A 144,179-nucleotide genomic window follows, 5' to 3' on the forward strand; every position below is an offset into this window, starting at 1 on the left:
GTCAGTTGAGGATGCCTGGTCATTATTTAAAAGTTACTTCCTCACCATATTAGACAAGCATGCTCCGTTCAAAAAATGCAGAACCAAGAACAGATATAGCCCTTGGTTCACTCCAGACCTGACTGCCCTCGACCAGCACAAAAACATCCTGTGACGAACTGCAATAGCATCGAAGAGCCCCCGCGATATGCAACTGTTCAGGGAAGTCAGGAACCAATACACGCAGTCAGTCAGGAAAGCAAAGGCCAGCTTTTTCAAGCAGAAATTTGCATCCTGTAGCTCTAACTCCAAAAAGTTCTGGGATACTGTAAAGTCAATGGAAAACAAGAGCACCTCCTCCCAGCTGCCCACTGCACTGAGGCTAGGTAACATGGTCACCACTGATAAGTCCGTGATAATCGAAAACTGCAACAAACATTTCTCAATGGCTGGCCATGCCTTCCTCCTGGCGACTCCAACCTTGGCCAACAGCCCCGCCTCCCCCGCTGCTACTCGCCCAAGCCTCCCCAGCTTCTCCTTTACCCATATCCAGATAGCAGATGTTCTGAAAGAGCTGGAAAACCTGGACCCATACAAATCAGCTGGGCTAGACAATCTGGACCCCCTATTTCTGAAACTGTCCGCCGCCATTGTCGCACCCCCTATTACCAACCTGTTCAACCTCTCCTTCGTATCATCTGAGATCCCCAAGGATTGGAAAGCTGCCGCGGTCATCCCCCTCTTCAAATGGGGAGACACCCTGGACCCAAACTGTTACAGACCTATATCCATCCTGCCCTGCCTATCTAAGGTCTTCGAAAGCCAAGTCAACAAACAGATCACTGACCATCTCGAATCCCACCGTACCTTCTCCGCTGTTCAATCCGGTTTCCGAGCCGGTCACGGGTGCACCTCAGCCACGCTCAAGGTACTAAACAATGTCATAACCGCCATCGATAAAAGACATTACTGTGCAGCCGTCTTCATCGACCTGGCCAAGGCTTTCGACTCTGTCAATCACCATATTCTTATCGGAAGACTCAGTAGCCTCGGTTTTTCTAATGACTGCCTTGCCTGGTTCACCAACTACTTTGCAGACAGAGTTCAGTGTGTCAAATCGGAGGGCATGTTGTCCGGTCCTCTGGCAGTCTCTATGGGGGTACCACAGGGTTCAATTCTCGGGCCGACTCTTTTCTCTGTATACATCAATGATGTTGCTCTTGCTGCGGGCGATTCCCTGATCCACCTCTACGCAGACGACACCATTCTGTATACTTCCGGCCCTTCCTTGGATACTGTGCTATCTAACCTCCAAACGAGCTTCAATGCCATACAACACTCCTTCCGTGGCCTCCAACTGCTCTTAAACGCTAGTAAAACCAAATGCATGCTTTTCAACCGTTCGCTGCCTGCACCCGCACGCCCGACTAGCATCACCACCCTGGACGGTTCCGACCTAGAATATGTGGACATCTATAAGTACCTAGGTGTCTGGCTAGACTGCAAACTCTCCTTCCAGACTCATATCAAACATCTCCAATCCAAAATAAAATCTAGAGTCGGCTTTCTATTCCGCAACAAAGCCTCCTTCACTCACGCCGCCAAACTTACCCTAGTAAAACTGACTATCCTACCGATCCTCGACTTCGGCGATGTCATCTACAAAATAGCTTCCAATACTCTACTCAGCAAACTGGATGCAGTTTATCACAGTGCCATCCGTTTTGTTACTAAAGCACCTTATACGACCCACCACTGCGACCTGTATGCCCTAGTCGGCTGGCCCTCGCTACATGTTCGTCGTCAGACCCACTGGCTCCAGGTCATCTACAAGGCTATGCTAGGTAAAGTGCCGCCTTATCTCAGTTCACTGGTCACGATGGCTACACCCACCCGTAGCACGCGCTCCAGCAGGTGTATCTCACTGATCATCCCTAAAGCCAAAACCTCATTTGGACGCCTTTCCTTCCAGTTCTCTGCTGCCTGCGACTGGAACGAATTGCAAAAATCTCTGAAGTTGGAGACTTTTATCTCCCTCAACAACTTTCAAAATCTGCTATCCGAGCAGCTAACCGATCGCTGCAGCTGTACATAGTCCATCTGTAAACTACCCACCCAATTTACCTACCTCACCCCCCATACTGCTTTTATTTCTTTACTTTTCTGCTCTTTTGCACACCAGTATCTCTTCTTGCACATGATCATCTGATGATTTACCACTCCAGTGTTAATCTGCTAAATTGTAATTATTCGATTTATTGCCTACCTCATGCCTTTTGCACACATTGTATATAGATTCTCTTTTTTCTACCATGTTATTGACTTGTTTATTGTTTACTCCATGTGTAACTCTGTGTTGTTGTCTGTTCACACTGCTATGCTTTATCTTGGCCAGGTCGCAGTTGCAAATGAGAACTTGTTCTCAACTAGCCTACCTGGTTAAATAAAGGTGAAAAATAAAAATAAAAATAAAAATCAAGTGGTTACTTTGTGTGGCTTCAATCAAATGATCCATAGCCTATAGGCTATAGGCTACAAAGTTCATGCTCGGAGAAGCACAGAGCAAAGTTATATTTCTAACGTAGCTGCTGGGATGGTGTAAAGAAAACTAGGCTGAATTACACACGGCAATGGATATTCCAACCCTGAGCATCGGCCTGCTCTGCTCTTGCTGATCAATAACTGTTTTGTGTGCTGTCTAACCAATGGCTGTGCTTTTTAGGCCTACATTGGCAGGCCTACGGAATCAAAGGCTTCTTCTGATTTTTTTAATGTTGATTAGGCCTAGTCCAAAAAAACGTTATTGCGTGCGGACTAGCCTATAACCTATGTTCTGTTCAGTTTCAGAAGGAGAGCACGAAGATGAGAAGGATGACCGAGGTCAACTTTGATATCTTGCTACTACTATAATTTATTTTATTAATAAAAATGTTTCTTACCCATGATGTATGCCTATTTATCAGAGTTATTGACCTCACAATAAGCCAGATTCAAATAACTTACATTGTGATGCTGAAACTTTAAGTAGCAGCTGCGGCACAATGAATCGGAAATGGACAGTTCATGGTGCTGAAAGTAGGCAAATTCGAGTAGCCATCATTTCAACCGTCTTCATTTTAATTAGACTTTACTAACAACAAGAGGGCTTTGTGTTGGAGCCTATTTCTTCCTAGTTTAGAAATAAGAGGTAGACCTACCTGTTTGACAGACGAAATTAGGCTATAAGCTGCTATATCCATAGATTTGTCGGTCAATTCCTCTACCCACCATGCACTTGTAAGCCTACCTTCATGTCAGTGAAGGGCAGTTAAGTTAAAACCAAGACTGAATTGAGGGGTTATGATAGGCTTACTTTTTTATTAAACCCAAAATATAAGCTTATATTACGCCAATGTCTGCAAATCATTGAATTGTAAACAGTGTATTCATGGGTTGCAAGTTGCGTCTTAATGTTATGAAGATTCTCTTGAGAACTGGTGACCTCTATACCAGCCAGTGTCTGAGGGAGGCCCGGGAAGATTGTCAAAGACCCCACGCCATAGACTTTCACGCTGTTACTGCACAGCAAGCGGTACTGGAGCACAATGTCTGGGACCAAAAGGCTCCTGAACAGTTTCTACCCCGAAGCCATAAGACTGCTGAACAGTTCATCAAATCGCCACCCGGACTATTTGCATTGACCCTTTATTTGTACTTACTCTCTTGCCCTGACTATATGCACACTCACTGGACTGTACCCACACACTCACTCACACATACTTACACACACACACACACACACACACACACACACACACACACACACACACACACACACACACACACACACACACACACACACACACACACACAGACACACACTTTTACAGTCTTCATGTATGCTGCTGCTACTATGTTATTTATCTATCCTGATTGCCTAGTCACGTCTACCTCTACCTACATGCACATATTAGCTCAACTACCTCGTACCCCTATGGTTGAGACCTTTTTAGAACGTTCACAATAATGGCACAACCGTGTAACGGAGGTGCAACCAATGAATAGACTCAAAACATGGTTCTAACCAGAGCCACCTAAATAGTCTACATACACCTTGATCAGTTCACATTTTGATGCCTTGAAATTAAATGTAGAAAGGGATTCATTTGAATTTTCTCCCTACAAATCTACACAACCTGCTCCACATTTTCAAAAGTGAACAAAAAATGCTAGGACATTTTCCAAATTAACACAAAATAATGAATGTGTATGTTTTCACATCCCAGAGTTATCACTTGGTGGAAGCATCTTTGGCAGCTATTACAGCGGTGAATCATTTCGAATAAGATTTAATACTTGAAAATACAATATATATAGACATCTTGGTTTTAATATTCTTTCACTTTGAAACGTGGAGTAGGTTGTGTAGATGTAATCCCTTTTTTAGATATAATTTAAGGCAGCATAATGAGAACACAATGGGTGTAATGAGTGCAATGGTTGTGTAGACTTTCACTAGGCACTGTATATGGCTCTGGTTAAAACTATTATTTCAATCTCATGGATAGTCAGTCCATAGCTCTGTCTATAAATGTGTATGGTTACGTTATTTATCCATTATGTTTGCAATGTAACCATGTGTTGTTGTATGTGTCGAACTGCTTTGCTTTATCATGGCCAGGTCGCAATTGTAAATGAGAACGTGTTCTCAATTTGCCTACCTGGTTAAATAAAGGTTAAATATATATATATATATTTTTTAAATGCCTGATGGTTTCTAAGACTGAAGCCTTTGTTTTGCCATCAAATGGTTTTGTTTTTTAAATGTTGTATGTTCATTCATTGTCTAGCTTTCATTTCAGTGATTGTTAGCAAGCTAATGAATGCTGTTACCATTGTCATTTCTACGTAGTTTATATCTGGTTTTAACAACTCAAGGAGTATTTTTTTCAAAACCCCCAAAATGATTTTTTTTTTAAACCTACTGTAGATAACATAGGGGCCATTTTAAATCGTTTCGCGGGCCGGGTCTTGAGGTTGACATGTGACATTACATCTTCTCTGAAACTGCATTTCTGTGTCTGCTGTATTCGGTTAGTCAATCCAAGCCAAATACAGCGGACACAATAAATCTAGGCTTAGGTTTCGGTGTAGGATGCCTTCATAATCAGAGTGATGAATAAGAATTTGTTCTTAACATTGTAAATAAGAATTTTTCTTAACTGACTTGCCTAATTAAATAAAGGTTAAATAAAAAAATAAAAAATAAAAAATCAGGGCCTGTTTGTTGAGCCTTTGTTGTATGGTGACAAGTTATTACATAATCGTAGAGGTTGGGGAATAAGTAGACTTTGCTCTGCTAGTTGTAGAGATGTCGAGAGACATCTGTCGAGAGACATCTGTCGAGAGAAACTGGGGAATAAGTAGTATGTGTCAACAGTGTGCACAACTGGTTAACTGAAGTCAGGTGCAGGAGAGCAGAGATGAGTGAACAGGCACACTTTATTTGGCAGAAGGAAAACAGTCAGACGCAACTGCGTAACGACACTCACAGGCAAAAGCGAATAGCGCACTTGTCACACAAATAATGTACAGCATACAATACCACGGGTTCCAAACAAGACCCGGCGAAAAACCAGCATGAAGCGTCACACATGACACGTAACGAACAATTACACACACAGACATGGGGGAACAGAGGAATATATACACGTAGAGTGATGAGGGGATGTAAAACCGGTGTGCGGAAAAACAAGACAAAATAAAAGGAAAATGAAAGGTGGAGCAGCGATGGCTAGAAGACCGGTGACATCGACCGCCGAGCGCCGCCTGAACAAGGAGAGGAGCCGACTTCGGCGGGAGTCATGACCGTATGGGAGGACATGAATATGTAAACTTGATGTCCTGCTGGAAAATGTCCTGGAAAAGGTTAAATGGATAGCTCACCCAAATTACAAAAGTACATATTAGTTTCCTTACCCTGTAAGCAGTCTATGGACAAGGTATGCCAGCAATACATGCTTTGTTTAAGTTCCCCTGGCACTATTTACAAGTGCTTACATGTTTGGGAACAGTGCCAACCACTGCCAGGGAAACTTAACCAAAGCATGGATTGCTGTCATACCTTATCCATAGACTGCTTACAGGGTAAGTAAACTAATGTGCAATTTTGTCATTTGTGGGAACTATCCCTTTAAGACGAGCTTTATCTCCTAATACCTGAGTTATTTTCTGTTTGTTCCTAGTTAAGGCCTATCTGAGTGATAATGCAGTAACGCGACATCCCAAATGGCACCCTATCCCCTATATAGTGCACTACTTTTGACCAGAGGCCTGCTGTCATACCTTGTCCAAGGAATAGGGTGCCAATTGAGATGCAGCCTTAGAGTTTACAGTGCTGGTTCCTGCATGTTATCAGACTCATACCACTGCAATGACACTCCTCTTGGCTGACAAGTCCCATAAAAATGTACTCACAGATACCTTGATGGTGTCCCAAATGCCTTACCTATATAGTGCACTACCTTTGACCAGGGCTCTATATAGGGATAAGGTAGCCTAGCAGTTAAAAGAAACATCGCTGGTTTGAATCCCAGAGCCAACTAGGTGGAAAATCTTTCTATGTGCCCTTGAGCAAGGCACTTAACTCTAATTGCACTGGTAAGAGTGTCTGCTAAAATGTATTTCCTTTTGGGCAGGGTTGTGACGACATCAGTATCACGATACACAGTGGTATCATGGCAAGGAAACAAAACATGAAGTATTTTTTAATTCTTTAGGGAAACAGCCCTAATGTTGTAAACAAACATCATTATGTTGTCATCCAGAGGCTTTAAAAAAAAACTTATATCACATAATATTTTACATGGAAAATCAAATATCGCGATACTGGTATTATCAAAACCCTACTTTTGGGATGGATTTCTTGTCTTCAGTGGGTTTTGAGGGCAAATAATTATTTGTCACAGAAGTGCTTTCTCTGGCTGATAGGGAGCCATTAGGTGGAATGAGCTGATTTGCTGTGCGAATGAATTCATCTGTTAACTTACAATGTGTACATACACTAATGTGATTGGTTACATAAGAACATCTTACAGTACACAGAATTAATTTAGTATTTAGTTCATTAACACGGACTGAGTTAGCAGGGGTTTAAAAAGGACAAAACAAGCAATCAGACACACACACACACACTCAAACAGTCAAGACAAGATACAGAGGATTACTTTATCATCAGGGCGAAGGGAAGGGATCTCTTTATCTAGTGAGGACTCACAGATGGACATCATTATCTTCAGACTGTTTTCATGACGAACGCAAGGACTAATGTTGATTGATGCTAAGAGTTAGATAGCACAGAGGCTATGAGGCTGTGACTCCTTTCGATCATACAGACGAGCAGACGGTTTGTGTTTGACGTGAAGTGAGCCTACCCTCTTGTGGCAATAGGATGCTAGTGTTGATGATTGGCCAGATTTAAGACTACTGTGCAAAATGTATAATCAAAACCAATGGGTTTATTGTGTATTTTCTGTTTAAACAAGTTCTGGCACAAAAATGTGTATCTGAACACACATTAGGAAAGAGAGGGGATAAAATAGGAGAGGGAAAAAAGAGGAGAGCTGTATCTGAGACCCATCCCAGAGTACTTCTTGCCCACATGGTTAAAGTCCATGCACTCTCTGCCGACCAGGAATTTGTTCTTTGGGATCCCAGCCAGACAATGTTGCCCCCTCTCCTCTCTGCTCTCCTAAAAGCCTAATTAAAAACCCAAAAGACAATGTGACTTCCTGCTTGGATGGTTATTGACTTTGACAGGTTCATCATTCGTAATCAATAATCACCCCAGGACAGCCAGAATACACTAAGGTCAACATTGATATGATACTGGACCACTGACTGCTACTGCTGCTGCTTCCGCAGCCAGCCATTGATTATATTCTGCTGGACTATCATGTTAAAGTTTGGTTCTTTGTGGGATCTTGGGGTAAATTAAAGCCAGTGCATGTTTAACCGGCAGAAAATGAATGGTGGCAATGTAAATTTTTATGCCTTTCCCTAACCCTATATATTGTCTGTATATTTCCTTTGTCTATCTTCGATTATGTGTTATGTATGCACAGAGCCGCAACCAACATTTTAATGGGGAAAGTAAAGTCATTATCTTATCTTATCTAACCTTTACCTAACCTTACTCTTTCCTAAACCTAACATGAATCCATTTTATTCCTTAGGGGAGAGTGGGGTAAGTTGAGACATTTTTTACATTCAGTATCACTCCGTCAAGGGAAATATAGTATTCTTTCTAACAAAGATATCTACATTCAGCATGTTGTGTATCCCTGGAAATAATCAGCATTCATGTAAACATAACCGTTTTGAAAACATAGCTTGTCCATAAAAAGTGGTCTCGTGGCACAACTTACCCTGCGTATGCGGTAAGTTGAGCCGCGGGACAAGCTAAATTAACCTGCCTGCCTACACATTTCTGTACAGAATTAAATATTACCACTACAATTTTAAAACAATGTCTATCTCTACTTCCCAAACACTTAATTCAACACATTCACAATTGAATGTTGTCTTGTAATTATCTTCAGCCTCTTTTAACACAGGCTTAACACCTAACAAACGCTTTTAACATAGGCCAGGCCCTGTTGTTACCTCATATTGGGGTGGCAGGTAGCCTAGTGGTTAGAGCGTTGGACTAGTAACCAAAAGGTTGCAAGATTGAATCCCTGAGCTGACAAGGTAAAAATCTGTTGTTCTGCCCCTGAACAAGGCAGTAAGCCCACTGTTCCTAGGCTGTCATTGAAAAGAAGAATTTGTTCTTAACTGACCTGCATAGTTAAATATATATATATTTTTAATATTCCAGTGATAATGCCTTGGAAGAAAAAACATATATTTGCTCAACTTACCCCAAGGCCAACGTTTTGACTATATTAGCTAAGGATGCACTTTTATACTATGTTTAGGACCTCATATTGAAGCTTATGGAGACCCCAACTTATGTATAGAAAAATTGTAAAATTATCTACTTTGGTTTAGATACAAGCATCATGAAACCTCTAACACAATGAATTAATTTGACTTGCTGAAAATCTGTTTTTTGTTCCTAACTTGCTTAACACTTTTTCCATTTGGTTGGTTCCTTCACAAACTCCATGAAATGATAACCTCTTCTTAAATATTTGGTCAAATGATTAATTTGGTGTATATACTCCTAGAAACAAGGGTAGCTCAACTTACCCGTTTGGCTCAATGTACCCCACTCTCCCATATGCCTAAACTTATCATATCAGAAATTATCATTCTTTAGTGGGATCATAAGATCTGTGTTTTGTCTGTGTATAGGTCACATTCCAAAAGATGTTTGCTCGACACAAACAGATGGAACGATTGACCATTGATTGTCTCATTTATTGTCTCTCTAATTAATTAAACGTGATCTGGCCTGAAGCTTTAGATACATGATTGGCTTGGGTCGCTGTGTCACGCATAGGGACTGAGCTCGCTGGTAACACTGACACACAAACACATATACAATGAAATGTGCAGACTAACACTACCAAACCTAGTCAATACGTTCTATGGCCTCAATTGTCCCATTTGTATAGTAACCTGATGATGCCAGCATACTAGCGATGATTAAATAATTGAATGAGATATACTGTACATTATTTCGAAAATGTGGATATTTTGGTTGTCTCAGAGCAGGCCACACGCACGCACGCACACATGCACTAACACACGTACTAATAAACACGCACTATCAAACACGCACTAACACACTCAGGCACATAGATTTGTTTCGTACACCACAGCATGACATGTTACCATCAATTGATGCAGTAGTTTCTTTGCCAGTGAAGAATCTCTATCCTAGCACCTTCCTAATACTCTATCTCCTTCACATCGCAGCTATGACCGCCCAAGGCCTGCTATACAGATCCAGATCAATGACATGCACTGAGCAGCAATACACCCAAAGAAGAGAAAGTACTACAAAAATCAAAGCGGTCGTCATGACAATGGCCTACCCGGGCGGGCTGGAGACAGATTCTATCCACCAATCGATGGATGGTTCTATTGTATCTGTGCATGTGCAGAATCCTGCGGTCTGGAACTAGCGGATGTGTGCCAAAGTCTATAGACCTAGAAGAGCCAGTGTCCCACATACAGACCCCTCTTCCTCTTTCAGCATCAGGCCAGACCGACCGACGGAGCAGGACAGCCATAGGATACCACATGCCGAGCTAAGAAGGGGAGAAGAGAGAGACAGAGAAGGGGATATAGAGGAGAAAGAGAAGAAGAGGAGAATAGACAAAGAGAGGGAGGTAGAGAGAGATTGAGAGGAGAAAGGGAGACGAGTGAGACAGAAGAAAAGTACTTTCTGTAAGAGAAGAGGAAAAGAAGGAGAGATGCCTGCTGCCCTTCTCAGACCCAGAGTGCCCCTGGCCCAGACCAACCTGATCAGCACGCTGCTGTTGTCTCTCTGTCTCCACACCGGCTCCGTCACTGGAGGTAAGGCCACCCAACACCACCACTGTCTGTCTGACCCCAGTGACAACTCACCTTGCTGGGTAGGATGACAGCAACAGGGGGTTGAATTGAGATAACAAAACATTTCAGAGCAATATATTGTAGATGGTCATTGTAGGTGCATGTAAACCTTGGGGGCATAGTAAATGTAACAGTGGGAGTGTTTGATCCCTACCTAGCTAGCACATTTGGTTCCTTGGAAGTTTTGGGAACGTATTTTTAGGTTGCCGGTTCAAAGAAAGTTTTACTCTGATTTTGAGAACGTTTTCCAGTGCGGTATTAAACATTTTCTTAAAACTTTCACTGAATCTTTCAATAAGACTTTTAATACCACTGTTGGCTTATTTTGGATTAACTTTTTTGAACTCTTTCCTTGGGCATTAATTCCTTGGGCATTTTTTATTGTGACACAGCATCAGTGAGATGCAAACCTATAGGTTGTTATCAATAAAATGTCACTATAAGGTGCAGAGCGTTCGATTTGCCTGCTGGGGGGCAGGAAAACCCTAAACTCTGCTAAAACCATTGATAACTAGGTGCCGTTTTCAAGGGATTGTTAAATACATGTTAACTATTTACTGTAGTATCGTCACATCTTAAAGAGCATAGTCAGAACTACAAATGTCTGACTATTCCATGTAAAACAATTGTGCACATTTAGCTCCATCGTCCGAGTTATACAGAAAGTAACTGCATGTGTTTAATGATCAGTAAACATCAATTGATCATGTAATTTCAGATACGTAAGTGTAGCCACACGATATCTCTCAATATTGGCCACCAGTAATTGGATATTTGAGTGATATAAAATAAAGTTTAACTATACCTGACAAGTCTGAGTGGTTTAGGTAACTTTCCATCCTTTGTGGGCTCTGCCTGTCAAGCATCAGAAGGGCACATTTGCTAATAATGTTTACTTTGCAAGCTACCAGTAGAAACTTTGTACAGTTGGCTAAACATATATTAAGTAGACCTAATGTCATTTTTTCACTGACCAATTTAGCCCTACCTAGTGGCGTTAGCTAACATCCCTTTTTCAACATTGTTTTTAAGAGTTTTTCAAGATTGCTGCTGACAGACATGATTGGCTACATTGATTGATTGACCACGTCAAACTAGCTGGCTAACAAACATTGTTTGATTTGCTTGCCGTCTATAGTGATGATTACAGTAGCCCGACAGACAACTTTACCAGGACTTGCCAATGTCAAGCTCTTTCCAAAAGCCTAATTTCTGATGAAGCAAGCTAAATAACATGCCAAATGAATAGGCTACCCTCACGTATCTGACAATACATGATCAATTGATGATTACTGATCATTAAAAGCATGCAGTTACTTGCTGTATAACTCTGATGATAGAGATAAACAGTTACTTGCTGTATAACTCTGATGATGGAGCTAAATGTGGAATAATTGGAAATGTGTAGACTATGCTCTTCATGAGGTGATGATATTAAAACCAAATAGGTATAGCTAACATTTATTTAACAATCCCTTGAAAACTGTATGTAGCTAGTTGTCAATGTTTTAGCGAAGCTGCCCACCAGCAACCAAATCGAACACTCCGTACTGTATTGTGACGTTTTATTGATAAAGACCAATAATCTTCTGTTCCCTATCCATGGATTTAGTCCACTGTGCCACCAGAATAATACTCTTCAAACGTTCTTTGAACGTTACTAATGTTTTCTTGTGGTTTTTATGTAACGTCTTCTTGAAGTTCTGAGAACATGACTTTAAATAGAACCATGAGGAAATCTGCAGAAAACGTTATGCCGAAGTACTGAAATACCCACGGAAGAACGTTGTTTCTTAATCGCTAGCTGGGTATCCTGCACAATTCCCAGAAAGTTATGGGAAAGTTGTATGCAAAATAACCATAGGACCACCACACTCTCACCAAGCTCTAAGAAACATATGCTATGCTATGCACACTTGACCTACTCCAATTTGCCTACCGCTCCAACAGATCCACAGAAGATGCCATTTCCATCGCTATTCACACAGCCGTAACACATCTATGTGAGAATGCTGTTCATTGAATACAGTTCAGCATTCAACACTATTGTTACCTCCAAGCTCAACACCAAGCTCAGAGCCCTGGTTCTGGAGACCACCCTCTGCAACCGGATTTTGGACTTCCTGATGGGCAGACCAAAAGGTTGTGAGGATTGGCAACAACCCATCCTGCAAACTGAATCTTAACACAGGGGCCCCCCAGGGGTGTGTCCTCAGCCCTCTGCTGTACTCCCTGTTCACTCACGACTGCGTTGTTTGCATGACACCAACTCCATCATCACGTTTGCTGCTGACACCATGCTTGTTGGCCTGATAATCTATAGTCAGCCTATAGGGAGGAGGTAAGTGAACTGGCATTGTGGTGCCAGTATTGTTTCCATCCCTCTCCTCGCCCCTACCTGGGCTTGAACCAGGAGCCCTCTGCACACATAAACAACTGACAACCACAAAGCATTGTTACCCATCGCTCCACAAAAGCTGCAGCCCTTGCAGAGCAAGGGAAACAACTACTTCAAGGTCTCAGAGCGAGTGACGTCACCGATTGAAACGCTATTAGCGCACACCCCGCTATCTAGCTAGCCATTTCACACCGGTTACACTCACCCCCCTTTTGACCTCCTCCTTTTCCGCAGCAACCAGTGATCCACGTCAACAGCATCAATGTAACAGTTTTGCTTCCGTCCCTCTCTTCGCCCCTACCTGGGCTCGAACCAGGGACCCTCTGAACACATCAACAACTGCCTTCCACGAAGCATCGTTACCTATCACTCCACAAAAGCCACAGCCCTTGCAGAGCAAGGGAAACAACTACTTCATGAGGTCTGATAGAAACTGTCTGAGCCTGTTGGTATCTATAAGCCATCAGCATTCTTTACACTTGAATTGGACTGACCACCTGCACTGACTCTCTGCACCTTAGCACACATGCACTAACTCACGCACACACAGATATACAGTCATCCACACACACACATACATTTATGCAACACACACATCACAACTGCTGCTACAAGACTCTTATTATGATTGCTAAATAATGCACAATTTCAACACTTGCCCCCAATTCCCCAATTCCTCCTTCCCCAAAACAAGTGTAAATATTGTACTATAAAATGTTTTATCTATTCTACTGAGCCATTTACTTTATGTTCGTATTCTTATCTTTTATTATTTCTTATTGTTGTTGCATTGTCAAGAAGGAACCTGCAAGTAAGCATTTCGGTGGGCGGTGTATACCATGTGTATCCTGTACATACGACTAATAAAACTTGAAACTTGAATGTCAGTGACTGAAATAACAAGACAAAAACTGTTGATGCACAACCAAATTTCGAAATTGCACCTTGTGGATTTGTACCATTCTAACTATCAACAATAAGTTGAGACCCCGACTGAGTTTTGGGAAATTGAACCGCGGACCTACAAGGACGGCTGCCAATTGCCCATTCCTGTTTTCAACAATTAGTGCAGTCTTATAGTAATTTACACTGTCATCCTCATGCCTGTGTGAATCAGTACTGGTTGAGATTTCTGGAAACATTAAGTTAAAGTGTAAATTTACACAAAAGTAACTGATGTTTCTTATTCCCCTTTCTTCCGGAAAAGGAAGTTTGACCAACAGAAAAAGAGGAACTGCCTCTGACAAATTAATAAAAGCTAAAATAGATCTTCAATTCAAATAATATAGTCTCTAAATCCCATTTGAATCTGGTCAGGGCATGTATCACAGCCTACATTAGCAGCACATTAATCAAAGTTGAATTAAAACTGACCTACGATCACCCAGACAGTGTGCACAGCTGTGATGATTGATCCCACGGATTGGGACTCTACCCCCTACTCCCAATAGTCATAGTGAAGGTTGAGGGGGCATAGATTGGGCTTTGTCCCGTTTCTTTATTTAACGACCATCCCTTCCCCCTCCTTCTCTTTTCCCTATCCATGGTGAGGGGTCCCAGGTCATCTCCTGCATCTATGCCCTTGCTAAATATACCACTTTTCAACCTCATATTAATTATCTCCAGCATCATACCAGTGTCTGCATGTGAATACGGTAAATGTTTTGGTTTTGTAGCAACAAAAAGTTAAACCATAGAACGTCATTGCCCTTTAAAACCTAAAGCTTCCTATTCTAGGCATAATGAAGGCTGATGAGATCCAGAATGGTGGCGTGGACATCATCAGCCACTCCCTTGCCCTGGTGCAGCGTCTGGAGGCCCTGCTGGCTCAGGGGAACGGCAGCGATGTGGCCCTCAGGGTGCAGGTAGGAAACTAGCCTAGAGAGTTAAAGAGGCGGGCCAGAGACCGCAGGGTTACCGGTTTAAAACCTGGGTCTTACTGGGAAAAATCTGGTGGCTGACACTGTCCTTGAACCTTTCTGTGTATTTATGTATGTGTCTTGGGAGGATAAAGGAAAGTGACAAATCGCAGTGTCTGTGACTTTAAAAAAATGTATCTTTTTCTCTTCCTCCTCCTCCTCTTCTTCCAGACAGTGGGAGCAGAGCAAGTAAAGGTGATCCAGGCCCACTCCCTGATGCTGTCCCTGCAGAGCCCTGTGTTCGAGGAACTGCTGCTCAGCCATAATGGCACCACCCTGGTCCTCCTGGAGACCGCTGAGTGTGCTGCCGTCTTTGACAAGTTCATCAGGTAATAATAATAACTAGATGGTAATTGTACATTAAGTACAATTGATGGGACTTGCTTTAACGCTTTAAACATATTTTTGTAGTGGTGGTAGAAGTTTAAAAAGTTATACTTTACTATTTAAAGCAAAGCAGTTCTAAAGTATGTATGGTTTTGAAAAACGTTATAGTAGTGATAGTGTCTGCAGTAGTAATTGCAGTGACTGGTTATAGTTGAAAAGGTAGGTAGATGAAAAGTTAGAATAGCTTGGACATATGAAAGTTGGTTTGCTGTACCTAGATTGAACAGTTTAAGAGTTACTGTTGGTGAGTTATATTGTGCTAATTTCTGCTAATTTCTATCGTTTCAGACAATAAACAATTTAAGAATTTGAAGTTAGGATAGCCTGAACATGTAAAAGTTGGTTTGCTGTATCTAGAATGAAAGGTTCAAGAGTTACTGTTGGTGAGTTGCATTATGCTAATTTCCATTGTTTTAGACAATGAACAATTTAAGAATTTGAAGTTAGGATAGCCTGAACATGTAAAAGTTGTTTTAGTGTCTCGAGTTTACTCTTGGTGGGTTATTTATGCAACTGTATATAGTTATAGTTGATAAATATCTTTAAAACACTTGAAGTTAGGATAGCCTGAATGTTTTAAAGTTGATTTTATGGCATAATCTAGCCCTGCAGACAAAGAACCATATACTGTATGTGCATCATTCCCCATTTTCAGATAATAAATCATTTCAAATTGTTTTTGTTTGTGTACCACATCTGGAGTTTTGCAGCTAAAATGTATATGAAGCACATTTAACTATTCCTACTAGTATTGGTATTTTTTAGTTACACAACACACACATTCTCCAGGTTTGCAACATTGTATCATTACTGCCTGACCAGGACCTTAGTGTCTGTTAATCAACACATTACACCAAGAGCTTTGACAGGTTTGATGATGGTCTCATTAGGGCGCCTACCCGCTCTTGACAGTCACAAAGACATTATTTCATGTACTAGTCAGGCACTAATATCTCATTAAGGCACAAAAATAAACTGATGCCTGTATAATTCTACATGTCCCTAACAAGCCTAGCATAAATAATATAATAATAATAAGAAAGGAAAATAAGCTAAAACAATGTAACGTCTATACAGGTCCATTAACCCATAACGAACAGTAACAATGATGCTAGACAATCTGCTTGAATATCCTTGTCTAGCTTACACTACTTGAGATGGTCATACACTCTCTCTTTAGACCAGCAGCTGCAGGATTGCAAGTTATGCTGGTGTATCATCTGCTTCAAGTTCATTGAGTGTACAATAATATGTCTATTCAGTCACTCCAAGGCTGAGAGAATCAAAGCATGCTGCTTCTCGTATGGGACTGTGTAGAATCCGCTGCAAAGCTGCAACCTGCGCTCCTCCGTCAACTTTACACAATACATTCTGCACGTAACATTATAGGCACATACTCGCCCTTATGCAGGAATCAGTGTAATGTTACCGATAGCCATTAATCATCAGGTGGATAGATAGATAGATAGATGCAAATGATACGTTCTCCGTACTAATCAAGCAACCACTTTCTTAATGTATAGCCTATTAGCTGATATGTTTCGCTGCAGCTAGTTAAACAGAACTAAATAACGTTGTTAGCCAGCTACCTACGTTAGCCAGCTAGCGAGCTAGCTTGGTTGATATACGGTTCTTCCACGTACCTCTTTTGGACAAGTTTTCCCAGTTTTTCTTGCCCCTTACGATTAATATAGGGTTTCCCCGAAGGCCTCAATGTCTTTCATTGCTTGTCCTTCCAATCCTTTAGTTTGGTCTTTCTTTTCTTTCCTACATTTTGGCGATTTTCATCGGCAGCAGAAAATGAAAGTGCTTGTCCGTCCATTCTTGAGCCTATTTTAAAACATAAAATACAGTCTCATTAGTGCATGAACGTCTTGCGAAACCACTTCATTTAATAGAGACGAAATCAATGTCAAATAATAAATGTCACATATACAGTTGTTCCTTACAAGGGCAAGATTGTAGTCAGTAGATGGGGTCAGCTGTTGTGTGGTTGTGGTCAGAAGTGATGTAGTTCTGGTCAGTAGTAGACTGGTCAGAAGTTGTGTGGTTGTGGTCAGTAGTTGCATGGTTATGGTTAGTAGTTGTGGTCAGTAGTTGTGTGGTTGTGGTTAGTAGTTGTGTTGTGGTCAGTAGTTGTGTGGTTGTGGTCAGTAGTTGTGTAGTTGTGGTCAGTATTTGTGTGGTTGTGTTTAGTAGTTGTGTAGTTGTGGTCAGTAATTGTGGTCAGTAGTTGTGGTCAATAGTTGTGTGCTTGTGGTCTGTACTTGTATGGTCCAGTTGCTAGGCAACAGGAGCCTTGTCAACACTGCTCCCTTATACTGTAGCTAAAGCAAGTGTGAGAAACATGCTAACATACAGTTTGTTTGTGCTAATACTAAATAAATACTGCACATAGACCCACAAAACTTATTTGCTAGATTCGTGATAGTGTTTGTAGACAAAGCAAGGAAAGTGAACTTCAACGCGATGTAGTTTATTGGAATTTGGAGCTGTTATTGGTAAATAATTAATCTGCTAGCTTCTGACATGACTTGCTGCATCTAGAAAGAGAGCAGTTGATGGGTAACTAAAAAAGCTATATCTACAGATTGATACAAGCTATTCCTAATATTTATTCTGTTTTGAAAAGCAGATAAGTAGATGAACATTTTATACTCATGTTTTTGTTTGACTTGTGGTCAAAACGGCAGTTGTTTGTAAAAAGAGTGGTAATGCAGTTACTAAAACAGCTGTACCGTAAGTTCCGTAGTGAATATTGTTGTTCCGTAAACAGACATGAATAGCAGAGAAGTAGACGAAGATGTCCTACCCTCTAACTTTTTGTCTAACTTGTTGGGGCAGTGGTCAAAGTGGCAGCTGTCACTTTTCAAAAAAAGTTACAGAAAATGTTGTTGATGTGGTTACTAAATCAGCTTTAACTTTTTATCAGAATCATTTTTGGGGTTCAAACCCCATATTTGAGTAACAGAGAAGTAGACCAAGATGTAAACACTTTAACTTCTTCCCTAAGTTGTTGCAACATGGTCAAAGTAGCTGATTTGTGTCAAAAGTTGCATTATTGCATTTACAGTGAATGGAAGATGGAAGTGATGATGTCACAATGGGGCTTTTTAGAATCTTGAGGAATTCCCAAACAAGGAAATGGAGGACAAAAAGAGGGACAAAAAAGTGTAATATTTTAAAAAGCATAAAAGTGATCAAAAGTTGTAAAGAAGCAACTCAAGCGCGACCATTCTGCATGTTTTAACATTTGAATGGTGTTTCTTGCTTAAACGGTGTAAGAGGACTAGTGCGCTTAAAGAATAAGAAGCATGTTGAAGATTGAAGCTGGGGCTTTTGCTTTGCAAGCCACACAATGATTAATTTGATTTATAAAGCACATTTCTCACATCAAAGGCGCTAAAGTGAGGGAGAGCATTGAGTGTGCTGCCTTCTAAGTTTGGGTGAAAAGGGAGACACACACACTTGCATGCAGGCACACACACACAAATATATATATATATATATATATATATATATATATATATATATATACACACATAGTGTGTTGCCATATCTGGTTCTTCAGTTGAGGAGGGAGACTAGAGGAAGTAGCCTGGATAACCATGTGGACCGCTGCCCTCCCCACTAGAGGAAGTAGGTAATAAGTCAGAGGGAATTATATCATGAGGAATTCCCCTCCTGGCAAGCTTTACACACCAAGGTTTAGGGTTAATTGAAAAAAAATTGGAGAGAGGGAGTTTTACTGTATATGTCACAAATGCTTTATATACAGTATTTATGACAGTGTACAACAGTTCTGTATTTTCATATAGCTTGTGTGACATCTTGTGGGTGTACTACGTAATTGACTAATTCAGCATGGTTGGTTGGTGTGAGAATACAGTATATAAATGAGTAGTAAAACCTAATGGTCTATGGAGGAGTCAGCACATCAATCATTGATCATAGTAGTGTTGTCACGATACCAGAATTGTTGGCTTCGATACTGATACTAGGTTTAGTATCTCAATACTTAATACCATCACAATACTTATTACCAAAACGATACCAAAACGATACCACAGCAAAAAAAGAATGCATATTAGCCAAAGAAACAGATTGACACTTGATCCAGACAGATAAACTCAGCTACTGCTCTGTTTAATCGTTGGGCTTCTTTTTAGTTCAATATCATGAACATTTTTCAGAGAGACATGTATGCATTAATTCATCAATTATACAATCAAACAATATATATGACTTTGTTTTTACCAATCTATTTATTTGAATGGTAAATCTCTGTTGATAAAATTTGGTAAAACAAGATGTAGCCTAGAACTATCCACAATACAGGTGAATGCATATTCAATAGGAGTGTGTGCATGCACTGCGTTATTAGGCTTGTTTTGGCTGATTTCATGGGGTTACAGATGACAAACAATCTGTTTCCATTCCATTTGGGACTTATTTTATTTACTGTTTACGGTTTTCATACTATCACAAACCAGTGGAGGCTGCTGAAGGGAGGATGGCTCATAATAATGGCTGGAATGGGGTTAATGCAATGGTACCAAACACATCAAACACATGGTCTCCATGTGGTTGATACCACTCCATTGACTCCATTCCAGCCATTGTTATGAGCCGTGCTCCCTTCAGCAGCCTCCACTGGTTTGTGATAGTACGAAAACCATAAACACAAAATATGCTGATTTCAAAGCTGATTGCCACCAAAAACTTTATTAATTCACTTATTCGAGTGACAAAGTGTCCCCATGAGTGACAGAAGACAGCCAATCATGGCGAAACTAGAGAACATTACCAACCCCTAAGCTCCGTATTTTCCGCTGGCTGCCCCACCACCAGACCAAGCACTGGGCTAGGCTGAAACACCTGCATTTTGGAGCTGCCATACTCAAGAATGCAAAAAAGAGATCAAATGTGTACTTGGCATTATTAACTCAATGATTATTTATATTTTTACATTCTCAAACTGATATGTGACACGTATTAATACCAAAATAACATGGAAAACAAGCAAAAATATATATTTAAATAATAAACAGTACAAGTCAAAAGTTTGGACACACATAGTCATTCAAGGGTTTTTGTCTATTTTTACTATTTTCTACATTGTAGAATAATAGTGAAGACATCACAACTATGAAATAACACATATGAAATCATGTAGTAAACAAAAAAAGTGTTAAATGAATCAAAATACATTTTATATTTGGGATTCTTCAAAGTAAACACCCTTTGCCTTGATGACAGCTTTGCACACACTTGGCATTCTCTCAACCAGCTTCACCTGGAATGCTTTTCCAACAGTCTTGAAGGAGTTCCAACATATGCTGAGCACTTGTTAGATGTTTTTCATTCACTCTGCGGTCCAACTCATCCCAAACCATCTCAATTGGGTTGAGGTTGGGTGATTGTGAAGGCCAGGTCATCTGATGCAGCACTCCATCACTCTCCTTCTTGGCCAAATATCCCTTACACAGCCTGGAGATGTGTTGCGTCATTGTCCTGTTGAAAAACAAATGATAGTCCCACTAAGTGCAAACCAGATGGGATGGTGTATTGCTGCAGAATGCTGTGGTAGCCATTCTGGTTAAGTTTGCCTTGAATTCTAAATAAATCACTGACAGTGTCACTAGCAAAGCACCCCCACATCATCACACCTCCTCCTCCATGCTTCACCGTGGGAACCACACATGCGGAGATAATCCGTTCACCTACTCTGCGTCTCACAAAGACACATCGGTTGGAACCAAAAATCTCCAATTTGGACTCATCAGACCAAAGGACAGATTTCCACTGGTCTAATGTCCATTGCTCGTGTTTCTTGGCCCAAGTAAGTCTCTTCTTTTTATTGGTGTCCTTTAGTAGTGGTTTCTTTGCAGCAATTAGACCATGAAGGCCTGATTCACGCAATCTCCTCTGAACAGTTGATGTTGAGGTGTTTGTTACTTGAACCATGTGAAGCATTTATTTAGGCTGCCATTTCTGAGGCTGGTAACTCTTATGAACGTATCCTCTGCAGCAGAGGTTATATTGGGTCTTCCTTTCCTGTGGCAGTTCTCACGAGAGCCAGTTTCATCATAGCGCTTGATGGTTTTTGCGACTGCACTTGAAGAAACTTTCAAAGTTCTTCAAATCATCTGGATTGACTGATCTTCATGTCTTAAAGTAATGATAGACTGTCGTTTCTCTTTGCTTATTTGAGCTGTTCTTGCCATAATATGGACTTGGTCTTTTTACAAAATAGGGCTATCTTCTGTATACCACCCCTACCTTGTCACAACACAACTGATTGGCTCAAACGCATTAAAAGGAAAGAAATTCCACAAATTAACTTTTAAAAAGGCACACCTGTTAATTGAAGTTCTTTCCATGTGACTACTTCATGAAGTGGCAACTGAGTGGCACGGCAGTCTAAGGCACTGCATATCAGTGCTAGAGGCGTCACTACAGACCCTGGCTCGATTCCAGGCTGTATCACAACCGTCTGTGATTGCGAGTCCCATAGGGCTGAGCACAATTGGCACTGCATCATACGGGTTAGGGTTTGGCCGGGGTAGGCTGTCATTGTAAATAAGAATTTGTTCTTAACTGACTATAATGAATGTTAAATCAAATAAAAGCTGGTTGAGAGAATGCCAATAGTGTGCAAAGCTGTCATCAAGGCAAAGGGTGGCTACTTTGAAGAATGTCATATACAGTTGAAGTCAGAAGATTACATACACCTTAGCCAAATACATTTAAACTCAGTTTTTCACCATTCCTGACATTTAATCCTAGTAAAAATTCCCTGCCTTATGTCAGTTAGGATCACCACTTTATTTTAAGAATGTGAAATGTCAGAATAATAGTAGAGAGAATTGTTTATTTCAGCTTTTATTTTTTTCATCACATTCCCCGTGGGTCAGAAGTTTACATACACTCAATTAGTATTTGGTAGCATTGCCTTTAATTTCTTTAACTTGGGTCAACTGTTTCGGGAAACCTTCCACAAGTTTCCCACAATAAGTTGGGTGAATTTTGGCCCATTCCTCCAGACAGAGCTGTTGTAACTGAGTCAGGTTTGTGGGCCTCCTTGCTCGCACACGCTTTTTCAGTTCTGCCTACACATTTTCTGTAGGGTTGAGGTCAGGGCATTATGATGGCCACTCCAATACCCTTACTTTGTTGTCCTTTTTGCCACAACTTTGGGAGTATGCTTGGGGTCATTGTCCATTTGGAAGACCCATTTGCGACCAAGATTTAACTTCCTGACTGATGTCTTGAGATGTTGCTTCAATATATGCACATCATTTTGCTTCCTCATGATGCCATCTATTTTGTGAAGTGCACCAGTCCCTCCTGCAGCAAAGCACCCCCACAACATGATGCTGCCACCCCCGTGCTTCACGGTTGGGATGGTGTTCTTCGGGCTTGCAGTTCTATTTTTGTTTCATCAGACCAGAGGACATTTCTCCAAAAAGTATGATCTTTGTCCCCATGTGCAGTTGCAAACCGAAGTCTGGCTTTTTTATGGTGGTTTTGGAGCAGTGGCTTCTTCCTTGCTGAGCGGCCTTTCAGGTTATGTCGATATAGGACTCGTTTTACTGTGGATATAGATGCCTTTGTACCTGTTTCCTCCAGCATCTTCACAAGGTCCTTTGCTGTTGTTCTGAGATTGATTTGCACTTTTCGCACCAAAGTACGTTCATCTCTAGGAGACAGAACGCATCTCCTTCCTGAGCGGTATGATGGCTGCGTGGTCCCATGGTGTTTATACTTGCTGCTATTGTTTGTACAGATGAACGTGGTACCTTCAGGCATTTGGAAATTGCTCCCAAGGATGAACCAGACTTGTGGAGATCTACAATTTTTTTCTGAGGTCTTGGCTGATTTCTTTTGATTTTCCCATGATGTCAAGCAAAGAGGCACTGAGTTGGAAGGTAGGCCTTGAAATACATCCACAGGTACACCTCCAATTGACTCAAATGATGTCAATTAGCCTATCAGAAGCTTCTAAAGCCATGACATAATTTTCTGGAATTTTCCAAGCTGTTTAAAGGCACAGTCAACTTAGTGAATGTAAACTTCTGACCCACTGGAATTATGATACAGTGAATTATAAGGGAAATAATCTGTTGGAAAAATGACTTGTGTCATGCACAAAGTAGATGTCCTAACCGACTTGCCAAAACTATAGTTTACTAACAAGTCATTTGTGGAGTGGTTGAAAAAACAGTTTTAATGACTCCAACCTAAGTGTATGTAAACTTCCGACTTCAACTGTATGAAATATATTTGTATTTGTTTTACACTTTTTTGGTTACTACATGATTCCATATGTGTTCTTTCATAGTTGTGATGTTTACATTATTATTCAACAATGTAGAACATTTTAAAAATAAAGAAAAACCCATTAATTAGTAGTTGTGACCAAACTTTTGACAGGTAATGTATATTTTTTTAGCTAAACAGTTGGGGCTCAAAACCTTCCTTGAATGACGGGTCGCCACTGCTGCCAGGCCATTGCAGGATACCTTGGTTGACTCATTTTCCCCAGCTTTGTAAAGACTACAGCCTGACAGGAGCCAAACTTCCTTGTTCCCACCCTCGAAGGCAGTCTTTTGAAAATTGGGGCGGTACTAGTTTACAGGTGCGATGTTACTGTACACTGACTATCCTCAAAGATTGCTAAAGAATTATTATGAATCTGATGATGCCTCCTTCCAAGAAGAGCTGGACGCCAAAATGTTAAATGTTCTTTTTAAATAGGAACATACAGCCCTATTTATTTCTAATCAAATCAAAGTTTATTTGTCACGTGTGCCGAATACAACAAGTGTAGACGACGTTACAGTGAAATGCTTACTTACAAGCCCTAACCAACTGTGCTATTTTTAAGTAAAAAATAGGTATTAGGTAAACAATAGATAAGTAATAAAATAAAAAAAACTAAGATTACAGTGTAAATAACAGTAGCGAGGCTATATACAGGTGGTACTGGTACAGAGTCAATGTGCTGGGGCACCGGTTACTCAGGCTCAATGCAAATAGTCCGGATAGCCATTTGATTACCTGGTCAGGAGTCTTATGGCTTGGGGGTAAAAGCTGTTGAGAAGCCTTTTGGTCCTAGAATTGGCTCTACGGTACCGCTTGTGACTCATTAGTCTTGGAGTAATTACACCTGTAATTACAGCTAGCTAGCTAGCTAAAATTTGTCTGTGAGAAATCTCATATTCTACACCAGTAGGATGGTACAGTAGGATTACAGACACATGCCCATGAATGTGTAATAGCATTTTCATCTTTCTCTCACAGACAATACCGCTTGGATACAAAAAAGGTGATGACTCGAGGGGATGTGAAAGGTCCCATAACAACAATCTCCCCTTGTATTAAAGTGACTCCGACAACCTCACTGCACCACCACTTTGTAGAACTGTAGTATTTATTATACACTTTAGTAGTTCTACTAGTAGTTCTACTTTCGTTCTACTGTATATATGTAATACATTGCCATAACTGCTCCTGCATACTGCTATGTAAACTCACTGTCACGCCCTGACCATAGAGATCCATTGTTTCTCTATGGTATAGTAGGTCAGGGCGTGACTGGGGTGTTCTAGTCTATTTCTATGTGGTGTTAGTATATTATTTCTATGTGGCGTTCTAGTTTTCATATTTCTATGTTGGTGTGCTTGATGTGGTTCCCAATTAGAGGCGGCTGGTAATCATTGTCTCTAATTGGGGATCATATTTAGGTAGCCTTTTTCCCACCTGTGATATTGAATTTTGGATTTTGAGTTAGTGTATGTAGCACCTCTGTAGTCACGGTTCGTTGTTTGTTTCTTGTTTTGTTTTATAGTTTCACTTTAATAAATTATGTGGAACTGTAATCACGCTGCGCCTTGGTCCTTCTCTACAAACGGACATGACAGAATATCCCACCACAACAGGACCAAGCAGCGTGCCCAGGAGGAGAGTGTATCCTGGACTTGGGAGGAGATCCTGGATGGGAAGGGATCCTGGACTTGGGAAGACATCCTGGCAGGACAGGATCGCCTTCCTTGGCAGGTGACGCAAGGAGAGAAGGGAGAACAGCGACGATGCCGGGGTTCGCGGCCACAAGGAAAGCCCAAAAGACAGCCCACATTTTTTTGTGGGGGGCTACACGGGTTGGTCGGCGGAGCTGAGGTGTGAACCAGTGACAACATGGAAGGAAGTAGAGAGGTGGTCGGTCGACCCAGGGAGAGTGCCAGAGCCCGCCTGGGAGTCAATGGAACAGTGCGAGGAGGAATACCGGAGAATGGAGTTGGCGAGGAGTATGCGGCAACGCAGGCGTTTGGAGGAGCGTGTTAACAGTCCGGTGCAATCTGTGCCGGTCCCACGCATCAGGCCTCCAGTGCGCCTCCCCAGTCCATTACGTCCTGTGCCTGCTCCTCGCACTCGCCGAGATGTACGCCTCCACAGCCCAGTACATCCTGTGCTAGCTCCTCGCACTCGCCATGCGAAGTGTGTCATCGTTCCGGTACAATTTGTGCCGGCTCTACGTGCCAGGTCTCCAGTGCGCCTCCACAGCCCAGTGTGTCCTGTGCTAGCTCCTCACACTTGCCGTGCGAGGTGTGTCATCGAAACGGTACCATTGATGCAGGCCATACACACCAGTTCTCCGGTGCGCCTTCATAGCCCAGTACGTCCTGTGCCTCCTCCCCGCACTTGCCCTGAAGTGCGTGTCACCAGTCTGGTGCCACCTGTACCGGCCCCACGCATCAGGCCTCCCCAGTCCGGTATGTCCTATACCTGCTCCTCGCGCTCGCCCTGAGGTGCATGTCACCAGTCCGGTACCACCAGTGCCGGCCCCAAGCACCAGGCTTTCTGCGACGATCCCCAGTCCAGAGCTTCCTGCGACAGTTCCCGGTCCGGAGCGTCCGGGGACAGTTCCCGGTCCGGAACCTCCGGCGATGTTTCACGGTCCGGAACGTCCGGCGACGGTCCACGGTCCGGAACCTCCTGAGACGGTCCATGGCCCGGAACATCCTGAGACGGTCCACGGCCCGGAACCTGCTGAGACGGTCCACGGCCCGGAACCTCCTGAGACGGTCCACGGCCCGGAACCTCCTGAGACGGTCCACGGCCTGGAACCTCCTGAGACGGTCCACGGCCCGGAACCTCCAGCGACGGTCAACGGTCCGGAGCTTCCAAACACGGCGTCCAGTCCAGCTCCATGGCAGGAGCCCTCCTCTGCCTCAATGCCCAGTCCAGACACGGCGTCCAGTCCCGCTCCATAGCAGGAGCCTTCCTCTGCACCGAGGTCCAGTCCAGGCACAGTGTTCAGCCTGGGTCCATGGCTGGATCCGCGGGATGAGCGGGTTCTTCGTCCCGCACCAGAGCCACCACTGATGCTGGCGGATCCACGAGCTGAGTGGGTACTTCGCCCCGCACCGGAGTCGCCACCGACACTAATCATCCCCCCTACCCCATTTTTTGTTTCAGGTTTTGCGGCCGGAGTACGCACCTTTGGGGGGGGGGGGGTACTGTCACACCCTGACCATAGAGAGCCATTGTTTCTCTATGGTATAGTAGGTCAGGGCGTGACTGGGGTGTTTTAGTCTATTTCTGTGGTGTTCTAGTATATTATTTCTATGTGGTGTTCTAGTTTTCATATTTCTATGTTGGTGTGCTTGATGTGGTTCCCAATTAGAGGCAGCTGGTAATCATTGTCTCTAATTGGGGATCATATTTATGTAGCCTTTTTTCCACCTGTGTTTTGTGGGATATTACATTTTGTATTTTTAGTTAGTGTATGTAGCACCACTGTAGTCACGGTTCATGTTTGTTTCTTGTTTTGTTTTATAGTTTCACCAATAAATTATGTCGAACTGTAATCCCGCTGCGCCTTGGTCCTTCTCTACAAAGGAACGTGACACTCACCTCGGTCTCTAGAGCAAATAAACTGTCTTGAATACAAGCAATGTTTACTTATTTCATATAGTGGCACAGTAATCGACTGTTTTATTAAAACATGTTGACTGTATTTAGTCACTTGTCAGTACACTTGTTAAAAAAAAATGATAGAAAACACCATTATATACAGTGCATTCGGAAAGTATTCAGACCCTTTGACTTTTTCCACATTTTATTACGTTACAGCCTTATTCTAAAATGAATTAAATTAAAACATTTTACTCATCAATCTACACACTCTACGCCATAATGACAAATCGAAAACAGGTTTCTAGAAATGTTTGCAAATTTATAAGTAATAAAAACTAAAATACCTTGTTTACATAAGTATTCAGACCCTTTGCTATGAGACTCGAAATTGAGCTCAGGTGCTTCCTGTTTCCATTGATCATCCTTGAAAAGTTTCTACAACTTGATTGGAGTCCACCTTAAAACATTTCTGCAGCATTGAAGGTCCCCAAGAACACAGTACCCTCCATATTCTTAAATGGAATAAGTTTGGAACCACCAAGACTCTTCCTAGAGCTGGCTGCCTGGCAAACTTAGACATCGGGGGAGAAGAGCCTTGGTCAGGGAGGTGATCAAGAACCCAATGGTCACTATGAAAGAGCTCCAGAGTTCCTATGTGGGGATGGGAGAACCTTCCAGAAGAACGACCTTCTCTGCAGCACTCAATCAGGCCTTTATGGTGGAGTGGCCAGACGGAAGCCACTCTTTAGTAAAAGGCACATGACAGCCCACTTGGAGTTTTCCAAAAGCCACCCAAAGGACTCTCAGACCCTGAGAAACAAGATTCTCTGGTCTGATGAAACTAAAATTGAACCCTTTGTCCTGAATGCCAAGCGTCACGTCTGGAGGAAACCTGGCACCATCCCTACTGTCATGTCTTTGGCTATGCCGGTTTAAGTGATATGACATGCTATTCTATAAAATCCTTTCTCTGTAATTAATATTACCTGATTAAGTTAATCAGGTAGATAATTACCTAGAAATTCGGGGCACCACGAAATAATGTTTATAGAGCTGTTATCTTCCGAATAAACTCTTAAAGACCTAGTAATATTTTACATCAATAGCAGTCAATATTAATCGTCACCTTATTTCAGTCTAATCTGAAAGTTGTAAACTCTTGGTTATCTTCACGAACCCTGACTAACAAGTTGAATCAGCAATACAAAATTGGTTTTAATTATGTATTTACTAAATACCTAACTAATCACACAGAATTACATATACACAGAATGAATCATACCTATATTACAAATTATGTCATAAAGGAAAACGTCCCTAGCGGATGGAACAGATATGACAGCTGGTTACACAAAGAAAAGGGGGTTGGGTTTGAGGGAAAGAGTGGGAAGACTGAAGAACAAAGGGAGAAGCGATGTCTCTATTGGGCTGTAGGCAGCTACTCTATTGTAAATACAGAATCTTATGCATTCTAAATTACCGCCCATTTGGAAAAGGAAAATGCAATAAATATTTACTCTGAGCTGCGGTTCAATATGTTGGTGGTAGATGGAAGGCCGTGTTGCCCAACAGAGTCCTTTGAAGAGTGTCTCTGGTGGTGAACGGGATACGTTGTAGTGTCGTCGTTGTGTGGTAGATGGCTTACTCTGTCCGTCCTTTCCTAGCCCACATTTACAGCGGCCGCTGCTAACTCAACGGTTAGGAGGTATCACTTCTGTAGTGAATAAGAGTTCAAAGTTCATACCATTCGCAACCAAAGCTCACGCTGAGGTTGGCTTCGTTCTGTAGTTATTATCTGAATCCTTCTGACATCGGACCGTCATCTTAATGTACCCGGAACAGGAGGTTACATTTTCGTCAAGGGCTTATATAGTGGAGGGAGAAGGGTGTGTTTCATAGTTTATAACCCATGTCTCTTCACAGGGGTGAGCCACTGATTGAGCAGAGCCCTAACCTTATGAAAACCCAAATCTCTCATTTGGAAGCTAAAATTACATTTAATCATTTCACAAATAATTTTACATTTAAACATTTTAATTACATGTTGTGTTAAAAATTTTGTTCAGTATAGAGTATATTTGTTGATCCATTGTCCTACTAAAAGTAACTGAATATCTATTAATCTGTCACGATCGTCATAATGATTGGACCAAGATGCAGCGTGGTATGTTTCCATCCCTTTTATTAGGAAGAGAAAACTCAAAGAACAAAAACAATAAAGCGAACAAAACGAAACGTGAAGCTCAAATTTGTGCTCACAGGCAACTATACATAGACGAGATCCCACAAAGCACAAAGGGGAAATGGCTACCTAAATATGATCCCCAATCAGAGACAACAATAAACAGCTGCCTCTGATTGGGAACCATACCAGGCCAACATAGAAATATAATTCACCTAGATAACCCACCCTTAATCACACCACTACCTAACCAACATAGAGAATAAAAAGCTCTCTAAGGTCAGGGCGTGACAATCTCCCCCTTCCCACTCTCTCTATCCAGGTACCTGTATTGTGGAGAGATCTCCCTGTGTCTGGAGCAGGCCACCTCTCTACACAAGCTGGCCACTAAGTACCGCGTCCAGGGCCTTCAGCAGGGGGTCACCCAGTACATGACCCAGAACCTGGCCAGCAACTCCCCTTCTGGACACGTGGTGGAATGGTACTGTACCATTTATTTATTTCATGTTTATTTAACCAGGAAGTCCCATTGAGGTCAGAAGACGTCTTTCACAAGGGAGACCTGTATTTTCATTATGACATCCATACATTAGTCTTTACAATAAAGATTGCATTCATTTACAACTAGTTCAACTTTTAAAACATATACTTGACTTAAATAATTGTTATCACTATTCCAGGTACAAGTACGTAAGGGCATCAGTTGGTAACATGAAAGCATGGACTGGACTATTTGTTGACACCATTGCAGGTACCAGTACGCCCTGCAGACAGGAGACGTGGCCCTGCGGGACAGCTGTCTGCAGTACCTGTCCTGGAACCTGTCCTCTGTGCTGCAGAGTGGGGAGTGGACGCATGTCAGCAACGACCTGCTCATGACCCTGCTGCAGCGCTCAGACCTCATCCTGCAGGTATGCCTACTCCTGGGTAGCCTGATCTCAGATCTGTTTGAGAGGCATTACTCACAAAACTCAGACAACAAAAAATACCATAATTTGGCCGATTTTCATGAAATGTAATCCATTGAATAGTCCTTTCTAACGCATATTTGAGAAATAATTAATGAAAGTCGGCATATTTATGACATTTTGGCCTTTCATCTCTAGATGACACAAAGCAAAAATTACTGTCATATGAAGCTTTACTGCTTGCTCTTGTAACGGATGTGAAATGGCTAGCTAGTTAGCGGGTACGCGCTAGTAGCGTTTCAATCAGTTACGTCACTTGCTCTGAAACCTATTAGTAGTGTTGCCCCTTGCTCTGCAAGGGCCGCGGCTTTTGTGGAGCGATGGGTAACGACGCTTCGTGGGTGACTGTTGTTGATGTGTGCAGAGGGTCCCTGGTTCGCGTCGGGGCGAGGGGACGTACTAAAGTTATACTGTTACATTGGTGCTGTGACCCCGATCACTGGTTGCTGCGGAAAAGGAGGAGGTTGAAAGGGGGGTGAGTGTAACGGATGTGAAATGGCTAGCTAGTTAGCGGGTACGCGCTAGTAGCGTTTCAATCAGTTACGTCACTTGCTCTGAAACCTATTAGTAGTGTTGCCCCTTGCTCTGCAAGGGCCGCGGCTTTTGTGGAGCGATGGGTAACGACGCTTCGTGGGTGACTGTTGTTGATGTGTGCAGAGGGTCCCTGGTTCGCGTCGGGGCGAGGGGACGTACTAAAGTTATACTGTTACATTGGTGCTGTGACCCCGATCACTGGTTGCTGCGGAAAAGGAGGAGGTTGAAAGGGGGGTGAGTGTAACGGATGTGAAACGGCTAGCTAGTTAGCGGGTACGCGCTAGTAGCGTTTCAATCAGTTACTTCACTTGCTCTGAAACCTATTAGTTGTGTTGCCGCGGCTTTTGTGGAGCGATGGGTAACGACGCTTCGTGGGTGACTGTTGTTGATGTGTGCAGAGGGTCCCTGGTTCGCGCCCGAGGTCGGGGCGAGGGGACGTACTAAAGTTATACTGTTACACTCTGTTATGAGCAGGGGCCGTAATAGCAAAACGGGGTCGCATTTTCAAAACGCAAGCCAACAAAAAATCTGCGTTTTAACCATTGTGATTCAAGTGTTATTTTTCTTCAATAGAGTGATCAGGGGAGTGCAACTATAGTTTTCCTTCACACAAAATACATTAGTGCAACACATTCGGCAGAAAATAGCTTAATTTTCATCAGATGACAACATAAGTGCAACGCTAAATTAGCTTATGTAGTGGACAGTAAGTTTTTACATGTGCATATAAAGTTTATATTATAAATATCTCACATGTGACTAGTAATAAGATGAAGCAATTAACGTATTCAAATGTTTATCTGACTCCATAAAAATAATGAAATTATATACGCAAGCTTTAGGCAATGAGTTGATGTAGACTAACAAGAATTGGTCTTGACAATGGTCTACAGTACATTCGGAATGTATTCAGACCCCTCGACTTTTTTCACATTTTGTTACGTTACAGCCTTATTCTAAAATGTATTAAATTGTTGTTTTCCTACACACAATGCCCAATAATGACAAGAAAAAAGAGATTTTTTTAAATGTTGGCAAATTTATATATTAAAAAAAACTGAAATATCATATTTAAATAAGTATTCAGTACTTTGTTGAAGCACCTTTGGCAGTGATTACAGCCTCAAGACTTCTTGAGTATGATGCTATAAGCTTGCCACACCTGTATTTGGGCAGTTTCTCCCATTCTTCTCTGCAGATCCTCTGAAGCACTCAGGTTGGATGGGGAGTGCAGCTATTTTCAAGTCTCTCCAGAGATGTTCAATTTGGTTCAAGTCCGGGCTCTGGCTGGGACACTCAAGGACATTCAGAAACTTGTCCCGAAGAAACTCCTGCGTTGTCTTGGCTATGTCCTTAGGGTTGGAAGGTGAACCTTCGCCCAAGTCTTAGGTCCTGAGCACTCTAGAGCAGGTTTTCACCAATGATCTCTCTGTTCTTTGCTCCGTTCATCTTTCTCTTAATCATGACTAGACTCCCAGTCCCTGCTGCTGAGGAGTGGTTTCCGTCTGGCCACTCTACCATAAAGACCTGATTGGTGGAGTGCTGCAGAGATGGTGGTCCTTCTGGAAGATTCTCCCATCTCCACAGAGGAACTCTGGAGCTCTGTCAGAGTGACCATCGGGTTCTTGGTCACCTCCCTGACCAAGGCCCTTCTCCCCTGATTGCTCAGCTTGGCCGGGCGGCCAGCTCTAGGAGGAGTCTTGGTGGTTCCAAACTTCTTCCATTTAAGAATGATGGAGGCCACTGTGTTCTTGGGGCCCTTCAATGCTGCAGACATTTTTTGGTACCCTTCTTCAGATCTGTTCCTCGAGACATTCCTGTCTCGGAGCTCTACGGACAATTCCTTCGACTTTATGGCTTGATTTTTGCTCTGACATGCACTGTCAACTGTGGGACCTTATATAGAGAGGTGTGTGCCTTTCCAAATCGTGTCCAATCAATTGAATTTACCACAGGTGGACTCCAATCTAGTTGTAGAAACATATCAAGGATGATCAATGGAAACAGGATGCACCTGAGCTCAATTTTGAGTCTCATAGCAAAGGGTCTGAATACTTTCCGAATATACTTGTGTCTAATGTAATACTGGCTGCAAAATGAATTTCCCCGGCCCGTGGGAACAATAATGTTTTAAAAATATGACTTTGAATTGCAGAGTGAAATGGAGCTCTTTGCGGCACTGGAGGCCTGGATCAACCAGAACGAACCGGATGCTCTAACGGCCGAGAACGCTCTGAGAGCCGTCCGTTATGCCATGATGCCCCCTCTGGAGCTCTTCCGCCTGCAGACCCAGTCTCCTGTTCTGGCCCGCTACCAGGAGTCGGTCCGGGACCTCCTCTACCAGTCCTACCAGTTCCACTCCGCCTCCCCCCTCCACATGGCTAAGTACTTTGACGTGAACTGCAGTCTATTCATGCCCAGGAACTACCTCTCCCCTGCCTGGGGGAGTCCTTGGGTCATCAACAACCCCATGAGGGACGACCGCAGCACCAGCTTCCAGACGCAGCTGGGCCCCAGCGGCCATGATGCCAACAAGAGGGTGACCTGGAACTCCCTGTTCTCGCCCCGTTGGTTGCCCCTCAGCATGAGGCCAATGTACTCCGAACAGGGTTCCACACAGCCGACACGCGTTGACGGAGGCCGCCTGCGCATCATTATTACTCCCGCTACGTCGAGTGCAGACTTTGCCGGGGTGAGCTTCCAGAAGACGGTGGTGGTGATGGCGAGGAAGCAGGGAAAGATGGTGGTGAGACATGTTTATAATTTCCACCAGAGCACCGAGGAGACTGGAGACTTCCTGGTGGAAGCCGATCTGCACCGTAAGACGTCTGAGTACCTAGTTGATGGTTCCCTCCATCTACACATTGTGGTCAAGCCGCTCTACCAGACCCTCATCGCTACCAAGAAATGACCACCTTCACTCTTTCTATACGTCCCAATTCTCTATCCTTCTGCTCTAAGTGTGCACTTGTTCACTTCCCTTCAGGTCACTTGTTCACTTCCCTTCATGCATGTGGAGGAGTGCATGAGTGCACACTTCGGGAGAAATTACCCTCCTCCCTCTCCGTACATGCAGTGGTATGGTGGACACCATGTAAGCCAAGCACCGCCCTCTTAAAGCATCACACTCATATCGCATAATACGCAATGTCAAGGGAGAACCAACCCACCCCATCATGTCTGCAGTGTATGGGATACATGGATAGTAGACGATATCTGTTTGATAGCTTTTAGAAACATTTTGAACAGTATTTATTCAAGATCAATATGTCTTTCAAACTTTGTTTTAGCTATGTTTTAAATACTATTTATCTTGGTGCTATTATACGCCAGGCATTCACCTTAAATGGGGCTTTGCCATTCATCACATCTGACACGGTCACCCTGTTCAGGTGCATATAGCCATTATGTTTCTCATGTAGCATACCAAGGCCTACAAACCAAAGTACTAGAAATTGATAGTTAAATGGATTGAATCCATTGAGCCAGTTTGTATAATAAATAACACTAAGGTTATCAAAAACGTTTTTAGATTAGATTAATTGTCACTTATTTTTTATTAATAATAGTTAATATTAGTTATCTTAGAAAATGTAAAAAATCATACAAAGTTTGAGGAGCTTTTATTAATCTCAAGCTGTTCACCTAGTTTCAGAAACAGAGTGTTTCCTCTTCATTACTGTTGAAGATATATGTTGCTTGTGGTACCATCCAATAAAGCAAAGTTCTTCAAGGGCATTTTCTGTGTTTCCAATATTTTAGAGTGATGTATTACAAGTATAGCTTATGTCTTTGTTTACATTTACATTTAAGTCATTTAGCAGACGCTCTTATCCAGAGCGACTTACAAGTACATACATTCATACTTTTTTTTGTACTGTTTTTGTACTGTTTTTGTTTATTGATTATGTCAGCATATGAGTGCATTCAAAGGGGGAACTTCCAAGTTACATTTAATGTAAATCAAAATACACTTTAAATTAATATTGTGAAGTATCGCTACGACCTCCGCTGAGCCATCAAACAGGCAAAAGGACAATATTGGAACAAGGTGGAATCCTATTATACCTGCTCCGACGCTCGACACACGTGGCAGGGGCTACAGTGCATTACGGACTACAAATTAAGCCCTAGCCGTGACTTGCCCAACGATACCTCTCTACCAGACAAACTCAATGCCTTTTATGCACACTTTGACAAAAAACAATGAGGAGCCCTGCGTAAGGGCCCCTGCTAATCCGTAGGACTCGGTGATCTCTCTCTCCGAGGCTGACATGAGTAAGGTTTTTAAACAGGTCAACACTTGTAAGGCCACAGGGCAAGACAGTATTCCAGGGCGTGTCCTCAGGGAATGTGCAGACCAGCTGGTAGGCGTATTCACAGACATTTTAAACCTCTCAATGTCCCAGTCTGTAATACCGACATTTCAAGCTAACAACCATCATTCCTATCCCAAAAAAACGCTAAGCCATCCTGCCACAATGACTCCCACCCTCAAGCACTCACATCTGTAATAATGAAGTGCATTGAAAGGCTGGTCATTGCACACATCAAGTCTATCATCCCAGACACCCTGGACCCACTCCAACTTGCATACTGCCCAAACAGATCCACAGATGCCGCAATCTCAATTGCACTCCACTCTGCCCTCTCCCACCTTGAAAAGAGCAGTGCCTATGTGAGAATGCTGTTCATCGACTACTGCTCAGCGTTCAACACCATAGTGCGCTCTAAACTCATCACCAGGCTCGGAGACCTGGGACTGAACACCCACCTCTGCAAATTGATCCTGGACTTCCTGACGGGGCGACACCAGGTATTTGTATTTATTATGAATCTCCATTATCTGCTGCCAAAGCAGTAGCTACTCTTCCTGGGGTCCAGCAAAATTAAGGTAGTTATATTCAATTTTAAATTGTATATTGTCCCACCGGGAACCAGGATCAAGAAGAAAAAGTATGAAAATGTATGCACTGACTACTGTAAGTCGCTCTGGATAAGAGCATTACAACACATAAAAACATTACAATACATTTTACAACAGATTTCACAACACATTAAACGTGTGCCCTCAGGCCACTACTCTACTACCACATTACTATAACACAAAACCCATGTGTACGTGTGTGTGTTTTCATGTGTGTGGTGGTAAGAGTCGGCAACAACACCTCTGCTACACTGACCCTCAACACGGTGGCACCAAGGGTATGTGCTTAGCCACCTCCTGTACTCCCTTTTCCTTGTTTCAAGCCATAAGAATTCTTAAATTGTTTGTTAAATAGTTAACCAAATAGCTACCCGGACTATATGCATTGACCCCTATCGTGGAGAAATTAAAAAATTATGTTAATTATACTGTTATTGAATCAAATGGTTGTTTTATTTAACAAAAAGGTTTCTTAGAACTCTATTGTGTCTGTGTGAACTGAGAGGAGCTTCTGAGATTTAACTCTAGCAACTGATTTAAAATGGTCTTGTCCTCTCGCAGAGCCCGCATTCAATAGAAGGAGTTGGTGTTGGAGATGGCTCGGGTATGGATAATGATGAGAGGAACTTTGTTTTGGGGGCCAGACACTGATTTCTACACAATGAGAACAGTCTTTACAGCAGATACTGTCTAATGTGAATTATTGTCATCTTTCATACACATCCTAACCTTGTGACTCATTCCATATATCTGTTGTTTGTCATGAACATTCAGGAGGATGTACTTTGCTATAATTTGCTGTCTCAAATCCGCTCGTTGGGCTCTCAACAAATCATCTAGGGGTGATTCATCGACCAGCTTCATTATTGCAATAATTAATCGATGTTATTAATACAGTGGTTTGCGAAAGTATTCACCCCCCCATTGTAGTCTCATCTGACCAGAGTACCTTCTTCCATATGTTTGGTGAGTCTCCCACATGCCTTTTGGCGAACACCAAACGTGTTTCCTTATTTCTTTCTTTAAGAAATTCCTTTTTTTATGGCCACTCTTCCGTAAAGCCCAGCTCTGTGGAGTGTATGACTTCAAGTGGTCCTATGGACAGATACTCCAATCTCCGCTGTGGATCTTTGCATTTCCTTCAGGGTTATATTTGGTCTCTTTGTTGCTTCTGATAAATGCCCTCCTTGCCTGGTCCATGAGTTTTGGTGGGCGGCCCTCTCTTGGCAGGTTTGTTGTGGTGCCATATTCTTTCAATTTTCTAATAATGGATTTAATGGTGCTCCGTGGGATGTTCAAAGTTTCTGATATTTTTTTAGAACTCAACCCTGATCTGTACTTCTCCATAACTTTGTCCCTGACCTGTTTGGAGAGCTCCTTGTTCTTCATAGCGCCGCTTGCTTGGTAGTGCCCCTTGCTTAGTGGTGTTGCAGACTCTGGGGCCTTTCAGAACAGGTGTATATATACTGAGATAATGTGACAGATCATGTGACACTTAGATTGCACACAGGTGGACCGTATTTATCTAATTATGAGACTTCTGAAGGAAATTGGCTGCACCAGATCTTATTTAGGGGCTTCATAGCACGCACCACTTTTCCCTTTTTAATTTTTTATAATTTTTTGAAACAAGTATTTTTTTTCATTTCACTTCATCAATTTGGACTATTTTGTGTATGTCCATTACACGAAATGCAAATAAAAATCAATTTAAATTACAGGTTGTAATGCAACAAAATAGGAAAAACGCCAAGGGGGTGAATACTTTTGCAAGGCACTGTATGTTTTGAATAAAGTAATGTTCTGATTGGTGATTGACATTGTCTCTCCTCATTATTGATTAGAATTTCCACAACACCCCTTTTTGCACTAACATGTTTGACTCAACACGCTGCTGCTACTGTTTACTATCTGTCACTTTATTCCTAGTTATATCTACCTCAATTACCTCATACCACTGCACATCGGCTCAGTACTGGTACCCCTTGTCTATAGCCAGGTTATTATTACTAATTGTGTATCTAGTATACTTTTATTATTACGTGTTTTAATTGTTGTTCACGAAGCACATGACAAATACAATTGTATTATATTTTCACCCATGACACCAACTCCATCATCAAGTTTGCTGACGACACAACCGTGTTCAGCCTGATCACCAATGCCGATGAGACAGCATACAGGGAGGAAGTCAGAGACCTGGCAGTGTGGTGCCAGGACAACAACCTCTCTCACAACATCAGCAAGACCAAGGAGCTGATCGTGGACTTCAGGAAACAAGGGCGGGTGCACACCCTACATCCACATCGACGAGGCCGCAGTAAAGAGGGTCAAGATCTTCAAGTTCCTCTGTGTCCACATCGCTGAGGACTTATCATGGTCCTCTCACACCAGCACAGTCATGAAGAATGCACGGCAGTGCATCTTCTCCCTGCTCTACAGCTGCTCCATCGAGACCATCCAGCCAGACTATTCTCCATGGTCCTGTCCGGCAGACAGTACCGGTACATCAAGGCTCAGACCAGCATATTCCTTAACAGCTTCTATCCCCTGGCCACTGTTAAATTATTGTTTGCCATTACCATTTGTATCTATCTATTTTATCCTGCTACTCGTCACTATTACTCCTGTTCACATGTATATATTACCACTAGTATATTACCATAAGTATTTATATATTCCCGTTTTTTCCATGACATAGACTGACCAGGTGAATCCAGGTAGAAGCTATGATCCTGTCACGACTTCTGCCGAAGGCGTTGCCTCTCCTTGTCCGGGCGGTGTTCGGCGGTCGACTTCACCGGTCTTCTAGCCATCATCGATCCATTTTTCATTTTCCATTGGTTTTGTCTTGTCTTCCCACACACCTGTTGTCAATCCCATTCATTACCTGTTGTGTATTTAACCCTCTGTTTCCCTTCATGTGTTTGTCAGAGATTGTTCGTTGTCAAGTGTTGTGTTGATTGTGTATAGGTGTGCTACGGGTCTTCGTACCCAGATTTGTTTTATGTTTTTTCCGTGAGTGTTATGGAGCAGATTACTGGGACTTTAATTAAAGTACTCCATTCTACACTCTATTTGACTCTCCTGCGCCTGACTTCCCCTGCCACTTATACACGCCATTGTGACAGATCCCTTATTGATGTCACCTGTTAAATCCAGTGTGCCTTGCAAAAGTGATTACTGTCCTCGTTATACAATTATCAACTTTACCCTGTATAAATAAAGATGACCATACAGTATACACCGAGTGTACAAAACATTAGAAACACCTGTTCTTTCCATGACATAGACTGACCAGGTGAATCCAGGTGAAAACTATTATCCTTTATTTACTGAAAGAATGTCATATGAGCAAAATAATTTTGTGAACCGGCGATTCTTAACGTTTGAAAATATTCGTACATTTTTTTATGCTATATTTGGATTGGTTTGGGGTTGGCGGACCGATCCACTCATATCTTAAAAATGTGAATCGGTAACAGATGCAATACTGGTGAATCGTTACATCCTTATTAGATACACAAACTCATCACCACGCACGCACGCACACACCCACCTACTACACATGCTGCAGTTGTATTTTTGTGCATTCAAATTGCCATTGTCTGGGTTTGTTTACATCCCTGTTAGTGAGCATTTATTATTTGCCAAGATAATCCATCCACCTGACAGGTGTGCATATCAAGAAGCTGATTAAACAGCATGATCATTACCCAGGTGCACCTTGTGCTGGGGACAATAAAAGGCCACTCTAAAATGTGCAGTTCTGTCACACAACACAATGCCACGGATGTCTCAAGTTTTGAGGGAGCGTGAAATTGGCATGCTGACTGCAGGAATGTCCGCCAGAGCTGTTACTAACTCATTTAATGTTAATTTCTCTACCGTAAACCCCCTCCAACGTCGTTTTAGAAAGTTTGGCAGTACATCCAATTGGCCTCACAACCACAAACCATGTGTATCATGTCGTGTAGTCGAGCAACTTGCTGATGTCAACGTTGTGAACAGAGTGCCCCATGGTGGCGGTAGGGTTATGTTATGGGCAGGCATGTATTTTATCGATGGCAATTTGAATGCACAAAAAAAAAAAAAAATCTAAGGCATCTGTGACCAACAGATGCATATCTGTATTCCCAGTCATGTGAAATCCATATATTAAGGCCAAATTAATTTATTTCAATTTACTGATTTCCTCATGTGAACTGTAACACAGTAATATCTTTAAAATTGTTGCGCTTATGTTTTTGTTCATTATATATATATAATAAAATACCGGAAATAAGAGAAGACGCTATATAGCCTTCAAACATGAAGCAGTTCTTCATGGAAGAGTGGGTCAACATTCCTCCACAGCAACGTGAGAGACGGATCAACAACTATAGGAAGCGTTTGGTTGGAGTCATTGTTGCTAAAGTTGGCACAACCAATTATTGAGTGTAAGGGAGCAATTAATGTTTCACACAGGGACATTAGGTATTGCATAACTTTGTTTAGGAAATAAATTAAATAAGTACGTAGCTGTTTCATTATTTGTTCACTCAGGTTCCCTTAATCTAATATTAGGTTTTGGTTGAGGATCTGATAAAATTCAATATCAAAAATATGCTAAAGTAGAGAAAATTAGAAAGGGGGCAAATACTTTTTCACAGCACTATAGCTATTTAAAGTTTAATATAGCAGCCAGAGAAAACATGTTGATCATTTATCACACATAGCCATACTCAGATACTGCAGTAAAGTAATACAATGCTGTAATACAATATGCATAACTACATAATTAACTACAGTTCCGACAATCCTTTTCGCCCAAGCAGTAAGAACGTTTGTAAAACAGGCCAATGGTTCTTGCTATCTGGAATCCCTGGGACGTCCCTACCCCCCATTGAAGTTTACATTTAAATGGTTAAGGTAAGGATTAAGGTAGGTTAAGCAATGGTTAGGGGTTAGGGTAGGGACGTCCCAATGATTCCACATAGCACAAACCATAGGCCAATGTCTCACACCAAAGATGGTGGATAAATGAAGATAGTACACTCAGGCCTTATACCATTGAAAAAAAACTGTCAGTGCCGGTCTACATAACATGGTGCATCTTAGCTGGGTCTGGTCTACTTAGTTCATCGACTTTCATTGAACCAACAAAAAAAAACAACGAGTGGGATGTCTCGCTTCCTTTTCCGTCGCTGGCTCACACTGTCTGATCGAAGTTAGTAGCTTTCAGCTGCCAGCCGTAGCCCATTATTTAAGTGCAGCTGAGAATTCTTTGCATTACAATTGAAAAAATACCCATTTCCAGACCGTTTTGCAAAGTGTGCAATTGTAATATTGCTCTTTAAACGGACACACACGGTTCAAACGCAAAAAGGCTCCAAGTGCATAAAGATCGCTGCTTGTATTTTGCATCTTTATTGCAAAGCAAGCCGCTGAAGCAAGCTCCCGTGCGAGGGCGATGGAGGGAGGGAGTGAGAAAGAAGGCAAAGTCTTTTGTGCTTCCCCTCCCCCCGATCAAAGTAAAGGGGAAATGTCTCAGCCAAAGGGAGGTAAGAATATTACATGCGATCTGTGCAAAAATACTGATATGCAATCAGCTCTGCATTGTCTGCAGGTTGGATATAGTCAATGCATTTTAAAGTTTGATACGTTAAAAGGGTCAGCATTTCCCGTTTAGATCTTTTATTTTGCAGAGTTCCTGGTAAGACGATGCTGTCTAACAATCATTGCTCATTTTTACGGTATTTGCAGTCCTCTTGTACCAGAGATGTTATAGCGTAGATATAGCTGTCATACAGTCAGCAACACACTGTCGACATAACATTGCAACGCCTTTAAAGCATGCACTATCCATGCACATTTCGACGAGATGTTGCCTGTGCTAGGTAATACATCAAATGCATGTATTGCACTGCATTTACACTTTCACACAAGGTGCATCCATTAACTGCGAACTGTGCGTACAGTATTGTGCATGCGTTGTACCCAGGTCAAGTTCAGTTCAAACGGCTTTTGAAAATCACACAAGTTACTCTGACCATTTTCTTCTTGTTGCGGTTTTGTTTTCACTGTCAGTGGTGCGTAATGGAAAATTATTAGGACGCCTCGTCCTAGTGACTGAGCTTTGATCCTGCAGTAATAAATAATGTAGACATTTAAAAAAATAAAAAGCTACATTTAGATTTGCTGTGTGAACGTCTACTGATGCAAACAGCCAAAGGAACAGGGAAATAGGCTATTCAAATACGAGTCTCCAAGCAAAAATGTCCTTGCCACAGTCAGTAAGTAGCTAGTAGAATATTTTATGTCAGCTCTAACAGCTTTCCCTTACGAAAACAGATTGCAGTATGCCGCAAATAGTGCCTACAAAATACGTATTTTGTTATTGCAGTAATTTTACAGTGTTACGCCATAGCAACAATTACTGTGTCCAAAATATCAGTTGACTGCAGTTACTGCACTTTTACTGAAGTTTCAAAACGGCAATCTTTTTTTTGTAAGGGAATTCTCTCAAGACCACTGCACAAGACTATGCCGAGAGACAATAATCAGAACCAACTTCTATAACCCTCTGGAATGCATTTCTACTGACCTAATGAATCCACAGGTGTCAAATGTATTCTATGGCAGGATGAGTGTCTGCAGGTGTGCGCTACTCACTTGTGCTTGGTTAATTAATGATTACTGATTTAATGATTACTGGTCACTGATTAATTAGGAGCTCCCCTCACCTGGTTGTCTAGGTCTCCATTGGACACACATTTAAAGATAAACCAGCAGACGCTGGGCACTCCATGGAATTAGTTTTACACCCCTGATCTAATCTTTTCAGACAGGATTTGCATCATTGAAAGTCTTGGAGTGTTTTCACACCACATGCCTAATTTATTTATTACTCCTATAATAAGATTAGCATAGCCAGGAGTACAAATATTGGATGTGTCACAAAGGGCACCATATTCCCTCTAGTTACATGGAACACAAACCGGCTGCGCATGCTGTTGTGCATACATTTATTTTGCCCCCCCCACACCAAACATGATCACGACAAGCAGGTTAAAATATCAAAACAAACTCTGAACCAATGACATTAATTTGGGGACAGGTCGAAAATCATTAAACATGTACGGCAATTTAGCTAGTTAGCTTGAACTTGCTAGCTAACGTTAATTTGTCCTATTTAGCTAGCTTGCTGTTGCTAGCAATTTTTATTTATTTTTTATTTTACCTTTATTTATACAGGTTTTTTCTCATTGAGATAATATCTCTTTTCCAAGAGAGACCTAATCCAATAGCAGCAGGGGGAACAACGTTTCAGACAAAACAACTTACATACACTAACACAACATTAAACAAAACTATAAACACACATACTGTACACCAATTACATATTACATTAAAAACACAAACATCTTGACTAAAAACAGCTGGCCTAAAAACAATTACACTCTTCTATGATATATACATCGATCAAGTGTTTAAACTCCACCAATGAAACTAGATCATCACATTTTTAAATGTTCAGGAGAGAATTCCAGGACCACGGTGCTAAGTAACTAAAACTATTTCTACCATGACCTGTTCTAATTTTTGGTACTTTTAGAAGCAAATCAGAATGGGACCGTAATTGATATTTATTTACTGACCTGACTAAAAAAGAACAGAGATAAAATGTCATTTTATCCAATATGGCCTTATAAATCAGTGTATACCAGTGTTTAAGCCTACGCAAGGTCAATGACGACCAGCCAACAAACAGCGCTGTAGAGATCACAATGATGTGTTAGACGTTTCTGATTTGTAATGAAACTGAGGGCTGCTTGATGCACTGAATCAAGTGCTCTCAGGGTAGTGGCTGAGGCCTGCATATATATAACATCACTCAAATCTAAAACCGACAGTAATGTACATCGTACCAGCTCCTTCCTGGCCTCAAAAGAAAAACAAGCCTTATGCCAGTAATAAAATCCTATTTTCAGCTTGAGCTTCAGCTTGAGCTTCAAGTTCTCTACATGCACAGTGAAGCTCAGCTTATCATCCACCCACACACCCAAGTATTTGTACACTTTAACTTGCTCTATAGTATGTCCAGCCAATGTAGCAATGACATGATTTGTAACATGCCTGGCATTTGAAAATACCATGCATTTTGTTTTACCCGAATTTAGAATCAGCTTTAAATCATACAGATTCTGTTGTATGATGTTAAATGCTCTTTAGGAATTTTCAAAAGCTAAAGATAAACTACTACCACTTGAATAAAGAACCGTATCATCTGCATAAAAATAAGATTCAATAAGGATTCAATAAGATCCCCAATGTTGTTGATATACAAAATGAACAAAATTAACAGCGGGCCCAAAATAGAACCTTGCGGAACACCTGAGCACACCTTTATGGACTCAGATTTACATCCATCCGCCATTACACATTGTGTACGATTTGATAGGTAATTTATAAACCTATCTATAGCATGACCAGTAACTCCACAACATTTTAACCTTTGCACTAACACAGCATGGTCCACGGTGTCAAAAGCCTTCGACAAATCAATAAAAACAGGCACACAATGTAACTTCTTATCAAGAGCACAGTGGATGTCATTTAAAACCTTCAATTTTGCTGAAACAGTCCTGTGTCCAGACCTAAAACCTGATTGCATTCCATTTAAGATGTTGTTTTCTTGGAAGTAGGTCTTTAGCTGCCTACTAACTAAGGACTCCAGTACCTTTGACAGTACAGACAATTTTGATATGGGTCGATAGTTGTCAAGTAGCGAGGGATCTCCACCTTTCAGGAGAGGCAGTACATCCTGGGATATAAACATTGAGTTGTTATTTTACCTGAAATGCACAAGGACCTCTACTCCGACAATTAATCCACACATAAAACGGCGAACCGAATCGTTTCTAGTCATCTTTCCTCCTTCCAGGCTTTATCATCTTTGAACTTATATGGTGATCGCATCTAAAATTTCATTGTATTACCACAATAACCGTCAACAAAGTTTGTCTTTCAATCACCCACGTGGGTATAACCAATGAGGAGATGGCACGTGGGTATCTGCTTCAAATCAAATGTATTTATATAGCCCTTCTTACATCAGCTGATATCTCAACGTGCTGTACAGAAACCCAGCCTAAAACCCCAAACAGCAAGCAATGCAGGTGTAGAAGCACGGTGGCTAGGAAAAGCTCCCTAGAAAGGCCAAAACCTAGGAAGAAACCTAGAGAGGAACCAGGCTATGAAGGGTGGCCAGTCCTCTTCTGGTTGTGCCGGGTGGAGTTTATAACAGAACATGGCCAAGAATTTCAAATGTTCATAAATGACCAGCATGGTCAAATAATAATAATCACAGTGGTTGTTGAGGGTGCAGAAATTCAGCACCTCAGGAGTAAATGTCAGTTGGCTTTTCATAGCCGATCATTAAGAGTATCTCTACCGCTCCTGCGGTCTCTAGAGAGTTGAAAACAGCAGGTCAGGGACAGGTAGCACGTCCGGTGAACAGGTCAGGGTTCCATAGCCGCAGGCAGAACAGTTGAAACTGGAGCAGCAGCACAGCCAGGTGGACTGGGGACAGCAAGGAGTCATCATGCCAGGTAGTCCTGAGGCATGGTTCTAGGGCTCAGGTCCTCCTCCGAGAGAGAGAGAATTAGAGAGAGCATACTTAAATTCACACAGGACACCGGATAAGACAGGAGAAGTACTCCAGATATAACAAACTGACCCTAGCCCCCCGACACATAAACTACTGCAGCATAAATACTGGAGGCTGAGACAGGAGGGGTCAGGAGACACTGTGGCCCCATCCGATGATACCCCCGGACAGGGCCAAACAGGAAGGATATAACCCCACCCACTTTGCCAAAGCACAGCCCCCACACCACTAGAGGGATATCTTCAACCACCATCTTACCATCCTGAGACAAGGCCGAGTATAGCCCACAAAGATCTCCGCCACGGCACAACCCAAGGGTGGACGCCAACCCAGACAAGAAGATCACGTCAGTGACTCAACCCACTCAAGTGACGCACCCCTCCTAGGGATGGAATGAAAGAACACCAGTAACCCAGTGACTCAGCCCCTGTAATAGGGTTAGAGGCAGAGAATCCCAGTGGAGAGAGGGGAACCGGCCAGGCAGAGACTGGTCGGTTCCTCTCATTTAACACAGTAAATTCATCAGGCTTAAGCCATGTTTCAGTCAGGCCAATCACATCAAGATTATGATCAGTGATTAGTTCATTGACTATAACTGCCTTTGAAGTGAGGGATCTAACATTAAGTATCCCTATTTTGAGATGTGAGCTATCACGATCTCTTTCAATAATGGCAGGAATGGAGGAGGTCTTTATCCTAGTGAGATTGCTAAGGCGAACACTGCCATGTTTAGTTTTGCCCAACCTAGGTGGAGGCACAGACACAGTCTCAATGGGGATAGCTGAGCTGACTACACTGACTATGCTAGTGGCAGACTCCACTAAGCTGGCAGGTTGGCTAACAGCCTGCTGCCTGGCCTGCACCCTATTTCATTGTGGAGCTAGAGGAGTTATAGCCCTGTCTATGTTGGTAGATAAGATGAGAGCACCCTTCCAGCTAGGATGGAGTCCGTCACTCCTCAGCAGGCCAGGCTTGGTCCTGTTTGTGGGTGAGTCCCAGAAAGAGGGCCAATTATCTACAAATTCTATCTTTTGGAAGGGGCAGAAAACAGTTTTCAACCAGCAATTGAGTTGTGAGACTCTGCTGTAGAGCTCATCACTCCCCCTAACTGGGAGGGGGCCAGAGACAATTACTCGATGCCAACACATCTTTCTAGCTGATTTACACGTTGAAGCTATGTTGCGCTTGGTGACCTCTGACTCGTTCATCCTAACATTGTTGGTGCTGACGTGGATAACAATATCTCTATACTCTCTACACTTACCAGTTTTAGCTTTAGCCAGCACCATCTTCAGATTAGCCTTAACGTCGGTAGCCCTGCGACCTGGTAAACAGTGTATGAACGCTGGATGATTCGTTTTAAGTCTAATACTGCGGGTAATGGAGTCGCCAATGACTAGGGTTTTCAATTTGTCAGAGCTAATGGTGGGAAGCTTCGGCGTCTCAGACCCTGTAACGGGAGGAGTAGAGACAAGAGAAGGCTCAGACTCCGACTCGCTGCTTAATGGGAAAAACCGGTTGAAAGTTTCTGTCGGCTGAATGAGCGACACCGGTTGAGCATTCTTACAGCATTTCCCTCCAGAAGCCATGAGAAAGTTGTCCGGCTGCGGGGACTGTGCGAGGGGATTTATACTACTATCTGTACTTATTGGTGGCACAGACGCTGTTTCATCCTTTCCTACACTGAAATTACCCTTGCCTAACGATTGTGTCTGAAGCTGGGCTTGCAGCACAGCTATCCTCGCCGTAAGGCGATCGTTCTCCTGTATATTATGAGTACAGCGACTGCAATTAGAAGGCATCATGTTAATGTTACTACTTAGCTTCGGCTGTTGGAGGTCCTGACGAACCATGTCCAGATAAAGCGTCCGGAGTGAAAAAGTTTAATTAAATAAAAGTTGTGAGGGAAAACTAAAAATATAAACGTAAAGTAAAAACCGTAAAGTTGTCAGGTAGCAAAGTAAGGTTGGCAACAAAACGCACAGCAACACATCTGCTTCTATAAACCAATGAGGAGATGGGAGAGGCAGGACTTGCAGCGCGATCTGCGTCAGAAATAGGAATGACTTCTATTTTAGCCCTTGGCGTCGTAGACGCTCGCGAGCAGTGTGGGTGCAATAATTGAATAACATGGATTTCTAAATTTATTTTGTGACGCTCACACACGTGACGTGTCCGGTCTGGTCAGCATGTTAGGGCCATTACATTTTTTGGGGGGGGACCAGTATTTCCAGCATTATCCACTAGGTTTGCTGCAGGTAGAAAATCCTGGGAGATCAATCAATCAATATCTGGTTGTGCATGAGCGTTTGGTTGGGGGATCGCCTAAAAGCGACCGTGTACTAGGTTCGGTTTGCTACTAGCAGAACTCCAGGTGAAGTGAACGTCTGTGCTTCGCATACTCCCTTTAAAAGACCTTCGCTGGAAAAAATAGAAAAATGGAGCAATATTACTGTTTGTCCCTCTTGAGATGCCGTAGCAACAACATGGCCAGTATACACTTCCTCCAAATATTTGGAATTAATTTAAGATAAATCAAGATCTGTTATTAATTTATTTAAAAAAAAATTGCAGAGGAGGACTTAGTCATGCAATTTTACATCTAACAAGGATGTTTGATGCAGTATTTCTCAATATTTGCATTTAAAATAGACATCTCTCGTTGAATGACAACAAACACTTAATTGAAGAATCCCTCCCTCCCGTCCATAGTTCCCACTCCTACTAGGAGTAGTACTGTTGACTAGTGATGTAATGATTCACCGATATGCATCGTTCCTAACATATATATATATATTTTTTTTTACACATGGCTGCATCGATCTGCGGACCAAATGTAGCATGCTTCAGTCAGAAAATCTATTCAAACATTACGAATTGCAGATTCCCAATTTCTTTTGCTCATATTACTTTTTTCTACCTTCCGAAAACACTTAATATTTGGTGACAACTGATGCGTCCTCTCCTTCAGTGTCGAACTAAGCATGTAACTGTGTTGACATCCATTGATCTATATGTCATTTTGCATGCCGAACAACCATAGGATATATCAGTAGCCTAGATAAACTGTGCACTGTGCCCAGCTTCGCGCGCTGACCGACAGGATGTAGGCGGCCTGTTCCTGATCTTACACATCTGCACGGCACCTACAGCATTCAAATGTTAAAATTGCGCGATATTATGCTTTATTAGTTGAGTGACAACCTATGTAATTTGCTAGGTTATCTATGCACTGTTGAAAATTGTGTTTTACGGAATAAAAGTAAGCTACCGGAGACACATCTCTTATCTGCCTATACCTGCTGAACAGCACTTACAATATATTTTATTTTGATTGTTCAGGTTCACCATAAGCAATAGTTTTGGTAGTTTTGCTTTAAACAATCAGTGTATATGGTCATTTTTAGATAACATCAAATGTAATTAGTCACATGCGCTGAATACAACCGGTGTAGACCTTACAGTGAAATGCTTACTTATGAGCCCCTAACCAAAAATGCAGTTTAAAAAAAATAAGGACAAGAATAAGAAATAAAAGTAACAAGTAATTAAAGAGCAGCAGTAAAAAAACAATAGCGAGACGATTTACAGGGGGGTACTGGTACAAAGTCAATGTCTGGGGGCACCGGTTAGTTGAGTTAATAACTCAACCTACATGTACATATTAAAGGGACTATGCATAGATGATAACAACAGAGAGTAGCAGCGATGTAAAAGGGGGGAGGAGGGGGGGGGGGGGGCAATGTTCAGGAGTCCTATGGCTTGAGGATAGAAGCTGTTTAGAAGCCTCTCGGACCTAGACTTGGCGCTCCGGTACTGCTTGCTGTGCGGTAGCAGAGAGAACAGTCTATGACTAGGGTGGCTAGAGTCTGAATTTTTAGGGCCTTCCTCTAACACCGCCTGGTATAGAGGTCCTGGATGGCAGGAAGCTTGGCCCCAGTGATGTACTGGGCCGTTCACACTACCCTCTGTAGTGCCTTGCGGTCGGAGGCCGAACAATTGCCATACCAGGCGGTGATGCAACCAGTCAGGTATTAGAGGTCGACCGATTACGATTTTTCCCCGCAGATATCGATTATTGGAGGACCAAAAAAGGCCGATGCCAATTTTTAAAAACATTTTATATATATATATATATATATATATATATATATATATATATATATATATATATATATATATATATATATAGTGTGTGTATGTGTAATAATGACAATTACAACAATACTGAATGAACAATGAACACTTATTATAACTAAATATAATACATAAAATCTATTTAGTCTCAAATAATGAAACATGCTCAATTTGGTTTAAATAATGCAAAAACACAGTGTTGAAGAAGAAAGTTAAAGTGCAATATGTGCCATGTAAAAAAGCTCATGTTTAAGTTCTTGCTCAGAACATGAGAACATATGAAAGCTGGTGGTTCAATATTCCCAGTTCTTCAATATTCCCAGTTAAGACGTTTTAGGTTGTAGTTATTATGGGAATTATGACGTGTCGACTATTTCTCTCTATACCATTTGTATTTCATATACCTTTGACTATTAGATGTTCTAATAGGCACACTAATATTGCCAGTGTAACGGCAGATTTCCTCCTCTTCGTCTGAAGAGGAGGTGTAGCAGGGATCGGACCAAGACGCAGCATAGTTAGTGTCCATGTTTTAATAATAATCAACTGAACAAGACACAATACAAAATAACAAAAGTGACTCTAACCGAAAACAGTCCTATCTGGTGCAATGAACACAAAGACAGAAGACAACCACCCACAAAACCCAACACAAAACAGGCTACCTAAATATGGTTCCCAATCAGAGACAATGAAAAACACCTGCCTCTGATTGAGAACCATATCAAAATGACAAACCTAAACATAGAAACACAGAACATAGACTGCCTACCCCAACTCACGCCTTGACCATACTAACTAAAGACAAAACAAAGGAAAAAAGGTCAGAAACGTGACAGCCAGCCTAATCTCAGTAGTTGATAGGCTTGAAGTCATAAACAGCGCTGTGATGCAAGCATTGCTAAGAGCTGCTGGCAAACGCAGTAAAGTTAACATGAATGCTTATGAGTCTACTGCCGCCTACCACCGCTCAGACTGCTCTATCAAATCATAGACTTAAATATAATATAATAAACACAGAAATACGAGCCGTTGGTCATTAATATGGTAAAATCCGGAAACTATAATTTTGAAAATTTCAGTGAAATACGGAACTGTTCCATATTTTATCGAACGGGTGGCAACCCTAAGTCTAAATATTGCTGTTACATTGCATAACCTTCAATGTTATGTCATAATTATGTAAAATTCTGGCAAATTAGTTCGCAACGAGCCAGCGGCCCAAACTGTTGCATATACCCAGACTCTGCGTGCAATGAACGCAAGAGAAGTGACACAATTTCCCTAGTTATTATTGCCTGCTTACATTAATTACTTTTAACTAAATACGCAGGTTAGAAAATATATACTTCTGTGTATTGATTTTAAGAAAGGCATTGATGTTTATGGTTAGGCACATTTGTGAAACGATTGTGCTTTTTTCGCGAATGCGCTTTTGTTAAATCATCCCCATTTGGCGAAGTAGGCTGTGATTCGATGATAAATTAACAGGCACCGCATTGATTATATGCAAAACAGGACAAGTTAGTTAACCTAGTAATATCATCAACCATGTGTAGTTAACTAGTGATTGTGAAGATTGATTGTTTTTTGTAAGATAGTTTAATGCTAGCTAGCAACTTACCTTGGCTCCTTGCTGCACTCGCGTAACAGGTAGTCAGCCTGCCACGCAGTTTCCTCGTGGAATGCAATATCGGTGTCCAAAAATGCAGATTACCGATTTGTTATGAAAACTTGAAATCGGCCCTAATTAATCGGGCGTGCCGATTAATCGGTCAACCTCTAGTTCAGGATGCTTTCGATGGTGCAGCAGTAGAACCTTTTGAGGATCTGAGGACCTATGCAAAATCTTTTCAGTCTCCTGAGGGGGAATAGGTTTTGTCATGCCCTCTTCACAAATGTATTGGTGTGCTTGGACCTTCTTAGTTTGTTGGTGATGTGGACACCAAGGAACTTGAAGTTCTCAACCTGCTCCACTGCAGCCCCGTCGATGAGAATGGGGGCGTGTCTTCTTTTTCCTGTAGTCCACAATCATCTCCTTTGTCTTGATCATGTTTAGGGAGAGGTTGTTGTCCTGGCACCACATGGCCAGGTCTCTGACCTCCTCCCTATAGGCTGTCTCATCTTTGTTGGTGATCAGGCCTACCACTGTTGTCATCGGCAATCTTAATGATGGTGTTGGAATCGTGCCTGGTCATGTAGGCCTGAGTAAACAGGTAGTACAGGAGGGGACTGAGCACGCACCCCTGAGGGGCCCCTGTGTTGAGGATCAGCATGGCAGATGTGTTGTTACCTACCCTTACCACCTGGGGGCGGACCGTCAGGAAGTCCAGGTTTCAGTTGCAGAGGGAGGTGTTTAGTACCGGGGTCCTTAGCTTATTGATGAGCTTTGAGGACACTATGGTGTTGAACGGTGAGCTGTAGTCAATGAATAGCATTCTCAAATAGTTGTGACTTTTGTCCAGGTGGAAAGGGCAGTGTGGAGTGCAATGGAGATTGCATCATATGTGGGTCTGTTGGGGCGGGTTGCAAATTGGAGTGGGTCTTAAGCACGTTGGTATTACAGATTCGGACAGGGAGAGGTTGAAAATGTCAGTGAAGACACTTGCCAGTTGGTCAGCGCATGCTCGCAGTACACGTCCTGGTAATCCGTCTGGCCCGGCGGCCTTGTGAATGTTGACCTGCTTAAAGGTCTTACTCACATCGGCTGCGGAGAGCGTGATCACTCAGTCTTTCGTAACAGCTGGTTCTCTCATGCATGTTTCAGTGTTATTTGCCTTGAAGCGAGCATAGAAGTAGTTTAGCTCGTCTAGTAGGCTTGTGTCACTGGGCAGCTCTCGGCTGTGCTTCCCTTTGTAGTCTGTAATGGTTTGCAATCCCTGCCACATCCGACGAGCGTCAGAGCCGGTTTAGTACAGATCAATCTTAGTCCTGTATTGACTCTTTGCCTGTTTGATGGTTCATCGGAGGGCATAGCGGGTTTTCTTATAAGCTTTCCGCTCCTTGAAAGCAGCAGCTCTAGCCTTTAGCTCAGTGTGAATGTTGCCTGTAATCCATGACTTCTGGTTGGGGTATGTACGTACGGCTACTGTGGGGACGACGTCATCGATACACTTGTTGATGAAGCCAATAACTGATGTGGTGTACTCCTCAATGCCATTGGAGGAAACCCGTGAACATATTCCAGTCTGTGCTAGCGAAACAGTCTTGTAGCTCAGCATCTGCTTCATCTGACCACTTTTTTTATTGATCTTGTCACTGGTGCTTCCTGCTTTAATTTCTGCTTGTAAGCAGGAATCTGGAGGATAGAATTATGGTCAGATTTACCAAATGGAGGGCGAGGGAGAGCTTTGTTTGCGTCTCTGTGTGTGTGCAGTAAAGGTGGTCCAGAGTTTTTCCCCCCCTCTTATTGCACGATTTAACACGCTGATAGAAATGTGATAAAACGGATTTATGTTTCCCTACATTTAAAGTCCCCTGCTACTAGGCGCGCCGCCTCTGAGTGAGCGTTTTCTTGCTTGCTTATGACAGAATACAGCTCATTCAATGCTGTCTTAGTGCCAGCCTCTGACTGTGGTGGTATGTAAACAGCTACGAAAAATACAGATGAATACTCTCTAGGTAGATAGTGTGGTCTACAGCTTATCATGAGATACTCTACCTCAGGCGAGCATTAGCTCGAGACTTCCTTAGATATCGTGCACCAGTTGTTGTTTACAAAAATACATAGACCGCCGCCCCTTGTCTTACCAGATGTCACTGTTTTATCCTGCCGGTACATAGTATAACCAGCCAACTGTATGTCGATGTTGTCGTCGTTCAGTCATGACTCCGTGAAGCATAAGATGTTAGAGTTTTTCATGTCCTGTTGGTAGTTTAATCTTCCGTAACTTGTCGATTTTATTGTCCAAAGATTGCAGGTTTGCTAGCAGAATGGAGGGAAATGGGGGTTTATTTGATCGCCTACGAATTCTCAGAAGGCAGCCCGACCTGCGCCCTTCGATCTCTGCCTCCTCTTCACGCAGATCATGGGGATCGGGGCCTGTTCCCGAGGAAGCAGTGTATCCTTCATGTCGGGCTCGTCAGAGTCATGAAAGGAAAAAGAGGATTCTGCTAGTCCGTAGTGAGTAATCGCAGTCCTGATGTCTAGAAGTTATTTTCGGTCATGGGAGACGGTACCGGCAACATTATGTACAAAATAAGTTACAAACAACGCAAATAAACGAACAAAAAAACAACCGGTTGGGGACACGTAAAACGTCAGCCTTCATCTCCTGCGCCATTTTAATGATATACAGGATAATGTTGATAATTTAATAACGAGGAATCACTTTTGCGAGGCGCATGCATGGCCAAAGCTGGAGGAGAATATAAGCTCACTAAACTTCTAAACGTTAAAAACCATTCGATTTTGAGATGGGGGTAGAATCCAAACTTGTGCTATATATTCATTGCAAAAAAAAAAAAAAACAGGCTACATTGCCCCCCCCCACCCCCTAATCTGATAGTGGTAGTCGGGTCATAGATGCCTAGCCTACCTTATTCACACAAACACACACACATAGTACATACACCATAGACATGCATCATTTACACTCACACACGCACACATACAGAAGTCAGCTCAGACAGATCCAGTTCAGAGGCCCAGCTCATGAGCTCCATCAGCAGCAGATTTGATTTTAATTTAGAATGGAAAATGAACGTGTTTATGCATCTAATGTTAGTGCATCATATCGCATTAAACAGAATCGCATAGATTCATTCTCTAATCAAACGGAATAATTTCAAACTTAAACGAATCGTTCCTATATCGGAGCTAGGGTTGCACATTTTGGTGAAATTTCAGAAGTGGAAACTTTCTGTGGGAATTACCAGGAATATATGCAAATTAATATTGATATTGTTTAAATGTAGATGTTTTTTGCAGTGGATATATTTACCATATATGGAGACAGAAACATTTTACCTTATCATAAATAGACATAACTACAAATGATTACATCCTTCCAATAGAAATAAAAAAAAAACATTTTATTTACGAATTTAACTTTAATTAAATGAGTTGACTTTTCACATGGGATGATTTCACTGAACAACAAAAGGGAATATGATTCCCAATGATCCATCGCATCTCCCAAAAACGTTTTCAACATACATCTGTAAAATGATAGTCTAGAAACTAAAGCTTTGGTTGGCTTCCATGTCTTCTCACTGGACCTCCTCAATATCAACCTCTTGAACATCAGACTCAGAGGCCTCATCTTCAGTGTCACTTTCCAACCCTGTTGAGGATGGCTCGTGGTCAGGCTCAAAAAGCCTCAGATTTGCCCAGATGGCCACCAATATTTCAACCCTTGTATCGGTCAGCCTGTTTTGTGCTTTGGTGTGTGTGTTTTCCCAAACAAGGACCAGTTGGCTCTGAGGCGGCTGATGTTGGTGGGATTTGGAGGATGATGGAGGCAACAGGGGAAAGAGCCTCAGATCCACCTCACCTCGAATAGAAGTACTTTTGTCAGAGGTTGCTTGTTGTGAGCGCTGAGGGAATTTTATGCACTTGGCCAGATGATTCTGCATCTTTGTTGCATTCTTCACATATGATTTGGCACAGTATTTGCAAATGTACACCGCTTTTCCTTCTACATTAGCTGCAGTAAAATGTCTCCACACAGCATTTTCCTGTAAAGATGAGAAAAAAAGAGTTAAAAAACATTAAATTCCATGTACATATAAATAGTTAAGCAGTTAGATTATACAACTCCTTTGTAAGATAAATGTTTTAAAATGAAACATGTATGGAACAGGTGAATTAACACTCCTCAGCTAGCAGGCTCAAGCAAGCTAAAACTAACTAGCAGAAATAGTTAGAAATTATTTAAACACACTTTGCTGTAGGCTACTATTTACTAGTTAACAAAAATCATGTATGTCATATATAAAATATTCACCCCACCCAGTATTCTAATCAAAACTTACCAGAAAGCATGTAGTCCTTGGCTCAGACAGTGTAGTAGTGTGGGCTCAATAGCATCTCATTAGTGTGCAAGATCTTGAGAATCAGCTGTACATGTGATGGAAGAGTGCACTGCACATGTGATGGAAGAATGCACTGTGCATGCAGAGGGTTGCAATTTCATTGAATTGGGAATTGTTTAACCAAAATATGCCACAAGACCTAGAATTGCCTTATGTGTATCCCACAAAAAAGGTTCACTGTTAGCTTAACTTTTTTGATGAATTTAAGCAAAATTCCCGGGCTTAACTTCCCATGGAAAATTTCTGGAAATTTACCGGAAAGTGTCAGACCCTTTGCAACCCTACCCCCAACATAATACATTTTTTTGTGGACCCGGACAAGCACACCTGATTCTACTTGTCAACTAATCATCAAGCCCTTGACAAGTTGAATCGGGTGTTTTTGTCTGGGGATCCAACAAAAATGTGTGCTGTTGGGGATAGGGCTGTGACGGTAATGGTATTTCGGATGACGTAATTGACCATCTAAATGATTGCAGTGTCCGTAACCGTTCGAATATCGCACATTTTCTCCGCTCCTGTGAATGTACATCCATGGGTGGACTTTCAGCCATTGCGAGTGTACCCATAGGAGCAAAGCATGAAATAAAACCAGGTAGTAAAAGCAGGAAGTGTACCCATCAATATGTGCTGTGATTTGTTGATTCAACTGATCAATAACAACAAAAACATTCCACTGCATGAGCCACATCTGAGATGCGTTCAACAAGGGAAAACGTTTGCGAACCCTAGCTAACATTTAAAAAAGTTTGAAAAGGTAGTGTGTGGCAAATTAAAATGTAGAATATTTTTTTCTTTTACCTTTATTTAACTAGGCAAGTCAGTTAAGAACAAATTCTTATTTTCAATGACGGCCTAGGAACAGTGAGTTAACTGCCTGTTCAGGGGCAGAACGACAAATTTGTACCTTGTCAGCTCGGGGATTTGAACTTGCAACCTTTCAGTTACTAGTCCAACGCTCTAACCACTACCCGGCTACCCTGCCACCCCAATGAAGAACAGCGGAAGCACTATGGGTGAGTAAAGGCACTATTTGTCAATTAACTTGCAATTGAACCAATGTTGAACTTTGTTAATTTACTTTTTTTGTTTTTAGCAGAGTAACGTGAACTCACCCCATTCCGTACAAATGTGCGTAACCGCGACATTCAAACGAGGCTACAAAGAAACTAATGGGACTGTAGCGACTGTGTTGACTTCACAATCAGGGGTGTGAACTAGGTTTCTATTCAAGCATTGATCGACATGGTAATGGTTCTATAGTATTGGAGAAAAGTTGAAAAAAACTGACCCTCCGTTACATCTTGACATGTCATGTCGTAACGTACAGCACGCATAAAGCAACTATTTCTGTCTTACAATCTCTCTCCACCAGGTGTAGCACTTCTCTCATCGTTTAAAAACAAGAAATGGACAGTGACGGGGGTAAGGGGAGATACCTAGTCATTTTTTTTGTCATCATTGCATGCGATCATCATTCTCAAAGCCGCTGTTTACTTCTAAGATCACTTTAGCACCTCCCTAAAAACCCGATTCAAATTCGACACAAACCTTCAAATAGGTATGTAATGACTCATTATATAAACCAAGGTGGCTTAGCAGTTCAGACGTATTTTTCCGTGTTGTCGTGTCGTGTCCTGTATATATATATATTTACACCTTTTCTTCACATATCTTTTATTTATTTTATTATCCAAGAACTCAACTACAAAAGCTTTCCTGCAAAAGCTTTCCTGCAACCCGCTTCACCAATTACAATAAGTACTATTTACCTCAATCTGAAAATCCATCGTGGAAGATAGCCAGGGGCTAATTCAGAAGCTAGCCTGAAAGCTAATCCAGAAGCTACTCCGATAGCTAGCCAGAAGCTAATCTGTAGCTGCCCCGAAATTAGCCGGTTTGCTGGCTAGCGTTGGTGTTTCAGCTGCCCACGTTTTTGCGGTCATCAGCTATTCCTCTAGCTCGATAATCTACCGGCACTTTTGTGCAACGCGACTCGGACCGGAGCATTCCGGGACTTTTTTTCTCTCAGTTTCCCCGGATTCCAACCGCAGCCTCTGGACACGTGCACCTTGATTTCGCAGCTAGCTAGCTGCATACCGTGTGACTATTGGCTTACGTCGACCCCGGAGCTAACTCAAATCATGCTGGAGCTAGCCAGCTGAGGAGTTCCATCACCATCCGGACCCGCTTCTTTGTTGCTGCTGCAGATACGGAACCCCACCGGGCCTTCACGACTGACTGCCGACGTTATCTGCCCGAGGGATTTATCCAACCGGCACCTTCGTCCCGGCGTTACCTGAACGCTCATCTGAGGCCCGCTAATCGTTAGCTGTCTTATCGGCTGCTATCTGAACAAAACCCCACTACACGGAACCTACCGACGGAAACGCACGAGGTATCTACAAACAGACCTCCATCCTATGCTGCTACCGATAGCCATATACCCGGCCAGCTGTCTGGATCGCCACGACCCCAACCAACCTCTACTCACTGGACCCTTATTTATCACTTGATTAAGCTTGCCTCTCCTTAATGTAAATATGCCTTGTCCATTGCTGTTCTGGTTAGTGTTTATTGGCTTATTTCACTGTAGAGATTCTAGCCCTGCTCTCTATACCATATCCAACCCTGCAGTTCCACCACCCACATATGCGATGACATCACCTGGTTTCAATGATGTTTCTAGAGACAAGATCTCTCTCATCATCACTCAATACCTAGGTTTACCTCCACTGTATTCACATCCTACCATACCTTTGTCTGTACATTATTCCTTTAAACTATTTTATCGCCCCCAGAAACTTCCTTTTACTCTCTGCTCTGGTAGCTCTAGGCGACCAATTCTCATAGCTTTTAGCCGTACCATTATCCTACTTCTCCTCTGTTCCTCTGGTGATGTAGAGGTGAATCCAGGCCCTGCAGTACCTGGCTCCACTCCTATTCCCCAGGCGCTCTCTTTTGATGACTTCTGTAACCGTAATAGCCTTGGCTTCATGCATGTTAACATTAGGAGCCTCCTCCCTAAGTTTGTTCTGTTCACTGCTTTAGCACACTCTACCAACCCGGATGTTTTAGCCGTGTCTGAATCCTGGCTTAGAAAGACCACCAAAAATTCAGACATTTTTATCCCCAATTACAATATTTTCAGACAAGATAGAACGGCCAAAGGGGGCGGTGTTGCAATCTACTGCAAAGACTGCCTGCAGAGTTCTGTTATACTATCCAGGTCTGTTCCCAAACAATTTGAACTTCTACTTTTAAAAATCCACCTCTCTAAAAACAAGTCTCTCACCGTTGCCGCCTGCTATAGACCACCCTCTGCCCCCAGCTGTGCTCTGGACACTATATGTGAACTGATTGCCCCCCATCTATCTTCAGAGCTCGTGCTGCTAGGTGACCTAAATTTGAACATGCTCAACACCCCAGCCACCCTACAATCTAAGCTTGATGCCCTCAATCTCACACAAATTATTAATGAACCTACCAGGTACCACCCTAATTCCGTAAACACGGGTACCCTCATAGATATCATCCTAACAAACTTGCCCTCCAAATACACCTCTGCTGTTTTTAACCAAGATCTCAGCGATCACTGCCTCATTGCCTGCATCCGTAATGGGTCAGCGGTCAAACGACCTCCACTCATCACTGTCAAACGCTCCCTGAAACACTTCAGCGAGCAGGCCTTCCTAATTGACCTGGCCGGGGTATCCTGGAAGGATATTGATCTCATCCCGTCAGTAGAGGATGCCTGGTCATTTTTTAAAAATGCCTTCCTCACCATCTTGAATAAGCATGCCCCATTCAAGAAATGTAGAACCAGGAACAGATATAGCCCTTGGTTCTCTCCTGACCTGACTGCCCTTAACCAACAGAAAAACATCCTATGGCGTTCTGCATTAGCATCGAACAGCCCCCGTGATATGCAACTTTTCAGGGAAGCCAGAAACCAATATACACAGGCAGTTAGAACAGCCAAGGCTAGCTTTTTCAAGCAGAAATTTGCTTCCTGCAACACAAATTCAAAAAAGTTCTGGGACACCGTAAAGTCCATGGAGAATAAGAACACCTCCTCCCAGCTTCCAACCGCCCTGAAGATAGGAAACACTGTCACCACCGACAAATCCACTATAATTGAGAATTTCAATAAGCATTTTTCTACGGCTGGCCATGCTTTCCACCTGGCTACCCCTACCCGGGACAACAGCACTGCCCTCCCCTCTGCTACTCGCCCAAGCCTTCCCCATTTCTCTTTCTCCCAAATACAGTCAGCTGATGTTCTTAATGAGCTGCAAAATCTGGACCCTTACAAATCAGCCGGGCTAGATAATCTGGACCCTTTCTTTCTAAAACTATCTGCTGAAATTGTTGCCACCCCTATTACTAGCCTCTTCAACCTCTCTTTCGTGTCGTCTGAGATACCCAAAGATTGGAAAGCAGCTGCGGTTATCCCCCTCTTCAAAGGGGGGGACACCCTTGACCCTAACTGCTACAGACCTATATCTATCCTACCCTGCCTTTCTAAGGTCTTCGAAAGCCAACAGATTACCGACCATTTCGAATCACACCACACCTTCTCCGCTATGCAATCTGGTTTCAGAGCTGGTCATGGGTGCACCTCAGCCACGCTCAAGGTCATAAACGATATCGTAACCGCCATCGATAGGAAACAATACTGTGCAGCCGTATTCATTGACCTGGCCAAGGCTTTTGACTCTGTCAATCACCACATCCTCATTGGCAGACTCGACAGCCTTGGTTTCTCTAATGATTGCCTCGCCTGGTTCACCAACTACTTCTCTGATAGAGTTCAGTGTGTCAAATCGGAGGGTCTGTTGTCCGGGCCTCTGGCAGTCTCTATGGGGGTGCCACAGGGTTCAATTCTTGGACCGACTCTCTTCTCTGTTTACATCAATGATGTCGCTCTTGCTGCTGGTGATTCTCTGATCCACCTCTACGCAGACGACACTATTCTGTATACTTCTGGCCCTTCTTTTGACACTGTGTTAACAACCCTCCAGGCGAGCTTCAATGCCATACAACTCTCCTTCCGTGGCCTCCAACTGCTCTTAAATACAAGTAAAACCAAATGCATGCTCTTCAACCGATCGCTGCCTGCTCCGGCCCGCCTGTCCAACATCACTACTTTGGACGGCTCTGACTTAGAATATGTGGACAACTACAAATACCTAGGTGTCTGGTTAGACTGTAAACTCTCCTTCCAGACCCACATCAAACATCTCCAATCCAAAGTCAAATCTAGAATTGGCTTCCTATTCCGCAACAAAGCATCCTTTACTCATGCTGCCAAACATACCCTTGTAAAACTGACCATCCTACCAATCCTCGACTTCGGTGATGTCATTTACAAAATAGCCTCCAAAACCCTACTCAATAAATTGGATGCAGTCTATCACAGTGCCATCCGTTTTGTCACCAAAGCCCCATATACTACCCACCACTGCGACCTGTACACTCTCGTTGGCTGGCCCTCGCTTCATACTCGTCGCCAAACCCATTGGTTCCAGGTCATCTACAAGACCCTGCTAGGTAAAGTCCCCCCTTATCTCAGCTCGCTGGTCACCATAGCAGCACCTACCCGTAGCACGCGCTCCAGCAGGTATATCTCTCTAGTCACCCCCAAAACCAATTCTTCCTTTGGACGCCTCTCCTTCCAGTTCTCTGCTGCCAATGACTGGAACGAACTACAAAAATCTCTGAAACTGGAAACACCTATCTCCCTCACTAGCTTTAAGCACCAGCTGTCAGAGCAGCTCATAGATTACTGCACCTGTACATAACCCATCTACAATTTAGCCCAAACAACTACCTCTTTACCTACTGTATTTATTTATTAATTTATTTTGCTCCTTTGCACCCCATTATTTCTGTCTCTACTTTGCACTTTCTTCCAATGCAAACCAACCATTCCAGTGTTTTTTTTAGTTTTTATTTTACTTGCTGTGTTGTACTCACTTCGCCTCCATGGCCTTTTTATATTTTTATTTATTTATACATATATCTGTTTGCCTTCACCCCCCTTATCTCACCTCACTTGCTCACATTGTATATACTGTAGACTTATTTTTTTCACTGTATTATTGACTATATGTTTGTTTTTACTCCATGTGTAACTATGTGTTGTTGTATGTGTCGAACTGCTTTGCTTTATCTTGGCCAGGTCGCAATTGTAAATGAGAACGTGTTCTCAATTTGCCTACCTGGTTAAATAAAGGTTAAATAAAATAAACTCTTAATAGTGTTTTATTTACATTTTAGAGGCGATAAGGTGATAAGTTGGACAGATCGAGTGAAAAAAGCAATTTTCCCACACGACATCTGTCCTTCTCACTATCACACATTAGTTTCACTTCCCCACCCTCCATTTTTAAAAAGACCCGACGGGGCTCATTGCCTGCTTGAATTATGCAGAAACGGGCAGTGTTTAGGTCATGTAATTGATTTTGTTGGAAAGGGGAGAAATTGTGCTTTACAATGGTATTGACATTACAGTTGATCTGGAAGTATTACGTTTTTTGGGCGCTAAAATAAGGGTAATTGTACGGACCAAGGCGATGTACGAGTTTACGTGAGTTTACGTTAACTAGCTTGGTTACTTAGCTAACTAGAAACTCAAGCAGCCTCGTCTTAGCAAGCTTAGCTGGCTAACATTAGCTAGCTTACTCGCTAACCATTAGCTAGGCAAACTGTTGAAGTTTGTTTTGTTCTATTTCAGAATTTAACTGGACCTACTCATCTGTAATGGTTTTGATCAATACATGGAGAAATTCTGAAGACAAATTTGAGAGCCCCGTTACCAAGAAGAGTGAGGCCTGGGAAATTGTAGCTCTAATTCTTCAAGAGAAAAAGTTATACTGTGACATGGGAGACATGCGATGCGAAGTGGAGTCTGCACAGGTGTGTGTTGCTATGTAGCTACCTCCTCTTTGTCTTTCTTCTCTTTCTTTCCTTTTGCTAGCTGTTCTCTCACTTTCAGAGAGAGAGAGAGAGACTGTCTTAGTGTGGCTCAGTTGGTAGCGCTTGCAACACATTCCCACGGGGGACCAGTATAGAAATGTATGCTCCCTTTTGACTGAAATGGAAATGTTGTTAAAGTTCACTCATGATGCCAAATTGTCTGTCACACAGGTACAAGGTCATCATTGATGGACATCAGAAGACTGGTCAGGGGAGAAGAAAGTGAGAGTTCTACTTCATGGAGGATGCGGTGACCCCCGCAGTCATTATATCATCTTTTCCCACACGCAACACTCACACCAACCCCAACATCACTACACACACAACATACAGCACACAATACTAATTACACTGTCACTTAGCCCAGCACCTCCACAGATACCCCACACACAGCATGCTACAGTAGCACTGAAACCCGTTCACCCTCTCTCTCTAAAACAACACCTTATAACCCTCATACCAACACCACTCCCTACAAACAATACGAAAATAATACCAGAAGAGATGCTCGAGGGCGAAACTGGACAGTATCATTGCACTTCAGGAAACAAAACAAACACTTCAAGCACAGAGTGAGAGAAACTATTTTCTTAAACAGTTTACCGCTGCTCTCCAGAATTTCAATGAACAGTAGCCTAAATGTATTTATTTATTTATTGTTTAATTGTCAACTAATAACTCATTCTCCTGAGATTTTCCTTGATTGTATGTTTAACTGAAATTGTTAATACCCAATTGTTTTGGAACATGTTTTATTAAAATGGAAACATAAATAACTGGTTTTGTTAACTTGTGTTTGCACACAAACACACACAAAAAAAATCTCATGTAATACAATAATAATTTATTGATCAAATATGGTTATGTACTATACCTGGGGTTCCCAACTGGTGGTCCGTGGACCAAAATACTAAAATACTGTTACAACACCAGCAAATCAGCTCCAAGTAATTAACATTTTGGAAATCTGTTCCAAAGTATTCACATGCGTAATGGCAAGACACATTTGGTCATGTAGTGTGTGGACACCTGCTCGTCGAACATTTAATTCCAAAATCATGGGCATTAGTATGGAGTTGGTCCCCTTTTTGCTGCTAAAACAGCCTCCACTCTTCTGGGAAGGCTTTCCACTAGATGTTGGAAAATTGCTGCTGGGACTACAACAACAACCTTTCATTCAATCAAATAAAATAAGAAGAATATGGTATCAAAATGAACTGGTGTGAGTGTAAATGTGTGTTGTAGCTTAGTTATCCCTCTTCAGCTAGGCTAGTTCAGGTTCTCTCCAGCTAGGCTAGTTCAGGTTCTCTCTCTTCGGCTAGGCTAGTTCAGGTTCTCCCTCTTCGGCTAGGCTAGTTCAGGTTCTCTCTCTTCGGCTAGGCTAGTTCAGGTTCTCCCTCTTCAGCTAGGCTAGTTCAGGTTCTCTCTCTTCAGCTAGACTAGTTCGGGATCTCTCTTCAGCTAGGCTAGTTTGGGATCTCTCTCTTCAGCTAGGCTAGTTCGGCATCTCTCTCTTCAGCTAGGCTAGTTCGGGATCTCTTCAGCTAGGCTAGTTCGGGATCTCCCTCTTCAGCATCCTGCCTGTCAGGGATGGGGTCAGGGACGGGGTCAATGGTGGCCTCCTGGTATTTCCTTGGTGAATCCTTCATGGATCAGGACCAAGTTGTGGAGAACACATGCACTGGCAATCACATGGAGTACTTTGTTTAGAAGGAACATTTCCAAGTGCAGCAGTCTCCGCCACTTGAGTAGCCTAAAACCCCCTCTCAATTGTTTGAAATGTGGACCTGATTTTGAAACGCATTTGTTCATCTTGAAGGTGGCAGCTGTTTCTGAATGGAACAATTAAGTCCACACTCAGGGTATGCAAAATCCCTGAGCAGATTCTATTGCTCGGGTAGTGGGTTGGTCTCCAGGTGGGTCTTGAGGTCGCTGGTCATGTACATTCTGGCATCGTGCACAGAACCAGCATTCGCTGTGTAGATGTTTGTTAACATGTGCTGGCTGTCGCATACTTCCTGGAGTTGACAGGTGGAATGGCCATTTCTGTTTATGTAGTCATCTCTATTGTTGGAAGGTCCCCTGATGGTAATATGGATGACATCTATACACCCAATCACCCCAGGGAACCTTGTCTTTTTCTCGAACGCGGCCTGTACTACTGATAGTTGCTCTACAGAAGGCCACTTCACATAGTCAAGCACCAGCTGTGTGAGGCCTGTGACCACTTGAACGAGGTGGTGATGCAATGTTCCTTTGTTGAGATTGAACTGGTCTGCCACTCCCCTGAAACTTTCCTGGTTGGCCATCAGCCACAGGGAGGCCAACACCCTATTTTTAATGAGTTCACCTCTGTGAGGCACCATAGGAGCCAGGTCCTCGCACAGTATCTGGAACAGAAGAAAATAACAATCTGTTAGCTCTGTCTTTGAGCTAAAAACACTTAATCTGTTACTCCTTGGTGTTGTTGCATTACTGCAAAGTCTACCAGTAGCCTATTGATAGGCAGCTTACATAGGTTTACAGTGCAGAGTACTTTAATAGTATAACTTATGAGGATGGTGTTTAATTAATTAATGAATTAGGCCTATTAAATTATAGGTAAATCATTAGCCTACTTTTTACATATGGACACGGAAACATCATGTATTGGCCTATATTTTGCTATATACCGTGCATTCGGGAAGTATTCAGACCCCTTGACAGCCTTACCCGTTACAGCCTTATTCTAAAATGTGTTGTTTTTCCCCCCTCATCAATCTATACACAATACCCCATAATAACAAAGCAAAAATAGTTTTTTAGAAATGTGTGTGTGTGTGATTTATATATATTAAAACACACACACTACCTTTTCAAAAGTTTGGGGTCACTTAAAAATGTCCTTGTTTTTGAAAGAAAAACATTTTTTTTTGTCCATTTAAAATAACATCAAATTGATCAGAAATACAGTTTAAACATTGTTAATGTTGTAAATGACTATTGTAGCTGTAAATAGCAGATAAAATTAAAAAACAGCCGTACAGAGGCCCTTTATCAGCAACCATCACTCCTGTGTTTCAATGGCACATTGGAAAAGGCTAATTGATCATTAGAAAACCCCTTTGCAATTATATTAGCACATCTGAAAACTGTTGTTCTGATTAAAGGAGCAATACAACTGGCCTTATTTAGACTAGTTGAGTATCAGCATTTATGGGTTTGATTACAGGCTCAAAATGGCCAGAAACAAAGACATTTCTTATGAAACTTGTCAGTCTATTCTTGTTCTGAGAAATTAAGGCTATTCCATGCATGAAATTGACAAGAAACTGAAGATGTCATACAATGCTGTGTACTACTCCCTTCACAGAACAGTGCAAACTGGCTCTAACCAGAATAGAAAGAGGAGTGGGAGGCCCCGGTGTACAACTCTGCAAGAGGACAAGTACATTAGAGTGTCTAGTTTGAGAAACAGACGCCTCACAAGTCCTCAACTGGCAGCTTCATTAAATAGTACTTGCAAAACACCAGTCTCAACATCAACAGTGAAGAGGTGACTCCGGGATGCTGGCCTTGTAGGCAGAGTTGCAAAGAGAAAGGCATATCTCAGACTGGCCAATAAAAATACAAGATTAAGATGGGCAAAGACACTGGACAGAGGAACTTTGCCTAGAAGGCCAGCATCCCGGAGTCACCTCTTCACTGTTGATGTTGAGACTGGTGTTTTTGCTAACATAATTGCAAAAGGGCTTTCTAATGATCAATTTGCCTATTAAAAGGATAAACTTGGATTAGCTAACAACGTGCCATTGGAACACAGAAGTGATGGTTGCTGATAATGGTCCTCGGTACCCCTATGTAGATATTCCATAAAAAATCTTCCGTTTCCAGCTACAAAAATCTTCCGTTTCCAGTTTCCGGTGACCGGAAACATGACCGAATACAAAACAGTGTAGCTATTCCCTCCGCAAGGCAATCAAACAAGCTAAGCGTCAGTATAGAGACAAAGTAGAGTTGCAAATCAACGGCTCAGACACAAGAGGTATGTGGCAGGGTCTACAGTCAATCACGGATTACAAAAAGAAAACCAGCCCCGTTGCAGACCAGGATGTCTTGCTAAATAACTCCTTTGCTCGCTTTGAGGACAATACAGTGCCACTGACACGGCCTGCTACCAAAACCTGCGGACTCTCCTTCACTGCAGCCGACGTGAGTAAAACATTTAAACGTGTTAACCCTCGCAAGGCTGCAGGCCCAGACGGCATTCCCAGCCGCGTCCTCAGAGCATGCACAGACCAGCTGGCTGGTGTGTTTGCGGACATATTCAATCAATCCTTATCCCAGTCTGCTGTTCCCACATGCTTCAAGAGGGCCACCATTGTTCCTGTTCCCAAGAAAGCTAAGGTGACTGAGCTAAATGACTACCGCCCCGTAGCACTCACTTCCGTCATCATGAAGTTCTTTGAGAGACTAGTCAAGGACCATATCACCTCCACCCTACCTGACACCCTAGACCCACTCCAATTTTCTTACCGCCCCAATAGATCCTCAGACGACGCAATCGCAACCACACTGCACACTGCCCTAACCCATCTGGACAAGAGGAATACCTATGTGAGAATGCTGTTCATTGACTACAGCTCAGCATTTAACACCATAGTACCCTCCAAACTCGTCATCAAGCTCGAGACCCTGGATCTCGACCCGGCCTGTGCAACTGGGTACTGGACTTCCTGACGGGCCGTCCCCAGGTGGTGAGGGTAGGGAACAACATCTCCACCCCGCTGATCCTCAACACTGGGGCCACACAAGGGTGCGTTCTGAGCCCTCTCCTGTACTCCCTGTTCACCCACGACTGCGTGGCCATGCACGCCTCCAACTCAATCATCAAGTTTGCGGACGACACTACAGTGGTAGGCTTGATTACCAACAACGACGAGACGGCCTACAGGGAGGAGGTGAGGGCCCTTAGAGTGTGGTGTCAGGAAAATAACCTCACACTCAACGTCAACAAAACAAAGGAGATGATTGTGGACTTCAGGAAACAGCAGAGGGAGCACCCCCCTATCCACATCGACGGGACAGTAGTGGAGAGGGTAGTAAGTTTTAAGTTCCTCGGCGTACACATCACGGACAAACTGAATTGGTCCACCCACACAGACAGCGTTGTGAAGAAGGCGCAGCAGCGCCTCTTCAACCTCAGGAGGCTGAAGAAATTTGGCTTGTCACCAAAAGCACTCACAAACTTCTACAGATGCACAATCGAGAGCATCCTGTCGGGCTGTATCACCGCCTGGTACGGCAACTGCTCCGCCCACAACCGTAAGGCTCTCCAGAGGGTAGTGAGGTCTGCACAACGCATCACTGGGGGCAAACTACCTGCCCTCCAGGACACCTACACCACCCGATGTCAGAGGAAGGCCATAAAGATCATCAAGGACAACAACCACCCGAGCCACTGCCTGTTCACCCCGCTGTCATTCAGAAGGCGAGGTCAGTACAGGTGCATCAAAGCAGGGACCGAGAGACTGAAAAACAGCTTCTATCTCAAGGCCATCAGACTGTTAAACAGCCACCACTAACATCGAGTGGCTGCTGCCAACATACTGACTCAACTCCAGCTCACTTTAGTAATGGAATTGATGGAAATTGATCAAAAATGTAACACTAGCCACTTTAAACAATGCCACTTAATATAATGTGTATGTATATGTATATACTGTACTCTATATCATCTACAGCATCTTGCCATCTTTATGTAATACATGTATCACTAGCCACTTTAAACTATGCAGTTTTATGTTTACATACCCTACATCACTCATCTCATATGTATATACTGTACTCGATACCATCTACTGCATCTTGCCAATGCCGTTCTGTACCATCACTCATTCATATATCTTTATGTACATATTCTTTATCCATTTACACTTGTGTGAATAAGGTAGTAGTTGTGGAATTGTTAGGTTAGATTACTCGTTGGTTATTACTGCATTGTCGGAACTAGAAGCACAAGCATTTCGCTACACTCGCATTAACATCTGCAAACCATGTGTATGTGACAAATAAAATTTGATTTGATTTTGATTTGATTTGTAAACCCCATCCAGTTTTGGAGCTTTACGGGAAATTCCTTTCGACCTAATAACTTGGTTTTTGCTCTGACATGAACTGTCAACTGTGGGATGTTATATAGACAGGCGTGTGCCTTTCCAAATCATATCCAATGAATTTAATTTACCACAGGTGTGCTCCAATCAAGGATGATCAATAGAAACAGGATGCACCTGAGCTCAATTTTGAGTCACACAGCAAAGTGTCTGAATACTTATGTAATTCAGGTATTTCTTATTTTTTCTTATGTTATTTCTTATGTTTTGCAAACATTTCTAAACAATTTTTTCGCTTTGTCATTGTGGGGTATTATTTGTAGATTGATGAGCAATTGTTTTTATTTAATCAATTTTAGAAAAGGCTGTAATGTCACAAAATGTGGAAAATGTGAAATTTACATTTTTTCTGCTTTTAATTCTGTTGCATGAGATGCAATTCTAGGTAACTAGATAATTGAGGCTGGGCTTGTTTTATTATTATTGATTTTATTAAGGAAATCAGACAGAGTTCAGACGTTATTGAAGAGGGGCACATATCATACGTAGTACATCCGATACATTATGCAAATTACCTGGAAGGTCTCCCAATCCGAAAGTGAGCCCGAAAGGAGAGGTCACTGTATGTCGGGATCACCTCATCTTCAATCCCATCAATTACAACTGCGAGTAGGGGAAGCAGTGCTTCAAAAGAATCGGGACGAAAAATAAAAATAATCATCCACAATTGCTTCAGCTGCAGCAAGCATATCTACTCTTCTTGTTGCATCCGTTTTTTGTTTTGACAAAAACTAACAAATGGAATGTGTTTGTTACAAACGTTCAACAAACTGTTGAAAACAAACCTAGTTTGCCACAAGCGTTGTTTGCTGCTACTGCATTTCGGGAGGCGTTGCTCAGGCTACCTAAGACTTGTTTGCTACAGCACCTTGCTTGTTTCAGCAAGGAGCAACAAAGTTTCATCACGTTGAGTCAATATTGCCGCAGAAACGTACTCAAGCGCATGAATGCGGCCATCCCGTCTTCAGTCAGCTGTTCGCCCCTCCCCAATTTAAATAAACGGTTATGACTACATCCATAACTGTCGTTTATATGGTAATTGTGCCAGCCAGTGTTTCCCTAATGAAATTGTGGCACCGAACATTTGACCGGCAGCATTTGAATTTACTAGATCCATGTCCATTGGGTGTGCAACCTGATTAGGGCGTCCACCCACGGTGCTCAGAATTACAGAAATCCCTTTTCGATTAGTGTAATTAATCCTAACATAACATGTAAGTCGAGGATGCAATGACCTGTGTCCTTACCTCACACTTTGTAGATGTTAGCATAATATTTACCTTTCCTCAGACGACAAGACGAGTTTCAAGTTTGGGGAAGAACATTTTCAGCATAAAAATTCACCTATATAATAAAGCATTCCATGCATCATCATTTGCAGACTTACGTAGAGAGTCTACTATTCATAATTTGATGAGTAGATTGGATAGTCATAAGTTAGGTTTGCAATATAACTCAATCACTGTTCGCAAAAAAGACTGTTCAATGCATATCTGAACGCCTATAGTGTAGAGACCTGGGCTATAGGCCATATCACATACGTTTCTTTCTTTTCACCGGAAAAACACATTTCATTTCATATGACTGGCGACATTAGCACAATCTTTTTTAATAAGACAAATTACAGGGTAGCCTACTCTGCTGACACTGACAAACAGATCAGTAAAAATGACGTTGTACGTATAATAAGCCTCTGAGAAGGGGAAACACATTGAATGTCATGTCCATCTAAACTGGAGGAGGAAATTATTATCCAGAAACAAACTTAAGTGGCACTGCCCCAACAATGATAAAGAGTGAATATGTGCAGTGCGCACTCACTGTGGATATGGCCTGTGCTTTCCACTGGTGCCAATAAGATTGTCTATATGCCTACTGTTGTTCACAAAATTAGGTTGAGAATTTGTATAACTAAAAGATAGATTAAGAGTATTTTCAGTGTCTTCTCTTTACAGCAAAAGCCATTTGCTTTCCAGACTAGGTTTTCCTGCGATTATATTTAGAAATATTATGATATTCCTGGCTGGGCCTCTACTTTTCACTGACAGTCACAACTCAACAATCATGTATTTAGTATTTGCAGTGCGCGCTGCCCAAATTGCACATGTTGCCTTTCGTTCCGATTGTAGGCAATGCAATTTAAAACAATCCACAATAATTTTTTTTGAAGACTAGGGGAAAGTAATGATCCTCTGTGATCAAATCATGCTTTAGTAGCCTATTTTGAATCATTTTATTTCTTTCTGTAAAGACCGGAGTAGGCTAATTAGGCTATATCATTCAGTTTACTTAGGGAAAACGTCCCCTAGCCTAAGTCAATCTACTACCCCCATGGTAGAAAAGTTAACTATTTCTATTGGTCAGCTTGTTGAGAAAGAAATAGCCCAAACAGAATCTAGGACAGTTGTGGGACGATAGATCCCAAATTCATACAACCAGTAGGCCTAGGCTACATAATATATCTTTTTTAAAGTATTAATCTGATGCAACAGATCAGAACGTTTTGCTTAAAATGTTGATAAACGATTATTTCTTAACATTATTAGCCCACAAGGCAGTAGGCTACGCACAAATGTTCATTTGGCTACCTGACAATGAAAGAAAGTTGAAAACAAATCTAAAAAGGGGAAAAATAGGCTATTGGTTTCAATGGCATATGGTTGTCTTTATAAAAGAATTGCCTCCAGGGATATGGTCGGCTTTTTGCCTAGACTACTTTGAAGCAATGTAAAACATGCCTCATAATATGTAGTAAAATGTTCAAGTTTCAAACAATTAAGTAGCTAAATGTTTTCAAAATGCATTCTGCCTTCAGCTCATTGCAAAGTGGTGTGTGACAGGCTGATGTAGCCTTCCTTTCGTTGTCTATGCATTTGAACGGCGAATGGGAAGCGTGCTTCAATTACCAGTTGAGAAATAAAAATACATAAATGAAAAGCTCTTTTTAAACTTGGCCCAAAATATTTATTTTTTTACACACGATTGCATTTAAAATTGTTGCACAATGATTTGGTTTATAAAAGCGCTGTCTGACAGATTTTGCGCTCAAAGGCTCTGTATCTGTATGAAATTCCATGAAACTATGCAAATTAACCCATAGACGGATAAGCATGACTGGTCAAATATATTTACATCAACTGGTATTTCTATCAATGATTAGGCTAAAAAGCATTATTTTGATATGGGATTTTATTTATTCTCCTGGACAATTGGCTGGTGCCAATTAATTTTTTGGGCTTTTCAACAAAAGAAAATGGCCAAAAGCCGGCTATTAGCGGCTAACGGAAACCCTGGTGCCAGCCCTAGTTGGGGGTCCTCGAGCACCGGAGTTGGAAAACACTGCTCTACAGTGCGTGTTTGCAGGAATAGTTCAGGTTAATATCCATACATTACAACACAATAAGACCACCACCCAAGCCATCTGTGTATTGAGTTTGATGCATCAGGACAATAGTTGGATGTGTATTGAGCTTGATGCATCAGGACAATAGTTGGATGTGTATTGAGCTTGATGCATCAGGACAATAGTTGGATGTGTATTGAGCTTGATGCATCAGGACAATAGGTGGATGTGTATTGAGCTTGATGCATCAGGACAATAGTTGGATGTGTATTGAGCTTGATGCATCAGGACAATAGTTGGATGTGTATTGAGCTTGATGCATCAGGACAATAGGTGGATGTGTATTGAGCTTGATGCATCAGGACAATAGTTGGATGTGTATTGAGCTTGATGCATCAGGACAATAGTTGGATGTGTATTGAGCTTGATGCATCAGGACAATAGGTGGATGTGTATTGAGCTTGCTGCATCAGGACAATAGTTGGATGTGTATTGAGCTTGATGCATCACTACAATAGTTGGATGTGTATTGAGCTTGATGCATCAGGACAATAGTTGGATGTGTATTGAGCTTGATGCATCAGGACAATAGTTGGATGTGTATTGAGCTTGATGCATCAGGGCAATAGTTGGATGTGTATTGCGCTTGATGCATCAGGACAATAGTTGGATGTGTATTGGGCTTGATGCATCAGGGCAATAGTTGGATGTGTATTGCGCTTGATGCATCAGGACAATAGTTGGATGTGTATTGCGCTTGATGCATCAGGACAATAGTTGGATGTGTATTGCGCTTGATGCATCAGGGCAATAGTTGGATGTGTATTGAGCTTGATGCATCAGGACAATAGTTGGATGTGTATTGAGTTTGATGCATCATTACAATAGTTTGATATATTATGAGGACAATAGTCACCAGATAAATTAACACAGTCACAAAGTACAACATAATCAGGTTAGAAAACAGACCACCACAGTAGGGCTGGGAATTGCCAGGGACCTCACGAAAACAATATTATCACGATACTTAGGTGCAGATACGATATGTATTGCAATTCGAAACTGTGATTTTATTGCTATTTGATGTTCAAAACATATTGCTCACTATGTCTTCTGTAGAGAGACGAGAGAGAGCAAGGGAGCATGAGAAAATGAATTCAGATCAGACCTGCAAATAGAAGTGCTGAGAACATGTTGGCTCGCTATTTAAAAGAAGATGGAGAACAAGCTATAGGATGAATAATACCTGAGTTATTTTTAAATCTAAAAATCTATATGATATGATATTGGCCAAAATAATATTGCGATTAGTAACTATTGATTCCCACCCATCATTAGTAACCTATCTGTGCATTGAGCTTGATACATCAGGACAGTAAGAGTCACGACAGTTAGGCCTAACATGACACATTCATCTGAACAAGCTTTGAGGTCTCTGTGTGCTGGAGCTCTTTGTGAACTGGAGTGTGTGCCGTGCAGCTGAAAATGAGAGGAGCATAAATCCAGGCTTGTCTTCGTTCACCCTCCGAGGAGTAACCGCCCCGCGATGCATGCCATCACAGCAGGTCTCGAACACTGTTTTCTCCTTCCCTGGTCTCAAAGGGCAATCGAAGGAGGGCATCTTAAATGCCACCCTATTCCTTATAATAGTGCACTACTTTTGACCAGGGCCCATAGAGAATAGGTTGCCATTTGGGACGCAGCCTGCCTCTGCTCAGTAGCGCAGTGCTCCTAGTGCATGTCAAGCACGCCAACATAATAAAATCAATGGCTCACAGCTGAATCTTAACGTTGATCTTGAAGTTTCATGAGTAAGCAATCAATGTTTTCAATACACATCATTGGTGGGGCTGATGCCTTTTGCATGCTTTTCTCTTTGTATAAGCTCCCTCCCTGCAACCATCCTAATTTTGTAAATGATTTTTTATTCAGTGTGTATTTGACTGGAGGACCGTTTTTAGTACATCCGTGTCATGTGTTTAATGAAATTACAGGCCGACCAATTCTGGTCTTTTGCCCAATTATTGGAAAAAGATCTAATCGAACAAAATAACATTTAGTGGAAAAAGATTGGCCTGCCTGTGTAAACGCAGCCTATCAGGATAGAGGGTGAACTTTGGCTCCCCGGCTCAGCTGGAGGCAAAACATCACTTGTCATCATGGCTGGATTAAATGTGCAAATGTGCACTTAGCTGTCCTCTGCCTGATTACCAGTTACATAAAACCTCCAGCTAGCACACGGAAGAAAGGAAAACATGTCATGCCGCTCCTCTTGCAAAGTAGTGCATTATATAGGGAATATGGTGCCGTTTGGGACGCACACAGTGACAGTCCTCTGGATGTGCGACAGACAGACTGTCTGGAGGTAAATACACTTGAATTAATTCCAGATAGACATTTTGTTCCATATTTAAATACTGATTATTATGAATGTTAGTTTAGCTACTTTTGCAATTTTTTCCCCTCAATTTTGAATGAAAAGTGCTTGAATTATGTGAATCCCAGCTAAGAGGAATGGTGGATTTTATTTTAGCAACAGACCTGTTAGGGTTTTGTAAACAGATCTCTCTCCAGCCGTGCGTGCGTGCGTGCGTGCGTGTGTGTGTGTGTTGAATAAAACATAGCAGGTCACCCGGTCCCAGCAGTCAATAATTTTTAATCTAATCTCGGGGACCAATTTTTTTCTCCTTTTTTTCCAGTTCTGTAACAGCCTCTCACCTCCAGCCAAATCTCCGGGCCGAAGCCTGGCCAAATCAAACAGCCCAGTAGGCCTAAATCCTGTGAAAATCTGCTATGAGAGAGTTAGCAGGCTGCCACGCTTGGACTCGTAAATAATGCTAGCTCATGTTAGGCTGCTACCAGACCAGCAACTGTTATGGCTGTTCAAGACAAGTGCTTCCCTTAATTTCTAAGTTATCGACTTGATCTTACTATGCCTTGGGCCATTCTTCGCACTCTTGCAGATAATGGCTAAAAACAGGTGTACAATACGACATGAAGATCACATGTATTGGTCGATCCCCCCATAGTTGAGCAGTGATCTCATGTTGTTGTCATCGTGGTGAAGTTGGCTGCCCCCTAGTTAACCACTACTTAAGCAGGACTGTGCACTGCAGTGACCTGAAGCTGATACACTTACGCACACACAACACCGCCGAGAGTATCGTTAAGTAAACCTCAACCGTCTAAAAAGCGTATAGCCTTGTGGTTGCTGGTGGTGACGAAATGGTTCCCAGTGGAGCTTCACAACATGACAGCTGTAACCCAAAGGATATATACTGAACAAAAATATAAATGCAACAATTTGACTTAGTTCATTCATATCAGGAAATTGTAATAAATAAATTAGGCACTAATCTATGGATGTCACATGACTGGGCAGGGGCGCAGCCATGGGTGGGCCTGGGAGGACATAGGCCCATCCACTTGGGAACCAGGCCCAACCAATCAGAATTTGTTTTCCCCCACAAAAGGGCTTTATTACAGACAGAAATACTCCTCAGTTTCATCATCTGTCTGGGAGGCTGGTCTCAAACGATCCCTCAGGTGAAGAAGCCGGCTGTGGAGGTCCTGGGCTGGCATGGTTACATGTGGTCTGTGGTTGTGAGGCCGGTTGGACGCACTGCCAAATTCTATAAAACGATGTTGGAGGCGGCTTATATGGTTGAGAAATTAATATTCAATTCTCTGGCAACAGCTCTGGTGGACATTCCTGCAATTGGCACCAGCACAAGGTGCACCTATGTAATGATCAAGCTGTTTAATCAGCTTCTTGATATGCCACACCTGTCAGGTGAATTGATTATCTTGGCAAAGGAGAAATGCTCACTAACAGGGGTTCTAAACAAAACATTTTTGAGAAATTTGCTTTTTGTGCATATGGAACATTTCTGGGATTTTGTATTTCAGCTCATGAAACATGGGACCAACACTTTGGAAGTTTAGGGTATCTTACAGACTGCCTGGGTGGCCAGTAGGGGCATAACAGCCGCAGGCTCAAGATATGTTATTTTCATCCCTCTCTCTCTCTGTCGGTCTCTGCTCTGGCCTGCCCCCCTCCCATTTCTATTTCCCTCTCTCCCTCCGTCCATCCCTCATGCCGATGTCTTATTCATATCTTCCTCTGGGTCTCTGGAATTTAATTGAGGACCTCTTGAGATTGTTGGGATTCCGGGCAGTGTGGGTTTGGAAGAGGGAGAATAAGCAAGCTGGTTGGTTCCGCCTGCTATGAAAGCCACACTGGGTTTATTATCTGCAGTGTGAGGCATGAGCCTGTCTGTCTGCACAAAGCTTTTGCTCTATATTCACAGTGCTCAAAGCACTGTCTCCGGCAGCCTTGGTTTCAGCAAAGATCGCTCTGGCAGAGGTCACTGGCTGTTTTCTTCGCCATTTCTTTGGCTTCAGTACTACTGCTTTTAATTACATGCTGACTACACCGGGCATGCACGTGCGTGCGCTATTGCGCACATGTTGATTTTGTCCATCCACACCAGATGTGATCAGAACATGCAAGTTGAAATAAAAAAGAACTCTGAACCAACTATATTCATTTGGGGACAGGTCGAAACACATGAAACATTCATGGACATTTAGCTAGCTTGCTGTTACTAGCTAATTTGTCATTGGATATAAACATTGGGTTGTTATTTTACCTGAAATGTACAAGGTCTTTTTTTTTGTTGCTGTATCTTTGTAGAATATCGACCCATTTTGAGTCACACAAAATCGTGTGTTCTCTACTCAGAAGATTAATCCACAGATTAAAGGGGAAACCTTGTTAGTTTCTAGTAGTCTCTCCTAGTTCAGTCTTCTTCTTCTATGGATTTTATATGGCGTTGGCAATCAACTTTAAGGTGCATTACTGCAACCAACTGGAGTGGGGTGTGGTCTTCATTCGTCTCTGTCACCCGACTGGGTACATGCTCCTAAAACCAATGAGGAGATGGGAGAGGCTGGACTTACAGTAACTCAAGCATCTAAAATAGAACCAAGTTCTATTTTAGCGCCTGGCTACTCAGACGCTTGTTGATGCATGCAAGCAATTTGGATTAAATTATTGAATAACAGAGTACCAGTCAAAAGTTTGGACACACCTACTCATTCAAGGGTTTTTCTTTATTTGTACTATTTTCTACATTGTAGGATAATAGTGAAGACATCAAAACTATGAAATAACACAAATGGAATCATGTAGTAATCAAAAAAGTGTTGAACAAAAAAATATATATTTTAGATTCTTCAAAGTAGCCACCCTTTGCCTTGATGACAGCTTTGCACGATCTTGGCATTCTCTCAACCAGCTTCATGAGGTAGTCACCTGGAATGCTTTTCCAACAGACTTGAAGGAGTTCCCAAATATGCTGAGCACTTGTTGGCTGCTTTTCCTTCACTTTGCGGTCCAAGTCATCCTAAACCATCTCAATTGGGTTGAGGTCAGGTGATTGTGGAGGCCAGGTCATCTGATACAGCACTCCATCAATTTCCTTCTTGGTCAAATAGCCCTTACACAGCCTGGAGCTGTGTTTTGGATCATTGTCCTGTTGAAAAACAAATGATAGTCCCAGTGAGCGCAGACCAGATGGGATGGCTTATCGCTGCAGAATGCTGTGGTAGCCATGCTGGTTAAGTGTGCCTTGAATTCTAAATAAATCACTGAAAAGCACCATCACACCTCCTCCATGCTTCACAGTGGGAACCACCCATGCGGAGATCATCCGTTCACCTACCCTGCGTCTCACAAAGACACAGCGGTTGGAACCAAAAATCTCAAATTTGGACTCATCAGACCAAAGGACAGATTTCCACCGGTCTAATGTCCACTGCTTCTTATTATTGGTGTCCTTTAGAAGGGGTTTCTTTGCAATTCGACCATGAGGGCTTGATTCACGCAGTCTCCTCTGAACAGCTGATGTTGATGTGTCTGTTACTCTGAAGCATTTATTTGGGCTGCAATCTGAGGTGCAGTTTATTGCCTATTTCTGAGGCTGGTAACTATGATGAACATATCCTCTGCAGCAGAGGTAACTCTGGGTTTTCCTTTCCTATGGCGGTCCTCATGAGAGGCAGTTTCATCATAGCGCTTGAGAGTTTTTGCAACTGCACTTGAAGAAACGTTCAAATTTCTTGAAATTTTTCGGATTGACTGACCTTCATGTTAATGTTTTAAGTAATGATGGACTGTCATTTCTCTTTTCTTATTTGAGCTGTTCTTGCCATAATATGGACTTGGTATTTTACCAAATAAGGCTATCTTCTGTATACTATTATTTCATAGTTTTGATGTCTTCACTATTATTCTACAATGTAGAAAATAGTAAAAATAACGAAAACCCTGTACTGAGTAGGTGTGTCCAAACTTTTGACTGGTACTGTATGTGTACATTTATTTTGCTGCGCTCACGCATGCAACGCGTCTGGTTTTGTCAGCTTGTTAGTCTACAATGTCAAATTAAACTTGCGTTGAATGTTGAGATCAGCGAGAAAAAGCCTAAAAGGGGAGACTTTATATATGATTTTACATTTTGCAAGATAATATGGAATAACTAAAAACCACATCTGTATTTGCATACTGTAACTTGCCAAAATTCTCTCACAGATGTGAAAATATATGAGCAGAATTGTAATCTTAGGAAGAGCTTTTTTTAAAGACCTGTTTTTGAAACTAACCATATTTTATTGGCTCAGGACAGACAATGCAGCATATTAGCTTATTCTTTCCCTGTACACTGTAAATTATATAATCTATTGATCCTATACCTTTCTCTCTTTCGTTCTCTGAGTAACGATCACTGGACATATTTGTTCTAGCTCAACTGCAGGTTCCATTTGTTGTGATTTTCCTCTCTGGAGAGATCTGATAGAATCCTAATGTTTAAACAGGCCTGCCATAGGTCTGTGTCCCAAATGGCACCTGTAGTGGACTACTTTTGACCAGGGTCCATAGTGCACTATATAGGGAATAGGGTGCCATTTTGGAAGTACACTAGGTCTGCTCCAATCACTTAGTGACATCTTGACTATGCGTGCGTGATTGAGCTATATTCAAATGTTTCTCTCTACTCATGTAATTCTTTGACATGTATGTCAGTGCATGCACTGTCTTTTTGTATCGTTACGAGTTACTTCCCTTTGCGCACATGTATGTCTATCTCCCATGCATGCAAATCTGTGTGAATGAATGTAAAGCAAGCCTATATGCTACATATTAAATCAGCGTGCATTCAGCAGGGAGCGGTATCTGGCTGCATTGTGATGATTTGCATGTTTGGCCTCTGTGGACTGGAGATGAAAGCTTTGAAAGCTGTTGTCTTCTCGATGGAGCAGAGCGTGCTGTGTCTTGTCCTATCCCATTGAGCCAGAGACTGGGAGGCTGAGGCTTAGTTCCGTGGAGTTTTGCTGAATCACCTAGCAGCATGGCATGCCATGCACAATCATTGTGAAAGCCTGGTAAAGTTGGTGGTGGTGCTCAACCAAAACCACTAACCAGATATTATTTTTGGCCGAAGTTTGGGTTATGAAAATGCATTATTTGAGGTAGTGAGGAAGCAGAGGACCAAAGAGAGAGTATGCCTGAAGTATACCCTGCCAGAAGTATACCCTGCCAGCCTGGCATGCATAGTCATTGAGAAAGCTTGGGGAAGCTGGTGCCTGGTACTTAACCATAATAACCACTTACCAATTCATTGTTTTGGCAAAGATAGCAGTGAGAGTTGCCAGCAGCTTGTCCAAAGGATGTAACGTTGCATAACACACTGTTAGAAATGTATCGTGTAGAACAGATATGATTCTCAGATAGAAAAGGGAGTTGTGTCAGCTCTATTCAATCTATTTCTATCTGCAGCGTTCAGAACATTTCAGGCTGGCAGGGTATGTTATAGGAAGGCTCTCTGTTCGGACCTCAGCCGCCCAAGTTTCACTGAACACACATGCCAGGTTTTGAATAGAGCAGGGAATATTTAGACTGTCTGAAACCTGCAGATAGTTTCATTTGTTCTGTGTTGGTCCAAATGTAGTCAAATGTAGACTTATTAGAAGACTATAGTGTCAGTTTTCATTTAGGCTACTATTGTTGTCTGTGTAAATGCGTGTGGGAGGGACCCGAAGTGACATTTTGGTGCAACAAAGCTGCTTTGGAAAGTGGAAGCCATAAGGCATGCAGTGAGGCAGCACAGAGAGAGAGGTGGTGGGGGTGGCACACCCTGGGCTGTGGTTTTAACAAACCAGGACACCCTGTGTGTGGGTGTTTTATTTATATTTGTGAGGTTTCAGTTAGTATGGTTTCCAGCTGTTATGGAATGGATGGTATCGTGGATTGTATGATCGTTTTCCTCACAATACTTGAGTGAAACCTTTTCAACAAAAAATATTCTAGTCCCGTGAGTTCATTGACTGAGTAGACATCATGGCCTACCAGATGTGCACCTGCAGTGGCACTGTTAACAGTGAGCATTAGCCTACAACATCATAGCACAGACTTTGCAAAATACCGCTGTGTGCTGTGGGATTCTCCCAAGTACTTATCTTCAGTTACTTTTAAATGTTCTCACGTTCCAAAACTTGCCGATCAAAGCATAAACAGTATGCCTCCTGGTGCAAGTCAAATCACTGCGCTCAAAGCCAGGTGGTGTCATCACCTGTTTACAGTGTGTGACATGGATGTGTGGCCCTGCCCTGCTGTGTGAGCAGACCTGGATTTAGTGAGCAGACCTGGATTTAGTGAGCAGACCTGGATTTAGTGAGCAGACCTGGATTTAGTGAGCAGACCTGGATTTAGTGAGCAGACCTGGATTTAGTGAGCAGACCTGGATTTAGTGAGCAGACCTGGATTTAAATATTATTTGAAATTGTTCAAATATTTTCAGCGTTTGCTTTAGTCTGCCTGGACTGCCAGGCGGGGTTTCCAATGTTGGGACTTTTTATATTGGTTCTGTTGCAACTGGTAAGCTCAATCAAGCACAGCTAAATTACATGCAATTATTTCAAATGGTAGTTAAACCCAGGTCTGTGTGTGGAAGCACTAACTTCCTCATCCAGTCAGGAGAGGTGTGAACCAGATGCTCGCGTGCACGCTCACACAAACACACACTTTGTCGGCGACGGCAACCTGTCACTCATGCCCCAGTCACACCATCAGCAGTGTCTGTAATGCCCTGTTACTGTGGCGTTGTGCCATTTAAACCCTCTGCACGCTCAGTGCAGTACCTCCAGATGTAGAGAGCTCTAACCCACCTGGCTCTACCACTGCAGACGTATCTCCTCTCCTCTCACTGCTCGCAGTCTAACCTACTTGGCTCCACCACTGCAGACATATCTCCTCTCGCTGCTCGCAGTCTAACCCACCTGGTTACACCACTGCAGACATATCTCCTCTCCTCTCGCTGCTCGCAGTCTAACCTACGTGGCTCCACCACTGCAGACATATCTCCTCTCGCTGCTCGCAGTCTAACCCATCTGGCTCCACCACTGCAGACATATCTCCTCTCCTCTCGCTGCTCGCAGTCTAACCCACCTGGCTCCACCACTGCAGACATATCTCCTCTCCTCTCGCTGCTCGCAGTCTAACCCACCTGGCTCCACCACTGCAGACATATCTCCTCTCCTCTCGCTGCTCGCAGTCTAACCCATCTGGCTCCACCACTGCAGACGTATCTCCTCTCCTCTCGCTGCTCGCAGTCTAACCCACCTGGCTCCACCACTGCAGACGTATCTCCTCTCGCTGCTCGCAGTCTAACCTACTTGGCTCCACCACTGCAGACATATCTCCTCTCGCTGCTCGCAGTCTAACCTACTTGGCTCCACCACTGCAGACGTATCTCCTCTCGCTGCTCGCAGTCTAACCTACCTGGCTCCACCACTGCAGACGTATCTCCTCTCCTCTCGCTGCTCGCAGTCTAACCCACCTGGCTCCACCACTGCAGACATATCTCCTCTCGCTGCTCGCAGTCTAACCCACCTGGCTCCACCGCTGCAGACGTATCTCCTCTCCGCTCGCTGCTCGCAGTCTAACCCACCTGGCTCCACCACTGCAGACATATCTCCTCTCCTCTCGCTGCTCGCAGTCTAACCTACCTGGCTCCACCACTGCAGACATATCTCCTCTCCTCTCACTGCTCGCAGTCTAACCCACCTGGCTCCACCACTGCAGACATATCTCCTCTCCTCTCGCTGCTCGCAGTCTAACCTACCTGGCTCCACCACTGCAGACATATCTCCTCTCCTCTCGCTGCGCGCTGTCACAGGGCTTGTTGTGTTCAATTAGGATCTGGAGTCACTCATTGCATCCAACCGTAAGTGTCTGACTGGCTGTCGGGTGTTGGGCTCGGGCTCTGGAAGGGAAAATACACTACAAGATGGGACATCTGCGATGACTTAAAGGAACATTTTTAGAAACTCCAGTTTACAATTGATTGTGGTCATCCAAACTGCTGTTCTAACTTTGTTGAATGTGATTTGCTGTCTTCAGGTGTGTGTGTCTGTGTGTATAATTGTATTGTTCTACACGTTGTTTATTGCTGTCCTTTCTGTCTCCCTCCAGGTAAGAGGAAGCCGGTGCTCTCGCTCTCCAAGGACGTGTTTGAGCAGCCTCCTGCTGCTGCCGCGTAAGACTTTCAGTCTTATTTATCTGCTTTATATGACAACTCTTTGTGTATTCCAACAACACTGTGTTATTCCCCTTGTGTAATTACAAAAAACGCTCACTATGCAATTCAAACGTGGTTACTAAAGTACCCTAATAGTACCAAAATTGTATTACCATGTCGTTACTAGTGTAAGTACAGTGTTACTTGAGTACAAAGGTACAAGAGCAACTTAATATATTAATATAACGTGTTCCCCTGTTTTTTATGATACATGATAATATGAATGTCTTGTTTTGCACACTTTGTACAAAATAATAAAATGCAGGGCGACAGAATCTTTATAAAACGTAGCTATACTTTATTAACTAAACTCTGGCGTAACAGATGTGATTGTATTCTCTTTTGCATTGTGTAAAACGTAAATGAAGGTCACGTATTGGTCCCAGTGTCTCTGACATAGAATGAGGACATAAGATGTGCGACATGCAACAAGATGACTGCTGTAGCATTGATCGCCTGCACAGAATTATTAGACTGGGGAAAAATCAATAATATACTCTGCCGGTCAAAAGTTTTAGAACACCTTCTCATTGAAGGGTTTTTCTTTATTTTTACTATTTTCTACATTGTAGAATAATAGTGAAGACATAAAAACTATGAAATAACACATATGGAATCATGTAGTAAATATGTTTTATATTTGAGATTCTTCAAATAGCCACCCTTTGCCTTAATGACAGCTTTGCACACTCTTGGCATTCTCTCAACCAGCTTCATGAGTTAGTCACCTGGAATGCATTTCAATTAACAGGTGTGCCTTTTTAAAAGTTAATTTATGGAATTTATTTTCTTGCTAATCAGTTGTGTTGTGACATGGTAGGGGGTTATACAGGAGATAGCCCTATTTGGTAAAAGACCAAGTCCATATTATGGCAAGAACAGCTCAAATAAGCAAACTGAAACAACAGTCCATCATTACTTTAAGACATGAAGGTCAGTCAATCCGGAACATTTCAAGAACTTTGAAAGTTTCTTCAAGTGCAGTCGCGAAAACAATCAAGCGCTATGATGAAACTGGCTCTCATGAGGACCACCACAGGAATGGAAGACTCAGAGTTACCTCTGCTGCATAGGATAACTTCATAAGAGTTAACAGTGTCAGAAATTGCAGCCTAAATAAACGATTCACAGAGTTCAAGTAACAAACACATCTCAACATCAACTGTTCAGAGGAGACTGTGTGAATCAGGCCTTCCGGGTCGAAATGCTGCAAAGAAACCACTACTAAAGGACACCCATAATAAGAAGAGCCTTGCTTGGGCCAAGAAACACGAGCAATGGACATTAGACTGCTGGGAATTTGTCCTTTGGTCTAGAGTTCAAATTGGAGATTTTTGGTTCCAACCGCCATGTCTGTGAACGAATGACCTCCGCATGTGTGTTTCCTACCGTAAAGCATGGAGGAGGAGGTAATATGGTGTGGGGGTGCTTTGCTGGTGACACTGTCTGATTTTATTTACAATTCAAGGCACACTTAACCAGCATGGCTACCACAGCATTCTGCAGCGATACACCATCCCATCTGGTTTGGGCTTAGTGGGACTATCATTTTTTTTTTTTGAAGGGAACTTCCTCAAGACTGTTGGAAAAGCATTCCAGTTGAAGCTGGTTGAGAGAATGCCAAGAGTGTGCAAAGCTGTCATCAAGGCAAAGGGTGGCTATTTGAAGATTCTCAAATGTAAAATATATTTAGATTTTCTTGGTTACTACATGATTCCATTTGTGTTATTTCATAGTTTTGATGTGTTCACTATTATTCTACAATATAGAAAATAGTAAAATATTAATAAAAAGGTGTTCTAAAACTTTTGACCGGTAGTGTAACTATAAAAAAAAATACAAAACACAATATGTATAAATACCCGAAAGAGACAAAGATTGAGCACATAAGATGTGTGACATGCACCAAGATGGCTGCTGTAGTATGGATCTGACTTGCACCAAGATGGCTGCTGTAGTATGGATCTGACTTGCACCAAGATGGCTGCTGTAGCATGAATCTGACTTGCACCAAGATGGCTGCTGTAGCATGAATCTGACTTGCACCAAGATGGCTGCAGTAACATGGATCTGATATGCACCAAGATGGCTGCTGTAGCACGGATCTGCAGCAAGGAGAAACCACCATGTATGAATCATGAGCTAAATACTACCACCATGACTTCAACAGAGCATGCTAGCTAATCGCTCATACAGCAATCATATCAAAATGCATGGCTAGAATGACGTCAAACTGTATATTATGCACCAATTAATGTACGTGTTGAACTCGTAAACATCGTAAATATGAAAACAGAACACAGCACTTCAGAACATGATCTACTGCCTGCACATAATTATTGGTCTGGAAAGAATTTGTTTGAGATCTCCCCCTATCTGTAAGCGCAGCCAATGACATTACACCTTATTGACGTCTGACTTGAACCTACCAAGTAAAATACATAAACATTAAATACACATTTTTGCAGTGGCAAGTGGAACCATAAATAACCACGTTACGCTGGTATGTTCGTGTCTCCGGGCATGATGAACTGCAATAACCTCACGACCTGGTTGGTCTTAACCAATCATAGCGCAGTATGATATGACAGCAGAATGCAACCGATTTTCGATTTAAGTATGTTTCACATGAATATTACAGGATACAATGCTGCTAAATCAACTTAATGATCCTAAAGATGTCACTGACGACTCTGTCTCTTCCCATGACTAATGAGGATAGAGGAGGCTAGTTAGAGATGACCTTTTGGATGCGTTCACATACTGTTATATTTGGCGCAATGCCCCAGTGATTATTGTTGATGGAGCACATTTTCACCGTCAAAAAGAAGATAACTGTGGACTAATGCTCAGTTTCTTACATTAACATTTAGGCTACATGCAGTTATTCACATGAAATGTGTAAATCATAATGAATTAATGCATACCAGTGTTGGGGTCCATTCTGAATTAAGTTGCAAATTGCTCTGTAATTCCAATTAAATTATTGAATTTAAAAATAATTGGAATTTAATTTGTTTTAAAGAAAGTAGAATTTATTTCAATTACTAACAATCACCAAATTAATGTTTAATTTGACATCATATATGGTCAGCAATGCCGTGCAGCATAAGGTTGAAATGTTTCATTTTTAAAACTCAATTTAAACTATTTCAAATAATTACAGAGGTCTGGAAATATTCTAAGATCATGTTGTGGGTTGTCTATAATAATGAATAATTCCCTTAACGTTTTTAAATATCAGATGATGAAAAAATCCCAGAATGCATTAGATCGAACACTGTAGTATGCAAGGGAACAATCTAACATCTCTTGACAAAGAAGAAAAATACAGTTTGACATCTGAATTATAATCAAATTAATATTTGAAATGGTTTGTGTATTTTTTTGCATTAATAAGTGGCATATCCTTTCGATAAACTATTTGTCAAGTGAATGAGACTTTCATGGTTCACGTCTCAGTTGAATTGGTTTAAATTATTTACATTTTACTTCAATTCCAATTTTCTGCATCTTGTGGGGTGTGGCTAATTCAAATTCATTGTCTGAATTAAATTAAATTAATATAAATATATTAATTTAATTCAGAAATTCCAAATGTACCCCAACCCTGATGAATACAGAAAATGTTGTACATGAACTGTTTTTTATCCTAACAACTGTCTACCTTACAGACCCCCAAGAGATTTGGATTCGAAAGCTTGTGTGACCATCGGAGAGAAGGTACCTCATCTAGTTAATGTTCAGTATGCTATCTCTTACTGTCTCTCACATTCTTACCTTTCGTCTACCACTATGTTTTTTCCCACACATGTTCCTTTGACTAAACCTTTATATAAAACTGAAGAACTTACATAAACACACGTTTTACATCTGTGTATAGTTGTTCTAACCTCTGTATACTTTAGGTTGAGTTAGGTCCTCAGTCTGTGGTCTGGATGCAGAAAGCTGAAAGCTTGGCTCAATTAAGGGTCTGTGAGCCATAAAGAACGGCCTAGCAAACATTATGACCCAGATTGAACACTTCTGATTGTAGGCAGCCTGGAATGTGCTTTACTGCCTGACGGGCAGTAAAAATATTTATTTTAAACTCATCAAATATGTGGAATTTTCCATTGGCAAAGATGCAAGGTTTTTTTGTCTTACAATATAGCCTGAAGTCAGTCAGGGCAGCAATTTATTTTTTGGTTCTTGTAGAAGTGTAAGAAAACAAAAATGGTCCCATGATATACTTAAACTATTCTTTCAGATGAAAAGGGGCATTTGTGGTGGCTTTGGACTCAACCCATCAACCCCTTAGAAGAGACTATATACAGTATTTAGTGTTTCAATGTTCAAAGCTTTCCATGTTGATAAAAAACTTTGGTTGGAGTAGATGTTTAAACAAAGACGTAGCTCAGAGCCAAAGCAGAACTCTCAAACAAAGAGAAGAAGAGACCCCGTAAAATGACCCCGTATGTTGGTAGATTAGGATTTAGTGTTTCTTTTCGTGTTTGTCGCTCTCTGTTTCTGTTTGTTTGCACAAGATGAGAATTGGGTACCAAAAACCCCAATGACCTCTTGTGACTCAATATTTCTATCCCTCTTTTTGTATTCAATGATTACTTCAAGTATGGGAGAAGTAAGGGAAGGAAGGGAGATTTTTACCCAGTCTTGCTCTCTCTCATTACATCACTGTGTTTGAATCCAGCCTGACATGGCGCTCTCCCCTGTCTGTCCTGTGCAGAACGTTGTGGTGAAGGCCGATGACTTGGAGCAGATCGACGAGCTGGGAAGAGGGGCGTATGGTGTGGTGGACAAGATGAGGCACATGCCCAGTGGCTTGATCATGGCAGTGAAGGCATGTGAGATTTGATGATGTAATTGATGTTCACTTTCAGGAGATCTAGGTCAGGTTACTATAGCAAAAGCGCTTGTACAGGCAGCCTAATTCTGATCTTTTTCCCCAATATTTGGTATTTTGACCAATCAGGTCAGTTATTTTGCCAATAATTGGGCAAAAGATCAGAATTGGGCTGCCTGTGTTAACGCAGCCATAGTGACAGCTGTTGATGTAATACATTTGTTGGATGGATGGATGGATGGATGGATAGACTTGATTTATTGATTGATTTGATGTCCTTTCGCTCCCACCCTAGAGGATCCGTGCCACAGTGAACACCCAGGAACAGAAGAGACTGCTGATGGACCTAGACATCTCAATGAGGACAGTAGACTGCTTCTACACAGTCACCTTCTACGGCGCACTCTTCAGAGAGGTAACTAGCTACTTTATTATAACAATAATACTTAGACATTATAGGGTGTTTTTCTTAAACCCAAATACGCTTTACAATAAACAGCCTATTTGTTTATTCAGTCCCCATACGTTTTTGCAATTGCAAAAGCTACTCTTTATGGGGTTCTCCTACTGACTTAGTTTATTCCTATAAGGAACATAGGCTTCCTACAATATCATTACAAAGATATCAGAGGACAGATCCTTGTAGATATGCTTTTAAGTATATTGGCACCCTTGCAATTTCAAACGGAGTGCAATGAATCAGAATGTTCTGTTATCTCTTTTTAAAACAGGCTATTTTTACCCTGTAAACAAATAAAAGAGGATTCCTCAAGGGTTCTATTGTAAGGGGGATCTTTCTATGTGGAGAAATAATTACTAAAATAACCCTTTGAGCTCTTTAATGGTTCTTTGCAATTCAGAAAAGTGTTCTTTCATCTTTGAGTTATAATTCAAATGTAGGGGCGGTGGCTCATTTAGAATATTTTGAGGCTTGCTTTGCTCTCAGTTCTTTTTGTGCAACCATGAGTGAGAGTGTCATTCCAGTTGATCTAATATCTGGTGTTATGTCATTACATGTTAAATTATGGTCAGTTGTCTTGTGAATGTTTATTAAGTCAGTGGTTCTCAATTCTTTCATCAGGGATCACCAGCTGTGTTTATTTATTTTATTTTACCTTTATTTAACTAGGCAAGTCAGTTAAGAACACATTCTTATTTACAATGATGGCCTACCCCGGCCAAACTCAAACCCGGTCGACACTGAGCCTATTGTGCGCCGCCCTATGGGACTCCCAATTACGTCCGGTTGTGATACAACCTGTAATCGAACCAGGGTCGGTAGTGACACCTCTAGCTCTGAGATGCAGTGCCTTAGAACGCTGCGCCACTCGGGAGCCCGAGTGCTCTGCCGTACCAGATAGAGGTCGACCGATTCGGAATGGCCGATTAATTAGGGCCGATTTCAAGTTTTCATAACAATCGGACATTGGTAATTTTGGACGCCGATTATTATATATATATTTTTTTACACCTTTATTTATCTAGGCAAGTCAGTTAAGAACACATTCTTATTTTCAATGACGGCCTAGGAACGGTGGGTTAACTACCTTGTTCAGGGGCAGAACGACAGATTTTTACCTTGTCAGCTCAGGGATTCAATCTTGCAACCTTATGGTTAACTAGTCCAACGCTCTAATCACCTGCCTCACGAGGAGCCCGCCTGTTACGCGAATGCAGTAAGAAGCCAAGGTAAGTTGCTAGCTAGCATTAAACTTATCTTATAAAAAACAATCAATCAATCAATCATAATCACTAGTTAACTACACATGGTTGATGATATTACTAGTTTATCTAGCGTGTCCTGCGTTACATATAATCAATGTGGTGCGCATTCGTGAAAAAGGACTGTCGTTGCTCCAACGTGTACCTAACCATAAACATCAATGCCTTTCTTAAAATCAATAGACAGGAGTATATATTTTTAGTATAATATTTAGCTAAAAGAAATCCAGGTTAGCAGGCAATATTAACCAGGTGAAATTGTGTCACTTCTCTTGCGTTCATTGCACGCAGAGTCAGAGTATATGCAACAGTTTGGGCCACCTGACTCATTGCGAACTAATTTGCCAGAATTTTACGTAATTATGACATAACATTGAAGGTTGTGCAATGTAACAGGAATATTTAGACTGATGGATGCCACCCGTTAGATATAATACGGAACGGTTCCGTATTTCACTGAAAGAATAAATGTTTTGTTTTTCGAGATGATAGTTTCCGGATTCGACCATATTAATGACCTAAGGCTCGTATTTCTGTGTGTTATTATGTTATAATTAAGCCTATGATTTGATAGAGCAGTCTGACTGAGCGATGGTGGGCACCAGCAGGCTCGTAAGCATTCATTCAAACAGCACTTTCGTGCGTTTTATGAATACAAGCCTATCAACTCCCGAGGTTAGGCTGGTGTAACCGATGTGAAATGGCTAGCTAGTCAGCGGGGTGCACGCTAATAGCGTTTCAAACGTCACTCGCTCTGAGACTTGGAGTAGTTGTTCCCCTTGCTCTGCATGGGTAACGCTGCTTCGAGGGTGGCTGTTGTCGATGTGTTCCTGGTTCGAGTAGGAGCGAGGAGAGGGACGGAAGCTATACTGTTACACTGGCAATACTAAAGTGCCTATAAGATCATCCAATAGTCAAAGGTATAGGAAATACAAATGGTATAGAGAGAAATAGTCCTATAATTCCTATAATAACTACAACCTAAAACTTCTTACCTGGGAATATTGAAGACTCATGTTAAAAGGAACCACCAGCTTTCATATGTTCTCATGTTCGGAGCAAGGAACTTAAATGTTAGCTTTCTTACATGGCACATATTGCACTTTTACTTTTTTCTCCAACACTTTGTTTTTGCATTATTTAAACCAAATTGAACATGTTTCATTATTTATTTGAGGCTAAATTGATTTTATTGAGGTATTATATCAAGTTTTTAAAAACCTATTAAAAAAAAATATATATAATAATTATCAAAAACAATTATCAAAAATAAAAGTGTTGAAAAATGATGCAGCCACCACCATGCTTGAAAATATGAATAGTGGTACTCTGTAAAGCACATATGTCAGAGTCAAGGCCCGCGGGCCACATCCGGCCCGCGAGAAGGTTTTTTACGGCCCCTGGGATGATCTTGATTTATTATTAGAACCGGCCCGCAGACCGCAGCAAGCCGGCAGCCCGCAGATCTTTTACACGCACCAATACTACATTTCCCACAATGCAACGGTGACGCACCGAGCAGTAGGCTGCTTCATTTCAATATTTATTGGCACAGCAGTCGTCAGCATCACAGTAAAATTAACTTTCAGATACCCATCAAAAATGGCAAAACGGAAGGTGGACACTGAGAACCGGGGGTTTCAAACAAGGTGGGAGTCGGAGTATATGTTCACGGAGGTAGCTGGAAAACCTGTGTGTCTTCTGTGTGGAGAAAGTGTGGCGGTACTGAAAGAGTATAATCTGAGACGACATTATGAAACGAAACACGCGGACAAAAACAAGAATATGGACATGGAACAAAGGCTACAAAAGGCAGAGGAATTAAAACGAGGCCTCAAATCTCGACAGGCTCTGTTCAAAAAAGCCAAATCACAAGGCCAGGCTGCTGTCAAGGCCAGTTTTATTTTGGCAGAAGAGATCGCTAAATCAGCCCGGCCATTTACGGAGGGGGATTTCATCAAAAACTGCATGATTAAAGTTTGTGACGAAGTTTGCCCAGAAAAAAGGCAACTCTTTTTAAATGTGAGTCTGAGCAGAAACACCATTGCCGAGAGAGTAGACCAGTTGTCCATCAATCTAAAAGAGCAGCTTGTGAAAAAGGGAAAAGATTTCATTGCATATTCCTTGGCTGTGGATGAGAGCACCGACATTTCTGACATTGCCCAGTTGTCAATTTTCATCCGCGGAGTGGACTCCAGCCTAAGCGTGACAGAGGAGTTTTTGGCTTTACGTCCTATGCATGGCACAACTACGGGACATGATTTGTATGAAGAGGTGTCAAGATGTGTAAATGAGATGGAGCTGCCTTGGGAAAAACTCGTGGGTTTGACAACCGACGGAGCACCTGCGATGTGTGGACACAGGAGCGGACTGGTGGCGAAGATACGGGAAAAGATGCAAGAGGAAAACGCGACAGGTGAGCTGACAGCTTATCATTGTATCATACACCAGGAAGCGTTGTGCGGTAAAGCCTTGAAAATGGAGCATGTAATGAGCATCATCACGCGCACAGTTAACTTTATCAGAGCCAAAGGTTTGAATCACCGCCAGTTCAAGGCATTTCTGACGGAGTTAGAAACGGAGCATGGTGATTTGCCTTATCACACAGAGGTGCGATGGCTAAGCCAGGGAAAGGTGCTTCAAAGATGTTTCGAGCTTCGTGAGGAGATTTGTCTGTTCTTGGACAGCAAAGGGAAAGACACAACACAACTCCGAGACGAAATGTTTCTGTGTGAAATGGCTTTTCTGTGTGACATTACGAGTCATCTGAATGCAATGAACTTGCAGCTGCAGGGTCGGGATCATGTCATCTCTGATATGTACAGTACAGTGAAGGCATTTAAAACCAAACTGACTCTGTGGGAGACGCAGATGCGGAAAGAAAATTTGAGCCACTTTCCCAGCTGCCAGACCATGAAAGAGAAGCTCTCTACCAGTGCGTTCCCGAGCGCACAGTTGGCTGATAAAATAGGTATGCTTGCCGCTGACTTTCGACGCCGATTTGCTGACTTTGAAGCACAAAAAAGCAGGTTGGAACTGCTCGGTAACCCATTTGCTGTTGACGTGGAAAGCTCACCACCAAACCTCCAAATGGAGTTGATTGACCTCCAATGCAATGATGCACTGAGGGCAAAATATGCGGCAGTGGGTGCTGCGGAGTTCGCCCGTTTCCTCCCCGACACAATGCCCCAGCTGCGCATCCAGGCTGCTCAAACGTTGTCTATGTTTGGCAGCACATACCTGTGTGAACAACTGTTTTCTTTGATGAACCTGAACAAAACATCACACAGAAGTCGACTTACTGCTGAACACCTCCACTCAATTCTGAGGATTTCCTCAGCTCAGAGCCTTACCCCGAACATTGATGAACTTGTGGAAAAGATGGGACACCACCAAGTATCACCCTCAACCTCAAACAAGTGAACATTACTGTGCAATCACATATTTAGAGTTTTTACTCAGTTCAAGTTTAAAAGTTAAAGTTTAATATTTGTTTTCACTGCATGTTACTTCTCCTTAAACAAAGTGTTGTTTTTGATTAATAGATTTTTGCACTTTATTTTATTGTATTTCAATCCAATTATATTTTAAAAATATTTCAGTTGAGTGGATGATAGAAAATTGCTATTATTGTTTTTTTCTTTGAAGTAAATTTAGCCCACTTTTGCTAAAATAGAAAATATAGGCTACTGATGGTGCCTTGAATACCGGTTTCTTTCATTTAATGTTCATGTTATGGGGATTTTTATATAAAGGAAATTTGTCTTTTGTGTCTGTTGAAAATTAAAGATTACTGACAGAGCCATAAGAAAATATTGCTTTATTTATCTGATCATATTGGAATATATTTGTTAGGTTTTCAGTAGGTTCAATTAGGTTCACTAGACTATATGCGTCATTTAAAAAATTTTCAATGAACATTCGAACAGTCCGGCCCTCGGCTTGTAGCTAAATTTTTTATTTGGCCCTCCGTCCATTTGACTTTGACACCCCTGCTGTAAAGTGTTTGCCAATTAGTTTTTTCAGTATTACTTAAGTTGACTTGTTGTTAACAGAATGCATGTTTTGGATAAAAAAAATGTAATCTGTAATTTAGGTTTATATTGTGGAATAATTACAATGTTGTTGATCCGTCCTCAGTTTTTTCATATCACAACCATTCAACTCTGTAATGTTTTAATTGGCCTCATGGTGAAATCCCTGAGCAGTTTCCTTCCTCTCCGGCAACTGAGTTATGAAGGGCACCTGTATCTTTGTAGTGACTGGGTGTATTGATACACCATCCAAAGCCTAATTAATAACTTCAACATGCTCAAAGGGATATTCAACATCTGATTTTGATATCTTTACACATCTACCAATCCATGCTCTTTGTGTGATGCATTGAAAAACCTCGCCGGTCTTTGAAGTTGAATCTGCTTGAAATTCGATGCTCGATTGAGGGACCTTACAGATTATTGCATGTGTGGGGTACAGAGATGGGGTAATCATTAAAAAATCATGTTAACCACTATTATTGAACACGGATTGAGTCCATGCAATTTATTATGCGATTTGTTAAGCACATTTTTACTCCTGGACTTATTTGGGCTTGCCATAACAAAGGGGTTGCATACTTATTGACTCAGGACATTTCAGCTTTTCATTTTTTATCAATTTCTAATATTTTATATGAACAAAATTCCATTTCACATTGTTATATTGTGTGTAGATCAGTGACACACTCTCAATTTAATACATTTTAAATTCAGGCTGTAACAAAAAATATAGAAAAAGTAAAAGGCGTGTAAATGCTTTCTGAAGGCACTGTATATAGCACCAAAAAGGGATCTGCTATGGTTATTTGGCACTATATAGAACCATTTTTTGTTAGTGTGTAGGCACCTGCAACTTAGCACAAGTAGGATAAATTACACTTGCCAAGAATCCCTTGCAAGTGTAATTGTAATCACTTCCAAACAAATTAAATAGAATGTTGAAAAAATGTAGTCCAGAACATTTTTGACTTTGTGGCCAGTTGTAAATTAAACAAATACAAGTCTAAACAACAAATGTTTTTTAATGTAAACATATTTTAGGAGAAACAGTGAATCGTGCTTCAAGGCCAATATATTTGGCCGCATCTGTATGTTCATAGAGGCAGGTACCTGTCACGCCCTGACCTTAGAGATCCTTTTTATGTCTCTATTTTGGTTGGTCAGGGCGTGAGTTGGGGTGGGCATTCTATGTTTTTGTTCTATGTTGTCTATTTCTATGTGTTTGGCTGGGTGTGGTTCTCAATCAGAGGCAGCTGTCTATCGTTGTCTCTGATTGAGAACCATACTTTGTGGGTGGTTGTTTCTGTCTTTGTGTCTGCACCAGACAGAACTGTTTCGTGTTGGTCTATTTTTGTTATTTTGTCTTAGTGTTCTATTTTTGTTATTTTGTCTTAGTGTTCTGAGTTAAATAAATATCATGAACATGTACCACGCTGCACCTTGGTCCACTCCTTCTTCCTCAGACGAACGTCGTTACAGTACCTAGTTACTATCTTAGTCCTCTTCCAAACTATATGGAACCATAAGGCTTCCTACACTGCCATTACAGCCTTGATTTATACAATGATGTGCTGCCATTCAGACCGGTACCATAGAGATTTGGGAGGGCATAGCTTTTTATGTTGTAGTCAACATAAACAAATAAAGAATTCCAGATTTTTCGGGATGTAGTTGCCTTCCTCCTGAAGAGAAAAGAGCGTTCCACAGGATATCCCTCCACAGCAGAGCACATTGGGAAAAGCTCTTTCCTGTTAGTCGAACGGTGTGTCAGGAATGTGGTCCGACTCTGTTGTGTTTTTCCAATCCTTCCCTCAACCCCTCTCTCCATCTTTGTCTTCCCCTCTTTCCATTTATTTTTCTCTCTATCTCCAATCTCTCTACCCCTCTCCCCCTTTCGACTCCCTCCACCATCTCTCCATCTGTACATCATACTGTATCCTCCACTATATGAAAGATTGCCCCTTGTTATGTAATCAGGGTGATGTGTGGATCTGTATGGAGCTGATGGACACTTCTCTGGATAAATTCTACAAGCAGGTGATAGATAAAGGCATGACCATCCCCGAGGACATACTGGGAAAGATGGCCGTCTCGGTGAGTAGGACTAGGGCCCAATCCAAATCGTCCCCTGCGCCCTATGTACAATCATACTAGTAGAAGTTTCACCATATTGCTTATACCAATCAAATCCTCTCAGATCTCCACAAATGCATAGGGCATAGAGTTTAGGTGATGATTTGGGATTATTTGGTAAAAGCATGCGTTTTCTTTTTGTTCCATCTTTGAAATGCAAGAGAAAGGCCATACATTGAGATAGGATTCTAGGTGTAATTTAGATGTTGTCCACAAGATGGCATCAGTGTGTGCAATTTTTCAGACTAATCCAGTGAAGAATTACATCACTACACAATATTTTGTATCAATATAAATTCGTTGAATTTATGAATGTTCAAGTACATAACTATAGAGAACATACAAAATGATATGGTAATAAACAATTAAAGATTACAGGAATGTCATACATGATGGATCATTAGTATCCCTACAGAATATACACTAACCTTCATACATCTAGATGGCTGGTCGGGGTGGGTGTGGAGCCAGAGACAACAGTGGGGTCAAACTGTAGAACCCGGTTCCTACATTTGAATATACAAAATTATGCTACATTTTATCTGTGGGACCCTCAGGATGACAAATCAGAGCAATATTACTGAATTTAAGTACATTATTTACCTTCAGAGCTGAATGTATCAAACCAGTTTCCGTGATGTTTTGTTGTGGTCTATCCTCAAACAATATGTTTTTGCTGTAATAGCTACTGTAAATTGGATACTGCAGTTAGATTAACAAGAATTTAAGCTTTCTGCCCATATAAGACATGTCTATGTCCCTGAAAGTTGGCAGTTGTTTACAATGTCACATTATTGCATATTGAGCAACAACTGTCACGGTTTAGGGACACCGGTCCCGTAGAGGTTAATTCATATGAGTAGGACTAAAGTTATCAGTCAGCCTAGAGACCAAGATGAATAATACATGGGTTGGTTATGTGTAGGAATATACAGTATATTATGAACGTATTGTTGTCAGATCAGTCAGTCTCTAGACCAAGAGGAATAGTCTATTACTGTACGTGGGTATACATGTAGTTGACTAAATGTGTTAATTCATGCTAGATGCTTAATATACTAAGAATTCATAAATAATAGATGCGACCATATGGATTCCCCAATCTCCTTCTCTTTCTGCTGATGTGTCGGTGTTCTGTTCTAATGTTCTTATGTTCTAATCTCCCTGGTTACAGGTAGTGAAGGCTCTGGAACATCTGCACAGTAACCTGTCAGTGATCCACCGAGGTAACATCACAGAGTTAAATAAAACGTTTTATATTAAAATATGTATATGTTACTGCCAAAACTAAAGGAAACACTTGAGTAAATGATGGATACAAAGTATGCTGTGGTTCATGAGTTAATTAAGCAATTAACATCCCATCATGCTTCGGGTCACGTTTAAAGGATATGTGTCTCAGTCCCCAGATCTCAACCCAATTGAACACATATGGGAGATTCTGGAGCGGCGCTTGAGATAACGTTTTCAACCACCATCAAAACACTAAATGATGGAACTTCTGGAAAAATGGTGTCGCATCCCTCCAATAGAGTTTCAGACACTTGTAGAATCTATGCCTTAGTGCATTGAAGCTGTTCTGGCAGCTTGTGGTGACCCAATGCCCTAATAAGACACGATGTTGGTGTTTTAATTTTATTTTTGGCAGTTACCTGTATTATGCATCTCTATGGGGTACACCTTAAAACAGTTGGACTAGTGTCCATCCTTTAAAACCATGTCTCACCGAAGGTCAAAGACTCTATTTCTTGTGTCTAAAACCTCAGTGTTCTATGCGTCTGTTTCTGTATTAACATTGCATGTAGTCATTTAAGATGATTGCAGGTTACTAAAATAAAGTGAAAACTGTGCCTAGCCAGCGATCACAGTCCTTCTGCAAAAGTGTTTTGAGGGCTGTTGTCACGCCCTGACCTTAGAGATCCTTTTTATGTCTTATTTTGGTTTGGTCAGGACGTGAGTTGGGGTGGGCATTCTATGTTTTGTTCTATGTTGTCCTTTTCTATGTGTTTGGCCTGGTATGGTTCCCAATCAGAGGCAGCTGTCAATCGTTGTCTCTGATTCAGAACCATACTTAGGTAGCCTGTTCCCACCTGTGTTTGTGGGTAGTTGTTTGCTGTTTTGTGTTTTTTCACCTTACAGGACTGTTTCGTGTCGTTCACTCTCTTTGTTGTTTTTTTGTCATTCAGTGTTCAGTTTATTTGATTAAATTTACTATGAACACTTACATCGCTGCGTGTTGGTCCGATGATTCCTATTCCTCATCATCAGACGAAGAGGAGAGTCGTTACAGCTGTGTGTTTGAGACTGTTAACTGCTTCCCAGTTCTGTCACTGTGGCTAACTGACTCAGCAGATTAAATCAGTGATGACCCTGTATCTCTTTCACTTCCGTCACACTCCTCTCTGTCTCTTCCATATCTCTTTCCTCCATCTCTCTCTCTCCTCTATATCCTTCCATCTCCTCTTTTTCTCCCCTCTCTCTCCCTCAGATGTGAAGCCATCAAACGTATTGATCAACACACAGGGCCAGGTGAAGATGTGTGACTTTGGGATCAGTGGTTACCTGGTGGACTCCGTGGCCAAGACCATAGACGCTGGCTGCAAGCCCTACATGGCGGTGAGTGGGTGTGTGGTAAGAGAGGTATAAGGGTTTTAAAAGATATAGAAAATAGATGTCTACTCAGTAAAATCAAACTATAAAGGATTTAGGCTTAACGATGCTCATGAGCCAAAGCGGGTCCCCAAAACTGTTGGACAGCTGTGTACGTCATCCAATTCCTATGATATGTTATGTCCTGCAAAAATGGTATGAAAATAAATACATTTCCTACAATTCACATGACCTATTACGAATTCCAATTCATACAATATGTTACTTTTTATTTTATTTTTTACATTGAACCTTTATTTTACTAGGCAAGTCAGCTAAGAACAAATTCTTATTTACAATGATGGCCTACACCGGCCAAACCCGGACGACGCTGGGCCAATTGTGCACCACCCTATGGGACTCCCAATCACGGCCGGTTGTGATACAGCCTGGAATCGATCCAGGGTGTCTAGTGACGCCTCAAGCACTGAGATGCAGTGCCTTAGACCGCTGCGCCACTCGGGAGCCCAAATGCTGGCTCAGTGAATAACTGTTTACAGAACAGAGATATGATACATGATGTTCATGTTAATGAATTATTGTACAAGTTTGACTGAGCTGACTGCTTGCTGCCTATATGTTTAAGTGCTACATGTCTCTATGTTATGTCATTAGCCATGCCCTTTAATAACCGCAGTTAGCTTTTAACTGCTGTGTGCCCAAACAGTGTGTCCACAGAGCCTTTGATTGGCTGAGCAGTTTTTAGAGCCTGGTAGCACTCGGAGAACAGAATGGGTTGTGTGTGTTTGAGGTACAGATGATGGGGGGAGTTTGGGTCGTCTAGGACAACTAATGTTAGTTTGCGATACTAAAGTGATATTATCCGGGTCTCGTGTATGTGTGTGTGTGTGTGCGCGGTTCTGTTCTGTCCCCCAGCCAGAGAGGATCAACCCAGAGATTAATCAGAAAGGCTACAACGTCAAGTCTGACATTTGGAGTTTAGGAATCACTATGGTGAGTCTCTATAAAAAATGATACTTATGCAGATTATTCATTTATAATAAAAAAAAGTATGATTATTACACTAGTAGAGCTATATTATATTATTTATGAATGCTACAGTAACCACAGATTAAATGTTTTATTTTAGTTTTCCTGGGTGACATTTTGTACATTGCTAGTAATAGTCATACGTGGAGAAAAAAAAGTAATATTGAATTGAAATTAATTATTGTGCAAATAGAACATGTTTTTCATGTTTAAGAAAGGCCCTGCCTTCTTTCAGTGAGACATGATGACCCTCTACTGCTCTGCTCCAGGAGAGCTGTTACATATTCCTCTCTCTCATTTGCACATCCTAAATTCTGTCACACCCAATAACAGTTTGGTGTCAAAAGAACATGTGATGATCCTCCAGCTGCCAGTGGTAGTTTTCATAAATGTAGCTGTCTAGGGCAGGGGTATTCAACTCTTAACCTCCGGAGACTGCTGGTTTTCTCTTCTACCTGATAATTAATTGCACCCGCCTGGTGACCAAGGTCTAAATCAGTGCCGATTAGAGGAGAACAATGAAAAAACACAGTGGAACTGGATTCAAGGTCCAGAGTTGAGTTTGAGGGGTCTAATGTCACAAATCACCCAATTTCTGGCGTTTAACGACAGATTCTTTAGCTTAGTGCATTTTATGTACAACAATACAATGCTGCATTCCTATTCATAGGTTGCACCTCCATTACTAGGTCGCGTCATGCCATTGTTTTGAATGTTCTAAAGCCACCCTCTACCGGTGACGCAATACTGGTGCCCTAAAGTCCTGATAATCCCAGTCATTCTGGCCGGAGGCTAACGACTGTTTAGTGTAAATTACACTACAGTGCCTGGCAATACGATTACATTGCTAAAGTAGTCAAATGTTTAGTAGGAAACAACTTTGCCAGCATTATCATGTCAAATTTACTTTCGACATACGGCAATGTTGTCATTAGCCAGCAAAGTTCCTAAAAAATAGCTAGCAATGCTAACTTTAGCTATCTTAAATCAGGTGACCTCTCGATTTTAGCTAACTAGCTACCGTTATACTGCATCGAAAGTCAATCTGGCGACATCAAAATGATGACAAAAGGTTTTACTACAAATGATTTGCCTCTCTTTGAAAAGCATTGTATTTCCAAGCCACTGTAATGCACTTTTGATTAAATGTTCATCAGCGCTCATTGACGATGCATTGAGTAGAATGCTCAGTTGCTCATCAGTATAAAACAAACGTTCAAAATAATATTGTGACGAAACATGCAACCCATGAATAGCCTGCCCTCTAGCAGTGCCCTGTGATATCCTGTGCCCTGTCATATCTCATGCCCTGTCATATCCTGTGCCCCCCTCTTCAGATTGAGCTGGCCATCTTGCGTTTTCCCTATGACTCGTGGGGCACCCCCTTCCAGCAGCTGAAGCAGGTGGTGGAGGAACCATCCCCCCAGCTTCCTGCTGACCAGTTCTCCCCTGAGTTTGTTGACTTCACCTCTCTGTGGTATGTTTTCCTCTCCTGTAAAGCTAGCCTGGTCCCAGATCTGTTTGGGCTGTCTTTCCAAGTTTATGGTCGTTGTTATGTTTGTCATGACAATTGGATTTGGCAAGATATCAGAAACAGATCTGGGACCAGGCTTACCTGTACATAATTTAGGCCCTACAAAAGTGTTGTCAATGTCAGTTATGTCAGTATTTTCTTTCTGTACCTTGCCTCGTCTAATTCCACTCAAGGTCTTTGGCTATTGTATCAATGAATCAATCAATCAAGTTTATTTTATATAGCCCTTCGTACATCAGCTAATGTCTCGAAGTGCTGTACAGAGACCCAGCCTAAAACCCCAAACAGCTAGAATGCAGGTGTAGAAGCACGGTGGCTAGGAAAAACTCCCTAGAAAGGCCAAAACCTAGGAAGAAACCTAGAGAGGAACCAGGCTATAAGGGGTGGCCAGTCCTCTTCTGGCTGTGCCGGGTGGAGATTATAACAGAACTATGCCAAGATGTTCAAAAATGTTCATAAGTGACAAGCATGGTCAAATAATAATCATGAATAATATTCAGTTGGCTTTTCATAGCCGATCATTAAGAGTTGAAAAACAACAGGTCTGGGACAGGTGGCGGTTCCATAACCGCAGGCAGAACAGCAGCAAGGCCAGGCAGACTGGGGACAGCAAGGAGCCACCACGCCCGGCAGTCCCGACGTATGGTCCCAGGGCTCAGGTCCTCCGAGAGAAAGAAAGAGAGAAGGAGAAAATTAGAGAGAGCCAAGATTTTCAAAATGTTCATAAATGACATGCATGGGCAAATAATAATCAGGAATAAATCTGTTGGCTTTTCATAGCCGATCATTAAGAGTTGAAAACAGCAGGTCTGGGACAGGTAGGGGTTCCGTAACCGCAGGCAGAACCGTTGAAACTGGAATAGCAGCAAGGCCAGGCGGACTGGGGGCAGCAGGGAGTCGTCATGCCCGGTTGTCCTGACGTATGGTCCTAGGGCTCAGGTTCTCAGAGAGAGAAAGAAAGAGAGAACGAGAGAATTAGAGAAAGCATACTTAAATTCACACAGGACACTGGATAAGACAGGAGAAGTACTCCAGGTATAACCAACTGACCCTAGCCCCCCGACACAAACTATTGCAGCATAAATACTGGAGGCTGAGACAGGAGCGGTCAGGAGACACTGTGGCCCCATCCGAAGATACCCCCGGACAGGGCCAAATAGGAAGGATATAACCCCACCCACTTTGCCAAAGCACAGCCCCCGCACCACTGGAGGGATATCTTCAACCACCAACTTATGAGTCCTACTTGAGCGCTTGCTGGATTGAGACTCACAAGTGAATTTCTCTTGACAATTTTTCCAGTTGTTGTAATAGCCACAAGCACTTTATGACCAGGACAGAATGTGATGCATGTGCCTGGGTTCCAGAGACTAGGCTACCCTCTGTGGAATGTGTCTAAATAGGCATTCTCACCAGCCTGTTATGTCTACCGCGCACTGTTAGGTCTCCACACCAAATATTTAATATCTACTCATGCCGTTTTTCCCTTCACACAACCCTAAAAGGTTTTACATTTGTTTTACATGTAGGCCTACAGTGCAGAAGATAAATTACATTTTCCCACCATAAAACCTTGCTAATGGGTCATCTTGGTCTGTTGTGTTGTACAATGTAGGCCCTAGTTTTTCAGTTTTATGGCGGTCCGAAATGGAAACCTATTACCTACAGCAGAGATGAGCAACTTTGATCTGGGTGGGGGCCACAAAAAATCTGAACTCATGAGGGGCCGGCACTAGCCTTTTGGGAGCCCCCACCTTGCGAGCAAAACATTTTAGCAGCCTCCCTGTCGACAGCGGAGAGAAAAAAATGTAAGCTTTAAAGTTAATTTCCTGCATTTTGACATTGTTGTTGCATTTTGAAAATGTTGCCATTTTATAGCAAGTTTGCTGCAATTCTACACTTTTGCCATGGGGCAGAGAGAAGATTTAGCAATTTTATAACTTATTTCATATTTCTACTCATTGTGCCATGGAGCAATGATAATTTGTTTCAGTTTTACAGCTAATTTCTGGCAATTCTACTCATTTTCCATACTGCTATAAAAAATGTTTGCCGTTTTGAATATGATATCTGAGTGAGAATGATTAACAAAATCAATGCCCCCCCCCCCCCCCCCGATCAGTAATTTGACCATGATTACTAGAAGTTTAGTTAGCTGGCGAGATGAATTTACCAATCTTTGGGTTTTTACTCCGTTGACATGTCCGCTTGCAGCTGATTCAATCTGGAGTAGAGTGGAGTGGGAGACACATTACCAGATATGAGTCATCTAACAGTATCTCTATATGAATCATAGACATTGCAGTTGTAATCCTTTCTCTCATTGCTCTTTTCGTTCCCAGCTTAAAGAAAAATTCCAAAGAGCGGCCAAACTACCCAGAACTCATGGTGAGTTTTTTTTTTTACTTTGGAGATGTCTTATTATTTAGTTACACACTTTATTTTCAACTCTAAGAAATGTTCAATACAAAGTGAATGTGACCATGCCCTCTTCCATTACTAACAGTTGACCACTTGATGGCAGACTTAGTCCAGTAATTATTTATGTTTTGTAATAATCTCCCCACTTAATTTATATCCAATCAATGCTATTGATTATATATCAAACTTTTGTTGAGTATATTATTTTTTATACTGTATTTGATTTTACATGAATCACTTAAATTGTCTCTTCTCATTTATTTTCTTATCTTTTCTTCTCTTCATCCCAGCAACATCCCTTTTTCATCTCCCACGAATCCAAAGAGACTGACGTGGCTTGCTTTGTCAAGGTCATCCTCGGGGACTGATAAGCAGCCCCGCTCCCTGATCTAAGACAACGCTCTGACCAATTGCCACAGGGGGAGGCGGGCCTTACAAAAAAGCACCAATCGCAAACCCTGTTACCTGCGGGACTCCAACGCCTCCCCAGTTCCCGACCCCTCCCTCTGGCACAGATGCAAATGGACAGTAGAGGAACTCCGAGGAGATGAATGAGGAGAATGATGCCCAACCATGTTGGAGGAATGAGGAGTTAGCCTTAAGGCCTCAAGGCCCTCACATATTAGATATAGGCAATGGGGCAACGTGTAATTTACTGTTGTTTTGAGGATTGGAGGGCCGGGCCATGCGTAATCTGGATGAATTTAACTATGTGAAATGCGACTCCCGCCGACTCTCTAATTTTGTCCCACCCTTGTTACTGTACGAGACCCACTGCTCAAACAGTGATTTGGATGTTAGTGAATTTAGGAACGTGTGGATTATGTCCTGTGCTATTGGTCAATCTCTATTATATATTTAAACCTGGTGTGAAAACATAAAACAACCTAAAGTGATAAATATACATATGCATAATCTAAATGTTTGTATTTTACTCAAAGAAAGGTGTATTGGTTTACTAATAGACTGCACATGTACAGAACATATCTACTATATAATGGGTGGGTTTCAGTCCTCTTAGATAAACAGATAGTTACAGAGAGATTCAGATTCTATGACTGTCCAATGGTTGAGCTGTAGACAAGTAGACAGGCTGGAGGCCTCAGTCAGAACTGCAATGGGTTCTTCAAAGGAAGTTACTGCAGTTTGCTCTTAACTGCTCTCTAATGTTGTGGGCTGTGTGTTTGGGAGGGTGGGTGGGTGGAAGCCTTCCATGCATGTGTTGTGAGATATATGTGGGCGATGTCATTGTTGTGGGAGGGGTACATCTATTCCTTCCTAGTCACTTCCTGAATATTCTTCTGTTCAACTCGAATAGAACTGGAGATAAGTTATACAGTTATTATTATTTTAAAGATATATAGCTTATTTATTTATACTGATGAGATACAGTATACTGCAGTGTGCTTATTTTATTAACTGCTGTTTTCCCTTTGAAAACTTTACATTAACAATAGAGAAATTTCTTATTTTACTGTTTGTGTGTATTTGTTGTGTGTCGCACTTGACAGGTAATGCTTTACTGAAACAGTTACTCATAACGCAAGCCTTATACACTGACTATACATTAAGGACACCTGCTCTTTCCATGACAGACTGACCAGGTGAAAGATATGATCCCTTATTGATGCCACTTGTTAAAATCATTTCAATCAGTGTAGATGAGACAATTGAGACATGGATTGGGCAAGACAAAAGGTTTAAGTGCCTTTGAACGGGTTATGGTAGTAGGTTCCCGGGGGCGCACCGGTTTGTGTCAAGAACTACAATGCTGCTGGGTTTTTCACGCTCAACCGTTTCCCGTGTGTATCAAGAATGGTCCACCCCCCCACCACCACCCCCTCACCACTGTGAGAGGCATTGGAGTCAACATCGCCAGCATCCCTGTGGAACGCTTTTGACACCTTGTACGGTCCATGACCCGACGAATTGAGGCAGTTCTGAGGGCAAACGGGAGGGGGGGTGCAACTCAATATTAGGAAAATGTTCCTAATGTTTGGTATACACAGTGTATGTGCTGTTCTAAAAAGTCACAAAACAAAAATTGTATTGGTATTGGTGGTCTCATCTTTATTTACTCAGCATGTGTCCATTTCTGTCCAATTGAGTAATTTCTGAACAATATTTAGGGGACCCCTTTTGGCTCAAGCGCACCACAAGAAGCAAACATAATGTATAGTCTCTTTTGTACAGTGTCAGCCCCTCCACATTTCTCTACATTATCAAATGTACTATACCGGCTTAACGCTGCAGGATTACATAGATTCAACATTAGCTTGTATAGGTTACATAATTAAAGTTTTCTGCGCTTAACCTCTCCCCCACACTTACCAAAACCCAGAATACTTTATAGTAACCCAGGCTACTTAATAACTAACAGGGTCAGCCCCTCCACATTTTTATATATCATCAAATTTACAGTACCTTCAGAATGTATTCATTCACACCCCTTGACTTTTTCCGCATTTGGATGTGTTACAGCTTGAATTTAAAATGGCTTGAATTAAGATTTATTTTTGTAACTGGTCTACACACAATACCCCGTAATGTCAAAGTGGAATTGTGTTTTCCAAAATTTGTACAAATCAATACAAATTAAAAACTGAAATGTCTTGAGTAAATAAGTATTCAACCCCTTTGTTTTGGCAAGCCTGCATAAGTTCATGTAACGGTCCGGGTGGGGTCCGGGAGGGCCTCATTCATGGTGGCGGCTCGGGTGCGGGACGTAGACCCCACTCTACCATAGTCATTGCCCTCTTCAGAGGGACGACCCTCGCCTCCGACCTAGGGTCTAAGATCCTAATTAAAGGCCCCACTGGACTGAGGGGCAGCTCCGAACAGAGGGGCGGCTCCGAACAGAGGGGCGGCTCCGAACAGAGGGGCGGCTCCGGACAGAGGGGCGGCTCCGGACAGAGGGGCGGCTCCGAACAGAGGGGTGGCTCCTGACTGGCGGGCAGCTCTGGCGGCTCCTGACTGGCGGACGGCTCTGGCGGCTCCTGACTGGAGGCTCCTGACTGGCGGGCGGCTCTGGCGGCTCCTGACTGGCGGGCGGCTCCTGACTGGTGGGCGGCTCCTGACTGGCGGGCGGCTCTGGCGGCTCCTGACTGGCGGGCGGCTCTGGCGGCTCCTGACTGGCGGGCGGCTCCTGACTGGCGGGCGGCTCTGGCGGCTCCTGACTGGCGGCTCCTGACTGGCGGGCGGTTCCTGACTGGCGGGCGGCTCTGGCGGCTCCTGACTGGCGGTCGGCTCCTGACTGGCGGGCGGCTCTGGCGGCTCCTGACTGGCGGCTCCTGACTGGCGGGCGGTTCCTGACTGGCGGGCGGCTCTGGCGGCTCCTGACTGGCGGTCGGCTCCTGACTGGCGGGCGGCTCTGGCGGCTCCAGACTGGCGGGCAGCTCTGGCGGCTCCTGACTGGCGGGCGAGCGGCTCCTGACTGGCGGGCGAGCGGCTCCTGACTGGCGGGCGAGCGGCTCCTGACTGGCGGGCGAGCGGCTCCTGACTGGCGGCTCCTGACTGGCGGGCGGCTCTGGCGGCTCATGACTGGCGGGCGGCTCCTGACTAGCGGGCGGCTCTGGCGGCTCCTGACTGGCGGGCGGTTCCTGACTGGCGGGCGGCTCTGGCGGCTCCTGACTGGCGGGCGGCTCCTGACTGGCGGGCGGCTCTGGCGGCTCCTGACTGGCGGGCGGCTCCTGACTGGCGGGGGGCTCCTGACAGGACAGACGACTGGCTCTGGCGGCTCCTGACTGGCGGGCGGCTCCTGACTGGCGGGCGGCTCTGGCGGCTCCTGACTGGCGGGCGGCTGACTGGCGGGCGGCTCCTGACTGGCGGGCTGGCGGATCAGGACAGACGGGCGGCTCCGACGTCTCAGGACAGACGGGCGGCTCCGACAGCTCAGGACAGAAACGGCGTACCGGAGATCAGACACGCTGAGCAGGCACAATACGCCCTGGCTGGATGCCCACACTCGCAATGACACTTTCGGGGGGCTGCCCTATAGCGCACCGGGCTATGGGCACGTACTGGTGACACCGTGCGCTTAACCGCATAACACGGTGCCTGACCAGTAACGCGCTGCTTATAATAAGCACGAGGAGTGAGCTCAGGTCTGCTACCTGGCTTAGCCACACTCCGTGTGCCCCCCCCCCCCCCCCCCAAAAAAATGTGGGGGCTGCCTCTCGTACCTGTCGCGCTGCCGTGCTGCCTCCTCATATAGCCGCCGCTCAGCTTTCTCTGCCTCTAGCTCTGCTTTGGGACGGCGATATTCCCCAGCCTGTGACCAGGGTCCTTTCCCATCCAGAATCTCCTCCCAGGTCCAGGAGTCCTGCGATCGCTGCTGCCTGATACCAAGCTGCTTGGTCCTTGGTTGGTGGGTGATTCTGTAACGGCTGTCGTCCTCTTCTTCCTCTGAAGAAGTGTAGCAAGGATCGGACCAATACACAGTGTGGTAGGTGTCCATGTTTTAATAGGGAAAACTGAACATGAACACAAATACAAAAACAATAAACGTGAACAAACCGAAACAGTCCCATGTGGCACAAACACTGACACAGGAAACAATCACCCACAAAATACCCATGGCTGCCTAAATATGGTTCGCAATCAGAGACAACAATAAACACCTGCCTCTAATTGAGAACCAATCTAGGCAACCATAGACTTACATAAACACCTAGAATGAACACAACTCCATAAATCTACAAAAAAAACCTAGACGGTACAAACACCCTAGACGAGACAAAAACACACAAACCACCCTCGGTCACCCTGACCTAACCAAAATATTTAAAGAAAACAAAGAATACTCAGGTCAGGGCATGACAGTTCAGGAGTAAAAATGTGCTTAATTTATTTTTTCTCATTCTGTGTGCAATAGTAGCTTTTAACATAATTTTTTTATGACTCTCATCTCTGTACCCCACACATACAATTATCTGTAAGGTCAGTCAGCAACCTCCACTGCTTTCAGCACGACAATGACCTAAAATACAAAGCCAAATCTACATGAGTTGCTTACTAAGAAGACAGTGAATGTTAGGGAGTGGCTAAGTTACAGTTTTGACTTAAATCTACTTGAACATTTTATGGCAAGACCTGAAAATGGTTGTCTAACAGTGATCAGACAACAACAAATTTGACAGAACATTTTCATTTTGAATAGAATAATGGGCAAATGTTGCATTATCCAGGTGTTGAAAACTCTTAAAGACTTACCCAGAAAGACTTCCAGCTAACATGTATTGACTCAGGTGTGTGAATACTTATGGAAATTAGATATTTATTTATTTTATTTTCAATACATTTGCTAAAATGTATACATATGTTTTCACTTTGTCATTATGGGGTACTGTGTATAGATATGTGAACAAAATGCAATAATCCATTTTGAATTCAGACTGTAACACATCAATAGCCTACATCAATGCAAATGCAATCGAAAATCACATCAAATAGTATCATGCTTTAAAATCTTGCCTCACTGTGATTGATCAATTTGAAGAAAGAAGTTCAACAAATTGTGGATTAAGTCAAGGGGTATGAATAGTTTCTGAAGGCACTGTACCTACTTGGACTGCAGTATCATATTAACTCGCCACGTGCTTGGATAAATTGCAAATGTAGCTGTTAATGCACTTACCCTCTCAAGCCCAGTCTACTAGATTGGGAAAGGGGGATACCTAGTCAATTGGATGCATGCGACTGAAATGTGTCTGCCATAATCAACATCCACAGCACCCAGGGAACAGTGGGTTAACTGCCTTGCTCAGAACAGATTTTTAAGTCTTGCGTTCACTAGTGGCTTGATGCTGTGGCAAAAACTATACAACTAATTTACATGAGATTTCAAAAACATTTCTGAAACTAGTCTAGTTTGATGGAATCCTTGGTTGTTGCATTTTGTTCTTGTGGTGGCTGAAATTGTATAGTAGGTCAATGTCCATTACTATTGTGCTGCTTTCGTAGAGTGACTGGCAGGATGGATGATGATTTTGAGTCTCTTTGCTATTATGCAAGCACTCTCATGTCATCAATATGAAAACTTGAATTGTTATGATCCAGCAGAATGGGAAGGCATGGTATTACTATGGCTGTTGTGGCAACCGTATTACTGCCAAACCGGCAGTCATGAGTCATGACCGCAGTGAAATTCTATGTCACCATTGAGTCACAGTAATCTCTTATGCACTCTGGACATGCGTTGGTAGTACCCAATTCACTAACCACGCTAATGGTCTGGTACTCAGCGCTCTGTTGTCCCTCTAACACAGTGGTGTCAAACTCATTCCATGGAGGGCCTAGTGTTTGCTGGTTTTTGGCCTTTCAATTAAGACCTAGACAACCACGTGAGGAGAATTCCTTACTAATTGGTGACCTTAATTCAACAATCAAATACAAGGGAGGAGTGAAAACCCACAGTCACTCGGCACTCCATGGAATGAGTTTGACACGTGCTCTAACCACTCTGACATCAATGCAAATGCAATCAAATCAAATATTCTAATCATCTTATTTGTCATGTGCCGAATTCAACAGTGAAATGCTTACTTACAAGCCAACAATGCAGTTTTAAGAAAATACTTTTTTCTTCTTTTTTTTAAAGTATGAGATAAGAATAACAAATATTTAAAGAGCAGCAGTAAATAACAATAGTGGGGCTATATAAAGGGGATACTGGTAAAGGGTCAATGTGTCAATGTGCGGGGGCACTGGTATAGAGGTAATTGAGGTAATTATGTACATGTAGGTAGATCAAACACATCATCAAAATAGTATCATGCTTTTAGAACTCACCTCACTGTGATTGATCAATTTGAAGAAAGAAGTTCAACAACAGGTTGAAACTGAGTGGAAAACATGGTCGTGGTGGATGTTGTTTCAAAACCTAACACAGCAAAAGGGAGAACGCTTTCTAAGGTGATGATTAATTCAAAACACCCCTACTATTGGAGCTTATGCATACGCATAGGCCTATATATGAACCCAAGTCCGGGAGAAAAAAACTGGTTCATTGGACTGATTAATTGTGCAGGGCGGCTAACATTTAGCCTACAATTATAGTGAATTTGATTTTGAGTGGCCTTTTCATAATTAATAGGCTGATACATTGCTTTAGCTGCAGAATATCTCACTACTGTATGTTTCCATCTCCTTTCTCATCTTCATTACTTTCTCGAACGCACAGAGTGGCTGTCAACAATTTAATGAAATATGTTACTATCAATGTTCCCGAACAGATTTCACTTAGTTTCCCAAATTAAGCACTGAGTAGCTGCAGGAACAGGGTTGGAGAGCCCATGGCACAGTGCTCAAACAGTGCTTGATGCGTGGAATGAAATATGTGTTCTTATAAGCCCAGACATTTCTGTATTAAAAACTCAAAACAACGTTTTAAATGAGAATAGGCTATTGGTCTGAAGCCCGAAATAGAAAGGAAATTCACATGAGCACCACAATGCCTATTCCATTCATGCTTTACCAAGGTTTTCCAGCACAAAGCTTTGACATAATACAGTAGCTATGTTGGTATTGTACTTTAAACTATGTGTAGGCAGGTGGCCTACGATTCAAACCTCCCACTCCGTTATAAAACCAGAGTAGCTTACGAAGTGCATATGGGTGATGTCTTTTTCCCCTGCCCCTGTTCCTGCTCGTTTGATAATGGGCCATTCTAAACTAATATGACATTTTAGTAAAGACAAGATTAAATTGAATATAGTCTGATAAGTGAAAATATGATCACTTGATGATTAAACAGGGTGTGCAGCCTGAGGCAAGGAACAGAGCACAAGCTTTTTTTTGCGACTTTCTCAAATCATCAATAGCCTATAGTTGCATCATGCAGCCCACAATTCTAGATTTAATTTTGGATTGGAGATGTTTAATGTGAGTCTGGATGGAGAGTTTACAGTCTAACCAGACACCTAGGTATTTGCAGCTGTCCACATATTCTAGTCAGAACCGTCCAGAGTAGTGATGATGGACAGGTGGGTAGTTGTGGGCAGTGATCGGTTGAAGAGCATGCATTTAGTTTTGCTTGCATTTAAGAGCAGTTGGAGGCCACGGAAGGAGAGTTGTATGGCATTGAAGCTCGTCTGGAGGTTAGTTAACACAGTGTCCAAAGAAAGGCCAGAAGTATACAGAATGGTAGAGGTGGATCAGACAATCACCAGCAGCAAGAGCGACATTGGTGTATATAGAGAAAAGAGTCGGCCTGAGGATTGAACTCTGTGGCACCCCCATAGAGACTGCCAGCGGTCCGGACAACAGGCCCTCCGATTTGACACACTGAACTCTGTCAGAGAAGTAGTTGGTGAACCAGGCGAGGCAGTCATTTGAGAAACCAAGGTTGTTGAGTCTGCCGATAAGAATATGGTGATTGACAGAGTCGAAAGCTTTGGACAGGTCGATGAATACAGCTGCACAGTATTGTCTTTTATCGATGGCGGTTATGATATCGTTTAGGACCTTGAGCGTGGCTGAGGTGCACCCATGACCAGCTCGGAAACCAGGTTGCATAATGGAGAAGGTACAGTGGGATTCGAAATGGTCGGTGATCTGTTTGTTAACTTGGCTTCGAAAGGCAGTGTAGGGGGCCTCCCGGGTGGCGCAGTGGTCTAAGGCACTGCATCGCAGTGCTAACTGCGCCACCAGAGTCTCTGGGTTCGCCCCCAGGCTCTGTCGCAGCCGGCCGCGACCGGGAGGTCCGTGGGGCGACGCACAATTGGGCTAGCGTCATCCGGGTTAGGGAGGGTTTGGCCGGTAGGGATTTCCTTGTCTCATCGCGCTCCAGCGACTCCTGTGGCGGGCTGGGCGCAGTGCGCGCTAACCAAGGGGGCCAGGTGCACGGTGTTTCCTCCGACACATTGGTGCGGCTGGCTTCCGGGTTGGAGGCGCGCTGTGTTAAAGAAGCAGTGCGGCTTGGTTGGGTTGTGCTTCGGAGGACGCATGGCTTTCGACCTTCGTCTCTCCCGAGCCCGTACGGGAGTTGTAGCGATGAGACAAGATAGTAATTACTAGCGATTGGATACCACGAAAATTGGGGAGAAAAGGGGATAAAATGTATTTTAAAAAAAAGAAAAAAAAAAGAAAGGCAGTGTAGGATAGATATAGGTCTGAAGCGGTTTGGAGCGGAGTGTCCCCCCCTTTGAAGAGGGAGATGACTGCGGTAGCTTTCCAATCTTTGGGGATCTCAGACGATACGAAAGAGAGGTTGAACAAGCTAGTAATAGGGGTTGCAACAATTTCGGAGGATCATTTTAGGAAGAGAGGGTCCAGATTGTCTAGCCCTGCTGATTTGTAGTGGTCCAGATTTTGCAGCTCTTTCAGAACATCAGCTATCTGGATTTGGGTGAAGGTGAAATGGGGGAGGATTGGGCGAGTTGCAGTGAGGGGTGCAAGGCTATTGACCGGGGTCGGGGTAGCCAGGTGGAAAGCATGGCCAGCCATAGAACAATGCTTATTGAAATTCTCAATTATCGCAGATTTATCGGTGGTGATAGTGGTTCCTAGCCTCTGTGCAGTGGGCAGCTGGGAGGAGAGGCTCTTATTCTCCATGGACTTTAGTGTCCCAGAACTTTTTGGAGTTAGTGCTACAGGATGCATATTTCTGTTTGAAAAAGCTTGCCTTTGCTTTCTTAACTGCCTGTGTATATTGAGTCCCAACTTCCCTGAAAAGTTGCATATCGCTGGGGCTATTCGATGCTAATGCAGTATGCCAAAGGATGTTTTTGTGCTGGTCAAGGGCAGTCAGGTCCGGAGTGAACCAAGGGCTATATCTGTTCCTGGTTCTACATTTTTTGGAAGGGGCATGCTTATTTAAGATGGTGAGGAAAGCACTTTTAAAGAACAACCAGGCGTCCTCTACTGACGGAATGAGGTCAATATCCTTCCAGAATACCCGGGCCAGGTCGATTAGAAAGGCTTGCTCGCTGAAGTGTTTTAGGGAGCGTTTGACAGTGATGAGGGCTGGTCGCTTGACCGCAGACCCATTACGGATGCAGGCAATGAGGCAGTGATCGCTGAGATCCTGGTTGAAGACAGCAGAGATGTATTTGGAGGGCAGGTTGGTTAGGATGATATCTATGAGGGTGCCCGTGTTTACGGATTTGGGGTTGTACCTGGTGGGTTCATTTTTAATTTGTGAGATTTAGAGCATCTAGCTTAGATCGTAGGATGGCCGGGGTGTTAAGCATGTCCCAATATAGTTCACCTAGCAGCACGAGCTCTGAAGATATATGGGGGACAATCAATTCGCATATGGTGTCCAGGGCACAGCTGGGGGCGGAAGCTGGTCTATAGCAAGCGGCAACGGTAAGAGACTTGTTCCTGGAGAGTAGAAGCTCAAATTGTTTGGGCACAGACCTGGATAGTATGACAGAACTCTGCAGGCTATCCCTGCAGTGGATTGCAACTCCGCCCCCATTTGGCAGTTCTATCCTGTCGGGAAATGTTATAGTTAGGGATGGAAATTTCAGGATTTTTGGTGGTTTTCCTAATCCAGGATTCAGACACGGCTAGGACATCCGGGTTGGCAGAGTGTGCTAGGGCAGTGAATAAAACAAACTTAGGGAGGAGGCTTCTAATGTTAACATGCATGAAACCAAGGCTTTTAAGGTTACAGAAGTCAACAAAATGAGAGTGCCTAGGGAATGGGAGTGGAGCTAGGCACTGCAGGGCCTGGATTAACCTCCACATCACCAAAGGAACAGAGTAGGATAAGGGTACGGCCAAAGGCTAAAAGAACTGGTCGTCTAGTACGTTCAGAACAGAGAGTAAAAGGAGCAGGTTTCTGGGCACGGTAGAATAGATTCAAGGCATAATATACAGACAAGGGTATGGTAGGATATGAATACAGTGGGGGTAAACCTGTGCATAGTGTGACGATGAAAAAAATTTTGTCTCTAGAAATATAATTTAAACCAGGTGATGTCACCACGTGTGTGGGAGGTGGAACTAAAGTGTTAACTAAGGCGTATTGAGCAGGGCTAGAGGCTCTAGAGTGAAATAAGGCAATAATTACTAACCAAAACAGCAATGGACAAGGCATATTGACGTTAGGGAGAGGCATGCATAGCCGAGTGATCATAGGAGTCCAGTGAGTGGCTTCAGGCAGCTAGCGGGCCGGGGATAACAAGCTAGCAGAAGGGCCTTTGAGGGACGTCGCGACGGAAGAAGTCTGTTTTGGCCCCCTAAGGCTGTGACGTCGGCAGATGGATCAGCAGGGCTCCGTGTGGTAAACCAGGCCAATTGGAAAAATAGGTATAGTGGCCAAAGAATTTGTCCGATGGGCCTCTTAAGCTAACAGTCCAATGTGCTCTAGACATCTAGCGGGCCGCGGCTAGCAGGCTAGCTGATGGGCATTCAGGGGACGTCGCGACGGAGGAGTCAGTTGAGAGACCCCCTCGGGCGAATCACGTCGGTAGTACAGTCGTGATGGGTCGGTGGGGGTCCAGGCCAGTCGACAAAATAGGTATCGAAGCCCAAGGAGTGGCTAGCCGGCATATGGGCCTAGCAGATGGGCCTAGCAAGGCTAGCTGCAGGTTTATTGGTTCTTGCTTCGGGACAGAGACGTTAGCCTGGAGTGGCCACTCGCATAGCAGCTAGCTAGCTGCGATGATCTAGGTGAAAAAAAGCAGTGTGTCCTGCTTTTGAAACTTCCAACAGTGCTTTAAGTAAAATAGTTATATTATTTAAATGTTGCTTAACGAGATTACAAAGATACAGAATTACAAACTGCATACATTCATACCTGTATTCCTGTCTCAAAGACCCAGATTTGAACATGTTGTAAATTAGTGTTAGGGCAGCTGTGTTCTCTGTGCCATCTTGGTGTTTAGTCCCACTTTTCTCTTATCTGTTGCTGCACCTTTCTTTCAGCTCTCTAACTTTGCCGATAACTTCTTTATTGAGGAAAATGTACTTACTATGATTGTGATATGTGGTTGTCTCGCCTAGCTATTTTAAGATGATTGCACTAACTGTAGGTCACTCTGGATAAGAGCATCCGCTAAATGACTAAAATGTAAATGTCTCACTACAATCACAGACTCCATACCTTTCATTACCAGACCCCCTGCATCCCACAGTAGTGGACCTATTGTCCTTCGCCTCTTGGCATGACAGGTGCTGTCCCATCAACAAACATGATTGCTAGGGTCTGCTCACCCACCATGTGGCACTGATTTTATCCCAGCACTGTTCAAAAGAATGTCTCTTTTGAATGGTGTTCCACTGTTAGCAACTTAAAGCCCATCCTCTTCCATAACTGTTACTGTAAGACGGACAATGTTTTATTATATTAGATTAGACTAAAGATGGATTATAGGACCACAAGATATAAGTCATAGGTCGTATTTTTTATTTAGCACAGACATAAATACTTATTTTGTAATGGACAGGCAGTCCAAATCTGATATTCTTTTCACTAATTGCTCTTTTGACCAATCAGATCGGCTCTGAAAAAGATCTGATGTGATTGGTCAAATACGAATTAGTGGAAAAAATATCAGAATTGGGCTGCCGATCTAAACGCAGCCTAGGTGTGTCCAGTAATCTCCACCCATCTTCTCCAATTCTGAAACAGTCCTATCATTCCAGCTTGCTATTTTTTTGAAGTATAGCTTTTAACTCTACATGCACGCATGCACACACACACTCCCTATCGCTCTCATACACACACACTGACCACTGTGAGTCTTGTGACCAACCACTGATGTCCTGACCGGGTCCCTTTAGTTGCATTTAGACAGGCAACCTAATTCTGATCTTATTTCCACTAATTGGTCTTTTGATCAATCACATCAGATCTTTTCACTTCAGATCTTTTTTTAGAGCTGATCTGATTGGTCAAAATACCAATTAGTGGAAAGAAAAATCAAAATTGGGCTGCCGGTTTAAACACAGCTTAATAGGCCCAGTCTCCTCTCTAATCATCACACACACCCTCATTATCACTCTGATTAAATTAACCAGTGGGTCATAGAGCTGGTTTGTAAAGCCAGGGAACACGTGAGTTCAGGCTGAGGTCAGGAAATCTAAGTCGGGGACATTTTGTCTGTGGCCACCTATTATTTCGGGATAGACTCTCAACATCAAATCAAACAGCTGGCCAGCGCCCACACAGGATGGGGAATATTTGGTTCTGTGCCAAGATTAGTGCCCTGATTCGGTGATTAAGGGCTTGTAGTAGAACACAGGCAGTTAGTAATTACGTCCCCATCTGCTAGTCTCTTTTACAGTGGCAATTTTAGCATGTAAATCTTGGTGGGTCAAACAAAGCCAGCAAAGCCACAACACAACACTATAGAATACATTAATTGCACTATAACGGTGAAGGGGGCCTCCCGGGGGCCTCCCTCACTGAAAGGGGGCCTCCCTCACTGAAACAGTTCATTCAGCCTCATTTACTCCCTTTAAAAAAAACTGTAACTGATATGGCTGACTTGCTTGAACAAATGTGGTTTATACTGACAATTGAGATGTACAAACTATTGCATAAGTGAACAACAAGCGGATAAGAGGCAATCAGTAATTTCAATTAACACATTCATGAGCAAGCTTGGATGGTCGTAGTCAATTTAAAAGAAATCAGCACTTTTGAAATGTACAGCAACATAATTCAGAACATGGGCTGTTTTTACAGTATTCTCCCTGTACACCAAGTCAAAACCATAAGATAAATTAAAGGTGACATATAAGCAGACAATGAAAGCTCTTAAAATATTTTAGGATTACATTTCTCTAAAACAGGCTATAGGCTACATGTGCATGTCCTAGTAAGAACAGTAGGCTAAGTTATGAGGGGGAAAGGGACCAAATAATTAGGGTGAGGCACATGGGCTACTAACAGCTTACTAAACAACATAAACTTAGTATTACTTTCTTAGCTTCAGTATACATATCTCCCTGGCATGTTACAGCAGCAGCATACAATACATGTTTGGACCTGGCGTGACAGTCCTTGTGGCTTACATTTTTGAGCTCTCACCATAGATTTTTTAGTGACGTAGTGTCCTCATGAGTAACAGAACACTCAGGCAATCACGGCGCAACTACCAACCCCTACGCTCCATATTTTCCACTGGCCACCCCACCACCACAGAAAGCACTGAGCTAGGCTGAAACACCTGCATTTTTTGAGCTGCCTTACTCAAGAAAGCAAAAATGAGACCATGTTTGTATGAGGCTTTATTAACTCAATGATTTTTTTTTTTTTTTTTTACCTTGTTTGCAAATGGATATGTGACACGTATTAGTGCCAAAATAACATTTTAAACAGGCAACAACAACAAAATATCAGAAGTTTGCATATACCTTAGCCAAATACATTTAAACTCAGTTTTTCACAAGTCCTGACATTTAATCCATTTAAACACTCCCTGTCTTAGGTCAGTTGGGATCACCACTTTATTTTAAGAATGTTAAATGTCAGAATAATAGTAGAGAGAATGATTTATTTCAGCTTTTATTTCTTTCATCACATTCCCAGTGGGTCAGAAGTGTACACCCAATTAGTATTTGGTAGCATTGCCTTTAAATTGTTTAACTTGGGTCAAATGTTTCGGGTAGCCTTCCACAAGCTTCCCACAATAAGTTGGGTGAATTTTGACCCATTCCTCCTGACAGAGCTGGTGTAACTGAGTCAGGTTTGTAGGCCTCTGTTTGCACACGCTTTTTTCAGTTCTGCCTACACATTTTCTATAGGATTGAGGTCAGGGCTTTGTGATGGCCACTCCAATACCTTGACTGTGTTGTCCTTAAGCCATTTTGCCACAACTTTGGAAGTATGCTTGGGGTCATTGTCCATTTGGAAGACCCATTTGTGACCAAGCTTTAACCTGTTTGGGCTGCAGTATTGAGTAGCCAGATAAAAGGTGCCCATTTCAAAAAGGCCTCATACTCAATTCTTGCTCGCACAATATGCATATTATTATTACTATTGGATAGAAAACACTCTCTAGTTTCTAAAACCGTTTGAATTATATCTGTGGGTGAAACAGAACTGGACTTAGAGCAATCTTCCTATGTGTATGTCAGAATGCAGAATTTTGCTGGCTGTTCTGAGACCTCTGTATTAATTTGCCCGTCCTCTATTGGTTGAGATGCACTACATACGCCTTCCCCTGGGTGTCAGCGAATAGGGAGACTTGAAATGGAGTTTCTACGTAGTTCCCAAAGGTTATAAATTGCTTGGAACCGAAGTGTCCCATCTTTCCACTCTTCGCTCTGACGCAGGGAGGGTCTTTGCATGTCATTTTAGAAGCTCCCGTTTTAGCTCCTAGATATATCCGGCTCTGTTTTTATTCGATATAGTTGTTGAAGACATCGTCATTTTGTTATTTTAAACCGAATTATATCAGTTTATGTCAGTATATTGCGATTTTCGGGTATTTATTTTTGTGACGTTGTAGGAAGTTGGGTATCTCTGGCCCACATGGCTATTGTTTACTGCTAATTGCAACGTTGAAGACGACGTTCTCCAACCTAGCAACGATTCTTTTGGACAAAGGACACCTTTCCCAAGATTCTGATGGGAGTTCATCAAAAAGTAAGAACTATTTATGCTGATAATTCATTGTTCTGTTGGAAAAAGTAAAATGCATAAGCCGCCATTACTTGCAGTGTAGCCTTGCTTTATCGCAGCCTGTATTGCGCAGTAACGTTAATTTTAAAAATGTAATTCAGCGATTGCATTAAGAACTAATTTGTCTTTCAATTGCTGTCCAACCTGTATTTTTTTAGTCAAGTTTATGAATAGTTTTCGATAAGAATAGGTGCCTTTACAAGACGGCGCCGGACAGATTGCTTGACGTTATGGACACTATTCTCATTGTATAAGCACGATTTGTGCCGCTAAATATGCACATTTTCAAACAAACTCTATATGCATTGTGTAATATGATGTTACAGGACTGTCATCTGAAGAATTCTGAGAAGGTTAGTGAAACAATTAATATATTTTGGTGGTTTATACGTTATCGCTATTTTTGCCTTGAATCAATGCTGTTGTTGTGTTTGCTATTGTGCTAAGCTAATATAACGCTATATTGTGTTTTCGCTGTAAAACACTTGATAAACTGGAAATATTGTCTGGAATCACAAGATGCCTGTCTTTCAATTGCTGTACACTATGTATTTTTCAGAAATGTTTTATGATGAGTATTTAGTTATTTGGCGTTGGTGTCTGTAATTTTTCTGTCTGCTTTCGGTGCAACTTCTTACTGTAGCTGCTGCAATGTAAACTATGATTTATACCTGAAATATGCACATTTTTCTAACAAAACATATGCTATACAATAAATATGTTATCAGACTGTCATCTGATGAAGTTGTTTCTCGGTTAGTGGCTATTTATATCTTTATTTGGTCGAATTTGTGATAGCTACTGATGGAGTAAAAAACTGATGTCTTTTGCTAACGTGGTTAGCTAATAGATTTACATATTGTGTCTTCCCTGTAAAACATTAAAAAAATTGGACATGTTGGCTTGATTCACAAGATGTGTACCTTTCATATGCTGTACTGGACTTGTTAATGTGTGAAAGTAAAATATAAAAAATAAAAAAATCTTTTGAATTTCGCGCCCTGTTGTCGTAAGTGTACCGACGTCGGGGTGCAGCCATAAGAAGTTAAATTCCTGACTGATGTCTTGAGATGTTGCTTCAATATATCCACATAATTTTCCTGCCTCATGATGCCATCTATTTTGTGAAGTGCACCAGTCCCTCCTGCAGCAAAGCACCCACACAACATGATGCTGCCACCCCCGTGCTTCACGGTTGGGATGGTATTCTTCGGCTTGCAAGGCTCCCCTTTTTTCCTCCAAACATAACAATGGTCATTTTGGCCAAACAGTTTTATTTTTGTTTCATCAGACCAGAGGACATTTCTCCAAAAAGTACGTTCTTTGTCTTCATGTGCAGTTGCAAACCGTAGTATGGCTTTTTTATGGCGGTTTTGGAGCAGTGGCTTCTTCAATGCTGAGCGGCCTTTCAGGTTATGTCGATATAGGACACGTTTTACTGTGGATATAGATACTTTGTACCTATTTCCTCCAGCATCTTCACAAGGTCCTTTGCTGTTGTTCTGGGATTGATTTGTACTTTTCGCACCAAAGTACGTTCATCTCTAGGAGACAGAACGCGTCTCCTTCCTGAGCGGTATGACTGCTGCGTGGTCCCATGGTGTTTATACTTGCGTTCTATTGCTTGTACAGATGAACGTGGTACCTTCAGGCGTTTGGAAATTGCTCCCAAGGATGAAGCAGACTTGTGGAGGTCTACAATTGTTTGGGACTGATATCTTTCGATTTTCCCATGATGTCTTGCAAAGAGGCACTGAGTCAAGGTAGGCCTTGAAATACATCCACAGGTACACCTCCAATTGACTCAAATGATGTCAATTAGCCTATCAGAAGCTTCTAAAGCCCTGACATCAGCACAAAGTAGACGTCCGAACCGACTTGCCAAAACTATAGTTTGTTAACAATTAATTTGTGGAGTGGTTGAAAAACAAGTTTTAATGACTCCAACCTAAGTGTATGTAAAACTTTGATTTCAGCTGTGTGTGTGTGTGTGTGTGTGTGTGTTTGTGTGTATATACAGTGGGGAGAACAAGTATTTGATACACTGCCGATGTTGCATGTTTTCCTACTTACAAAGCATGTAGAGGTCTGTCATTTTTTATCATAGGTACACTTCAACTGTGAGAGACGGAATCTAAAACAAAAATCCAGAAAATCACATTGTATGATTTTTAAGTAATTAATTTGCATTTTATTGCATGACATAACTATTTGATCACTTACCAACCAATAAGAATTCCGTCTCTCACAGACCCGTTAGTTTTTCTTTAAGAAGCCCTCCTGTTCTCCACTCATTACCTGTATTAACTGCACCTGTTTGAACTTGTTACCTGTATAAAAGACACCTGTCCACACACTCAATCAAACAGACTCCAACCTCTCCACAATGGCCAAGACCATAGAGCTGTGTAAGTACATCAGGGATAAAATTGTAGACCTGCACAAGGCTGGGATGGGCTACAGGACAATAGGCAAGCAGCTTGGTGCGAAGGCAACAACTTTTGGCGCAATTATTAGAAAATGGAAGAAGTTCAAGATGACGGTCAATCACCCTCGGTCTGGGGCTCCATGCAAGATCTCACCTCGTGGGGCATCAATGATCATGAGGAAGGTGAGGGATCAGCCCAGAACTACACTGCAGGACCTGGTCAATGACCTGAAGAGAGCTGGGACCACAGTCTCAAAGAAAACCATTAGTAACACACTACGCCGTCATGGATTCAAATCCTGCAAGGTCCCCCTGCTCAAGCCAGCGCATGTCCAGGCCCGTCTGAAGTTTGCTAATAACCATCTGGATGATCCAGAGGAGGAATGGGAGAAGGTCATGTGGTCTGATGAGACAAAAATATAGCTTTTTGGTCTAAACTCCACTCGCCGTGTTTAGAGGAAGAAGAAGAATGAGTACAACCCCAAGAACACCATCCCAACCGTGAAGCATGGAGGTGGAAACATCATTCTTTGGGGATGCTTTTCTGCAAATGGGACAAGACGACTGCACCGTATTGAGGGGAGGATGGATGGGGCCATGTATCGCGAGATCTTGGCAAACAACCTCCTTCCCTCAGTAAGAGCATTGAAGATGGGTCGTGGCTGGGTCTTCCAGCATGACAATGACCCGAAACGCACAGCCAGGGCAACTAAGGAGTGGCTCCGTAAGAAGCATCTAAAGGTCCTGGAGTGGCCTAGCCAGTCTCCAGACCTGAACCCAATAGAAAATCTTTGAAGGGAGCTGAAAGTCCGTATTGCCCAGCGATAGCCCCGAAACCTGAAGGATCTGGAGAAGGTCTGTATGGAGGAGTGGGCCAAAATCCCTGCTGCAGTGTGTGCAAACCTGGTCAAGAACTACAGGAAACATAGGATCTCTGTAATTGAAAACAAAGGTTTCTGTACCAAATATTAAGTTCTGCTTTTCTGATGTATCAAAAACGTATGTCATGCAATAAAATGCAAATGAATTACTTAAAAATCATACAATGTGATTTTCTGTATTTTTGTTTTAGATTCCGTCTTTCACAGTTATAAAAAATTACAGACCTCTACATGCTTTGTAAGTAGGAAAACCTGCAGTGTATCAAATACTTGTTCTCCCCACTGTATATATATATATATATATATATATATATATATATATATATATATCTATATACTACCGTTCAAAAGTTTGCAGTCACTTAGAAAATTGTCCATTAAAATGACATCAAACTGGTCAGAAATACAGTGTTGATATTGTTAATGTTGTACATGACTATTGTAGCTGGAAATTGAAGATTTTTTTAATGGAATATCTACATAGGCGTACAGAGGCCATTATCAGCAACCATCACTCCTGTGTTCCAATGGCACATTGTGTTAGCCTATCCAAGTTTATCATTTCAAAAGACTAATTGAACATTAGAAAACCATTCTGCAATTATGTTAGCACATCTGAAAACTGTTGTTCTGATTAAAGAAGCAATAAAACTGGTCTTCTTTAGACTAGTTGATTATCTGGAGCATCAGCATTTGTGGTTTCGATTAGCATTTGTGGCTCAAAATGGCCAGAAACAAATTACTTTCTTCGGAAACTCGTCAGTCTATTCTTGTTCTGAGAAATGAAGGCTATTCCAATGTGAGAAATTGCCAAGAAACTGAAGATGTCGTACAATGCTGTGTACTACTCCCTACAAAGAACAGAGCAAACTGGCTCTGACCAGAATGGAAAGAGGAGTGGGAGGCCCCGGTGCACAACTGAGCAAGAGGACAAGTACATTAGAGTGTCTAGTTTGAGAAACAGACGCCCCACAAGTCCTCAACTGGCAGCTTCATTAAATAGTACCCGCAAAACATCAGTCTCAACGTCAACAGCGAAGAGGTGAACTCTGGAATGCTTGCCTTCTAGGCAGAGTTCCTCGGTCCAGTGTCTGTGTTTTTTTGCCCATCTTAATCTTTTCTTTTTATTGGCCAGTCTGAGATATTCACCGTATATAGATTTTTCTATTGTGTTATTGACTGTACGTTTGTTTATCCCATGTGTAACTCTTTGTTGTTTTATCTTGGCCAGGTCTCAGTTGCAAATGAGAACTTGTTCTCAACTGGCTTACCTGGTTAAATAAAGGTGAAATAAAATAAAAAAATATCACTTTTTCTTTGCAACTTTTCAACTCTGCCTAGAAGGCCAGCATCCCAGAGTCACCTCTTAACTGTTGACACTGAGACTGGTGTTTTGCAGGTATATATATTTATATTTGATGTTTTAATTATTATTTTTTATTTTGTTTGCTAAACAGGTGGGGCTCCAAACAAGTGGGGCTATGCCTGAATGACTGGTCATCACTGCTCTTTTAGCTGGCCAGTGCACTTGAGATTTGGTTCTGGTTTTTGAGATTTGTTGACAACCACGTGAAAACAAATGGGACTCTTCACTCAATTCAAATCAAGTTTATTTTATATAGCCCTTCGTACATCAGCTAATGTCTCGAAGTGCTGTACAGAAACCCAGCCTAAAACCCCAAACAGCAAGCAATGCAGGTGTAGAAGCACGGTGGCTGGGAAAAACTCCCTAGAAAGGCCAAAACCTAGGAAGAAACCTAGAGAGGAACCAGGCTATGAGGGGTGGCCAGTCCTCTTCTGTCTGTGCCGGGTGGAGATTATAACAGAACATGGCCAAGATGTTCAAAATGTTCATAAATGACCAGCATGGTCAAATAACAATCAGGAATAAATGTCAGTTGGCTTTTCATAGCCAATCATTAAGAGTTGAAAACAGCAGGTCTGGGACAGGTAGCACGTCCGGTGGACACTCATGTTGCATGTGTTTCTTATATCTCGTCAAATAGCATTCTATGTCAAGAAATCTATGCTTGATGCTGTTTATCTTTTAAATGAATCTTCGAACACTGAAAAGCTTTAATATCTTTAGCATCATATAGCTTGCATATGGTGAAAGGAAGTTTCAGCTCAGCCAATGTTAGGGGCAGTTTGTTTGGTTACTGTTTGAATTTACTATTGGTATAGTTTCAAGTGGTGCTGTTGAAGTTGATTGAAAGTACATATGTTATTTATGTGCATACGAGGTTGCGGACCGTTTTTTTGTCATATTTAAATGTCTAGTGGATTGTCAGATGAGAGGAGAGGGCTCCGTTTTGTTCTGACCGTATAGATTCTATAATATAAATTCTGGCTTATGTCGGACAGTTGCGTTGTCGGACAATTGCGTTGTACTCTACTTATGCTGTGATTGAATATGTGTGGGGGGGAGGGGCAGTGCTATCTTTATCACTTTATCACTGTTCCTGCACTGAGCTGTATTTTACGGGAAGATATCACCAGTCACATGTCTTACACACACACACACACACACACACACACACACACACACACACACACACACACACACACACACACACACACACACACACACACACACACACACACACACACACACACACACACACACACACACACAGGGAGCCTGATGTGCAATGAAAGGATAATTACCTTTCTCTCTCTCTCTCGTGTGTATAGGAGTGTCCGTGCGTGTGTGTTCACATCTGTGTGTGTTTCTCAGTTCACGTCTGTGATTCTATTTGTGTGCTGGGTAGTAGTACCCACATGCTGTTGAAATTGCCACCCTGTGTTTGTCCTTGTGGCAGGATGTCACAGTGGAAAATATGTCCATTCGATTATATGTCCTCGTTATCATTTCCCACTGTCTGATGATTCTTCCTGGTTTCTGACTTTGGGAGTTTTTTCCAGCTGTATCTTTTGGGACTTTGTGGTTGGTAAAATGTGAATTCTCCTTTCGGGAATTGGAGGGTTGGTTATTAATGAAAAAGGCCAGAGGTCCCCGGTCAGATAGGTAGAGATGAGTCGTTCTGAATGGTCAGAAACTAAGAATCATAGGAAGTAGTACTTGTCATCATCTTCCTCAGCCTCTTTCTCCTCATAAAACCGGTGACATGATGACATCCCATTCACAAACTGGAAAGGAAATGCTTTTCGTCAGTCTGTAGTTTCCCCCATTGTTTATGTTTGTCTCTATGGAATAAATCACGTATCTGTCAAGGAGAAGAAGCTGTTGTCTTCTCTATACACTTAAAGCCCTTTCTTCAGAAGCTGTAAATCAGTCGTGAGCAACATCATGGTTCTGTTATTTATTTGCTGGACTATATCAAGTGTAAATCTGTCGTGTGTGTCTGAGAAGTGTGGGATTTCATGTAAATGGATGCTTGAATACTATGCTTTTGTTTTCACACATTATTGCACAAAACTTTTGCTTGAATGTCCCGTGTTAAGGTGAGCTGTGTAGCCTTTAGATTCACTGTGTTGTAATATGGAAACTTGTGTAACTTTAGAGCTTAGCGTCTCTCTGAGGCTGATGGATACCTGTATGCAGGTACATGCAGCTGTGCTTGACTTAGAACGTCGCTGTGTTGAGCTCTTTTGTGGGGAATTCAATTCAAGCCATGATATAAGGGCACGAGGTGAGACCCAAATGCAGACACAGGAGGCAGATGGTAGAGCTCCAATATTTATTATATCAAAGGGAGTAGGCAAAGGCAGGTAGGGGACAGGCGAGAGTTCATAAACCAGGTCAGAGTCCAAACAGTACCAGAAGATAGGCAGTCTCGAGTTCAGGCCAGGCAGGGGTCAGAAACCAGATCCGAGTCCAAAACAGTACAAGGGGATAGGCAGACTGGTAGTCAGAACAGGCAGAGTGGTCAGGCAGGTGGGTTCGGAGTCAGGACAGGCAAGTGTCAAAACCAGGAAGGCTATAAGTAATCAGAGACTGGGAAAAATAGGTGCAAGGAAAAACGCTGGTTGACTTGGCAAACACGACAAACTTGCACAGAGGGACAGGAAACACAGGGATATATACAACAGGGATAATAAGCGACACCTGGAGGGGGTGGAGACAATCACAAGAACAGGTGAACAGGATTGTGTTGGTGGGAGTGAGACTAAGGGTGGGTGGACGGGTCCTTATTGTCAATGCTGACTGGTCTCAAAAAATATATATTTTGCAGAGAAGGTTGCAAATGCAACTGTAAGTAAGGAAGTGGGGGGGGGGGGGCATGTATTTGATTGTTTTGTTGCATGATGGGTGGGTGGGCAGGAGTTAACGTGGCAACAGATGCCTCCGGTAAGACAAGGCGTGGTGGCATGTGTCTAATGCTGGTTCATGAAATCTAATACTAAGGAAGTCACGAGGTAGAGTATATCATGATAAGCTGTAGACCACACTATTTACCAAGAGAGTTTTCATCTACAACAACAAGCTGTATAACGCCATAAGCAAGCAAGAAAATGCTCATCCAGAGACTGCGATCCTAGTGGCCGGGGACTTTAATGCAGGGAAACTAAGATACGTTTTGCCTCATTCCTACCAGCATGTTAAATGTGCAACCAGAGGGAAAAAAACTCTAGACCACTATTTACTGCACACACAGAGATGCGTACAAAGCTCTTCCTCGCCCTCCATTTGTCAAATCTGATAAGCAAAAATTAAATCAGGAACTAACAGTGACTCGCTCAATGAGGAAGTTGTCAGATGACGAAGATGCTAAGCTACAGGACTGTTTTGCTAGCACAGACTGGAATAAGTTCCGGGATTCCTCCGATGGCATTGAGGAGTACACCACGTCAGTCACTGGCTTCATCAATAAGTACATCGATGACATTGTGTCACGAGAATTTTGCTATCTCTATGGTTGAACTCAACTATCACTCAAGCTTTGACCAATTCCCAGAGGTTGTAAGGCTCTGGTTAATGAAGTTAGACAAAGTCTGAGTCTGCAATAGATCAACACTTTTTTCAGAGAGCGCTCTGCCCCTCAAAAACAGTGCCAGTATTTTTATACACATACACACACACAATTTCTTATCATAGGCTACTCCCTGCTTAGACAGGCACAATCATTTTTTCCCACTACCCCCATACATAGTTATCTCATCTCACAGTTGCTCCCTGCTTGCATAGCTACAAAATAATACAATGCCCTAGTTATAATTCTAACCAAGCTACACACATCTTCAGATTATATTCTTATGATTCTAACACATTTCACACAGTTATACAGTTTCAGGGTGGAATACTTTAGTCATTATCTTAAACATACAAATTATTCTATCACATCGTGCCCACAGTGACCGTACGCACATACCCCAACCAGGATGCTTATAAGAAATCCCGCTATGCCCTCCGAAGAAACCTCAAACAGGCAAAGCGTCATTACAGGACTAAGATTGAATCGCAGTACACCGGCTCCGACGCACGACGGATTTGGCAGGGCTTGCAAACTATTACGGACTACAAAGGGAAGCACAGACGCGAGCTGCCCAGTGAAATGAGCCAACAAGACGAGCAAATAACTTCTATGCTCACTTCGAGGCAAGCAACACTGAAGCATGCATGAGAGCATCAGCTGTTCCGGACGACTGTGTGATCACGCTCTCCGTAGCTAATGTGAGTAAGACTTTTAAACAGGGCAACATTCACATGGCCGTAGGGCAAGACGGATTACCAGGATCTACATGTGCTGACCAACTGGCAAGTGTCTTCACTGACATTTTCAACCTGTCCCTGACCGAGTCTGTAATACCAACATGTTTCAAGCAGACCACCATAGTCCCTGTGCCCAAGAACACCAAGGTAACCTTCCTAAATGACTATCGACCCGTAGCACTCACGTCTGTACCCATGAAGTTCTTTGAAAGGCTGGTCATGGCTCACATCAACACCATTATCCCAGAAACCCTAGACCCACTCCAATTTGCATACCGCCCCAACACATCCATATATGATGCAATCTCTATTGCAGTCCACACTGCCCTTTTCCACCTGGACAAAAGGAACACCTACATGAGAATGCTATTCATTGACTACAGCTCAGCGTTCATCACCATAGTGCACTCAAAGCTCATCACTAAACTAAGGACCCTGGGTCTAAACACCTCCCTCTGCAACTGGATCCTGGACGTCCTGATGGGCTGCCCCCAGGTGGTAAGGGTAGGTAACAATACATCTACAATGCTGATCCTCAACACAGGGGCCCCTTCGGGGTGCTGGCTCAGTCCCCTCCTGTACTCCCTGTTCACCCATGACTGCATGGCCAAGCACGACACCATCATTAAATTTGCCGATGACACAATAGTGGTAGGCCTGATCACCGACAACGATGAGACAGCCTATAGGGAGGAGGTCAGAGACCTGGCAGTGTGGTGCCAGGATAACAACCTCTCCCTCAATGTGATCAAGACAAAGGAGATGATTGTGGACTATGGGGCTGTAGTGGAGGAGGTTGAGAGCTTCAAGCGTTGGTGGCAAATCTGATGGCCGAATTGGAAAGAACATCTAGCCGCTCGAGAGCACCTGTTACCTGCAGATCTGTAAATGATGTCTCCGTAATCTAGCATGGGTAGGATGGTCATCTGAATCAGGGTTAGTTTGGCAGCTGGGGTGAAAGAGGAGTGATTACGATAGAGGAAACCAAGTCTAGATCAAACTTTAGACTGCAGCTTTGATATGTGTTGAGAGAAGGACAATGCACCATCTAGCCATACTCCCAAGTACTTGTATGAGTTGACTATCTCAAGCTCTAAACCCTCAGTGGTAGTAATAACACCTGTGGTAAGAGGGGCATTCTTCTTACCAAACCACATGATCTTTGTTTTGGAGGTGTTCAGAACAAGGTTAAGGGTATAGAAAGCTTGTTGGACACTAAGAAAGCTTTGTTGTAGAGCATTTAACACAAAATCCAGGGAGGAGCCAGCTGAGTATAAGACTGTAGCATCTGCATATAAATGGATGAGAGAGCTTCCCACTGCCTGAGCTATGTTGTTGATGTAAATTGAGAAGAGTGTGGGGCCTAGGATTGATCCTTGGGGTACTCCCTTGGTGACAGGCAGTGGCTGAGACAGCAGATTTTCAGACTTTACACACTGCACTCTTTGAGGGAGGTAGTTAGTAAACCAGGCGAAAGACCCCTCAGAGACACCAATACTCCTTAGCCGGCCCACAAGAATGGAATGGTCTACAGTATCAAAAGCTTTGGCCAAGTCAATAAAATTAGCAGCACAATATTGCTTACAATCAAGGGCAATGGTGACATCATTGAGGACCTTTAATTATTAAGGTTGCAGTGACACATTCATAACCTGAACGGAAACCAGATTGCCTACCCGAGAGAATGTTAATAGACATCAAGAAAGACAGATTATTGACACGTTTTTCCAACACTTTTGATAAACAGGGCAACATACAAATAGGCCTATAACTGTTAGGATCAGCTTGATCTCCCCCGTTAAATAAAGGACGAACTGTGGCTGCCTTCCAGGCAATGGGAACCTCCCCAGAAAGGAGAGACAGGTTAAAACGTTTGGAGATAGGCTTGGCAATGATAGGGGCAGCAACCTTAAAGAAGAAAGGGTCTAAACCTTCTGTTTTTTGGGGTTCAAGTTTAAGGAGCTCCTTTAGCACCTCGGACTCAGTGACTGCCTGCAGGGAGAAACTTTGTAGCTGGGCAGGGGAAAAAATAGGGAGAAGCATCGGGGGATAGTCACATTAGAAGGGGTGAGGAAATGTTGGACAGGCAAGGAGGCATGGCTGAGACAAATAGGAATCCTGACTTAATGAAGTGGTGATTAAAGAGCTCAGCCATGTGCTTCTTGTCAGTAACAACCACATCATCAACATTAAGAGACATGGGCAGCTGTGAGGAGGAGGGTTTATTCTTCAGGTCTTTATCCATTTTCCAGAACTTCTTGGGGTTAGACCCACAGAGTGAGAACTGCTCCTTATTGCCTGAACAATAACCAGTCAGCTTGAGTATGCCTGTGCCAAGCCTTTCGCCAAATGTAATTCTTGAGGTGGAGTAACTCTACAAGATCATGGTCGAACCAGCGGCTGAACCTGTTTTTAATTCTTATTTTCTTCATGGGGGCGTGTTTGTTAACTATACCACTGAAAATATCAAAAAAGAAGGTCCAAGCGTCTTCGCCAGAAGGGATCAAGCTGATTCTATACCATTTTACAGAAGCCAGTTCATGAAGGAAGGCTTGCTCATTAAAGTTTTAAAACAAGTGTCTATGACAAATCAGGACAGATCGTTTCACTGAGCAGCCATTATGAACACAGGCTGTAAAACAGTGATCACTAAGGTCATTACAGAAAACACCAGACTGATACCTATCAGGATTATTTGTGAGGATAACATCGAGGAGAGTAGCCTTTTCTGGGTGTTTGGAGTCTTACCTTGTGGGATTGGTGATAATCTGAGAAAGATTTAGGGAGTCTCATTGCTTTAGGACTTGGTCAGGTGGTTTAAGTATTTCCTAGTTTAGGTCACTTATCAGGACAAATTCAGACTTAGTGTAAGGGGCCAGAAGAGTGCTTAGGGCAGGTAGGGTACAGGCTGGTGCTGATGGAGGATGATAGCACCCAGCAACAGTCAACAAAGAGCTATTTGAAAGTTTAATGCTTAAAACCAGCTAATCAAATTTTTGGGGGACAGACTTGGTGGAGACAACCGAGCACTGAAGGTGATCCTTGGTAAAGATTGCCAGTCCCCCACCTTTGGAAGATCTGTCTTGCTGAAAAAGGTTATAACCAGAAAGGTTAACGTCAGTATTCAAAACACTCTTTCTTAAACACGTCTCAGTAATGACCAACACATCTGGATTGGAGCTGTGAACCCACACTTTCAATTTATCCATTTTAGGTAATAAGCTTCTAGTGTTAATGTACAGAAAACCCATGATTTTACAAGAGCAGAAATCAGTGAAGCAGATATCAGAGCACAAGTCAGAATTGGGGCTAGCAACAGAGGATGGGCCAGGGTGTACATGCACATTTCCAGATATCATCAACAGTAATACAATCAAGGCCCGCATTTATGACATCTGAATGTGCATCAGATGGCAACAGATGGCAACAAGATCATATTGTACAGCAATTCCAACATGTAACATGAATACAAAGCCGACTTGAGGTGGTTAGAATAGGATGGGAGGCTGAAAGTCTGTGTAACCAATAGAGGGTCAGAGTCCCGAGTGTGGGAACAAACATAGTCTGTCCCATGGTTGGGTGAAGAAAGTTTGTAGTCTGTGGAGGGTAGCATCCTGCATATGTACCTGCCGAAAAATCCAAGTTCATCTCACTCCAACTCCAAAGTTGCTGCAGGGGGTGCTGAGATGTTGGCCAGGGTAGGGTTAGCCAGGTGGAACGCATGGCCAGCTATGGAAAAATGTTATTGAATTGATCGATTATCGTAGATTTATCGATGGTGACAGTGTTTCCTATCCTCAGTGCAGTGGGCAGCTGGGATGAGGTGCTCTTATGGACTTTACAGTGTCCTAAAACGTTTTGGAATTAGTGCTTCAGGAAGCAAATTTCTGTTTGAAGAAGCTAGCCTTTGCTTTCCTAACTGACTGGGTATATTGGTTCCTGACTTCCCTGAAAAGTTGAATTCGCGGGGGTTATTCGATGATAATGCAAAACGCCACAGGATGTTTTTGTGCTGGATAAGGGCAGTCAAGTCTGGCGTGAACTAAGGGCTTTATATAGGGAGTAGAAAATAACATGGCTATATACAGGGAGTAGAAAATAACATGGCTATATATAGGGAGTAGAAAATAACATGGCCAAATATAGGGAGTAGAAAATAAAATGTCTTCATACAGGGAGTAGAAAATAACATTTCTATTTACAGGGCGTAGAAAATAACATGGCACTATATATAGGGAGTACCAGTACTGAGTTGAGGGGTACGAGGTAATTGAGGTAGATACTGTATGTACATACAGGTAGGGGTAAAGTGACTAGGCAACAGCATTGATAATAGAGAGCAGCAGCAGCGTATGTGTTGAGTGTGAAAGTGTATGTGTGAAAGGGGGATACCTAGTCAGTTGTCCAACAATGTATTGAACTGAAATGTGTCTTCCGCATTTAACCCAACCCTTCTGAATCAGAGAGGTGCAGGGTGCTGGCTTAATCAACATCCACGTCTTCGGTGACTGGGGAACAGTGGGTAAACTGCCTTGTTTAGTGGCACATCGACAGATCTTTACATTTTCAGCTTGGGGATTCAATCTAGCAATCTGGGGTGGCAGGAAGCCTAGTGGTTAGAGCATTGAACCAGTAACAGAAAGGTTGCTAGATCAAATCCCTGAGCCGACAAGTTAAAAATCTATTGTTCTGCCCCTGAAGAAGTCAGTTAACCCATTGTTCCTAGGCTGTCATTGTAATTAAGAATTTGTTCTTAACTGACTTGCCTAGTTAAATAAAGGTAAAATATATATATATTTCGCTTACTGGCCCAATGCTCTAACCACTAGGCTACCTGTGGCATCAGTATGTATGTGTGTGTGGGTGTATGTACTGTATGCTTTGGGGTGTCAGTGTAGTCTAGGTGTGTGTGAGTGTGTGGTAGAGTCCAGTGTGTGTGCATAGAGTCGATGCAAGAGAGTTTGTGCAAAAAGGGGTCAACACAGATAGTCCGGGTAGCCATTTGATTAGTAATTTAGCAGTCTTGTTCAGTAGTCTTATGGCTTGGTGGGGTAGAAGCTGTTCAGGGTCCTGTTGGTTCCAGACTGGACTGCACTGGTACCGTGCAGTAGCAGAGAGAACAGTCTATGGCTTGGGTGGCTAGAATCTTTGTCAATTTGTTGGGCCTTCCTCTGACACTGCCTGGTATAGAGGTCCTGGATGGCAAGAAGCTTGGCCCCAGTGATGTACTGGGACGTTCGCACTACCCTCTGTAGTGCCTTGCGGTCGGAGGCCGAGCAGTTGCCATACCAGGCAGTGATGCAACCAGTCAGGATTATCTCGATGGTGCAGCTGTAGAACCTTTTGAGGATCTGAGGACCCATGCCAAATCTTTAGGTTTTGTCGTGCCCTCTGTCTTGGTGTGTTTGAACCATGTTAGTTTGTCGGTGATGTGGACACCAAGGAACTTGAAGCTCTCAACCTACTCCACTGCAGCCCTTTTGATGAAAATGGGTGTGTGCTCGGTTCTCTTTTTCCTGTAGTCCACAATCATCTCCTTTGTCTTGATCACGTTGAGGGAGAGGTTGTTGTCCTGGCAGGTCTCTGACCTCCTCCCTTATAGGCTCTCGTCATTGTCGGTGATCAGGCCTTCCACTTTTGTGTCATTGGCAAACTTAATGATGGTGTTGGAGTCGTGCCTGGCTGTGCAGTCGTGAGTGAACAGGGAGTACAGGAGGGGACTGAGCCCGCAGCCCTGAAGGGCCCCTGTGTTGAGGATCAGCGTGGCAGATGTGTTGTTACCTACCCTTACCACCTTGGGGCGGCCCATCAGGAAGTCCAGCATCCAGTTGCAGAGGAAGGTGTTTAGTCCCAGAGTGGTGTTGGTGTGAATGTGAGCCATGACTAGCATTTCAAAGCACTTCATGGCTACAGAAGTGAGTGCTACGGGTCGGTAGTCATATAGTCAGTGAAGACGCTTGCCAGTTGGTCAGCGCATGCTTGCAGTACACGTCCTGGTAATCCGTCTGGCCCTGCGTTCTTGTGAATGTTGACCTGTTTAAATGTCTTACTCACATAGGCCTCGGAGAGCGTGATCACACAGTCTTTTGGAGCAGCTGGTTCTCTCATACATGTTTCAGTTATTTGCCTTAAAGTAGTTTAGCTCGTCTAGTAGGCTCGTGTCACTGGGCAGCTCTCGGCTGTGCTTCCCTTTGTAGTCTGTAATGGTTTGCAAGCCCTGCCACATCCAACGAGCATCAGAGCCGGTGTAGTATGATTCGACCTTAGTCTTGTATTGACTCTTTGCCTGTTTGATGGTTCGTCGGAGGGCATAGTGGGATTTCTTATAATCTTCCGGGTTAGAGTCCCACTCCTTGAAAGCGGCAGCTCTAGCCTTTAGCTCAGTGCGGATGTTGCAAGAAATCCATGGATTCTGGTTTGGGTATGTACGTATGGTTACTGTGGGGACAACGTCATCGATGCAGTTATTGATGAAGCCAATGACTGATGTGGTGCACTCCTCAATGCCATCGGAGGAATCTTGGTGGCATATTCCAGTCTGTGCTAGCAAAACAGTCCTGTAGCTTAGCATCAGCTTCATCTGACCACTAGTCACTGGTGCTTCCTGCTTTAATTGTTGCTTGTAAGCAGGAATCAGGAGGATTGAGTTATGGTCAGATTTGACAAATGGAGGGTGAGGGAGAGCTTTGAATGTATCTCTGTGTGTGTGCAGTAAAGGTGGTCCAGAGGTGTTTTCCCTCTGGTTGCACATTTAACATGCTGATAGAAATGAAGTAAACGCATTTAAGTTTCCCTGCATTAAAGTCCCTGCTACTAGGAGCACCGCCTCTGGTGAGCGTTTTCCTGTTTGCTTATGGATGAATACAGATCATTCAGTGCTGTTTTAGTGCCAGCCTCTGACTGTGGTGGTATGTAAACAGCTACGAAGAATACAGATGAAAACTCTCTAGGTAGATAGTGTGGTCTACTGCTTATCATGAGATACTCTACCTCAGGGGAGCAATAGCTGGAGACTTCCTTAGATATCGTGCACCAAAATACATAGTCTGCCGCCCCTTGTCTTACCAGACGCCGCTGTTTTATCCTGCCGGTGCAGCGTATAGCCAGCCAGCTGTATTTTGATAGTGTCGTCATTCAGCTACGACTCTGTGAAGCATAAGATATTACAGTTTTGAATGTCCCGTTGGAAGTTTAATCTTCCGCGTAGGTCATCTATTTTATTGTCCAAAGAATGCACGTTTGCTAGTAGAATGGAAGGAAGTGGGGGTTTATTCAATAGCCTACGAATTCTCCGAAGGCAGCCAGCCCCTTTTTCTCCGCCTCCTCTTCACGCAAATCACAGGGACCTGGGCCTGTTCCCGAGAAACCAGTATATCGTTCGCGTTGGGATCATCAGACTCGTTAAAGGAAAAAAAGGATTCTGCCAGTCAGTGGTGATTAATCGCAGTCCTGATGTCTAGAAGTTATTTTCGGTCATAAGAGATGGTAGCGGCAACATTATGTACAAAATACATTTAAAAAAAGTTACAAACAATGCAAATAAACTAACAAAAAACACAATCGTTTGAGGGCACGTAAAACGTCTGCCTTATTCTCCGGCGCCATTTTCATTTTGTTCTGCGACATTATTTGCCTGTTTGTGGCCCACCTCTTAGCTTGCACGATTTTTGCCATTCTCCTTCAACCTCTCATAAACAAGCTGTTTTTTGCCCACAGGACGGCCGCTGACTGGATGTTTTTTGATTGTCACACCATTCTCTGTAAACCCTAGAATCTGTCATGCGTTAAAAGCGCAGAAGGCCTGATGTTTCTGAGGAACCGACACGCCTGGCACCGACAATCATACCACGGTCAAAGTCGCTACCGTAATTGGAAATATTGAATGATGGATGAATGAATGAAATTCATTGAGGGGAGTGGTTTGTATTTCACAGTATTTTATTGTAATTACAATAGGTTGGTGCAAGGAAGTTGGCCGCTAGGTATTGTGTTTACACATTACAGCATATTAATTAATATTTTGTTATATCACTTGCACTTCTAGAGGCTTAAACAAAGGCTTCCAAACTGGCAGCGACTACAGGGCAAAACAGGCCAAAAGGACATGGCAAAATTCTCAATCATTTAAGATGTAAGACTAGCTGCCACTCCAAACTGTCCTCTTTTTAATTTAAATTGATAGCACACATAACCACTTTGGAGTTAAATTGGTACAGCATTCCCACTCACAAGTGCAACAAATATAGCCTCTTACAAGGCAAAATGTGTTAATGAGCCAGAAACAACAATACCATGCACCCACTAGTGGTCAAAAGGGTTTTGGCACTCCAAAGATACTGTAAGGTACTGTATTCTGTCGGGTTGAATTAGAGTATCATTCGGAAATACAGCAACTCTTTCCCCACCCACAACATTTTCCCACTATGCACCATAATTTACAGTTTGATGCAGTAAAATGTTTCAGAGTATTTTGCTATTGATGATACCGACAATTACCACATAAATGACAGTTTTCTGCTCAGAGAAATGGATTTGCTCAATGTTTTGAACAAGAGAAGAATGAGGTCAGACATTATTGATGGCACCCCATAGGCAGTGACTGATTGTTAGTATATCCTCTACAGAGTACCTAACCCGGATCCGGGAGCACCCCCCACCTCCCCCACACTGATTAGCACGTTAGCAAAAGACACCATTTTCTTACTCCAACAGTTTCTTACTCCATCAGGTGCTATCACCAATTCGGCTAAACTAAGATATTGATAGCCACAAACCAACAAACAAATTCATAAGATGACAGTCTGATAACATATTTATGGTATAGCATAGTTTTTTTTTTTTAAATGTGCATTTTTCAGGTATAAATCACAGTTCTACATTGCAGCTGCAATCTGATATAGTGCTGATGCAGCTAGAACAATTACAGAGACCAACGTTATATAACTAATTACTTGTCTTAAAACATTTCAGAAAAAATACACAGCGTACAGACATTGAAAGCCCAACATCTGGTGAATCCAAACAATATTTCAGATTTTTTAAATGTTTTATAGCGAAAACAAAATGTAGCGCTAAATTAGCATAACCAGGCCAGCCAGAACCAGCTGGACGCGCCCGACCAGTTCACATGCACGACAGATATATGAAATAACATCGTAAATTGGGTCTTACTATTGCTGGTCTTTCATCAGAATGTTGATCAAGGTGTCCTTAGTCCTGATGAGTCGTTCAATCCATTCACAATGGCAACTTCCCCTCTTCATTTAGCCTGGGTACTGGTCGACTGGCACGGTCCCTGTCCAAAGTTAAAAAACTCAAAGAACGGAACACGGCAAAACTCCCGAAAAAATTCTAATAATCTGATTAAACTATATTGAAAAAACATACATTACGGTGATATGGTCACATGTATCAAACAAACTTCGAGACGGAGATAGTTTTCATCCGTAACGTCAGCATAACAAAAGACAATGGCTTCTCTAAAACGCGCATCTCAGAAAACCGGAAGTTGTCGGTCACGCTAAAGAAATAGGTCTTATTTCACGTCAGTACAAGATAAACAAAAAATTTCTCCTCTGACGTCTTCCTGACACCTAGAGGAAGAAGAAGGAAGTGTGTTTCGGGTCATAGGTGGCGTGACCATATATAGGCAGAGCGTTGAAGCGAGCATACACATCTTGCAATCTTCTTCTGGCTCAGGGAAAGTGCTGTGAAATGACCTGTGTTTCACTCAGAGACAAAATTGGAACGGTTTTAGAAACCATAGCTTGTTTTCTATCCAATGGTATATGGTTATATGCATATAGTAACAGCAATAATTGAATAAGAGGCAGTTTAATCTGTAGAGGCAATTATGCTAATGCGAAACAGCACCCCCTGTATTCTCAAGAAGATATGTGTCCTCTGACCTGACCCAGCTAGTCTGTCATTGACACACCACCTTGGAAGGCTGAGGTCTAACCGTGTCCCCAATGTCCAGCTACAACCTTTTGGATATCCACTTTCATTGGAATGAGAATATACAGTAGCTAACCGAAATGTATTTTTAACAGCCCTTACATTTTCTGCGTGCCAACAAAGCTGTTTTTCTCCTTGGCATAGTCAGACGTCATTTGCTTCCTCTCTCACCTCAGAGTTTGGTCAATATACTCATAGACAATCTAGGAATGATGTTTTTCACTTAGCTCTGGGCATGAGGGTTGGTTTAACGCTTTGTTATTGTCTGTTACAAAACTAGTTTTGCCCAATAGTTGACCCCTGACCTCTGGCTTAATACAATAACAGCCTCACCTGTTGATGCAATAATCATATCTGGGTGAATGATAACTCTGAGATCTGCGTCAACCAAAATGTAAAAATTTGATGACTCATTCTATTGAAGAAAAATATAATGTTTGTCACGTGCATATTGTATGTCCACTCACTCTAGGTAATGTCACAGTATTAATGCTTCTGTATGGCCTAGCAGGGTCCTGGGTTGCATGAGTACTGGCTTGCTTTCTCAGTGCACTGGTTTGAATTTCACAATATAAGCGACTGACTTCCCATACTGACAGTTGATGATGTCATGGAAACTATTCTTTCTGAGTGCACTTAAAAATAATAATTTGTAATGAAACGCAGGCTCTCTCTTTCTTTTTGGGGTGGGGGTGGGGGTGGGCAGATTGGTTGAGGGTGGAGGTGGAGTTGGAGGGGGGGTTCTGTTAGATTATGTTTATTGAACGTGAATCTATATAACCACGAGCAGCCCTTACGTCCTCCCTGGTCGAAGGCAAGAATTCCTCCTCCCCCCCTCTGATATTTGAAAAAGAAAAGGAAACAACGCCTGCTCTTAATGCCTTATTTTGTTTTACTGCCCGTACCGGCCAAAGTTTTTGAACGCTCTCACTGTAATTATATCACAGAACAAAGGCTTACTTGACTTCATTCTGCAGCCCCTTCTTCCTGCAGCAAAGCCACATTGCTCACTACTCATGCAGCGCCCATTGAATATAATGGAGCGCCACTTAGGGCTGTGGGTTAGTAGCTGTGTGATGTGACAACTGACGTGACTGGGAGCAGTGGATATTTGTATTTCAGTAGGGGCAGACAAAAAGGCCCAACTAAAGCATAAGGTCTTATATAAAGATGAAATGTAATTCTAAATCAAAATAAGGAACTCTTCACAGAATCTTCTTTGACCCATGTCTTACATGATGTCCCAAATTCACAGAGGTCCGTAATGGACCGAGAGATCCCAAAAGTAACTTTGCTGGATAACAATGGATGGTTTTGTAAGGGGAGAAAGTATGGTGTGTGTGTGTGTGCATGCGTGTATGTGTGTGTGCGTGTATGTGTGTGTCTGTCCATTAGAGAGAGAGTGAACAAGTGAGAGTTGAAGCAGGCTACATGTTCTCAAACGGGAACAGGGAAAGAGTTGAACTTGGTCGGGTGGGGGTTTTCAAAGGAAAGAGGGTGTTCGTGGAGGTTAGAGGGGGGGCTTGTGCACCTGCGTTAAAGTAGCTTCTTGGGAAAGGGAAGAAAACAGGACGTGAAACTCAAACAACATCCTGTTGCTTCCCTTGCCTCCCCTCCTCCCTCCCTCCCTGCCTCCCTTCCCCCCTTCATCTTCCTCCCTGCCTCCCCTCCCTCCCTCCCTCCCTCCCTGCCTCCCCCTCTTCCATCTGTGCCTCTCCCTCCTCTCCCTCCCTGCTTCCTCCTCCTCCCTCCCCACTCCCGCCTCCCCCTCCTCCATCCCTACCTTCCCCTTCTCCTTCCCTGCCTGCCCTGTTCTCCCTCCCTGCCTCGCCCCACCCCAAATCCCTATGCTGTTTGTACTTATGCTATTCTTGCCTTCTGTGTAGAAAATGGGAAAGGGATGAATCAGGGGTGTAGAATGGGGGTGAGGAGGGGCTCTTCCTGTTTTCTGGCCTATGCTCATCTCCACTATATTCACTGGCTTGACTGGACTGACTGACACACTCACCAACTCTTTCCTATTCATCTTTTTTATTCAAATCTGGGTTTGTAGATCCTGTTGTGAATGTGGGAAACGTGATTCCCTGCCCGTGTATGTTTGTGTCAATTCACGTCTGTGATTCTCTTTCTGGGTTAGGTTAGTGTGAGTGAGAGGAAGAGGAAGAGCACGTCCTTATCTGTAAATATAGCTGAAGAGGTATGATCTAGCTTTCTAGTCAGTCATCTTAAAATACAGGATATTCTTCCTTGTGGGAAATGTTGAACGCTTCTGGAAACCCCTTGGATAAAATAGGAAACATCCGGTGTTGAGATGCAGGAACATTCATCCTGTTACAAGTAAGAGGCACATTGGCTCTGCACAACCTGTTGTTTGAGTGTGTGTATGTGCATGCGTGTGTTCGAGAGAGAGGTTGCCAACTACACAAAAAAAGACCGGCAGGTTTGTCACCCTTTCTATTTCCTTAATAACTGAAGAAACACGTGTATGAACTGTGCCTGCCGGTGCATTCAAGCCTTGTGGACAAAACCACATGAGTTTCACGTTCCACATGTGATCACGTGATCTTATGTCAAGGTAATAAGATAACATGTGAAAGTGCAAATTAAATTTTCACATACAATTTTCACATTTTCACAAGTAATGAAATGGTATGGGGGTTTTAAGGTAAGTGGTATTCTGTTGAGCTAAAAGAGCGTAAACATTTTTATTCAATATGATCACATCTGACATGAGCACGAAGTGCTAACTTTTCAATATGACCCCACCTGGGATTTGAACTCAAAACCTTGGGATTTTGGATAAACTGACCTTTCTACAGTGCCACAAAGTCTGACACAAAGTCATTCTCAGAAGTCCCCTACAGATTCATTACCTATAATACATCTCTGTATTTAGCAAAAGAGTGCCTTCCGCACTGCTAAAGTAATCTGACTATTCTCTCATTATTGATTTAATTTACTTATTACTGCAATTTGAGGATTTTCTGTAAAGTTGTCAAATGTTGGTGGCAATATTATTCTGTTTTAATGTTACTCCTTAATATGATTCATATAACAGTTTTTCTGGAGTGTATTTTTAACAAAACTGAGATTTACTTTGAAGTGCAAAGTTTAGGAATACAGGTGAAATCATTTATTGACACAGACATGGTTGCAGGAAGTTTGGAATGCTATGAAACAAGAGATTGTGAGTTCAAATCCCAGGCAAGGACATGTTGAATAATTATTATTGTATAAACATACGCAATTGAATCATGTGTGTCAAATATGTTAGTTGAAAACACTGCGACTGTGCAATGTACTGGGGACATCCTAATTTGTTTGCAGGGTGTTACCTATGAAAGATATCCACAATTGAAACTAAATGTGAAATATCATTACATATGAAGTGTTCCCAAACCACAAGATTTCACATGTGAAAGGTTATGCAATCACATATGAAACTACATTTGAAATATCATCACATGTGAAGTGTTCCAAAACCACGGTTTCACCTGATCAAATTTTACATTTGTAAAGTGTGAAAATTGACATGTGAAATCATGGATTTTCCACATGTGAAATCGTGTTTTTTCCACAAGAGCAGTTCAAGCACGATTAAACTTATTCTATGCAAATCTGTTTGCCCTGTTAAATCCTGATTGAAGATACCTGTTTCTTCAGTCTTTACTGGCTTTTTTTTGTTAATCTTGCTAAATATTGATAGATATTATCATGTTGTGTGACTGAAACGTCAAGCAAGAAAAAGGTTGTATGTTTAAGTGTTGTGCACAGGCACATATGTTTGTGTAAGTTCCACATGGTCAATGTTAAGAGTTGGTCGTTCAACCACGCACGCACGCACGCACGCACGCACGCACGCACACACACACACACACACACACACACACACACATCATTCTTACAAAAACACTTATCTGGTTGGTTTGTCTCTGGAACTTAAACTGCAGGGATAAATTCACACTCTCTGGCCACAGAGAGTACAAAAAGAGGAACCCTGCTAAACAGGAAGTGACCATCCCGGTTGTGTGCAGTGGAAGGGGAAGGGGAAGAAGAAGTGTTAAAGTTATTAGCCAAGTGGGAGCAGGGTGTTTAGGGGGCATCCTGTGCACAACTACTGCTTCCTGCCCCTACTTCCATTTCCACAAAACAACGATAGAGCAGATCGGAGGGGAGAGGAGAGGGAGAGGAGAAACACAGGAGTTCTGTACTCACTGACCAGCCAACATATTAACCCACGCATCCCAGACACATTAACCCATGCCTCCCAGATACAGGACTTCTGTGCTCACTGTCCAGCCAACACATTAACCCACCCCTCCCAGATACAGGACTTCTGTACTCACTGACCAGCCAACACATTAACCCACCCCTCCCAGATACAGGACTTGTGTACTCACTGACCAGCCAACACATTAACCCACCCCTCCCAGATACAGGACTTCTGTACTCACTGACCAGCCAACACATTAACCCACCCCTCCCAGATACAGAACTTCTGTACTCACTGACCAGCCAACACATGAACTCACCTTTCCCAGATACAGGTGCAGACACACAGGGAAACTCATTGTAATAGAAGAACATGTATGCCACTGTATCCAAATCATACACAGTTTCCCATGGATGGAACGTTCTAATTTTAGACAAGCGGGGGCATACACACACACAAACACATGCTTTGTACAAGATGTGAGTAAGACATTTAAACGTGTTAACACTCGGCTACCATCCAGAAGGCGTGGACGGCTACCATCCAGAAGGCGTGGACGGCTACCATCCAGAAGGCGTGGTCAGTACAGGTGCATCAAAGCTGGGACCGAGAGACTGAAAAACAGCTTCTATCTCAAGGACATCAGACTGTTAAACAGCCATCACTAGCATAGAGAGGATGTTGCCTACATACAGACTTAAAATTATTGGCCTTATAATGCCGCTTTGATAATGTTTACATATCTTGCATTACTCATGTCATATGTATATACTGTATTCTATACTATCTGTTGCATCTTAGTCTATGACATTGCTCATCCATATATTTATATATTCTTATTCCATTCCTTTACTTAAATTTGTATGTATTAGGTATTTGTTGTGGAATTGTTAGATATTACTTGTTAGATATTGCTGCACTGTCGGAACTAGAAGCACAAGCATTTCGCTACACTCGCAATAACATCTGCTAACCATGTGTATGTGACCAATAAAATTTGATATGTACATCTTGACCCACCCAGTTACAACCAAAATAATCAGATTATTCTGCATTATGAAATTATTAAATGCAATAAACCAGATGATGCAAGAGAGAGCGGGAAAAGGAGAGAGAGACAGATAAAGAGAGAGAGCGAGTGAGAGAGCATTTGAGTGATTGACAAAGCCTGTTCTTGGTACGGCTCCAGCCATTTTCCATTGAAAGATTCTGCTGTGCCTGAACCACCCCATCCACTCTATCCCCACCTCTCCCTCTCCTCCTCCTCTCTCCCTCTCTCCATGCCACCTCTTCTGTGCTTGACAGTCAGCTGATGTGCATGATAAGTCATTGGGATAATTGAGGAGTTTTGGTTTGCTGGGCAGGCTGTAGGCAGTAGAGCCCATCCCAGAGTAGACACTCTCTGTCCACTGTCCCAACTGTCCAGGCAGTCTGTACCTGTCTGCCTGGTTCTCCCAATCCTGGACTAAACCAGAATGAGCATGGGAATCCATACTAAACTCAGTAAAAAAAGAAACGTCTTCTCACTGTCAACTGTGTTTATTTTCAGCAAACTTAACATGTGTAAATATTTGTAAGAACATAACAAGATTCAACAACTGAGACATAAACTGAACAAGTTCCACAGACATGTGACTAACAGAAATGGAACAATGTGTCCCTGAACAAAGTAACAGTCAGTATCTGGTGTGGCCACCAGCTGCATTAAGTACTGCAGTGCATCTCCTCATGGACTGCACCAGATTTGCCAGTTCTTTCTGTGAAATGTTACCCCACTCTTCCACCAAGGCACCTGCAAGTTCCTGAACAATTCTGGGGGAATGGCCCTAGCCCTAGCCCTCACCCTCCGATCCAACAGGTCCCAGACATGCTCAATGGGATTGAGATCCGGGCTCTTCGCTGGCCATGGCAGAACACTGACATTCCTGTCTTGAAGGAAATCACGCACAGCAGTATGGCTGGTGGCATTGTCATGCTGGAGGGTCATGTCAGGATGAGCCTGCAGGAAGGGTACCACATGAGGGAGGAGGATGTATTCCCTGTAACGCACAGCGTTGAGATTGCCTGCAATGACAACAAGCTCAGTCCGATGATGCTGTGACACACCGCCCCAGACCATGACCAGACCCTCCACCTCCAAATCGATCCCGCTCTAGAGTACAGGCCTTGGTGTAACGCTCATTCCTTTGATGATAAACGCGAGTCCGACCATCACCCCTGGTGAGACAAAACCACATCTCGTCAGTGAAGAGCACTTTTTGCCAATCCTTTCAGGTCCAGCGACGGTGGGTTTGTGCCCATAAGCGACATTGTTGCCGGTGATGTCTGGTGAGGACCTGCCTTACAACAGGCCTACAAGCCCTCAGCCCAGCCTCTCTCAGCCTATTGCGGACAGTCTGAGCACTGATGAAG

At 42.6% G+C, this 144,179-nt stretch overlaps 2 protein-coding genes across 3 annotated transcripts; both read left to right on the forward strand.

Annotated features, from left to right (window-relative positions):
* The first annotated feature begins 9,637 nt into the window (after positions 1 to 9,637).
* btbd17a (BTB (POZ) domain containing 17a) lies at positions 9,638 to 34,572 on the forward strand. Its single transcript, XM_055932075.1, has 6 exons — positions 9,638 to 10,485; positions 14,660 to 14,787; positions 15,013 to 15,170; positions 29,655 to 29,813; positions 30,084 to 30,243; positions 32,990 to 34,572. Exons 1-6 carry the CDS (start codon positions 10,383 to 10,385, stop codon positions 33,743 to 33,745), a joined length of 1,464 nt encoding a protein of 487 aa, XP_055788050.1. The 5' UTR covers positions 9,638 to 10,382; the 3' UTR covers positions 33,746 to 34,572.
* A 6,354-nt stretch (positions 34,573 to 40,926) lies between these two features.
* LOC129861039 (dual specificity mitogen-activated protein kinase kinase 6) lies at positions 40,927 to 104,219 on the forward strand. 2 transcript variants are annotated; one of them, XM_055932087.1, is made up of 12 exons: positions 40,927 to 41,304; positions 82,600 to 82,663; positions 86,380 to 86,428; positions 87,432 to 87,545; positions 87,844 to 87,963; positions 95,285 to 95,401; positions 96,615 to 96,666; positions 97,929 to 98,056; positions 98,966 to 99,043; positions 100,417 to 100,556; positions 102,956 to 103,001; positions 103,325 to 104,219. In XM_055932087.1, exons 1-12 carry the CDS (start codon positions 41,214 to 41,216, stop codon positions 103,400 to 103,402), a joined length of 1,077 nt encoding a protein of 358 aa, XP_055788062.1. In that variant the 5' UTR covers positions 40,927 to 41,213; the 3' UTR covers positions 103,403 to 104,219. The 2 variants fall into 2 exon arrangements, with proteins under 2 accessions (XP_055788062.1, XP_055788070.1); XM_055932095.1 differs by lacking the exon at positions 40,927 to 41,304 and adding an exon at positions 82,329 to 82,351.
* Positions 104,220 to 144,179: the final 39,960 nt, after the last annotated feature.

This window comes from Salvelinus fontinalis, chromosome 1 (assembly GCF_029448725.1).
Source record: "Salvelinus fontinalis isolate EN_2023a chromosome 1, ASM2944872v1, whole genome shotgun sequence".
Taxonomy (NCBI): Eukaryota; Metazoa; Chordata; class Actinopteri; order Salmoniformes; family Salmonidae; genus Salvelinus; species Salvelinus fontinalis.

Bases quoted from the DNA above. Each gene is read 5' to 3' on its own strand.
- btbd17a (XM_055932075.1), top strand. From the start codon at position 10,383: ATGCCTGCTGCCCTTCTCAGACCCAGAGTGCCCCTGGCCCAGACCAAC. The intron at 10,486-14,659 runs GTAAGGCCACCC...TTCCTATTCTAG, and splicing joins CACCGGCTCCGTCACTGGAG to GCATAATGAAGGCTGATGAG. The intron at 14,788-15,012 runs GTAGGAAACTAG...CTCTTCTTCCAG, and splicing joins ATGTGGCCCTCAGGGTGCAG to ACAGTGGGAGCAGAGCAAGT.
- LOC129861039 (XM_055932087.1), top strand. From the start codon at position 41,214: ATGGAGGGAGGGAGTGAGAAAGAAGGCAAAGTCTTTTGTGCTTCCCCT. The intron at 82,664-86,379 runs GTAAGACTTTCA...TCTACCTTACAG, and splicing joins CAGCCTCCTGCTGCTGCCGC to ACCCCCAAGAGATTTGGATT. The intron at 100,557-102,955 runs GTATGTTTTCCT...TTTCGTTCCCAG, and splicing joins GTTGACTTCACCTCTCTGTG to CTTAAAGAAAAATTCCAAAG.